The sequence below is a fragment of the Pleurodeles waltl genome, chromosome 9 (genome assembly GCF_031143425.1).
Source record: "Pleurodeles waltl isolate 20211129_DDA chromosome 9, aPleWal1.hap1.20221129, whole genome shotgun sequence".
Lineage (NCBI taxonomy): Eukaryota > Metazoa > Chordata > Amphibia > Caudata > Salamandridae > Pleurodeles > Pleurodeles waltl.
Window position 1 is genome coordinate 56375349 of NC_090448.1, and position 144179 is coordinate 56519527.

Consider the following 144179-nt stretch of genomic DNA (forward strand, 5'->3'; position numbering starts at 1 on the left):
TCCAATAAGAAGAATTTCCAGAGTAATGAGCATTACGCCAGTACATGTGAAGCTGACTGTGCCACTAGCAGACAATCAACTGATGTATCCACTAGAGAGATTCTGTACCTAATATTCAAAGTTGAGTACTGTGCAAATTAATCTTGCCACAATAACGCCTGCTGGTAGGGGTAGACGCAAATGTCGAGGACCCAGATATGGAAATTACATCCAAAAGATTTTTGAGTTACCTTTCACCCAGACCCACTGACCAGTAGCCCTTAGAGGAGAGGCATTGGTGACTTGAAAGAGACCACTGATTCTGGTATGAAGATCTTCACATCTGCATTGCATTTCCTAATGTACTTTAAAATATCGACTAACTCATATGTTTCCATTCAAGCACTGACTGTCCAGAGAAAAAGTATTGTAAACTAAGACATGTGGCAGAGGTTGGCATTCCACCATAGCTGGCATCCTCGTTCGGTAGTCCACCATGCCTTGCTGTTATGGACACGATTCAGCCAATAATCTGATATGGTGCTAAACAGTTCCTCAATCCACAATAATCTCTTTACCTATTATGAGATCCTAATAGGTTGGATAGGATATCCGTCACATTTGTGATGAAGTAACCCCCCTACCAAACTCTAAATCAGGCCCTCAGTGTCCTTAGTTGGGGTGAGTATGTCATTTATCTGGAGTTCTCATCCAATTAGCTTTATTCCTTGGAGGACACTGAGATCGGGAAAAGCTTTACTCCTCACCACTTTTTAACTACAAAAAGGAATGGTGACCAAGCCTTTTCTGTACTGGCTCCAAAGTTATGGAACAGTGTCACTCAGGGCTGGAAAAAATCACTGGATTACTCACTGGAAGCGTATCTGTTTCAAAGGGCTTAATTTCACTTTTTTCAGTAATTAGCACAAAGACACCCTTTTTATGGTATGCAGTTTTCACTTAATATGTATTTATCATCATGTTCTTCAATCTGTCATTTCATAGGTATGGTTTCTGACACGGTGCACAGCACCATATGCTAAGAAGCACCCAAAACTCTCTTCCTGCAACTGGCTATCACCATGCAAGCCATAACAGGTCGTTAAAATATTAAACTCTGTTCTCTTTGTTTTGTCCAAACTCTAGGTGTGGTCCTCGTTGTTACTAAATATCTATCATCATCAGCCGGGATCGGAAAATCCAACATATCTTTGATAGCCGCTATAACTTCTTTCCAGTTAGTAGCCAACTTGGGACAGGACCACCAAATATGTTATGCAGTGTCCCTGACATGGTATTCCTTTCAGCAGCTGTTTGAGCATCCCGCGTTCATTTTACCTAGTCTGTCAAAAGATTGGGGTTATTGGGATTAGGGGCAGAGTAGAGAGAAAATGTTGGAACGCTATTGTGTCCTTCTGCTGGAATTACGATATTGTACTAAAGTTACACCATTGCGTTGTGTTCTTGATACATGGTTTTATTATAATAGGATAGTGTATTGGTGTATTCTTGTACTACTGTACTGTGACTATTTTCTTTTTCAACGCTATGCTGACAATAGCTGTATGCCATGGACGTAGATATTCTCCTAATCTGTTTATTATCCTAACATGTGTATTTATGTCAGACTTTCGGATGTATACGATATGCAGGTCTTAAAGGCCTATGGTCTGCATTTTTGTATATTGTTTTGGGCTATGAAAACAATAAAAAAGTACAACACAAAAAAAAGTTAAATACCAACTAGGTATTATTTATATGACAGATTCACTGTGTAGAAATGCTGTATTAATTATTTAACTATCCTCCATCATGGTTTCCCAAACTGCCTTCGGTATATTAACACCTAACTCTGTGTCCCATTTCTTCATATAGTTCCATTTGGGCATTGTCAGCTGTGTGGAGAGTAGTTTACAAAGGACAGACACCAAAGACTGTGTTCCTATCAAATCCATCATTAGAAGGTGTTTTGATCTATTAATGTTCAGCTTTTTGGAACGTGACCCGTTGTCACTTTTCATGGTACCCAAAATGTTCATGTTGCCCCAATGTCCTAAGGTTAGGAGGACATTCTAGAAATGTGACATTATGGGACTCTCCCCATCTCCCCTTCTGCTGCCTGGTAGAAATATGGATTATAAAGTATCAGCATTAGGAGTGTTGTGAAAATGTGGACAGTTGGCACATTTCTAATAAAGTGCTCATCACCTGTCCATAGTAAGGGTTTACTTGTCTGGCCTTCCCAGGGAACTATCTTTTATCCCAGCTCAGCATCCCATTATTCTCTTATCCATATAGAATTACTGTTTACTATAATAAGCATTCGATCACTCCCCTACAATCTTTACAATCTTATAGTATTCCCTCACATCTTAGACTCTCCCCTCACCTCTCTTGGGCCCCTCAGAATTCTAGCCGCAACAATTTACCAATCTGGACAAAGTTTTAGAAGCCTCAGTGACATCGCAGGGGAACATTCCTTTCTATGTGTATTGGAACCACCTGGAAAACACAGGCAAGGCTTGAGCTAAAGCTGTTTGAAAGTACTGCAACGTGCCCGGTTTAGCTGGATCCTTCCTCCTACGCTGGTCCTGCCTAATAGCCATGATTCAGATGCCTGATATTTCTATGTTACCCATATTTCGTGAGAGGGGGAACTCTGCAAGCAAGCGGTGATGAAGGGGAGACAGAACCAGCATGATAAAACCTAAAAAACATCGCTGGGCATTGTTGGCGGCGAGGAAAGTGGTGTCTTCAGGTTACCTCAAAGCAAATGCAGTTCTGAAGAATTTAAAATGTAAGCTCTCAACAAAATGATGTGACTAGTCTTTTGAATGTTGTCTTATTTACACACTTCTTCACAGTCACTTTCAATCGAATTTTGTGGCTGTAGCGCTCTGGGGAAGGCATTTGAACCATGTCCTGAGGTCTGTGGCAGCTACTGAAATAGTCTCTAGCTTTAGCAACTCAAAATATCTCATCTGTGGGTCCCATTTGCATCCCTTGTTTATTTCTATGTTGGATGGACATGGGAAACGCAGCAGCTCCAGCATAGGAGCTATCTATTAGAAGGGACAACGCAGGAACATGAAATCGGGAGCTGAGACAGGGGTCTGGCATGCTTTTTCAAACAAGCACGAGCTGAGCCACCAAGACATTCATCATGTAAATGGTACAGGAAAGGTCTTGTAAAACTTGACACAAATTTAAAACAAAATAGTTATTGAACACCTATGTTAAACCACGTTAGGTTTTGCTATAGTGTACATCCTGAACCAAATTTCTTCATGCGCCTAGACGTGTACATCTAGAATAGTGCAGTGATCAGTGTCTAGGTTAAGGGGGACTGAGAGTAGTTTGTGGGTTCAGCCTACAGTGGGGTGAAGTGGGCTTCACTGTCAGAGTGGTGATCTAACTCGTAATAAGGCCAAATGTGGTGATCTAACTCCTAATAAAGCCAAATGTGATAGTAATTCTAGTCTAGGTTACCTAATTGCTCACAAACAAAAGGCATTTAAAAACATTTAATGAGATTAAGGGGCATCTGCTCCAGAGAATCCTGTGTACCCGATATGTTACTTCCACCTAGTACTAGCAGTGAAATACGTATGATGATTAATGCACATGCTGGTGAGATCTGTGTGCAGTCTAGTGACATGTTTGACTTAGAATCAGGGGCGGCTCTTCCGCTATGGTGGAGGAGCGTCACCCCCGCCAGCAGCTGCTGCACAGCAGCTGCAAAACTTTTACAAGTAAACAATAATAAACTGTGTTTATTATCGTTTTCTTGTAAAAGGGGCGGCGCCACGGGATGTGACGAGCACGGAGGGGAAGTGAACAGCACTCCCCCTCAGTGCGCATGTATGTTTGGCTGGCCGTCTTGGGCTAGGCAAACATACATGCACACTGGGCTCTCTCAAACTCAGCAACGTAGGCACTGCAGGCAGAGACTTTCAGTCCGCCTCGGAGCGCCCAGCCAGCAGCAGGAAAGCAGCGTTAGGATTGGAAGCAGGGCAGGCTGGGAGCCTGTACCTGCACTGCAGTCAAGGACCGAGGATCGTCGCAGCAAGAAAGGTTAATTGTTTATTTAAAATTATTATATTTGGTGTTTTCCTTCCAACCCCCGCTACGTGCCACCACACCCCTTTTCCCTCCCGCGAGCCGCCACTGCTTATAATAAAATAGCAAAGAGAGGTAATGTACCTGCTGCAAAGCACAGGCAGGGTGTAACTGTTGAAAATATTTAACGCTGCAAAATATAGGCCACTCTTTCAAGTTTTCATCTGAAACCTCAACTCTTTCAGGCTTTTAAGCATTTCAATACTACTCCTTTAGAACTTGTTTCTAAACCTTATTGCTTTTTAACCACATTCTTTATCAAAAAAGTTTTAAAATGTGCCATTTGCCCCATCTATTTTAATTTTTTCTCAGGACAGAACCACCCCTACCCCGCCTTTATATCAGTTTGGCCCACACACTTCACTTGCTCTCTTAGCCAACCTCGTCCCCAATTATTACGCCCCACCGCTTTAAAAAGTAACCAGTCGCCACTGGTCTTTGGAGCCATTAAAGAGTCATACTGCATAGAAAACCATTTTGGAGCCAGGTAGAGAGTGAGACCTTTTTTCATTTTCTTAAACTACTAGTTGCTGTTCACCTGACGGGTGGGGGAAAGTGTTTGGCGAATGCGATTGACACCCCCTAACCTACCTACTCCTCTCAGACTCAGCATTTGAATCTTGGTAACGATGGTAAAGCAGAGAGTTCCCCTTAGGCAACCAGTACCACTCCGGCACCAGCAACAAGGCAGCCCCATGTCGGCAATGTCAGCTAAACTAGCTAAGTCATTAAAGACAAAACACTCAAATGAGAGAACACTCAAGTGAGATATAGGAATGGGCTGGATTGGCTGAGTTTCATTCAGCATGATTTCACAGAATTACATTAAAATTCTGTGAGATTACACAGAAAATTCAGCGAAGGTAATGGCAGGCCTGAGACATGGTTAAATGGCTTCCTAAGTGGGATGCACAATCAGTGCTGCGGCCCACCAGTAGCATTTAATTTACAGACCCTGGGCACCTGTAGTGCACTTTACAAGAGACTTATAAGTAAATTCAATTTGCCAATACGGGATAAGCGAGTTATACCATGTATAGGGGAGAATGCACAAGCAGTTTAGCACTGGTTAGCAGCGCTGGAGTCCTAAAGACAGCAAAAACAAGGTCAGAAAAGTGGAAGAGGTAGACAAAAAGTTGGGCGGAAGATCACTGTAAGGCTGTCAGGTTTAAAACTTGTACTATCTCCTTTGTGTCTTTCAGGCTATTTAGTTCTTCCCTCTGCTCCTGGATAGTTCTGGGCATTGTATCTTATCCATTCCCCATGGATATAGGGCCAGATGTACAAAGCCAGTTTTAATTTCTTAATGGTCTGAATCACTATTTCAGGCCATTAAGAAATGCAAAATGGGCTTTTCTAATGTACAAAGCCCTTTAAGGGATCGCAAATTGTGATTTCTACCCTACAGAAATCACAATTTGCGATACCCAGAATAGGAAGTCGTAAATAGGGATTTTTGATATTCTGATGTACCATGCATTTCCTAAATGCGACTTGGGCATTTAGGAGACGCAAATACCATCAACTTGAAGGCAGTGGTAACCAGGTGCAATTTTAAAAAAGCACCCTACAATGCTTTCTCTTAATTACAATAGAGCACACACATGCCCCTTGGGCACATGTGGGGTCTACAGGTGCAACCCTAATTTTGGGGTACACCAAGGGAATCCTTTTACCCATTGCCATCCTTGGTTTTGCATTTCTTAAATAGCGATTTCCTAATAAGAAATCACCATTTGGAAATGCAAAACCGGCCCATTGACTCAAATACAATGGGATTTCTTAATAGCGATTTCCTAATAGTGAGTCCTACTTTGTACGAATCGCTATTATAAAATCAGTATCTTTGTACATTGCATTTTGCATTTCTTAAATACTGATTTCTATGAAGTCGCTATTTAAGAAATGCAAAATTGCATTTTCGTACATCGGGCCAATAGTGTCTTTTGTCTTTGTGTGTGCCACCCCTGCGTCACCCAATGCTGATCCAGCTTCCCAATCCCTTTTATCCCCCAATGGCATCACTGTATGCTTCCCTGTGAGTACCAGTTTGAAGAAACCCCAAAGTACCTGCCTAGATACATTGGGGGACTCAGCCTCCACCTTTTTGTGACACAGAAAGAGTGCCTGTCAGGCTCACTTTTGGACTTCATGGTCTGGTCAGGCAGCCAGGTGTTGGATGGGGACTAAGGGACTCATTATGAGTGTGGCGGTGGGACCTCCACACTCCAAGTGGTCCCACTGCTGCATTACAACCCTGGAGGGCGGGACTGCCTAAAGACTGCAGTCACCACCAGGAACATTGTTCCAGACAGACTGACAGCGGTCTAAGTTGTGCTCAACCACAGCAACGCTGAACTCAGCGCTGCCGTGCTGATCACAACTCAGCTTTACACCAGCTTTTCATGGCAGCCACCCCACCATAATAAGGCTGGCAGAAAGGCAGTGCTGGGGACATAAGGGGGGCCATGGGCAGAGCAGGGGCTCCCAGCCCAGCACCATCAGAATGCGCACTGTCTGTTTTGAAGACAGTGCGCATTCTGACAGTGCTGTTGTGCTACAGTATTGACCTCAGCTCCCATGAGAGAGCCAAAACCAATACTGTAGCACTGTTCCCGCCAGTCAGCCCGGCAGGAACATTGTAATATGAAAGAGGGGGACGTCACCGACATGGCAGTGGTGTGCTCCCCGTAGCATTGGACCATCAATGTCATAATCGGGCCCTGAATATGCAGGTGCTTGGCTTCGTGAACTGAAATTTGCTGGGCTGAATATTTCAGAGCCCGGTGGGCATTAACTCCTCAGCCTAGTCTTCTGTAAGCCTTCCACTCATGACGAGGGGGAGGGTCACTGATAGACTCAGACCTGAGAGCTTGAGACTTATGCCCTGCATTGCACAGACCTGGGGGGTCCATCAGTGATGCTTGTCACAGAGTGGGGTGGGATCAGCAACTCTCTCTCCCCCTGTCCCACTATGTGACGGGGTAAGGAAACAACAGAGGGTTTGCTCACAGCACCTGAGATCATAGCCGCAGCCCCATGTTTTTAATGTTGGTTGCGTGCTTACGTGTGTGTATGTATGAATGTTCGTGTATTTGTGGGTGTGCATGCTGTGATTCAGTGGGAATGTGTTGAGTGTGAATACGTGTGCATGCATGGGAAAGAGAGTGTACAGTGCCTTTGTGTACCTGCACCAGTGCACAGTGCCTGTGTGTGTCTGCACCACTGCAGCTTCACATTGTGCTCCGCCTCTGAGTGTGTCATTCCCAAGCTCTCCTTTAACCATGACTTATCTCCCTTCTTTGTATGGAATTGCCTCCTCTGGCTCAATAGCATGCCTTAGGCATTACAATAGAGGACTCCTCACATTTTGGTTGGAATAGTGGCATGATACTTTGTGGTATACCCTTTGGGGTACCAAACTGTGAGCCTCCTCTCTTTCTTGTGCATTTCTTGTAGGACTATTTTGCCTTCCTTTACCCTAATCAAATATATAAACACTTCCTCTTGGCTAAGAAATTCAACCCTTTAATATTCAATGTTAGGGCTTGTAGTGCTGCACAGTGTAGTATAACCCTTCCTAAATACCTCATCTCGCCCATGGCTCACCATCTCCAGTCAGAAGAATAACAAATGTAACATCAGAAACAAATGGCAATTCATCAATCATCTGTTTTGCACCATATTGAATAAGAAAAAATCCTTCCAATAAGGTCCTTTACTCTGCAGCTGATTGCCACCGCCATCATTCCAAATGGGTCTTTATATTTCTCAACTGAGATCCTCTTTCCTGTTGTGAGAATCAGTAGTCTGTGCGGTCATATCCATCGTCTGCCGCTACAATTGTTAAGTGAGAAGGCACATACTCCATCTGTCAAAAATTGATGTGTTTGAGGTCCATGCAACTGCACCACATCTCCTTCATAGTTATCCCTTCACACCTATTGTCTTTTGCCTGAGTATCCTTATTTCCTGTTGTAGGGCCCACGCCTAGTCCCCATTTTAGATTTTCATTTTAGCTTGACATCTTTTTCTGAAGGTGACTTTTTACATATTTTCCACTAACACGAGAATGTGCTACATACATGTTTATTCTTCGTTGACATTGTTGCCCTGTAGTCTGCACATTTAAGACCAGATGTACTGAGCTTAGTATTTGTGATTACCAAATTGCAAATGTTTATGATTTTCTATTTGGTAATCACAAATACTAATGTACAAAAGTGTGTTTTACACTTTCTGTGATTCTCAGTGGCTCGCAAAGAGACCGACCTAATTAATATTAATGAGGTAGGTCTCAGTTCGCGACCCATTGGGAATCGCAAAAATCACAGGGATGGTGGCCTGCTGGGATCTGCATGTCTGTGATTGCTTTTAACTAAAGCAATCTTTTATTTTTAAATGCAGCCAGTTTCCCTTTTTCAAAAATGAAAGGTTTTCTGTTTGATTTTTTAATAGTAGGCAGTGATCTATGGGACCACTGCCTGCTCTTAAAAAATATGTTTTTTCTTTCATTCTCAAATGGGAAGGGGTCCCACAGGAACCCCTTCCCTTTTGCAAATGTCTTACCACCAAATGCAAATGTTTTGCGACCGCATTTAGGTTGCAAAACATTTGTACATACCAATGAGAATTGATATTAGGAAGGGAACTCCCTAAACACGCCCCATCCAAATACCAATTCACAATCCCAAATTGCTATTGAATAACAGTTTACTAAATCGCAGTTTGGGCTTTGTACATTTGAAAATGCCTTTTTTGCATTTGCAAGTGGCCCTATTCTATGAATCGGGCTGTTCGCGAGCGCAAAACAGCTTCTTACATCTAGTCCTTAGTTCCAGGGCTATACAATCAGAATACAATACCCTTGTTTTACTTTCTGTGCTCATCAGGAGACCATAAGTTTATGCTAGTCAAACCAAAGAAGCTGTTTTGCACCTCTCTCACAGTGCGATAAGGAAACTGTTTTATAATATAAACAGCAACCATGCCAGGCTCCGTAAGAGGAGCACTTCATGCTGGGATTATCGTAGAACCCCTGTGAACTGTGACTGAGATGCAGCACTGCTGACCCCGACTTTCATCCTGCAAAGGAAGACAGCCTGATGATTTAGACCAGCTTTCTGACACCTAATACCAAGGTATGGGGGTTATACTAACCCAGTGGATCTGGCATAGTGTACTCTCGCTATGCTCTCCTTAGTATTGGTGTTAGAGACAGATAGGGTAGATTAACATTAGTAACAATTAACATGGTTGAATTGTTTGTATTTTTCACAATTCTAATAATGCAGATTCATGTTTTCTTTTCAAACATACGATAATTTTAATAAATGTATTGAAAATGCGTTTTTCGTATCTTTCTTGTGTATACCTTCGGCATGCAAAAGTAACAAATGTAAGGGTTAGATCTGTTTCCACAAATTCCTTGGGAATCAAAGTGGTCATGAAAGGGGTTACAAATACCATCTATTACCCTGGTCAGGAGGTAGGGGTTTAGGTGAGGTAGTGTAAGTTAGCCTAACAAAACAAACCAACATTTACCATGATATATGTAGACTAAAGGCCTGATTAAGAACTTGGCAGACAGGTTACTCCATCACAACGGTGGTGGATATCCCGTCCGCTGAAATCTAAATCCCATTATAGCCTATGGGATTTAGATTTCAGGAACGGGACCTCCGTCACAGGAGTAACCCGTCTGCCAAGTTCTAAATCAGGCCCTTAGTCTACGTACATCAAGTTGTAAATCAGGTCCGAAGTCTGTATATTGTGAAGCTCTTGTTGACATAATACACAGTCCTACTAAACTCATAGGAACCATATAACACTAGGATTTCTACTTCTCTTGGACCTTTGACTTTTGTTTTGGCATATCACTTACACATTGAACAGTTTGGTTCCAGTTTCTTGGCTAGGTCATTAGGGATCATCCACCTCAACTGAGAAGGTCTGGGGCTTTAGGCATTCCAAAGCAGGATTTTCACATTTATTCATTTGGAATTGAATGCCACACGGGAAAGTTCATCTAGATCTAAGGTCTCTCTCTGTCAGAACTTTCACAAGTGGAGCAATGTCTTTCTTTTAACCAATGCGACTTAGGACCAGTCTTACAATAACAGTACCCTTTCTCTATTGAAGTTAATTGGGCTTTAACCTGTTTCTTTTATAATATTTTCTTTCAGTAGGAACAGAGATATTTTGTCAAAAATTTAATGTGACGCTGCTTCAAGCCCCGTAGGGGCAATTTTGTCAAATCTCTTGATGGTGACTATGTCCGCATCTGTTTCTTTAAGGCCCCTCTCAATCCTTCTTCACATTTCATAGTCATATGTTATCAGGCTTAGCCTTGTTCCGAGGTCTTCACACTTGAGCTGGATGGCTTCCACATGTTCGTCAGATGCTTTGAGTCTCACCTCAGCTGATGCACATTTTTGTAATGACTTCATCTACAGCACAGGGCCAGGCAGGTCAATTATATCAGTGTGAATTTGCTGCTGAGTTGGGGCTCTGGCGCCATTAGAGTACAGCTGACCTCCATCTCTGGAAGTAGGAGAGATAGTAGATGGCATGAGATCAAAGAGAGAGTATAGAAGGAGAAAGACAAAGAATGGGTTGGGGAAGACAGAGTCAGAGGGGAAGAAGGGAGAGAGGCTGGTCAGAACATTTTCACAAAGTGGGGCCCTGCTATTCTATGTTCTATTCCAAACACCCTACTTCCCAAATGGTTCACACACTGTTTCATGATAGCCAGTGTGTCCATGAAGTCCATTCATACATGCTCAATTTCTTTTTTCAGGTCTTCCCTCCACTCTTTCCGCAGATCTTGTGCATGGGATTTAAGATCCTCTTTAGTCAGGTGTGCTTCATTTCGTTTATACACCATCTCCCACCTTTGGTGTCCTCTCCCTCAACCAGAATCCTTCTTCGCTGTAGTAGGCCCTTTATGAGCTGATATTCTTCATACCTTCTTCCTCGACTTCAGCTTCATTAACTGTATCTTCTCCCTGCTAAGGATGCCTGACAGACCCCACAGTTGTGGTTGGTAGGTGAAAGTATCTGTTTCTGCCCTGTATTCAAGACAGAAATGATAATTCCATCAGAAATAGCTCCCACTGCTTTACTTGATTCCCACACAGTCTTATTTATCTACTGGTCTTCAAGAGGACAGTGTACCTACCATCGGGGACTTACAAAAGATGTTTCCAAATCAGATCTCTACAGCCATTAAACTCCATGGTTCTGTGTACTGTGTAGTCACCAGGCCCTTTTGCAGTTCTTTGTGAGTGAGGTGAATCATGTGCACTGTGTGACGTGCGGCACATCTTTCGTTGTAGTTCACCTTAAGGACTAAACTTGTGTGGGTTCACACCATTGCGTGCCATCTCAAGGCTTCCTTGTTCCTCAGGGTTAAGGGACCACCACTTTTAAAACTGGTCTCCTCTCACCAGAACCCTGGTTCTTGGGTTATGCTTCCAAAAAGGCAAAGCCAGATTGGCTCTACCCATTCAAGACCTCCATGGTACTTTGTCGGGCTCCAACAACTCTTCGGTGCATCCAGAACTTTCACTCAGGCTGGCTGTCTCCATAACAGTTCCTTACATCTGGCCCAGAGCTTTTATTAGGGATCATAAAGTGGCAAACTTCCCTTGCGGTGACAACCTCTTTAGCCTTATCACTGCTTCTCAGCCCATGCTCACCTCCACTTTCCCAAGGGCGGTGTTGGCCTTTGAGTCCCAGCTGCCCAACAACACCACCACCTCTCTCTCTCTCTTTCTCTCTCTCTCTCTCTCTCTTGCTCTCTCTCTCTCTCTCTCTCTCTCTCTGTCTCTTTCTCTTTCTCCCTCTCAGTCACATCATGGGTCCCATTCCTAATGCAGTACCATATTTTCTGGCAGTGGCAGCTTGTGCCCTTTGAAAGTGGGGGGCAAGTGAAGTGCCCCACCACTTTGCCAAAACAAAAATATAACACCCCCTCCTTCCAAAACCCCAAATTAAACTACCCCTCCCTCCAAAAACCCAAATAACACTAAGGCCCATATTTATACTTTTTTAGCGTCACATTTGCGTCATTTTTTTACACAAAAGTGGCGCAAACTTGCAAAATACAATTGTATTTTGTACGTTTGTGCCACTTTTGCATCAGAAAGTGGCACAAATGCGGCGCTAAAAAGTATAAATCTGGGCCTAACTATGAAATAAACACAATCACTACACTTACATACATTACACACTTACATGCATTACACACACATACATTACACATTAAAAAAGGCACTTACCCATGGGCTGCATGTCCTCCTCCGTGTTCTTCTGCTCTCCGATAGAGGTCGAGCTCCACTACCCAATCCAGGTGCTGCTCTCATGCTGTTAACCTGGTGGATGCTCCTTTATGCCCCAGTGGCCTGTGCTTGGTCTCCACTTAGCTGTCTTAAGACAGCCGAGTGGAGATCTTCAAAGTGCGCAAAACAGTCGGCCAAAGTGACATGCGCACTTTGGAGTGTCCAGTCCAGGCACTGCTCCAGTCCTCTGCTGCCGGAAGCGGAGGCAGTCTCTGCTTCCGGCAGCAGAGGACACACCTAGCATGTCGCTGGGATGGTGCACGCAGCGCCGGAAAAAATAAAATGGCAATGAACTCTTTTCATTGCCATTCTATTTTTTCCTGCTCGGCTCGCAGCGGGCGGGGAAGGGCAACACTCCCTGCCCTTGAGAAGAAACTGTCACTGTTTTCTGGGTTCTTATGACAACAACACATGTCCTGCTGTTATCTGTAGGTCTTTCTGATTTACCTGTTTTTACTTTCATTATGCTGTGCGATAAACAGGAGGTACAGTCTCACTCTCTTAGGCTAGCAGAGCCTAAATCAACCAGAAACTTGATTGAGGCAAATTTAAGGTGCACTTTAAATATGGAATGGCCTTTATTTGATTCATACATTTATTTACAATATTGCCTCTACCTTTCTTAATGTTTAATATGCTCTAATAATTTACCCATGGACAAAGATCATCCTTTAGTAGTCGGAGAATAAAACACTGTTCACACCTGAGTGGGTGTGTTATATTTTATTTATTTCATATTTCAATATGTCTATGTTTCCTAATGATGAAAGGCTCTGTCTGAACCTTACTATGCATCAAAACCTTATGGCACATGAAACTCAGACTGATCTAGGATGATATTCTATCTTCAGATTGCTATGCTTTTGAATAAGGCAGCATAACCTTTACTTTTAACCTTCCATTGTATTCCTTTTCCCTTCCCCATTATACCTTCTTGCCCTATGAAATTGTACACATCCTGATTACCCATGTGAAAGAAAATGCATATGTACTAGTTAAGTACAGGAAACTGCAGTATTTGAATAAAATCTAAAATAACCTTCTAACCAACTTAAAATGCACTAGAATGCATCTCTTCTTCCTCTGAAAAATCCATCTTGGGTTAGTCACCTTTCTCTAACATTTGGATGAGCTTAGAACACTGTAATCGCATGGTCTGACCAAAAGTAAGTCTTTCCATTGAAAATACATGTGCTGCACTGTCACCCGGACAATGGCTGACATTTCGTTAAGGTAGTCTAGGGGACTAAATAGTGGTGCTGCCAAATTACTGCAAAGCAGCAGTCAAAATGCCTTGTGATGGGCATGGGAGCATATTAGTAGGACTATTTCTGTTTTGTGCTGCAAATCCTTGCCCAGTTTCTTCGGAAACCAGCCCTTGCACCCTGGAAGGTGAAAATTCAAACAAAGGGCTAGTTGCCCCAACTCAGTAGACCATGATGCCATACGTGAATGTTTGTACACACCCTGCTAGGATGATGAGGAGTTCCTGATTGGGCAGTGAAATCCATCCAACCACCCACCCATCCATCCATCCATCCTTGCATACTGCAATAGTGATCTCTTAGTGCTATAGAAAAACATCTTGAGTTAAAGGGCCTGATTTAGATATTGGCAGAGGGGTTACTCCATCACAACAGTGACGGATATGCTGTCCACTGAAATCTAAAACCCATCATTTTGATTTCGGCGGATGGGAGTGACTTTTTTTGCCTAAATCAGGCTGAAAGTGTCAAGACACAGAACAGTAACTGGTACTTCTTCTGAGTTGGCTGACGAGATGCTGATCCTCAATTCCACTTCTAAACTGACCACAATCGGTGATAAACATGCAACTAAGGTGTAAACTTTGGGGAAGGGGAAAGTGGTTGAGGATGATAGAAAAAAGAAATTGTTGATTCATCATAGGCTCACATCCTCTGGTACACTGTCAGGTATGGTCTTCCCACATCAGTGGTGACCGTATTGGCTGAACACTTGGAGCACTCACTGTGGTAACAAATGTGAGAACAGTTTAGTGTATTCTAAGGAACTCCAAATTCCCTGAACTACCACATTTTACGCGGAATTTACTTCAAAATCTGCTTTGTACCTGGTTTTTCAACAAATTGATTTAAAACATGATCTTCCATTTCTTCTCTGTTCACACTTCAAATGAAACTGGCTCAAATGTTATTTTGTACTTCTTTCAGGTCTTCAGCTTTCCCTTAAAAAATGGAGAATGTCAACACATAATCAATAGGCTAGTATTAAGGTTATATATGTAATGGCGCTTGGACCATATCTCCTTCTCGAACTAATGTTCTGCATCAAAAGGAAGCACATAAGTACAAAGAGTCCCTCCTCCCTATCAATGCTGGAAAACAAGCAAGGCAGGTGGTTGTAAGGGTGGCTTAGATATTCTAGCCACACTCAACATGGCCGCCTGTCTCAGAAGAGGCCAAGATCTCACAAGAGTCTCTGCCTCCTAGCCCCGTATGCATACAGTTGGATCATGCATATAAGCAATAAGGGCTCTCAAGCACCCACTGGTCTACACCAACACACCTCTCAACCACAATGTTCAGAACACTAAAGCTAACTCACAAAGGGGCAAAACCATGCTATGTTTTGGCGCTTGGCATTGTGCGAAAGAGCCAGTGCGCATTAACACACCCTTGGAGAATACCAGTGGTGGCCGATGGGCTTTGAAAGTGGTGGGGCGTGCAAGAGGGAAATATATATTTACAAGGAACAGTAAATGCTTTATAAATAGAATGTGCCCGAAACCTCTGCAATATGAACTACATTTTGAACCACAGCGTAGCTGCAAAATGGATTTGTAATGCAAAGGTGATCGGGCGACGTCTATTTAAAAAGCATTTTCTCTCCATTGAAAGCAATAAATAATAAACAATAAATAATGAAGAAACCTTATCTTACCTTGACACATTTACTGCGGGAGTCCAGCTTTGCTCTGCCTGCCTGTAAAGAAGAGGAATGCTGGTTCCAGAGAAAATATGCCTGAAGCTTCCCAGCAAATGGGCTGATTGGGCGTCGGTGGCACAACCCACAATGCGGGGATATTTTATTGGTGGTGGGTACTTAGGGGAAGGGATTAGAGACCGGATAATAATGAGAGGGCAGCTTCTTTGGTTGCTATCACCCCAAGGGTAAGGGCAAGGTTAGTGTTTGTGAGCACGCCCGCCCCACCCCTTAGGGTATGGGTTTTTCATTGTTGTTCCTTCTGGTATCCTTTTTGGCTTGCTTGCTTTTTCTTATGCATTCAGGTCGTTTTTATTTGTTATTTAATAAATTGCTTAGTTTTAATAGGACAGGTCCTTTTTTATTGTATTGTCAAGGTTGCCACTGGTAGGAGGGTCTGGTATTAGGTGAATTTTATTGCCTTTTATTGGCGGCGAGGCGGGTACAGATGCACACCTAGGATACATCAGGGATTTTTGAGAAGGACCAAAGGGAGTGAAGGGCAAGGGGAAATACATAAGGTGGACAGCATGGCAGATGAGTATTGGATTTTTGGGTTCAATGTGGCGATGGGAACGGTCATTGCTGGGGCTAAGGTTTATTAAAGGGTTGGGGTTAGGAAGTGACATTGTATTAGTGAGGCCTGTTTTAGTTTTGTAAGGCTTTACGCCAGGGTTATGTTTTCCCAGACCTATTCTATTAAAGCGGCCTTTTACCCCTTTTAAATTGTGTTTTAGAGTTGTGCTTTGTGCGCCGTTTTTGCCCATTGTAAGCACTGATCTCAAGCTGCCTACAGTCCTAAACAGCATTAGAGCAGTGCTAGGATTGCCTGGGTCAAGCAAGCACAACACTCCATCGGAGACAGATGGGCTGTGTCTCACCCTTTTTCAGCTTCTTCAAAGCATTGGTTCTGGAAATCTAACCTGCGCATGTGAGACTGGCTGTGTTGAAAACACCAGCCAATCTGACATGCACAGTCCAGTTTCCATAACCTCAGCTGGTCCTGGCTGTGGAACAGCGAGAGTGCCGCCCCTAGTAGAAAACGAGTGACAGAACGTGTAGTTTTAGTTTAAAAATGAGTCTCTCGGCCTGTGGGTGCTCCCAGTATGGTGGTCAACCGTACGATCACATAGAGCAATTGCCACTGGGGAATACATCAGAATTGGCACGAAAGTTCTCGAGTTTACACACACAAACCAGACTTCTGAGCCCACTAGGATCTTAACAGTAAAACATATTTTTAAAAGACCTACTGAGCTTAAGTTAATTGTGTTCATTATTTAGAAATAAGGGAAGGTTATTCTACCATTTTGAGATCAGCACCAGTTTGACCAGTTGAAAATTGGGGACTATAATCAGTTTGCTTGAGGCTGATCGACGTTTTACCTCTAAGTTTGCCTCAGATGGAGTTTAATTTACTCGGCACAATGTGGTGCGTGGCAGGATCTTCATGTGACACTAATGCATGTTACATGCATCACTGGCTCCGTTACATGTACACATCACCGCATTCATTATTAGAACATGCACGTTAGACATAGAACCTAGAAAAATGGAACATATGAACGGGAAGGATAAACGTGAGCTCAGTCACCATCCTTTCTAGAAATTACATGTGTTCAATTTAACAGAGTAGAGAGGAAAGAAAAACTTTCCATTTCTTTGGTGCAAGGTAAAATTACTTTTTCATATTTGTTTTTGGAAGGAGGACATTTTTGTAGAAAATAAAGTTTCCTCCTTGCTCCATAAGAAAGCATCGGCGAAGGAGCATCTATAGGGTACCAGTGCAGGGATGGGTTTATGTAATTAAACCTATTGCTGAGTGAAGCTCTTGAAGGGCTAAATTCCGACTGCTGACCCAATGACAGCAGAAGGTATGCAGGGAAACATGGCCGGCCGTAGCCATGGTTGAGCTGCTGTCCAGGGAGCCTTTGACAATTCACTACCCAAACAGGCCACCAAAATTGGGGGCAACACAGATTAAGGGTAGAAGTGCCCGGAGAGAGGACACAGGGCTTCATTTACAAGGCCCTAGTGGCACACTGCACTACCATAGCGTAAATGTTTTTATGCTCCGGGGGTGCAGTGTGCCAGCCCAAATTTACAAGGCCATGAAAAACCACCTTGCGTGGCTTTCCATGGCCTTGTAGATATGGACTACTTTCACGCATAACACTGCGTGCAAGGGGTGTTCCGTGGGTGTTGCTGTGGGTATTTCCATGCAACATCCATGGAACCCTAAGGAATCTGATGCATTCCCAGATTTACAAGTCTGGAAATGAGTGAGATTCCTACGCCACCTCAGGGGTGGCATAAGAGTGACGCAACAGGGAGAAATATCTTTATTTCTCCTCGTTTTTACCTCTTCCTATGTGTGCTGCATCCTGCAGCACACATAGGAAGAGGATAACACCTCTTGTGATTGTTTTTGTGCAGGAAGGTGCCCCTTGTGACCCTTCCTGCACAAAAACAGTCAATCCACCAATAGAGGCAACCTTGCACCATGGTAGAGGACAGAAATGAGCTGTATCTTGCAGATACTGTGCATTTCTGCCGTTTCCCGGTGGCACATTGCAGCAAATGCCCCTGTGCCACGGGCCTTGTAAATGAGACCCAGAGTTCTGTTTTTCCATATTTCCAAACCCTGCAGCAAGGTCTTTCTCCTTTGATTCACAGTCTCATATCCTTTCTTTTAATTGGCAGTGATGTGTGGGGTTCCTTTGGTAGGGGACCTTTGTGATGGTGGACATCATCTCTTTTTGTGTAAATCACTGCTAGTTTCTCCCTCTGTGTTGGCTCTGGGAGGGCAAATGGCAGAAGGGGGCCAGGAAGTTCAGAAGGTTAGTTCAATTGAAATGCACCTTCTTCCTTACCAGCAGGCCTAAAATTTCAGTAATGGAGTTGAAACTGACCGTATTTTATTTATGGGATAGACCTAATTTGTATCTTATTTCTGCAATGATGTGCATAATTTGTTTTTATTATTTTGGTTTATGGTTCCATTTTACCAGAGTGAGTGACTCCAATGGAAGAACTTACTGCAGAGTGATTCATTGAATTGGCCAAGCCATTGTTATTAAAATGCCGACTATCAGTGACACACTTTGTTGTGTTTTTCTGCATCTGAATCCGTTTTTTTAATTTTTACTAAAGGGTTATTTTAAGCGACAACTTTTGTTCTGCTAACTTTCACTGATACTCTGCCTTGACTCGATATATTTGTGATTAATGAATATTTGCATGCAAGTCAAATTGATATCTTCTAATAACCTGCTTTTGTATTCAGCCCTTTCCAAGCACAGGTGCTATGATACCTAATTTGATGACCTTCAGTTTCCTGGAATATGAATGCCATGGATTCTGGAATCTAGAGCCCTGACATGTAAACACTTACTTAAAGCAGGAAGCACAACGCAAAATCAACAGGACAGGATGAACTACTGACATGTGCCATAGTCATATTGCCTATATCGGAATGAAGCACGGCATCTGACTAAAGCGGTGTGTGAGCATGGCAAAGAAGCTTGCCTGGCTATCTGTCCATACACATTTTGTGTTTTCAAGCAACGCTCGCACTGTTGCTGCCAGACCAAAAACTATTCTGTATGCAGGAAAAGGTGACATCTGTACTGCTTTGTGTACCTAGAACCAGCGGTGTCAGCATCGCCCCCCGCCAGCAGCAACCGCTGTAAATCCTTTCACATGGAAAGGATAATAAACTATGTTTATTATCCTTTCCATGTGAAAGGGGCGGGGCATTGGGGGTGGGGTGGTGAGCAGAGGGGAGTGCACTGTGCACTCCCCTCAGAGCTCATGTGTGTTTGACCGGCCGTCTTAGGCCGGCCAAACACACAAGCGCAGTAGGCTCTCTCCAGACTGGCACTGTGTTGCCAGGCTGGAGAGAGCCTGCACAGGCTCCCAGTCTGCCTGGGAGCACCCTGTCCGGAGCAGCCAATCCTGACGCTGCTGTGAGCAGTGTCAGGATTGGCCACAGGGCAGGCTGGGAGACTGTGCCTGCATGGCCCGGAGACAACGCAGAATCGGCGGCATGGAGGTAATTTTTTTTTTTAATGTTATTAATTCCCCCCCCACCTCTCCATCTGCACACCGCCCCGCTCCCAGTAATCCCCGCGAGCTGCGACTGCATAGAACCATGACCTTAGGAGATGTGATCTTCAGTTAATAGGGGGGCAGATTGGTTTTTTGCCTAGGGCGCTATTGGTTCAAATGCCGGCCCTGCAGGGGAAGCCGTGCAAGATAGATGGCTGACAATATTTAGACAATTAGGATAGGGAATAACCTAATAATAATGGGTAATGAAATATGATGACAGCTTATCTAACGTTCACCTTAATTGCGTATTACTGCTGAGTTGCTTCAAACAATCACCATCCTTCTGACACATATGATCTGAAAGTGCATACTGCTGAATAACTCATAAAACAGTGGAGCAGCGTAGAATTTCCTGCCACCCCTGACATCATAATCATGACTTATGTGTATTAATAACGACAATATAATGTGTGTTTTAACAGTTCATTAATGTGAAGTGTTGCCCTTGAAGTCAATGATAAAATGCATTCGCTGTAGTGTCAGGAAAACCATATATGGTGTGCCTTAATCTCACTAAATGAGAATGAATCATTGAGTATAATTTTAGAAACATTATTCATATTGTTTGAATGTAATTGCATTTAAAACAATAACAGTTTATGTAATGTGTGCACTAATGTTTGAAGTTTAATGTTTAAAATGCAAGCCTACATCACAGTTATGCTCTTATTCTAGTAAAGCCTACATCAGTTTTAATTGTAACATGAAACTCTAATCGAATCTACATAATTTGTGACTATATTAATATAAAAAATAAAATTTGCACAGCATAACATGGAATTAAATGTGCATTAGCTTAACGTTAGCTTGACTAGGGCTGAATTTCTTCAACAAGAGAAACTGTTCTCCATTTTCTGCTGAAGTGTCATCTCATTGCAGGTGCCTTCATGCAAAATGTTTGTTTGGAAATAGATGTGCTATTGTTTTACTATTAGAGAGTCTGAGCAAAAGTCCTTGAATGCGTAACTTAAGGACTTTGAAAGTAAGAGGACTGTTCCTTATTGCTACATTTTGCAAAAGATGTCCAGGGGACCAACGACGGCAGTGTTCACAGGACAGCCCTTGGAGCTGAGAGTGATATCGCAAGTTACGCCATGGGATAAAGGAATACAACGGAGCTTGTAGTGGAGTGATCAAGAAGGCGTTATCTGTTGGACTTTTACAGTAGGGCCCTTTTTAAGTAGGGCTTTCACTAATTGATGGTAAAGCAGATTTCTTTGAACTTTGAGAGGTACAGACCCATGGCTTTCCCTTTTGTCCAATATGCCAATATGCTTTGCTGAGTGTGGCTTAGGTTTACACTTGGGGCCAGATGTAGCAATATTGCAAATTGCGAGTTGCAATTTGCGAGACCAAGCGACTCGCAAATTGCAACTCGCAATTTGCAATGCAGAACGGTGTCTCAGACACCGTCTGCGACTCGCTATGGGGTCGCAAAGACCCACCTCATTAATATATATGAGGTGGGTCGCAAATTGCGGCCCCATAGCGACTATGGGCACTCGCAGATATGGAGGCCTGCTGTAGTCAGCAGACCTCCATGTCCGTGACTGCTTCTAAATAAAGCATTTTTTTTTTTTCAAGTGTAGCCCGTTTTCCTTAAAGGAAAACGAGCTGCACTTAAAAAAAAAACGAAACCTTTTGTTTCGGTATTTTTTCAGGGCAGGTAGTGGTCCCTTGGACCACTACCTGCCCTGAACAAATATTTTGTGGTCCATTCACAAAGGGGAAGGGGTCCCATGGGGACCCCTTCCAATTTGCGAGTGGGTTACCATCCACTTCAAGTGGATGGTAACTGCAACTCCATTTGCAACCGCATACGCGGTCGCAAATGGAATTGCATACCACTGCGAGTCGCAAATAGGAAGGGAACACCCCTTCCTATCTGCGAGTCGGAAATGCATTTTGCGAGTCGGTCCCGACTCACAAAATGCATTTCTGCATAGGAAACTCCGATTTGCGACTCGCAAACGGCAATTTTTGTCGTTTGCGAGTCGCAAATTGTTTCCTACATCTGGCCCTTGGTACTCTAAGAAGACTCTTGACCCAGCTTCTGAAATGCTCACAGCTTCCTTATCATTTTCCCAGATCCATTTTTTCTTATTTTCACTTCTTACTTTTTATTGTTGTGTTTTAGTTATATTTCCTTTTTCAGAAGAGTAGACTTCAAGGAGAATTCCCCAAACATGCCCATAGTATAACTTAGTTAGATGAATATAAACTTGCACTAATGTGTGCGAGAGAGGACCAGTGAAGCTTTTGATATTTTGAATTGCTGTTACTGTGTTTTTCGATATGCCTCATGTTAAACCTTTACATTTCTTTAGACGTTTCGGACACCCAATGGTGATTTTATACCTCTACAATATATTTTTGAGATTTTTTTTACATTAACCTGAGTGTTCATTTTTAATAAAATCCTTTAACTTTGTTTCCTTATTGTGTGACCAAACTATTAAATTAATGTTGGTTGATTTTTTTACCTGATTCCCTAACTAAACCCTATGCACAGATACAAAGGTTCAACGGCCTTAGAATTAGAGCATACAAAATGCTCCATCAATAGTGAAATGCCCAAAATGCATGCCTGCACTGATTTGGGGTACCAGGGCGGTGTTCCGTTTGAGGTTGCCATTCAACCATGTTCAGAGCTGAGGGCAGCTGTTCATGCTCAGCAGGTGCTGGATGTCAACATCACACTTGGAATGCGCCAAAACCGTTTCCTTCATGTGGCATTGCACACTATCAGTTCATGGACACCAGGTAAAAGAGTTGATGCATGAGGGGTCCAAAAGAGAATAAAACTGACAAATCCGTTTAGCAAATCTAAACCATTCATTTAGTCACAAAGATGGAAGACAGTCAGAAAATGCTCCTGAAAAGCTAACATGACCCTGCCCACTTCTCTCTCCTCCACCATGTTTTAATAACTTGCATTTAACATGCATTAAGTCCTCTATTAAAGAGGAGCCTTCTGATTTCAAACAAGGTATTGATAACATGCCTCACCTTAGCTATTGACTGAGTATTCACCAGTGTGGCGGCAATAGTTAGAATCTGCACCGCCTTTTTTGATTTGAGGAAAGCTTGAAAAGCGATTTTTCAGAGAGTAGCTTCAGATTGCTTTTCTTTTCTGGGTGCGGCTTAACTGGGTCACTGAGGGTGTAAGAAAAATAGGAAAAGTCCTACCAGGAACTTAGAGGACATGCTGCAGGGAGCACGGGAACACCCAGGTTCTTAGAGGTCATGAACGGGCCTAGATGAGTTTGCCTTAGCTACGCCAACAGCGTACCTACTGCTCGTGTCCGTCAACGGCCTGCAGCCAGCTGGATCTGCTGCTGCAGTCTGAAGATGGAGAAGCTCCACCTACCTCCAGGCAGGTTAGGCAGAAAAGGTAGACCAATGAAAGAAACTGTCAAATAAAAATACCTAAAATAAGAATTAAATCATATGAAACAAAGGGCCAGATATAATTAAGAAATGTGTCCTAGCTGTGTTCCTCAATGCGTATTATTGTATTGCTGGCAAATCTTTCAATAAAAATTGTTAATAAAAAGAAATATGCCTTAACCATTCTGAATCATACCCGATTGGGCACCTATGAGTCTGCGGCTCTTAATGCCTCTACTTTACAAAGCATTACCCCACGAGGGTAAAGGATCAGCAAATAGTGGAAAAAACTATTGTGACACACAAATATCTTACCAAAAATATAGACTGCCTGATTGGCATAAAGATAACTATACATTGGTAAGTATAGTTCAATATTTACTTCCACATACAAATATGTTGTCAAGGTAAATTTATGTGTAGCTAAGAATAGTGATCCTATACTTACTGCCAAAATATTTTGCCAAAGAAAGAAAATATGAAAAACAAATACCAAATTAAAATGAAGTTAAGAAGACACTGATAAGTTTATTTTTAAAATACTAGCTTTCACATACACATATGTTATCTTCAAGGTAAATAGATGTAGAGCTAAGAATACTAATGCTATACTTGCTAACAAAAAAAGTTGTAATACAAAAAAAGAAAATATGAAAAATGAAAAACAAAAAAATGAAACTACCCCGTAAATGGTGACATTAAAATGTTATTGAGTGGTGATTTAAAAGCTGCCCAGGTGTAGGGAAATTGTGTGAAGATGTAGCCTTGAAGGCCTTTAATCCAGCTCGGGTAGCTGCTGCCACTTAAGGGCCCAGAGTCAACCTGCTGTTCCAGGGTGAAGAGAGAAGCTATGGACATCTCCAGTCAGGAGCGGCACAAAGTGGGGAAATTAAAAAACACACCAAAGTAAGAATTGGGAAGAAGAGAGACATGGAGTTAAATGACTGTGTTTTAGGTTGCATCCTTCCAGACAGCACAGCTGTCTGGTTTGCTAAAAACATCTTGAGGAGTTTCAGAAAGATCACCTAGGGACGTATCCTGCCCGTCGTTTGCCGCTGGCTTTGTGGTTTGTAACTCATGTTTTCTGGCTTCCCATTTGCTGGCTTTATTTGCGTTAGGCTCCCCAGCTTGAGTTCACCCCTCCCCATGCCAAAACTGTGTTTGCAGAATCCTTCCACAAACTTGTTTTCTGTAATAAACAGGCCTGTAAATCTTTTCTTATCTTGTCACATGTGCTGAGCATTCAAAGACCGAGGACAAATGTCAGGCGCAGTCTTTCAGGGCACTTGTTCCAATGTTTTAAAGAACTGCGAAGAGACGTTCAATCAGAAGGCTGCTACTTCTGAAAAGAAACAGTCCTGTGAGTACCTGTTTTTTTTGGTAAGTAAAACCTGCAATCTAGAATGCTGAACTATGTTTGCTTGTTCACTTTCCAAGTGTCTTGGACATTTTTTATTTTCTGCTGGCTATTGTTGGTCAGCAGATCTCACTTTGAAATATCCGAAACCACCTAAGTGTCCCCATGTGTGTATAACTAGATCTCTGAACCCTACCTGTGAAAAATGGGCACACATGAGAACACTTCTGTCTGCTGAATACGCCTGCTTATGGCTGTTTTTATTCTGCGTTGGAAACCAGTAACATTTCCGTGAAAGGTACGGCTTTCAAGTTTAGATCACCTGCTGTAAACAAACCCTGGGCTTGACACATCAAGCACAGGAAACAGTTACACAGCCATAGTCTGTTTTCTTTGTGTCAAGAGTCTCCCGAAGGGAGTTTTTGTTACTGCAGCAGGTGCGTAGGTAGGTACGTTTCATTACAATCAGGTTCTTGTCTGTTAATGTTGAAGGGGTGGGGGCTGGTTTTGGGTCTGACCCCTGTGTTGCTATTTTGATTGTGGCACAAGTACACGAACACACCTCTCTTGGTTAATAAAGCTTCCTTTTTGTGATGTTTCACTGCTCATCCCTTTAATAGAAATGATTTAGCTTTATTTTGGTTATTAATGAACATTGGAGCAGCTAGTTTTTGCACTGGGTAAAGGTCTCAATGTCCTGGGAGACATTTACCTGTGCCAGGAAATGTTGGCTGCATTAAGTGACTTGGGCAACACATTTACCACTACTATCATCAGTGTGTATCAGTTAGGAGTGAGCACCCGAGGACTGCAAGTTGCCAGGCATGAGTACAGTGGCGTAACAAAACTTGAGCCCCTCCCCCCGGCAAGGTACCTTGTAGGGGACCCTGCCCCATGGACCCAGTCTTGGGGCTGCCGCCCATGCGCAGTGTACTGGGGGGGATGCGGGGGCCTTTGTCACACCACTGCACGAGTAGCACATGCAATTGTTTTTTTCTCAGCAGTCATGGCTCGCAGCTCTTTAAGAGGACGGGGGGCACGAGGGGGGAACGGCACATTTCATTTTTTTAAAAGGAAGAAAGAAACAAAGGTTCCTCCTCCGTTGCTGTGCTGCTCCCTCGTCGTCACTGCAGGCAGGCAGAGGCTCCCAGCCTGCCCTGCGGCCAATCCTGACTCTGCTCAGAGCGGCGTCAGGATTGGCTGGGAGCGCTCAGCCACGGCGCTCCCAGGCAGACTGGGAGCCTGTGCAAGCTCTCTCCAGCCCGACAAATATGTTGCTGGGCTGGAGAGAGCCTACAGCTCATGTGCATTTGGCCGGCCCAAGACAGACGGCCAAACACACATGCGCTCTGAGGGGAGTGCACAGTGCACTCCCCTCGCTACTCGTCAACCCATGGTCCCGCCCCTTCCACCACGAAGGAATAATAAACATAGTTGATTATCCCTTCGTGGTGAAAGGTTTGCAGTTCCTGCTGCTGGCGGGGGGGGGGGGGATGAACCATGCTCCTCTGCCCTAATGGAGGAGCCACTCCTGTTTATCAGTTGTTTTTTTTCTCAGTTATACTTTCTCCTGGAATGTTAACAACATTTTTGCTGGGAAAAACCAAAGTCCGGATGTACATGTGTATTTCCAGATGGCAAATACACAACTACACCGGAATGCACAGGGAAACAGCCCTGCAAGAAACTAATTCACACCTGCCGTGAGACCACTTGAGATCTCTGTCCTCAGGCGGGTCATGCATTTTTCAATGTATTCAGGAAGTGCTCCATTTTGATTCACTGTGTTTATTAATACATTCATCTCCACGTTGAAATGGGAAGGCTCACACTCTTTCAGCTTGGCAGCGCACAAACAAAAAGAAAAACAAATAAAATGACTTGACTGACTAGGGGAAGGTATTATTCTAAGCAGAATCAGGAATAATTGCCCCGGGGGCTTGGTAGTCACACCGGAAATAAAGCAACTTTGGCTGGCACACGGATATAAAAAACACAAATCCGGCTCAAACAGTAATGTTGTTGTTGGCAGCTTTTATAAATGTGTTTACATTCTGTCTTCAGTGAAGTGGTGATCTCATCCCTGTTGATGGTGTTGTATCTCCTGTTCAGATCCTGGAGGACATCCCAAACGCAATCGGTGACCGTCTTCCCATTGTGTGCAGGCTAGTTTTACTGACTCTACCTTGTCGGGCATTCACCTACTACAACAGTTTCATTTGTATGCTTAATACCTCCATTACCCAGCTTTCGTTGCCATTTTTGTTGTTGTTTATCCATGTAGCTTCTTCCCTCCCCCTTGTCCATGTTCTTTCTTACCTACCACCCCCTAGTCCTGTTTACTTCTTCCCTCCCACCCTTCCCTTGTTGCTTCTTCCCTCCCACCTGTTGTCTGTGCTGCACGCTCGACATAAAAAAAAAGTGCTTTGATGCGGCTAAGCACATTTTTTGCAAATATTTAGCCATGCTGCACAGCAGCACAACACGGCTAGGAGACATTAGCAAAGCAAATAGCTCTTTCATAGGCAAGACCTATTGGCTTTGCCAATGCTTGTTCAACAGTGTAAACAGCGTCTGCCCAAACAGGTCCGTGTCCAGTCTAGAAAGCAATCATGTGGCATCTTTAAGGAGTGGAAACAGGGCACATGCTTCCAAACTTCATGCAGGGACATTTTCACACGACAAGACGACTTTAAAGCAATAGTGAGGCTTAAAATAGAAAGAACTAGCCAAGTTGCTAGGTGATCAAGTCAAAATTGCATATGCACTATATGTATAATCACTTTCTGATACATTAAACTCATTTTGTTTTTAATCTAATTCAAGTCGCCGTTTAAGCATTAAATTGGCATGATAATTGGCAAGATAGTCATCGCCTGTTGAATGTCTGTTCAGGCACGTATTCAGTGTCAATCAGTATTTGCTCAATTAATGACTTTCTAATTGGCTTGCTTTGACTATCTTGTTAAATACCAATTAGATTGCTAGGCATTATTCACCATTTTAGCGTGATAATAGGAACGAAGTTACACGTGTATTGCTGGTGAAATGATCATTTCATTAGCAGGCCATCTTTACATTAGTTAAGAGCCCCGATCATTTATCCTTAATCAGTCATATGATCACCAGACGCGACAAAGTCATTGGCTTGTTTCTTTCAGAATTTCAGATCAGGGATAAGAGAATTTGCATGTTAAAGGCACAGGGAGAGATGGGGCAGATTTGGCGCCGACCAGTAGAAGTAATACTTTGCGTGTTTTCCTAAGGCTGAGGGCAATAATCCTATTTTCTACGAAATCCACTCTCTTCTACACAAATGGCATTTGTTTGTAATTTGTTCAGATGAAAGGTTCAAAACAGAGTGGTTGTGATTTTCAACTTTACAAAGCCTCAAACATTTAGGACCAGATTTACAAGCATTTGGCGCTGGTTTGTTGTCACAAAAGTGACCAAACAACCACTAAATGATTGTTTTAAAATGTGTTTTCCAGAGCAAAATGTATTTTGCACTGAAAAGTTGTCAGAAAAACTATAAAGCAGTGCACAATGTACTTCGCATTGCTCTTCGAGTGGGTGTTCCATGGTTGGTACAAGGGTGTTTCCATGCAGACACTCACGGTTTGTGATGCAACATCCTATCTACTCCAAATAGTAGACAGGGTTTGTACTAAAAATAATGCCAGTTTGAAGCAGGCATCAAAAGGATAAATGCTTTTATTTCTCCTAACATTACCCACTTTGCTTGAGTGATGCACTGTACAGAACACATCCGAAATGGGAAAAGTTTTAACGTTTGACTAGACAAAGTATTTTGAACAGGAAGTGTACCTATTACAAAACCTGTGCTAGACACACACACACTTGAACTATGGTGCAAAGGTGTGTGTGATGCTAGGCAGCATAATTGTGCACCAGCGCTAGGAAGAGGGCATGATGGTACCATATCTCTGTAGATATAGGGGGTCATTCTGACCCTGGCGGTAAAAACCGCCAGGGCCAACGACCGCGGGAGCACCGCCAACAGGCTGGCGGTGCTCCCATGGGCATTCTGACCGTGGCGGTACAGCCGCGGTCAGAAACGGAAAACCGGCGGTGCACCGCCGGTTTCCTGCTGCCCTGGGGAATCCTCCATGGTGGCGCAGCTTGCTGCGCCGCCATGGGGATTCCGAGCCCCATACCGCCATCCTGTTCCTGGCGGTTTTGGCCGCCAGGAAGAGAATGGCGGTATGGGGTGTCGTGGGGCCCTGTTACGGGGGCCCCTGCAGTGCCCATGCCAATGGCATGGGCACTGCAGGGGCCCCCGTAACAGGGCCCCACCAAGATTTTCAGTGTCTGCCATGCAGACACTGAAAATCACGACGGGTGCAACTGCACCCGTCGCACCATTTCCACTCCGCCGGCTCCATTCGGAGCCGGCATCCTCATGGAAGGGTGTTTCCTGCTGGGCTGGCGGGCGGCCTTCTGGCGGTCGCCCGCCAGCCCAGCGGGAAACCCAGAATAACCGCGGCAGTCTTTTGACCGCGCAGTGGTATTCTGGTGGGCCCCGCCAGGCCGGCGGCTACCGCCGCCGGCCAGGGTCGGAATGAGGCCCATAGCTCTTTATCTCTGTAGATATAGCGCTTTCCTACTATCTCCCTGTCACACAATGCATCACAGCAACTTTGTGTTCTGCACTGCGTTCTGTGGCATCGAAATAAATCTTGGCTGACATATCCTATAGAAAACACTTGATTTGAGTTTCGACATATGATAAACTGCATGATTAACTATTAAGTCATTAAATTGGTGGGGTGTAGCAGACACCATGGAATGGGGAGCAATACTTTATTTTAATTATTATTTTATTTCCTCACAATGAAGGGTTTTTAAGGTTCAGACAAGATTAGTGGGAGTAATTCGTATTGTTTGTATTTATTAGGTACTTACATCTCCGCTAGTCCTGAAGATGCCCATATGAGAAGGAGCCGAAACACGTCGACCTTACATTTGGAGAGGTTGCAAGGAAAATTGATTTGACCTTTCAGGATTTTGGATAACATTTCTGTTGAAGTAATGATGGAAAACAAAAAAAGACTAGAGATGTGATTAATTATGCAACCATCTCTGATATTTGGATTCTTGTTATTACTAATGTACATAACCACGTTAATTTATACTATGGAGAGATGTGAAGGATCCTGTATATATGTACATATGGTTATTTGTCTTTTTGTATAATTGTCCGTGTGAACCGTTTTTTGACTATCCTTGATGTTGGAAAATTAGAATGATATAAATAATTGGGGAATTAAAGTTCAATCCCAATGATTGATTTTTAGTTTCACTGGATGAGAATCAACATATGATTTTTTCCTACTATTTGACCATTTTTGTTTACATATTGTGTATATCCTACCCAGGTATAGTAGGGTCATTTGGGTAGACCCCTTTGTCTTTGAGTCTATAGAAAACACTTGGCGCCTTCCTAGGACGGTTGGGGATTGGGGGTCATCGCAGCCTGATTATTGAGCTAGGTTAATATGTGGCACAAAAATATCTTATTTCACCTTTGTCAGCTCCTGGGACAGAAGGTGAGGAGGACCTCCCTCCATTGTGAGATTCCACCACACCATCATTCTTCAGGTCGGAAAGGTTGTGAGGGTTTTTGGTGTTCCAGGCAGAATAGCATTTTTCTGTTGGATTGTTCCATATAAAATAATAAAATAGATATTTTAAGATTTTTTCTTGCAATTTGGTGATACTAGTGGTGGAGCCCTAAATATGCTATCCTAACACACTGTATGGACACCCTGGCTATGGTTATTCTAATTTAAAGCAGGACTTTTTTTAAACTGCCCTAGTCTGCAAAGCTACGGATTATGAAATGTTTACTCATAAGAAAATGGCTTTTGAGCAACCCCTCCCTAAATTGTGTCCCATGTGCACATAATCCCCAATGATGTCCATCAGTAAGCCAAATAAGTCTTAACTCATTGGTGCACCCCCAAGCCAAATATATCTTAACTAGCATGAATCCTACATGAAGGGGCAGTGGCACGAGGCGTGGCCAAGATGGTGACTGGGCTGGACACCTGAAAGCGGAGTTCTGTGCGAGCCCTTCAAAAATTCTCCATAAATCAGAGACATCCGATCTGCTTGTGCCTGCCCTCTATCCTCCCTTACTGCTTTGCAGCTGACCCTCTCTGCTGGGGAACTGACCGTTGATCTGTGGCCCCTGGACCACGGTGAAAGAGTATGGTGAAGGAGTCAGTGGACCGTGTGGGCCTGCAGGGGAGGTGTTGATTGGCTCCAGGCTGCCCACGTTCGCACTGTGCTCGCGCCGTGGCCACTGGTGGCTCTGGCTGCTGCTCTGGGGTTCCAGCCTGGCCCTGGGGTGCACATTGGTCATCGCGTCTACCTGAAACACCGGTGAAGAAATAAAGTGCCTTTGACCTGCCGCGGCGTAGGCTGCAGGTCTCTCTGTGCTGGAGTGCGGTGTGCCGTGCTGTGGTTGTGATGACACAGAAAAGAGGGTCCACCATATATTCATATATGTCAAGTAATCAAAATCGTATAATGTAGTGTGATTTTAGTAAAGAAAATAATGTACGAGGGAAATTGTGCCCTCGGGGTAGTTCGCCATCATTATAAACGAACTTTATTAATCATGAAGAATTGAAAAATGTAGTAATCCGTCATAATTGCAAATGTATGCCATGATTTCTTAGTTGAAACTGTTTTTGCTTAGCTTAAATTTAGTAGAGGCTTTGGCCTCGTTGCCTGGTCTCAAATTCTAACTGCGTGGCTTTTCCTTGAACTAATGTAATATATATTCTTGCTTGAAGTTGTATTTTTCAAGTAGAGATGACTAATACACTTATCTCCAAGGTTTCGTACTAGGCCGGTTTCATCACCTTTGATACAAGGTCAGTCTCTGCAGGTGCGGACAATGAAGGTACAGATAGTAAAATAATTGGCAACCCATGTTGCAACTTGTGTTCCAAGGCCCCAAGGACAATGTATGCTTAAATTAGCGCTAGTAAAAAGACAATTTTATTGGACAATTTGAAGCCAACCTATGAACCCTCCAATGGAAGACCCTGCAGAATTTGGAATGTTTCTTATTTAAACCCACTGGACAAAGAGAAGTCAGCCATTTTTCCTTGATGCCAATTTGAAGCCATATGCCAGACTCCATTTTGGACGACACCCTGATGCCCTTTTCTCTATTCGAGAGAAAGAGACTTTAAGAATTCTCACCCTAGAGACTTTAACTTTAATTTGCCCCGTCTTGCCCATGCAGTAATTTTGCCCTACTTACCTTGCTGCCGCAAGGAAACTTGCCCTCAACTTTGCCTTTTTTAAACTCTGCCCCATGCTGATTAAACCGTTACCTGAAGTACGAAGACTTTCTTGAATGCTGATTGTAATTGGTAAACATGAAAGGATAATTGTATTATGCATTGTATTTTTCCTTTTAGGTACCAACTGCTATTTTGATAGGGCCCAAGCTAGAAGTTTTCCAAATTTGTGTTGACTAAATTCGTTTTGCATGAAGCCCCACATGCCAATGCTAATTAGAGGTTAGTCGAAGTATGAATTTGATGCCCCATGTTGAATTGAAATCTTGTTATGCTGACCGATGTATGAAATTAGTCAAATTCAGTTGCTTATATTAGTGATTTGTATTGCCATAACTGAATGTACTATAATTCAGATATTTCGTAGATTGCGTTTCTTCCGCCTCTATGGACAGCTAGTAATGTTCGTATACATATACCATTTGGTTTTGAGACTTATATACATTGTATTAGCTTTGTTAATATAGAGAAATAAATTCACTAACTTTGAATAAACCGGTGTGGTTATTCATGACTGAAAGGTCATGGTGCGTCGAAATATCAACTGTTATTGATCCCTGATGTGTTATTTGATCCACTAATCGAGTATTGGCTATCGCGTACAACAGTTATTGATTATTGATTTAAATAACCCGACTATTCAAGGATGAGGAGAGCCCAACTTGGCTAAAAGGTTCACCGACCTCCAACGTGTCCAGGTATAAGTAATTTATAAGGGCTGGACGCGTTATCAGTAGTGGTGGCCAAGCCCCGAGCCACTCTCCTGAAAATCAAGGACTGGACGGGTGGCTCCCATTGCCGAGCCTGCAGGGGGTGGCGCGTCGCAAGCCTGGCCTCTGCTTCATGCTGGGCTTGCTGGTTGATTGGGCCCTGGAACGAGCAGCAGCGCATTGAAACACCCCGCCTGAGGGGGCCCGCTGTGCCTTCACACACAGCTCGTGACCCAGGAAGCGAGCTGATTGGTTCAGGTGGGAAGCTTCACATTCTTGGCTCTGCATCTGACTTGCAATTTGGCCCCTTCAACTGTTTATACGACAGCAAGACACTTTTATTACCGCATTACTACGTTCGCCCTCCCCTTGCTATTTGGTGATTTAATTTGACCAGATGCTTCCTGGCTCTGGGCGCATGACTGCATGAACTGTTTGACTGCGATCTGTTCACTGAGCGTGAGTGAGGATCCTTATGCCTGGAAGTGCTGTGGCTGTGTTGCTATTTGGGTGTCATTACCTGTGAACATTCTGCAAGGTGTCCTGCCCTACCAGCGGGCCAACACTTACTGGTTTGTACTCGCTGTTCCTTGGCTTCCTTGATATTTCTGGCACCCTTCTGCAACTACAAAAAATGTGTCAGGCATTATAGGTTCCAGAATGTTTTGTGTTCTGACTCTAGCTTTGGCCTTGGGGTTCTGGGGGTGGTCTGTTCTTGAGTTACATTTTGCTTCTGTAAATAAATCAGTTTGGGTTACTGCATTGCTTGTCTGGTCTCCCTTCGTGTGGTTTCTTCTCAGTTCTGTCCATTTTTTAGAAGGCCGGTTCTGGCCGCTTGGGTATTCTCCACATAGTGATGAATGGGACGAGGACTAGAGGGACCTGGGGGTAATGCTATATTATTTACCGATAATCTTTATTACTCCTGGTCCTGTTGTCCTGGTCCCATTCATAATGCCCATCCCTCCAGTACCTCCATCTGTTGAGAGCTTGGTAATACAGGCACAATGCTGGGTGAACTTGTTGGGGTGCTTGTGTGTGGCTGTAAGTGATGGAGAGAGTATATTGGGAAGCTGTTGGTGTACAGTGTAGTCAGTTGTGGTGCAGGAATTGGATTTGGTGACGTCAGGAACCAGGATAATGTTTTTTTGAAAGAAGTAAAAGACTAGCTGTAGGAGAAATCAGTACATAATTTGGCACTGCAAGGCTGGGCTTTCTATGTACCGGGGATGTCAAGTCTTCATTCCACCTCATGCCTCTTTCTGGTATTTGGACAGAATATTGGAGAAAAATATTGTGGTGAAAAAATATTGTGTCAAAAGTATTGAGGACAAAATATTGTGAAGGTAAGTTTCTATAGGTAAGAAAAGCTTTACTAAACTTAACTCAACATAAATGTACCTTGAAGATATATCTATCTATCTATCTATCTATCTATCTATCTATCTATCTATCTATCTATCTATCTATCTATCTATCTATCTATATATACATATATATATATATACGTGGTAAGTGTAATGAGAAGAATAGATTTATCATTCATAACTTCACATCTACGTACTTTGAAGATATATCTATATATCTACCTATATCTATATCTATATATATATATACATATATAGATATAGATAAATATATATAAAGAGAGAGAGATATCTTTAAGGTATGTAGATGTGAAGTTACGAATGATAAATCTATTCTTATCTCATTACAGTTACCTTCTCGATATTGTGGTTTACAATATTTCTGACAGAATTTTCTGACCACACGATATTGGTTTCATTAATATTCTGCCAGACAACCCACTATCTTCTAGCACCGTAGATGTATTACTCCTTTATCTTATCCTTGCAGGGTCTTTTTCACACCTACCTTCTCCCTATGTCACAACTTACCTGTTGTTCTCTTCTTTCTTCTTCTGTCTTTCTCTCTGTTACTGTAGGTTAAAGTCTGATGGTGTTAACTAAGTCCTGGGCTACAAAATGAGTCCAGCCTGGCAACGAATGGCACAAATTAAGCATTGAGAAAGCATGTGATTTGATGGGGGGAAGCATGGGAGCTTATGAGTTTTGGTGACTGGGGCAACATTCAATTGAGAACCCAGTTCTCAAGGTGCAGGACCTCTCACAGTAACATGTACAGTTAACAACCCAGGGTGGACACAAATCTCAAGGGGAGGGACGGGCAGTGGGGTGCGGGGGTTAAATAAAAATAAAAATTATCTTTCCAATGCCAGCCACCTCGCTCCTGTTCCCTCTTGATGATGTTGCCATCCCAGCAGTCCCTGAGATACCAGCACAGGCTACCCAATCAATCCTGCCACAGCTCTCATGCTGAACCTAGCACGAGAGAGGCACCGGGATTGGTCTGAGCGGCTTGTTATGCCGCTCAGACAGTGCACTGGAGTCTGTACAGTTTCTCCAACCTGACTGTGTAACACGGCCTGGTTGGAGAAGCCTAAATACGCATGTGTGTTGGGCCAACCTAAAATGGCCGGCCATTCACAAATGCACACTTAAGCGCACCCCACCTCCTCTTCCCCTTCCCATGGCCCAGTCCGCCCCTCCCTGCACATGCTGCTGGCTGAGCTAGCAGCTGAAAAATAAAACAATAGCAAACTATCATTTTATTTTTCAACTTCTGGATTAGCCAAGGGGGGAGGGTGACACTCCTTCGCCATTGTGAAGGAGCCACCCCTGGTACAGAGGCAGGAGATAGGCATTTCGATTAATTGAATTTCACCAGGTATACTGGCAGAAAGCCTGAAGGTACATATATTAAATTCTTCTGCCATTAATTTGGTTGCCCCTGATGCTCAAGGGCTGGTGTCATCAATTTGACCTTTACTAGAGGACAAAGACGAACGTTCCACACCCAGCTGCCACTGGCTTGAAAAAGCCTTAGGCATCTGACCCTCAGAGTTTACCTGTGTCTGTGGGCTCTGAAGAAATGTCCTTAATAAATGGAGCTATTTAATGAACAGAATGTGTAAGAGCCGGGCAACCGTCGGATATAAATAGCATGACGTGACTACTGTGGAGGCCAGGAATGAGATCACATTCCTGTCACTGCCATTTTGTAAAATACAGCACTTGGCTCCGATTTATTCAAATTTGTGAAAAGTCAGTGATTATTGCCTAGACACATTTACCTGACTCAGCCTTCCTCCTCAATTACCTAATGAGCCATTGGCGGCTTTCATGCCCATTAGCCTCATTAAACGCCTCAGTGAGGCCAAGAGCGCTGCATTGTCGCGGAGCAAATATTCGCTCATGGGGTCTGGCGAAGACAGCGGCTGGAAGGCTCTTCGCTTTTCTGTCTCGTTTCTTAGAGAATTTGGGCTTTGAGGCATGTATCCAAGGCCACCTTTGATCATGGCTCCTGCCCAAGCCCCGGATAATTGTCTTTTTAGCAGTGGAAAGTGTGTTGCCATCGTAGGAGCCCGCTGGCATCAGGGCTACACATTGCCTCACAAGGCTATGGGTGCCAGGTTTTTCATGACTTACCCCTGCCACGCCATCCCTGAGCTTTATTTCACCTTGCAGATGGGCTAATCCTATCTGCTGCACTAATTTCAAGGCGGTTTCCAAATGATTTGCCCGTCAATCTCCATCATTACTACTTTGCATTCTTTGTAATGAATTAAAGTGACTTGCCGGAAGTTGTAATCAGTGTGTCCAGTAATTTACTGTTCTTAAAGAGAATTGTTTGAAAATGTAGTAAGCTGATTTAGAATGTTAGCAATCTCTGACCTGTTCATCTAATAAAAATGTCCAATCAATGTAGAGCTAAGATTTTACTGGTGCTAGTGATTAAAATATTGGTCTTGTAGTTCTTTTGAGTCCAGTCTTCCTCGCATCTGATGCAAGCTCATTAATTGGACTAATAGCCTAGAGATAAACATATTCTTTTATATATTATTATGGCGACCAGAGGCAGTATTACAATAAATTATTCTAACACCAGGGCCACTCTATGGAAAGGCCACAGATGCTTGTGCAGGGTGTTCTATAATACAAATTATGACAGTGCACGTTATGCTCCAGCGTGATCACAGCCGGGTGCTCCTCGTTTGTATGGTCATGTGGCCCACTGCAAATGTGGAAACACTTTGAGGCAAATTTATGAAAAGTGGCACATCATGTCTTGGTGCAACACTTTTCTTGTGCCCCATTGCGCCCCCCTAACACCACCATGTGTGCGCCATATTTATCATATGGTGCACCCTGGCACACCTGAGGAAGTTAATTAATTTTGACGCTAATTTGGTGCTTTGCAGGATTACCACCAAAAACGTTGACATTAATCCTGCAAAGTGATAGGAGGCCCATTCAAAACAACGGAAGCCTCACTAAGGCAGGCGTTAAAAATTATGCTAGAAATGGCACAGTGGAATCTCTTAAATTCCACAGTGCCATTTTTCTGGGCCTCCTAATGCTAGAACACCACATTTGCATACATTATGCCTCGCACAGGCATAATGTGGTGCAAGGGTTTACAAGGAGGCGCAATACGTGCATTGCACCAGTTTGTAAATATGGCACGGTGTTTTTGCCAAACTAACATCACAGTAGCATAACAAAATGATGCTAATGTGGCACAAGGTGGCGCTAGGCCCTTCTTAAATCTGTCCCTTTGTTTTCTGTGCCTGTGCCATGTCACAGATACAGGTGCACAGGCAAAAGAGCTGTGAACTGTCAGGAAGACTTCTGAAACAATCCGTATGTCCCCTTGACGGTGCCCATTGAGAGAGGAGAAATGGGGGTCCATGGGCCTCTCAGACATTCCACTGCAGGTGGGTGAAGTTTCTCACTGCACCCACCTACAGGGGGATCTCTGCATTTTGAGAGAGGAGAAATGGGGGTCCATGGACCTCTCAGACATTCCACTGCAGGTGGGCGAAGTTTCTCACTGCACCCACCTGCAGGGGGATCTCTGCTCTGTTTCAAAAGCAGGTCAGGTTGCTGCCTACATAGAGAAAAGCAGACCAGTGTCTTCAAACAGCCTGTCCGTCCTTTACTGATGCACAGTCCCCAGTGAGGCAGGATTTACTCCAGCAGAGGCCACCATCAGGGTCCGGGTCAGCTCGGCACTTCAGGAACAAGGCCTCTTGAAACTTGTCATGTCCCTGTAGCCACACAGGACCTCAGGCAACTGGCCCTGGGAGTCAACGTCTTAGTCCTAGGTACAAGTGGGAGCAAGTCCAGCCCTTCAGGTCTCCACACAGGCCTCAGATAGAAAGTCCAGTTTTCCATTGAGAGTGTTCTGATGAGCTGTAAGTGAGGTGTCACTTTTGAAGGATTTAATATCCAATGGGAGGGGATCTAGACACTCCCTAACCAATGAGTAATACATTAAACCAAGGGCAAACCTTCTTGCTTTTGCAGCACTCCTGAACCCTACCAAGATGTCCCTCCTGAGCTGATATATGTCACATACTTCACATCGAGGTCTTCCTGCCAAAAGGCCTAGACCATTGTTTCCACTCTGGGAGCAGTTTTCACACCTCGTTAAGAGGAAGCACTGGCAAGTGACCTGCTGGTAGGCTAATGCTTAATAGCCCCCTTGAGGTTCAGGCAGACAAAGTCTAACTTTTCAAAAGTCACTTTCCAAAATATTTATTGTAAAATCTGACTTTATCACTGAATTTGATTTTATTAAGCATTTAAAATAGTGTGTGAATTTGTTTGTCTCAAACCAGACATAGCACAGGTATGGTTTTATTCTGAACAATTGGGTTGTTTCATTGGACAGATGCAGCCCTTCACAGTGAAAATAGCATTTAGGGCTAGCCACTGTAGGTACATGGCAACATAAAATATTTTCATGTACCATTTTTAAATAAAGGGCACCCTAACTTGAGGGCTGCAAGGTCTACATAAGGGTGGCTTATTTAATGTTTAAAGTAGGGTTGTTTTCTGTCGAAAAATGATAGTTTGATAGATTTACCTACAGGTTTAAAGGCTGCTGGAGTTACGCTGCCTGGGTAGGCCTGAAACCATGCTAGCGTTGTTACCCTTGTTGATGCTACAACATGAGCTGTACTCCACATATGTCATTTGAATTGACATGCCATGGGTTATTTTCTGAGACCCTATAATGTGATCTTACTGTAAAGTAAAGGAGGCCAATTAGGACACAGACAATTTGACCATGTTTTAAGATTAGAGCACGTGCACAGGGGTTTAGACAGCAATGCCCCAGTTTGCAGAGATCAAACACCATCAATACCAGTCAGCAACAATTGGGGTGACCATGCAAAAAAAGAGCACTTTCTCACAGTGATAAGCTATAAATCCTGTCAATCAAGCATTCATGGTCGACCAGAAGCTGAGACTTTCCCCCTGAGAAATAATTCACAAGCCTTATAGATATCATTCTCTTTAAGGGGTTTTGAAACTAAGCATTCTTCTAAATATTTATACCTCCCTTTGTGGGACAAGAAATAGTTGAAAATAAAAAGTCATAAATATATAAGTGTGAGAGGGTGGTCACTTGTCTGGCATAGTTCAGCACTGAACCTGGCAGACCTACTAATCACGGCTCGGGTTGGCTGTTCATTAGCAGAACTAATGCAAACTGTGAAGCGAAGAAACAAAATTTGTTTGAAGAATCCGTTTGAATTGGGTGAACCAAAATATAGTCTGTTTAATTAGATTTTCTTTGTCTCACCAGGTGATCTTGTGCTATGATGAGTCACTTGGACATATTTACAAGCCCCTTGCGCCACACTAGGGTCATTTTATTTTATGCTAATGTGGCATTAAAGATGACCATTTCCCCGCTCATATTTACAAAGTGGAGCAATGCAGGCATTGCGCCACTTTGTACCCTCCTGCACCACATTATGCCTACCCCCGGCCTAATGTATGCAAGGGGGTTGTTCCTCCATTAGGAGGCCCAGAAAAATGGTGCAGTGAAATTTACGAGATTTCACTGCGCCATTTTTCCAGTCATTTGTAATGCCTGCCCAAGGCATTCGTTAAAGTGAAGCTCCCATGTTTCCAATCTGTCTCCCCACACATGGCTGGACTAGCGCCATCATTTTTGGTGCTAGTCGACCAATGCGTCATAATAGCGTCAAAAATGTTGACGCTATTGTGCTAATGTGTGCCATGGTGTGCCATATTGTAAATACGGCGCTACCATGGTGACATTAGGGTGCAGTGGGTGCAAGAATAGTGGCCTTTCATAGCTGACTTACAATTACAATATCGCTACTGAAAAACTCAAGATGAACAGTTGTGTAAAAAATACCGGCCAAATTTTCATGCCTTTTTGTGTCATACAAAAATGGTTTCTGCAACCACTAATGACTGCTTTTGGTTCATATAATCAAGATCTATGGATATTATGGTAGTGAGTAGAATTTACAGTTGCAGAATATCCATCAGTGTGGCTGATTTTCAACAGTCAGAAATTTTGGAAATGAAGGGTGAAAATTGAATTTCAGAAAGGAGCTAGAACAGTGCTCAATTTGTAAATCAAAACATGGCAGTTCCCGAAGCCCCCCTCTTAAACACGTGGCTGCTGCAATCAAATGTGCAAACACGGAATACAGAGTCAGCGTAATCCTAAACTCACCTCGGTCCTCTTTAATCCATTTACAGCCACTCCGTGCCCCTCAAGCTCACTCTTGCAGCTTTCTGCTTTCTCCCTTGGTGACGCTTTCACGTTTTTCTCTTCCTCTGTCTTTCCCATATGTGTCTTTTGCTCACAGTAAATGCCTGAGGCAGAAATATAAGTGCCGGCCCTCAAAAGTAAGTGCCGGAGCCCTGCACCAGAAACAACAAGCCCAAATTAAGCACTGAGCTAGAAAGGGGTGATGATTGGTAATTTTAGCAACCTCTAAATTGGAGTGTTATGGTTATTGTCAAACCATTCTCTAGCCTATGTCATTGGACTCTGGCCCTTAAGGCCTACAAGGCCTGGGTGAAAAGTTATGCCGTAGTACTGACGAGTAATTGTCGTAATATTTTGCTATTCTTGTGATGCAAAATTAAGAAAAATTACACAATTATGCCCATTTATGTAATTTGGAGCATAGATGCCTACCCAAGGGAACAAGCACCGAGCACAAGTTGCTGCTCCTGCTCTGTTGCATGTATCTCTGTTTCCCTAGTGCAAAATGCTTCCTCAGGTTTATTTTGGGTTTAACAGCACCTTTTGCGCTAAGAAAATAGCACTAAACGCAGAGTAACGCTCCTCAATTAAATCTGCATCTTCTCATGTAATTAGCTGTAATTTCATGTAACTACACTACAGCAAATTGCACAAGTTATTCCCTAGTTTCTAGCAAATTATTTTTTCCAGCAGTGGAAAGTAACCAATTATTCATTACTAGTATAATTTAAAAAACAACACTTGCTGCATCTTGAGGCAGTGACACAGTCTGATGACTGACACAGGCTCATGATGGTACCTTCTGACCAGTGCTTAATTTGTGCTCGTTGTTTCCGGTGCTGAGCACCGTCACTTATTTTTGAGGGCCGGGGCTTATTCTTCTGCCTCAAGCATTTGCTGCGAGCAACAGACCCATATGGGAAAGACGGAGGAAGGGTAAAACGAAAAAGCGTCACAAAGGGAGAAAGTAGAAAGCTGCAGGATGAGCTGAAGGGGCAGGGAGTGGCCGTAAATGGATTGAAGAGGCCTGAGATGGTTTCAAGATTACGCTGCCTCAGTATTCTGTGCTGGCAGATTTAATTACAGCAGCTTCGTGTTTAAGAGGAGGGCTTTGAGCACCTGCACCTTTTTATTTACAAATTAAGCACTGCTTCTGACACAGGCTCATGATGGTACCTTCTCGATACATCAGAGAGATTGTACAGAGCTGCTATAGTCCACACCCTTGCCTCCGTGCCCTGCCACTCCTCAGGGCAACCACCTTAGTGACTTGCGGCAGTCTTGCTGTTGCAGTAAACCCTGGTCACTTCCGGCTTAAGCCCTGCAGTGCCTAGGGCTACCCATCACTCAGGCTATCACTTCACCCTTTCCTACCTCATCGCAGGGTGGGGTGGGTTCAGGGGCGTCACTGACAGCGCACCATGCTGTGACAAGAGGGAAGACGGCGGAGTGACAAAGCACGGAACTGGCAGCTGGAGCTTGTGAATCAATCTCGGATTCCGCTTTCATTTCAATGATTCTGAGTTTGAGGCCAGAAGAAATTATGGGCCTGATTTATACTTTTTTAGCGCCGCATTTGCATAATTGTTTGACGCAAAAGAGGCGCAAACGTACAAAATATAATTGAACTTTGTAAGTTTGTGCTGCTTTTGCGTCAATAAATGACGCAAATGCAGCGCTAAAAAAGTATAAATCAGGCCCTATGTTTCTGCACTGAGGTCCTAAAAAACACGAGCAGCTGAACAGGACCAGTGCAGTCAGTTGAAGGTAAGTTAATTAAAAAATAAATATTACATGTTTTTTGTGTGTGTGTGTGTGCGCGAGCATGTGTGAGGGTGTGTTTGTGAGTAAGAAAGAGTGAGAATAGGTGACAGCGTACCTCAAGAATTAGTGAGTTAGAATGAGTAGGAAAATTTGAGACTAAGGTAGAATGAGAGTGAGTTTGAGTGAATAAGAGTGAGTGAAAGCAGGTGAAAGTGATTGACATGAATGAGGGTGAGGACGTGTATGTGTGAATGCGAATGAGTGACTGTAAGTGAGCATTAGTGAGTGTGTGTGAAAACGTGCAGTCGTGTGAGTGAAACTGAGTGAGACTGAATGACAGGGGAGTAATAAAACAGTGTTAGATAGGTAAGATGTCAATTAAAACGTTGAAAGGCTTTCCCACCTAGTAGAGTGGAAGAAAATGCAGATTAGTTGACTCATATAATTAAATTGTGCATTTTCTCTTAAAGAACGGAAAAAACTTCTAAAACCTTTTTTTCACTAAGAAAGTTCTAGAGGCGCCCCAGAAGCCCTGGAACTAGACTTTTCACTGAAATACATAAACTAAGTTTTGCCTTTGGAAATTTTATATAAACCCGGTTAAAGAAATTATGCTTTTCAGAAATCTATAGATTGTATGTTTTTGTATATAAATCTGGTTGTCCATTTGTATGGTGAGCAGGAGTCTGACCAGACGTACTCCTGGCCATTTATGAGTTTATATATTTCCCAGTGTACTATTGCATATTTATGGTAGTCAAAAAGTGATAACATCATCGAGAATCATAGGGGCCATTTGCGGGTGTACTTATTTTCAGATATAGTTTGACAAGCTCAGATGTCCCAAAGACCCTCACCCAGTTATATAAAGTGGTTTCATCACCCTTGCACCATGCAAAGTCAGTGCAGCGCAAAACCTAGAATGAGATTTACCATTCCATGCAGAGGCACCTCTCTTGGCTTTTTAAATCTGGTATAACACAAGGCAGCACACATGACCAGTGCTTAATTTGTAAATAAAACGTGCCGGGGCCCAAAGGCCTCCTTTTAAATACGCGGGTGCTGCATTTAAATGTGTGAGCACGGAATACTGAATCAGCGTAATCCTGAAGCCATCTCGGGCCTCTTCAATCCATTCAAAGCCACTCCCTGCCCCTTCAGCTCACGCTTGCAGCTTTCTGCTTTCTACCTTTGTGACGCTTTTTCTTTTTTCTCTTCTCCCGCCTTTCCCATATGTGTCTTTTGCTCGCAGCAAATGCTTGAGGCAGAAGACTAAGCCCTGGCCCTCAAAAATAAGTGCCGGTGCTGAGCACCAGAAACAACAAGCACAAATTAAGCACTGCACATGACTACCTTGTATTACATGGGGGGGGAGGGGGTTGTGGATGTTTCCATGCACCCACCCATGTATTCTGACACATTCCCAGATTTAACCAACAGTGGTAGTCCTGAAAATGTGCCCGATTTGTACGCCTTCCTGACAGAAGTGCAACAAGGAGAAATCTCTTTAATTCCCCTCGGTGTTCCTTCTTTCTATGTGTGCTGAATTATGCAGCACTCTTAGAAAGAGGAAACAGTTCTAAGAATTGTTTTCATGCAGAAAGGTTCCCCTTTCTGCCCGAAAACAATCCTGCAGATAACACAGGCACCCTTGCGCCAGGGCACAAGGATGCCTGCTTTGGCTCTAGACTGCACCAGTGCGGAGAAAGGACAGGAATGTGCTATGTCATACAGGACATTTCTCCCCTCTCCCCGTCATGCAGTGCAGCACAGCAAGCTGCCTTGCTGTGCTGCGTGAAACAATGAGAAACGTGGGCCTTAGTGTCACCAAATCTTTACAATATACATTGAGTGGTGTTAGCACCAGTGGCTGTATTGCAATGCGTGAGAGACTATTTTAAATTTGAAAAATACACTTAGTAATCACACATTCAATTCTCTCTGTGCAGTAGGCTTCTTTAATGGCTTTGTCAGGACTCAAGTGTGAGCTATTGTCACCACAGCATTTTCTTTGCAGCTCTATATAGTGCGAACTTGACCCAATAATATTGGAGCACTTTACATGAGCACTAGTTACATTACACAACAACACAATTGTTTTGTTTTGTTCCTTTCATGCAGTGGGAGATTTTGGGCCAGATTTATCAATATTTCAAACAACGCAATTCAATAAGACAAATTGCTGTGTTGCACTGCGTGGAATGAAGAGGGCAGAAATGGACCATATTTATCAATTCCTGCTCTCTGCCTGCACTAGTGCACAGTCTGCTGTCTAGCGCCAAAGGAGGCCTCCTTGCATTACAGGCAGGATTGTGTTTGTGCTGGAAGAGACTCCTTCCTGTACAAAAACAATTCTTAGAAGCCTTTTTCTCTTTCTAAGTGTGCTGCAGAGTGCAGAGAAATAAAGATGTTTCTCCTCGTTGCACCTCCCCCAGGAAGGCGTAGCATTTTGACGCATTCCCAGGTTTACTAATCTTGGTAAATATGGGAGGCCGCCAGAATCCACGGGTGGATGTGTGGGAACACCCACGCATAGCCTTCCTATGGCAGACTTGCATTGCCTTGCATTACTCCAGGTTTACCAATCAACCCGTGGCCACACAATGGCTTGATAAATCTAACTTTAGTGTTGTGTTGCCTGTTTTGCACCATTCATCATACAAGCACAAAACACAATTCCTAAAATTATGCAAATTACACATTTCGCCCAGTAAGAGTATGGACAACTGATGGAAAAGTTGTGTTTTCCGGTGGTTGGAGATTTGGTATCAGTGATACGAGCAAGTTCTACAGAGAGGAAAGACAAACTCTCTCTTCCTTACTCAGAAACAAATACTTTTTTGCAGAAGTTCAACAGCATCTCTGAGGCGGATTATAAATAGCCAGTGCTGGATGTCTGGCTGGATGTCTTCTCACTTCAGTGACACGGAGCCTTGTCTCAATGAGGATGGCACTGTGATATATAATTCAACATCTCCTCTGAGTTTTTTTAGATGGTTCTACTTCTGAGAGCCTGCGAGATAATTGGTCACTGAATTCATTGTGCAAAGTTCAAGGCTGAGCCATTTTCTCATATGAGACTAATGAATAGTCCTGGCCATCTCTTAGGGTTGAAAAGAGGAGAGATGAAAAATCCAAGGAAAAATTAAAAGAGGTTGGAACTACAAAAAGAAAAGAAAAAAAGTACTGGAAATAGAGGCAGGGGAAAACACAAAAGGCCAGCAACCGCTTGTTAGAAGGGGTGATTGACAGTTTTCTGCCAGTTAACAGTGAAATGTTCGCAGTCAAGGAAGTTGCAGATCTGATGCCGCCTGAAGGTTGGTTCCAAATCATTCGGATGCGGATGCTGTGCCTGGAGATAATGAGGATCGCGAGAAGGCACTGCCTGCAGCCTACCCTCAGGCCGGAGCAGCCCGAAGTCACTGCTAAGAAGGAGCATAGTTCATAGCTGAACTATGGTGAGCACCACCCCACAGCAAGCTTCCTGGTTTTTAGGTCTAGCCTCGAGACAGCTGTAGCTCTCTTGTTACCCTTAAGAATTAATTTTTTTTTATAAATAAACAAAACATTCAATTGTACATAAGCAAAAAGGCTTTGCCTCAGACGTCTTCATTCAATGGTCTTTTCAACTGTATTCCATATTTTACTTCTGCCCAACACAGCATACAGTATGGGACAATAATTTAGTCCACTTCAGTCGCTGACTCTCTTGCTCAGAGAATGTTGGTATGTTTTCTGTTTGTATGTTGACATCCACTAGAAATGAAATGCATTTCAGTGTAGGCTTCGTGGGCTAATACTTTACACTGTCAATGCTTTTTTCATTTCATTCTTTATCCTTTTTAGGGTCGAGCCTGCGTTGCATGCGCTTGCACATGTGTTTCGCTTGCGAGATGCTTTAGGAGTTAGAAAAGGGCTTGGAGCCCCATTCATGTCACGTCAGTTGTCTTTCATTGGTTCGTGGGCTTGCCTGTTAAAATCTGCTTGGTTTCATTAGTGGAAGGCACGCATACGTCATTCCTTTTCCGGTGGTTAGCCCTCCTCGAGCGCAGCGACCAAGTACTGAAAACATGCGAGGCTCGCTGTTTCCCATCAGGTTTGTGGACTACTTTTTATCTTTTGTTCGCAGTATGATCTCGCTTGGCAGAAGTCGAGCGATTTGCATGACATCGACCCTGTTACATAGTTAATTGCACTTTTGCTGGTTACGTAGATAATTGCACTTTTGCCGATAGGTTTTATTACGAGTGAACTGTAGCAGCGAGATTGCACTGTTTTTTTCTTTCAATGTGGAAAGAAAACTCCGGTTGGGAGTTTACAACTGCTAATAGCTGTAACTTGGAGAAATGCGAGACCCTAGTGCATTGCAAATGCTTGTTTATTTTGCCATTCTTATGTGTTTGAAATACGCTTTGGGTTACAGTGATTCAAAGCTAGTGATGCCTTTTCTTTGCATCAATACAGTTTGTACTTTCTTGTTATGTGTATTAACTATAAAAGAGTCTCTATATCTGCTGTAAGTACACCTGCCTAGTAAGAAGCACCTCTATGTATTAAATGGGAGCATCAGCTGAAATGATGAGCCACGCACACCAGAAAGGGAACACCTTTAACTATATTAAATTATTGAATTTAACATTATTACCTATGGTGTTTTATTTTAACTTTATTCCTTTAATGATTTCTATGGCAGGGCGTGGCAGTAGCAACGGTTGACCATATGTGGTGCCAATTTTTTTCTTCTTTTTTTGGAGTAGTAAGTTACACTCATAAGTTTTGCTCCACCCTCTTTTTTTAAGTGGTGAAGATGTATAAGGCTACAGCTTTGAGTAAGCTTGTACTCAGAGTTTTTCAATAGGTCAAACTAGCAATGTAACTCAGATGTAGTCTGGTATAGTACACTGACTCATCGTGTAAGTAACTTCTGTAAATACTCCCCAATTAATCTAGGTTCATATGAGCAAAAGGGAGAAGAGAACTAGATGGTGTTTCGGGTAAGCTCAAGAGGCCATGGGCCTGCAGCAAGTGGGGTGATGATGCTTTTGCTGGGCTGTCAGCTAAGATCACCCTGAAAAGTCTAATTTTCAATGTTATTTTTAATGATGCAAGAGCAGACAGTGACCTTAGTTATGGATATAAGGAATTTAAATGAAGAACTCCCAGGACTTTAAAATGTTGGTCCACCATGTGTCTTTCACTAGTATTTTAGTAGGCTGATGGGTTTTGCATTGCTGAAAGGCCAGCCTGGAACACAACAAGGGGCTCATTTGGGAGGAACCTGGAACCTTGTCCCTCAAAGTACATCATGATGGAACTCATGTATATTCCACTGGGAATGAAGTAGTTTTTCAGTACTGCAGTGAAATTATTGTACCTCCTCAGATTTTAGCCAGAATACAACCACTTTCTCAATAAAGTGCAAATGTACACTGTATTGCATTATTCCAGGCATGACAATACTAGTAATTGTAAGTTTGGTTTTCTGATTCAATTGTACTAAAAGAAAGACACCTCTAAGGACCATGAGCTGAAAGTGTATACATTTTGATACTGATGAGATCTGGTAGCTGAAAGAGAGGTCAGAAGCAAACAAAAGCTACATACTTTATATTTACAATGTTACCTTTAATTTCAACGCTCCCACATTCAGAATCTTCAAACATCCTAGCTAGGCCAAGTCCAATATTCAATTAACTCCTAGGCTACTTAGTAGCTCTATTAATTGTTGAGTCTCTCCTGGGGACAGGCCACGTGATATCCAATCACAACCCAGGAATGTCTGAGGAAAATGAAAGTATATGTTCTGGTTCCTGATTTTATCCTTCTTACGGTGAAGCAGTCACTAGTAAGTGGCTGAATTTATGGAGGGTACTGTATTTTTCTTCTGGTGTCCTGGGCCAAAGATGCTGTTGAACTCAGGTTGTATCCTTGGCTGACAGAAGGTACCCACGCTCTGCACCTAAATCTTTCTACAGCAGGTGGCAGCACGTGTCGAGGCAGATACAATCTAACACAGGTGACACAAAGTATAATACAGAGATAACTCATGATAGACGTCAGTGTCAGTTGTCAATAAAACTTTATTTCGGCCAGACAGGCCTTAAAATGTAATTAAATATAAAATACCCCTATTAACAATATCACAGAATTAAAAAAGTCAATCATAAGATAAATAAAACATTAATCAATAAAAATGAAACAGTTCAATTAAAAGACACATCATTTAAAACACACAATTCACGTAATAATTATCATACCTCTAAAAATAGGTGCAAGTGTGTAGGAGATACAAATAGAGCAATCAGCTCACCCAATTAGAAAATCATTTGCCAACAAGTTTTTCTGGCTTTTACAGCTGATAAGATAATATATTACGTACCAGCAACACATACCATGTCGGTTTCTAACAACTGCAAATATAACATTGTTTCCTTACAGGACCAAGGGCTACATGTATCAATCTTTTTTTTTTGCGACTCACAAATTGCGAGTCAGAGCGACTCGCAACTTGCGAGTCACAAAGCAGTATGTAGGATAGTGTCCTTGACACTATTTGCAACTCGCAAGGGGGTCGGAAATGCCCACCTCATTGGTTCTCATTGATTATTCATGAGGTAGGTCGTAATTTGCATCCCCCTTGGGAATGGCGGCCCTCACAGGGATGGTGGCCTGCTGGACACAGCAGACCACCATGTCTGTGACTGCTTTAAAATAATGCAGTTTTTTTTTTTTGTAATGCAGCCCGTTTTACTTAAAGGAAAACGAGATGCATTACAAAAACAAAAAATGAAACGTTTTTGTTTCATTTTTTTCATAGCAGGCAGTGGTCTCACTATGCAGTTGCACAAATAAGTAAACAATCTCAATCAGTATTTCCCATAATTTACTCCGGGCAACGTTATCAAATGCTGCACTCAAGTCCATAAACGCCAGGTAGAGACAACCCTGCCTGATGCCTACCAACAAGTGCAAGTTCAGACATTGGTCAGTTATTCCCAAAGCCCTCTTAAAGACATACTGTGCCAGCGACAGAACATTATTATTGGCTGCCCATGATTCTAAGTGGTCTAGAAGAATCCTGCCCAAAATTTTAGCTGTGGCATCAGTCAATGATATGGGTCGATAGCAGCATTACAATTGCCTTTTTTTTAATATGGTAACAATGGTCACCTTGGACCAGACTGAGGGAGGGCTAGTATTTACGGCACACCTGATAATGTTGGTCAACATAGGTGCCCATAACGCCACGTTATCCTTAAAAAGGTAAACTGGAACCCCATCCAGTGGCGGCTCCTCTGCAATGGCAGAGGAGCATCGCCCACCTGGCCAAGAGCCAGGAGATGAAAAATAAAACAATAGTTGCACAATTGTTTAATTTTTCATCTTCTGGCTCAGCCAGCATGTGAAAGAAGGGATGGGGCTGGGCCACGGGAGGTGGGCGGGGGAATGAGGAGAGAGTGCACCTAAGTGCACATGTGTGTTTGGTCAGCGGGCTTAGGCTGGCCAAACAAACATGCAAACTTGCTGTGTCTGAGCAGTCCGACCCGCTCAGACTAATCCTGGCGCTGCTTTCAAGCTAGGTTTAGCAAGGTGGCAGGAGGCCACAGGAGACAGCGGAAAGGTACGTGCTTTTAAAAAAAATATAATTTTTGTTTTCCCATCCCCGTCAATCCCTCCTTCACATTTGCAGCGGCCGCCGCTGACTCCATCTGGAACTGGGGCCTTATTTGTGAGTGAACTATTCATCGCAAATACTACATCATTAAGATTTATGACCAAGTCCTCACTGTTGACCATATCGGCATCATCTAGTACAATGTTGGCGTGTTCTTCCCCATTAGTTTCATATACCTTTCGAAAATGTTCAATCCAGAGATGTTCCGGAGTGAGAACCTCCATCCCATGATTAGAACTAGGGGCAACAAAAATACTTTCCAAAACTGGGATATGTCTGTCACAGCTGCAGTGTAAACTATCTTCTCCCAGGCCTCTTCTCTAATCTCCTTTTTCCTCAACCTAGCTTCTTCTTTATAACCGGCTTCCTTACTTTAGGATGGTTTCTTGGGCTTCTCTTCAAGACCTGTAAAAGGTCAGCATGGCCACTTGCACAAGATTGTCAAACCGTTTTTCTGCCTTCAATCATAAGATTATTGTGGTGATGTTAGTTAAGCGTTAACCGATGCACAGATATCTGCAAATGCTCCCAACACCATCCTTGGTGTGGAGTCACTACTTAAACATTGGTCAAAGTTTTCCATATTATTTCCATCCACTTGGGTCAGAAGAGCCTTGGGGTCGACATTTTGCTACTTACGTTGCACACCTTTATTTCTTGTATATTTCTTGTATATTCAATAAGGCATCCTATCTCGTTCTCGCCAGTCTTCACATATCCATTATTAAAACTCAGCAACAGCAGGTTATGGCCGTCCAGCCCACTAACAAGAACCTGGAAATCGACCACTTTTCAACTCTAAGACATCATGACATGATCAATCACTGATCCTCGCCCCATTCCTGTAAAATTTCCATGAGGAACAAAGTGCTTAGACGATATATCAAACCCCAGTATTAAATCATGTATCATCATCAAGCTATTTAGTTTATCCCCGCGTGGGCTATGCACAAAATGCGAGTAATTGGTGGCTTCACTACCAGCTCTCCCACATTTCATATCATCCAGAGAAGAGCAAAGGGCGATATTAAAATCACCTACCCCACACACACAACAAGAAGATCTTTTTTTCAAAACGCCACCATTTCCTCGAAACTATGGGAAGATAATGTACAATTTGCACATTAGTTTTCAAAAAATTATTGTGATAAAAGTTGACAAGTAATCTCATAGGATACCCTTTTATGGACACCACTATTAATTGGAAACTGGGGGGTACTGGTCTGGGATTTAGTCAATTTAGCCAATAAAGAGGTACTAATAAGTGCCAACAGGCCCCCGCAACTGCTTCCTGCAGGGGAGAGCGTCGCCGAAGTCATAATGGATTGGAAGCCATTAATGCAAACATACGAGTTTGCCCAGGTTTCTTGAAGACAGACTACCTGTTGATCCACTATCAGGGAAATCCAATCACTGTCTGTGACTTTGTCTCTAATCCCCACAACATTCTGGAAAAGAATATTCATATCACATTTGGAATCCCCTCCACCCCCTACACCATGTATATCACTACTCATCCTGGTAGAACCAAGACTTTTAACCAGTTCATTCAAGAAGATAGGAACGTTCCTCTTATTACTGATCTGCACACCAGGGGCACTATTACCATTCCACATATCCGGTTTATAATTATGGTTGTACCCCAAGATTCCACTATTATTGGAAGAGGATGCCCCATTTCCCCCTCCAAGTCATGGCAAAACTAAAATCTTGAGATAGCCAAGGCATATCCACAGATTTAGGTTGATAAAAATACCCCAAAGGTACAGCTTGTATAATATGGGCAAGCTCATGCTGACTTCCAATCTTATTCAAGATCCACCCTTCCTGAGAAGGGTTCCTAAAGTTAAGCACCACACAATCACCGGGCACCCGGTCCAACCACTGGACCCTCCTTACATCAATTATGCCTCTAAAAAGAGCCTCTGTGGGTTTGCTCACAGGTGATCTGGAAAACCATTGCACCACCTTATTCTTTAGTTGAAAATTCTGTTCCTTAGAAGAGGGGAGCAAGGCAGGAACATTATTCAATACAACAACATAATGTGTACATTAGGGGGGGGCTGTAATATATGTAAATTTCTATCAATGGCAATGGATCTAGGATCAGATTTTGCTATCTTTACAGTATTAGGTCCTACAGGCTTCCCCAGAGTCCCGAAAGACTCGCCCGAAGGCTTCCCACAGTCTGTGGTAATACTAGGTGATTGATATGTAGACACAGCCGTAGCCTGGTTTGAGGCAAAAGGCTGAGTATTACTATTAGATGCATCACTAGTAACCCGACTTGGTGGGCTAGGTAAACCCGCCACTTCAACACCCAGAGAACGCTCCACTCTCAAATCCCTGAATGCCAGGCGTCTTAGATTTAAGGCATGAGAGCAGTTCCTTCAGACTAGTATCAATCAATCAATGCTATGCAGGGGTGCAACCAGAGGGTCAAGGGCTCTCTCCAATATAACCTCACTCACCCGCCCTCCATAGTTTTCAGTTCCCCTGTCAGACATCGTGACAGTCCTAATGACTTCAGAAGTTCTTTATTCTGGGGATGGTCGGGTTGGGATGTGACCTTCATGGGCCTAATGGACTTGTTACCAGCCGTCTTAAAGGTACACAACTTCTGTGGACCTGATTTCTTCCTGTTAGTGGGAGGGGAAGCACTTTCATCCGGTTGCATGTTATCATTGTCAGAGAACAGATGTTCAGTACCAGACATAATTCCCCATTCATCCTGAATAACACAGCAATTTGGTGCATGCTTTGCTTTAGGACCAAACATTTTCTCATTATCCTCCTTCAAAATACCATCTGGAGCATCCTCAGACACCTCTTGACAGTGACCCTTCTCAGGGAGAGAGGGAATGGAAGAGAGAGACTTTTTAGCACCAACGCTCTCTTCTACTGACCCAATTTCCGTATTTAAGGCAGACATTGTGGTAATAAGAAAATACGCAATGGAGACCGTTACCTTCGTTTACTTTGTGCCCCCCCAGGACTAGCGCTCGTGCTAGCCTTTCATTTACCCTTTGCTTCGGAGGGTAATTTAGGGCTATATCATTCATCAGGAAGCTCTATGCCAAAATGCCGGGGCCAAGTGAGTGGGCCCAACCCAGCCATGTCTAGACACAGACGGGTCCGTTCTTGGCCCGGTCTTTGCCCGAGCATGCACCTGGGCGTGTCCCGCACAGCAAGACCATCAGATTGCACTTATGCGCCTCCACACACGTGAGCTATGAAGAAGCAGCCCTTCTGCCAAGTAGTCTGTTGGGGATTGAGGTTCAGGCTCTCCCCCGGTCCAACAAACAAGAGTCCCGTGCATCGGGACCAGCAGATTGCACTTTTGCACCTCCGGGCATGTGAACTATGAAGAGGCAACCCCCTAGCCGTGTAGTCTGATGGGGATTGAAGTTCAGGCTCTCCTCCGGTCCTACAAATAAGCGTCCCATGCTGTGAGATCAGCAGATTGCACTTATATGCCTCCTGGCATGTGAATTGTAAATAGGCATAGTCTGATGGGGATTGAAGTTCAGGCTCTTGCCCAGTCCAAGAAACAAGCGTCCCACGCAGTGGGATCAGCAGATTACTAGACTTCCATGTCTAGTCACAGTTGAGTGTTTAAAACGTAGAGCGGGTAAAGTAAAAAACTATCAATCAACTGAAAGTTCTTTCACTCTCTGTCACCAGCATACAACTCCAAATAATTTATAGCACCTATGGAGTAAGGTGCTATGATTCTCATAAAATAGCCATTTATGGACAGAGTTATCCTTTGGTGGCAGCTTGTGCCTCCTGTTCCAGAATTAACCTTCAACCCTCAATGTCTTTCATTTGACTTTTATCAGATTCCTTGGCCACTGAAACTGAAACTGGTGGTCAAGCTTTCTAGGACACACCTTATTTCCCAGCAGTCCTTTTTGCAGAGAGATAAATCAATGGACCTTATCCATGTAGCAGAAAATCTGCTATTAATGTTGCAAAGCACAACAATGGTATGAACCCTCAAAATTGAATAAGTATAAAGGAGTTTCAAATCATACAAAATGATGCCTTTATGGCATCATAGAATTGGTCCAAGAGTCAAGGTTCTGATATATAGTTAAAAGGGTTTCTGGGCTCTGGTTGTCACTGGTAAGGCAGTCAATGGGCAAGGTTCAAGAGGGATCAGTTATTGCTTCCATTGTTCTGCAAGTGAAAGCCAATGCAGGGGACATTTAGTTAGAGTAAGCCCAGTGGAAGTATCACGATTTAGGAAAATTCATCAATTCTAGGGTTAAATTTTCCATGAGTGGAAGATTCAAGTATTGACAATAAGGGTGATTTCCTAACCATCAATAGTAACAATATTAGGATGCTATGGAAATTGAGTTAAAAGTTGTGGTGTGTGGTGAGCTCTGCTCCGATGGTGGAGTTAATGGAGTTCTTGGCACTCTGCCCTCCGCTTGGAGCATGGAGTTCAGCCTAACACTCTGCTAGCCCCTGCAGTGGAGCGGAGCTCACTGGTGTGCACTGCAGCCCAGTTATGAGTCACACAGCACAAGCTCAGACAGTCTGTGCTTGCGCTGTGTGGCCCATAACTAGGCTACAGTGTGCGGTCTCTGTCCAAAAAACTTAGCATGGAGCTGCTGCTGAGGGGCTGTACCAGTGCCAGCTCCGTATCCAGGACTCCCTCATTTCACTGTCGTCAGCAGCCCAGGAGCAGGGGACAGAGAGCCAGGCCACTAGCAACGGGGACCCTGGTCTGGACCCAGGAAAGACCCTTGTTTTGCTTTCTCTTCTACGTGCACATGGGGGCTGGCACTGGGCATGAACCGTATTTGCAGACGAGGGGGATCTGTGCTTTGAAAAAAGGAAACGTGCAGTCAGAGCTCCACTTGAAAAGATCCTGTCTCCCCAGAGTCTCCGGAAAAGGAAGTGGCATTAAGGGGCACAGTGCTGAGGCCAGCAGGGAGAGCTAGAGACCAGGGGGGCATCAGCTGCTGAGTGGTAGTCTGGCAGCCCCCGCCAGATAGAGATGTGTGTGGCCTGAGAGAGTGCCTTAGAGCCCAGTGGCAAGCAAAGCTAGGCACTTTGTGAAAATACCAATAACAAGTGCAGACAAGGCAATGGCAAGGCTGGTGTAAGACAGAGAATGTCCTTGCCCTCCGTAGCAAGTTTGTGAAGGAGGGCAATTGGTGAAGGGAAGTGTGAAGATGTGAGAGCAGCAGGCTCCAAGCCGGTGAGCTGTGTCAGCACAAGAGGCCTGAAACAGGAGATTACGCTACATACAGCATCCCATTGGCCTGAATGCGCCCTAAATCAGAAGCGCTAAGTAGGGTCAGGCGGGCCAACCGTACTTAGCTCCTTCGAGATCGGGCACATTCAGGTCAGGGTGGTAGGGCAGGTGGCACTCTGCCACACATGGAACTCCGTGGAATTCCACAGAGTTTTTAGCCAACTCTGTGAGCTCCACCCACGCCTAGTAAAATGGTGTTTTGGCTGTTGATCACAAAAGACATCTCTTCAGTTGCACTGTGGCATTTATAGACATGGTATCTGGATTCGCACCTGTGTGAAAAATATGAGTATGTTTCAAATTAGTTTGAGTTAGTTTTAGTTCACCTGCCTACAAAAAAAATTGCACCAGCTGACAACAGTGTGGCCTGATATTGAATGTGTCACACAAGAAATGCACTGTCTCACTCTAAGAAGACTGCAAATGAACAACAAAGTCCTAATGCTGGTGTGGGTTACCTGGGGGCTTACATTACCTGCTGAGTAACAGCATCAGCATGAAAGGCTTGGGCAAAGTCAATGGTCTGACATTGGGTGCCAAACGTTTGCCTTTGTCAGTGCTTGTTTTTTTTTTTTTATAACACAGTATTGTGGGAGATGCAGGACTATAACCTACATTAAGAAAAAATAATGGAAAAAAACAAAAATGTGATGTATTTGGGTTAAACAGCACCCATTGCCATCATAGTGCCTGGCACTGAATATGGGAGTGGTTTGAGCAGATTTGTTCTTTGAGAAAGTGCAGAATGCAGTCACTCACTGTGAAGTTGGCCCATGGATGAAGTGGGTTGTCCCATTGCCTCGTACAGTATGCTGTAGCAAAAGAAAAATGCGTATGCGGGTTGGCAGAATTCTTAATCCCGCCGGTGGAATTGAGGGAATTTGGCGACTCATTGTAACTCTTGGAACTCAGAGTTCCAGTCAAATTCCACCAGTGGCTGCATGGTGGAATTTTTCCCTCTGAGGCTCCAGAAAGTTTAGCATGAGCAAGACCTGTCTTCCCCTAGCGCCATTTTCTAATGAGGCGGTCAGAGAGTTTCTTCTCGAGTAGATTTGCTAGTGCTCGAGTACATTTTCTAATCAAGCAGCAGCAAAATCAATTCGAATGGCCACGCGCTCTTGTGCACTGCATAGTGCAGTTCGCACTGATTTTTCAGCATTGCTCACGCTACTGGCGCTAAAATGAAGCACGAACAGGGTGGCATGCATATTTTCAGTCCGTTGATGGAACTCCATGGAATCTTGCAGAGTATTTGTTGAACTCCGTGGAATTCCGCAGAGTGAAACTCCATGGATTCCACCCACCCCTCATGTGAATGACACAAGAACAGGCCAATGAAAAGGGCTGTCTGAAAGTCCCTACAAGTAGGATTATTAAACTTATCATTTTCCAAAAAATGAAAGGTCTTGGCTGATGCCAGAGCTACAAAATGGTAGGCTTCAAGTCTGAAAAGAGTGACTAAGTCTGCATTACATCAATATCAGTTCTATAGCTCATAGGTGATGAACACAGATAAGAGGCGATTTACACCATCAGAATCTGACAGCACAGAATCTGACTTTACAAAAAAAAGGCACATGGCCTTCTGAGAAGCCTCATGATAAAAAGAATGCTTTGAAGTGGGTTTTCCATTTTTTTTTCAACAGTATTCAGTTAATGGGAGCCACTTAGCGCACAATCAGAGTGTCTAATTTTTACACAACATCCTGTCGGTTTGCTGGAGTCCAGCCTAATTTTTAAGGTGGTACAAAAGGCCACTCATAAGTGTGGGGGTAATATGAAACTACATCCATACCTGTGGTGATCTGAGACTGTTGCATAGAGAGAGAGGTTGAGGTGCAAATATACATATCCCAAATGTGCTCCCCTAGCCAATAGCATGCATAACCAACCTAAGGCCACCCCTTAGCAAGGTATCCCACTGGTGGATGGAGTTCCACTCCGTGACTGCATGTGGAAGGAGGAAAAGTGTTCATGTCTCTTCAGGCTTCACCTCAGTTGTGCTCTATGTCCTACATTTATGGCTGGCAGTGCCCACTGGTGATCTTTGAAAGTGGTGGACGTAATACCTGTCAGGAATTCACCCCACATTTTTTAAAATGTGCCTTGAGAGTACCCCATATGTTGAGAATCACTTTCATTGTTCTAATGGCAGAATTCTGTTATTATTACCCACCTTGTGACAGGAATTACATACAATATTCCAGTTCAAGAATTTTGTCATCGATATTGTCCATATACCATGGGTAGCCAGCATGTTAAATGTTAACTCCAGTATTTCAGTGTCAGTATTTTATCATGTTTTTTTTTACCCACCTCTTAGCCCAAATATGCCATGGCTGCCCTCTTTAAGGCAAAGAATGACCTCCACTATGTCAGCACCAGCATTTTGCCATAGGTGTCCCCTTATGTCAAGTATTACTTCCAGTATTTCAGGGTCTGCATTTTGCTTTGGTCCCCTCCCTCATGCAAAGAACTACCTGCAGTGTCCCAGCATCAGAAATTTGCCACGGCACAAACATGCCAAGACTTTCCTCCAGTATATAAGTGCCAGCATTTGTTCACAGTGGCACATATCCCAAGAATTACTACTAGTATGCCAGGGCTCACATTTTGCCATGGGTGTCCTTCCTTATGCTAAGAATTATTTCCAATGTGCCAGCAGCAGCAGCATGTTATCTCTGATGCCTCCATTAACCCTGAATTATATTGATTATGTCAGAGGAGGGACAGACTCGAAATCATAAAACATTCAAACAGACAGACTTCTGCTCACACACACTCTCTCCCTTGCACTCATACTCCCTTTCACATTCACACTCTTTCCCTTCGCTCACTGTAATTCACAGACTCTTATTTACTTATTCTCACTCTTACTCACTCCTGATCACGGTTACTCACACACAAAGGAACTATTACTCTTAACACACACTCACCCTTTTGAAGTCACTGACTCTGGACCCTGGTGCATCTGCACCTGTCACACCTAAGATAGCTACATCTACAATTCTGACTCCCTTCTACTCCCCCTCACAGTCTCCAATGACTCACTCTTTCTAACATACTCACACTCCTTCACTCATTCCCTCACAATCACTTTCACTTATTCAGACCAGTGCTTAATTTGTGCTTGTTGTTTCCGGTGCTGAGCACCAGCACTTATTTTTGAGGGCCAGGGCTTAGTCTTCTGCCTCAAGCATTTGCTACGAGCAAAAGACACATATGGAAAAGACAGAGGAAAGGAAAAATGAAAAAGCGTCAAAAAGGGAGAAAGTAAAAAGCTGCGAGAATGAGCTGAAGGGGCAGGGAGTGGCTGTAAATGGACTAAAGACCCCAGAGATGGTTTCAGGTTTACGCCGCCTCAGTATTCCGTGTGCTCACATTTTATTGCAGCAGTCTCTTGTTTAAGAGGAAAGCTTTGGGCACCGGCACATTTATATCTACAAATTAAGCACCGATTCAGACTCACTCTCAAACTCAGATTCTCACTCACTTTCACTCTCATTGACACTTAAGCACATTCAGACACACACTTTCACTTAAACTCGTTCAGTCAGAGACTCACAAGCACATACCCACATGTATAGAGAAACCACGCACATTACTTACCTTTCTTCCTTTGATGTTATCTCAGAGGCTCCATGGCAGCAATAAAACAGAAATATGGATCTGGACATTGGAACCAGCAAACCTTGACTCCAAACAAGTAGCCAGACAGAGCAGCAAGGCCAGGTTTGAATACGGTAGGACCCATCTCAATGCCATTCCAAGCTTCTTGATAGGGCTGGAAGGAAAGTGCTTGGGATCCTGCCTCTACTGCTCTGTGTGGCTTCTCATTGGCCTTAGGGGTGCACCGATGTGTGCCCTGACAGCCATATTCCAGCAGATTTGGTATGCTGCCTGAGGCATGTGCAATTTTTCTGCTTAAAAAAATGGATTGTTCCCAAGTGAGGGTGGGATCACACGAGAACTACACCCCTCACATGTACAATTCAAACTGTGTTTTCAAACATCTCTCTGTAGGTGGATATTCACTCAGTACCCCACCTCCTGTCATCAGCAGCCTGAAGATGAGGCTGAGAGGGCTGACCTGTGTATGTGTCCAGAGAGGTAAGAATTCGGGGCCCAACAGGAGCCAGGACTGAGCCCTGAAGAATCGCAGCCACTAACTTTGCAGTTGTGAACCTGGTGCACTAGGAATGACTGCTTCATAACACCAAACAGCACTATTTTTGTTTACTTCTCTAGCACAATTACTGTCACATGCACAATGATTTAGGGCACACACGTTAATTACAGTGTTTTAAGGTATCACTTATAGTGTAAGTTAATGAGGTATTAGATTGCAATATGAAGGCTCTTGCTCTGAGTCCTGTGAGAATCCTGATTTACCCCATATTACAATTCCATCTACTGCGAGAATTTCACAATTTTTCACAACACAAATATCCCCAATTTGCCCCCCAAAAAAACGAATTAGTGAAATTTGTCCTGGGAAAATACAGCACACGGTGATTTTGCTACTCACAACGAGTGGTATCTCCCATTCTGGAATGTGGAACTTACAATGGGGCGTGCACACAGCATTCTTGGTGATTATCAAGTGCTGAAATAAATCTGCCAGCTTGTAATGTTCTATCACTTACCAATAATCTTCATTATTCCTGGTCCAGTTGTCCTCGCCCCATTCATCACTACTTGGAGATAACTATCTCCATGACGGAAAAAAAGAACATGAGGGATGCTGGGATATCCCCTTCCCAACCCCTCCCTCTGGTAGTACATAAGCTATACTCACCCAGCATTCTGCCCGTACTACCAAGTCCTCGATAGAAGGTCGGTGGTACCGGAGGGATGGGCATGATGAATGGGAAAAGAAAAAACAGGACCAGGAGTAATGAAGATTATTGGCAAATAATATAACATTACCCCCAGGTCCCTCTAGTCCTCGTCCCACTCATCACTATATGGAGAATACCCAATCAGCCAGAACCAGCCTTCTGAAAACCGGACAGAACTGAGAAGAAACAACAAGAAGGGAGACCAGACAAGCAATGCAGTAACCCAAACAGTGATTTATTTACAGAAGCAAAAAATAACTCAAGAACAGACCGCCCCCAGAAACCCCAGGCCAAAGTTAGAGTCAGAGCACAAAACATTCAGGAACCCATATTGCCTGACAAAAGTATTAGAGGAAGCCCAGGTGGCAGCGTGGCAGATTTCATGAACAGGCACCACTCTAAGCTCAGCCCAAGATGCCGCCAGCCACAGACGTAGACAATGCCCTGGACCCCCGCCAAGGAGGAACCCCAGAAACAGTATAGTCTGCTTAATCCACCTGCCAATAGAAACAGACAAGACCTTCTCACCCGAAGAGGTGGCCCCATAACACACAAAGAGGGACTCCAACCGCTGAAAAACCTGGGAACTATCCAAATACAACCTCAAGGCCCTTTTCACATCCATCGAGCAAAGGATAATCCAACCCGAGGCATCCCCGCCCTGAGAACCCAAGGCAGGCAAGACAACTTTCTGCAAACAGTGAAAATAGGAAGGGACTTAGGAACAAAGGAGGAATCAAGACGCAAAACCAGCCCATCGTCTAAAAAGGCAAGAAGAGTTCCCTGGCCATAATAGCGCTCAGTTCCCCAAGATGTCGAGACGAATTAATGGCTACAAAAAAGACCACCTAATAGGTTACAAACTTAATATCAGCCACCTCCAGAGGCTCAACTAACAGCAAGCCCCAGAAAGGAACATTAAGTATAGACACTGGGCGATCCAGAGAAAAACTCCAGAGCAAATGAGCCACCAAATCATCCACATCCTGCAGGTTACCCCAAGGAGACCAGAAAGCTTTAATTACTGCCCACTGCACACTCAAAGTGGATATTGCCAACTTCTTTTGAAAACCCTCCCACAAAAATTGAAGAACCATAGGCAGACAGCAATCCAAAGGAGAGCCTATCATAGGCTCACACCATTTCCAAAAACGACCCCAGTGGCGATTGTAGGATTGAAGAGTAGCAGGCTTCCTAGAGTGTTGCATTGCTATGGTCAGATGCCTGGATAAGCTCCCGCACTGGAGTCCCTGCCTCTCAGCTTCCAAACCGACAGCCACAGCCTCCGTAAATCCAGTGAAGGAGGTGACCGGAGAGGAAATGGAGAAGATGGAATCAACCAGGGACCCTTGACAGCCAATCTCTTAAGAATGGGAAACCATGACCTCATGGGCCAGAGAGGAACCACCAAAATCACAACCTGGGATTCCCTTCGTAAGTGAGCCAGAAACTGGGCAAATAACGCAACTGGAGGGAAGGCGTACAGCAGGTAATTACGCCAGTGGATCGAAGGGCATCTACCCCCATGCTCCCTCCTGTGGAGACCTGGCACAAAAGAGAGGAACCTGAGCATTGAGGCGGGAAGCAAAGAGATCCAGGTGGGGAACACCAAACTTCCTCCACACCTGCCGGAATACTGCCACCGAAAGAGACAGTTTGTGGAAAGAAGGAAAAACCTGGCTGAGGGTATCTGCCACACCATTGTCCACTCCTCAAACATGCACCGCCCTGAGAGAGAGAGATGTAATTTCCCCGGTGAAACAAAGGCAACACCACAACATTGAGGGACCAGGAGTGAATACCCCCCTGATTGTTCAAATAAGCCACCGTGTCGCCTGTTGTTGGAAAGCACTACCAGGTGACGACCCTCCAGAAAGCGACAGAACTGCCGAACAACCCAGATCACAGCCATCAACACCCTCCAATTGGAAGATCTGTGGCCCTCCTGATAAGTCCAGCGGGCCTGAATGAACTGATCTCCTATGGTGGCTTCCAACCCAAGGAACTGGCATCTGTTGTGAGAATCAGGGGTGGATCTGGTTGTAAGGGAGCCCGTCGCAGAAGATTGGAGGGGACTGAACACCACCTCAAGTCCCTCAAAATCTCTGGAGACACTGGAGCCCTCAACCAGAAATCCTGCAAGCGGGGATCCCAGTGAGACAGCAGGTGGACCCACAAGGGGTGAAGATGAAAACGAGCCCACGGCACCGTAAAGGCTGCTGCCACCATGAAGCGCAAGAGACAAAACCAAGTCAGAACACAGACTGCAGGAGTGGCCAACAGGACCCTGTTCAAGGAACTTAGAGCCTGAGCCCTGTGAGGAGGCAAGAACATCTTGTGGAGATCCGTCCGAAACAAGGCCCTAATAAAAGTCAAATCCTGAGATGGAACCAACTGGCACTTGGCCCAACTGAACAGAAAACCATGAGCCTGGAGCACAGTACATACTAAATTAAAGTCCTGCCAAAGATCCACCAGTGACGGAACATGTACGAGCCAATCATCCAAATAAGGGTAAAGGGGACACCTCTGAAGATGAAGGAGGGCCATCAGTGGCACCACCATCTTGGTGAACACACGTGGCGCAGAGCGGAGACCAAAAGGAAGCACTGTAAACTGATAATGTACCCCCTTTAGGCAGAATCACAGAAAGTATTGATCGATGGATGCACCGGCGCATGATAGTAAGCATCCTGGAGATCCAGGCAATGGCCTTGCATCACCAGAAGAATGATTTGCTGTAAAGTCTCCATTTTGAAAGGAACATGGTGGACAAACTTGTTCAGAGCTTTCAAGTTCAACACTGGGCGGAAATCCCCTGTCACCTTGGGCACCAGGAATATAATGGAGTAGAACCCCAGACCCCGATCCAGAGGGGGCACCACCCGAACTGCCTGTTTCTGTCTTAGGGAACAATTACCCTGCCGAAGGGCCAACTGTTTGTCGAGGAAGGGCAGCCATGGATTAGAACGCACCCAGATGCAGGAGGAATTTCCCCAAACTCTATCTTGTAGCTGTGTTGAACTACCTCCAGGACCCAAGCATCTGAAGTAGACTCCATCCAGACAGGGCCAAACTACCAAAGACGACCCTCTACTACTCTTGCTCTGACATATAGTGAGGAATGCTGCTTTCGAGGCGGGGACTTAGGTTTCTGCACCCTACCCCTGCAGGCAGGAAACTGACTCTGAGCCCTTAAAAATTGGTGCCTGGGAATGTGACAGGGAGGGGACCAAATTCTGGAGAATAGCCTGCCCCCAGCCCCTCCCCCCCAGTTCTTAAGGGAAGATGAATGCTTCTTCTCCTTGAAGAGTTTGTGAAGGTGAGACTCCAGTTCAGCACCAAACAAAACAGAACCCCAAAAAGGGAGCCGTAAAGCAGAAGACTTCGGGGCAGCGTCCGTCTTCCAATCTCTCGGTATCAGATTGTGACGTGCAACCACACACACACCATTGGAGAGTGCAGAAGCACAAACCACATCAAATTCAATGTCTGATAAAAATGTCTTCTGATGTTCAATCATGTCAAAAGCCCTGTACAGAGTTTTGATGTCCAAGATAAGGGAGTGCGGCACATAAGTCCCATAGATCCCAGCCCAAAGAGCCAGATGACTCCCTGAGAACACCTTCTTGAAAGGCCCATCCACATTCTTGTCAATGGGATCTCAAAGAATAGCCTCCTCAGCCAAAGAAGTATGCCCCACCTGACTGGCCACAAAATAATCCACCGGGATAGCATTAGGAAACTCTGACTGCATATTATGTAAGGGATAAAGCTTTGCCATAAAGCAAGGCATTAAAACCTTATCTGGATCACACCATTCTCCATGGAGCACCTCACGAATGCAGGAATGGACAAGGACATCAACAGGAGTCGAACTCTGTAATTGGCGCAGCAAAGCTGATGAAAAGGATTCTGGAGCCTCATCCTCTTGAAAGCCCATATTACCCTTAATATGATGCACAAGGGCAGGCAGTTGGTCCTTAGAAATGTATTTCCCTGTAAGATCCTAAGGACCCTGAACCTCCTCCTCAAATTAAAACAGAGACACAGCAGCAGGAACAACAGGACGCTTAAGCCCTTAAGCCCCATCTCCAACAAAGTGTCTCTAATAAGGCATTTTAAGCGGGCCTCCTCCACCCCACGTTTGTCCAGCCTGGAAGGAGAACGAGGGGAGGGGGAGATGAAGAAGATGAGGAAGACACCTCTAGGTGCCTCCTCTTGTGAGAATGCTTCCCCATGCGCTCTGCAGCACAGTCCACCAAACAACCACGAAAAAGCAGCAGGATACTGACAACACCACAATCTGCCAAGCGGTACTCACCCCAGGGGCATCGGTCCTTAAATGCACCCAGAGCACGATCCAGAGCAAAACAGCATCAGCTGGGCTGAAAATGCACCTCTCGTGCATGCCCAGACGTTACCGAGTCTAACGAGGAAGTCAGGTAAGCCCAAGGGTTCCTGCTTCCTCCTTGTGTCTCCCAGCAGCCCAGCTGGCCAGGAGACACCCATACGAAGGAACTCAGCCACGAGGAAATACCAAAAAATGGATCAACCAGTGGCAAACTTGAGGCAACTAGCAGCCTACTCCCAGCGAGCCCAGCAGGCTGGGAGGAAGCGCACCAGAAAACAGCAGTCCAAGCCCTGCAGGGACAACACCCTGATGTCCTTTCTCCATCGGAAGACAGAAAAAAAGAACAGGTGGGATTCTGCTGGGTGAGAACAGCTTATGTACTCCAGAGCAGTGCTTTAAATGAGCCGGTACTCACCGGTACTGAGTACCGGCACTTCTGAATTTTCTGCCCTTGAGTACCGAAACTTCTCCATGGCCAAAGAGAGTACCGGTACTCATGGGGCAACAAGGCAACCTCAAAATGGGTGTCTCAGAAAGAAGCGCAAAACTGCAGACAACAAGTCGGCCCGTTTTCATGCAGCACTCTGATAATCGAGTGCTAATCTACCCTTAGACTGTGCTAATTAAGCAGTGGCCCCATGCATTTGATTCAGAGCTGTCAGGGAGTTTGGGGGGGGGCTCAAGTCACACTGTGACTATTAACACAGTGTCCAGTCAGGCTCAATGGAGTCAATAGCGCTGTAGGTGTGTGAGTAGAGCCATCTAACAGCCATACATCGTAATTGAGGTAAATCTAAGTGAAGGCTTCCAGCTGTACAGCAGAGTAAGCTAGCACTTGTTTACTGCCATTGTGAGGAAGAAGGTGGTGATAGTAACTCTGTGGAAGAGAGTGTGGGAATCTAGGTTTAATAATGTGGACAGACATCAGCTTATGTGAGCATTTCTAAAAACAAAACAACTGAATGCCCGTATGCATGCATGGGTGCTTGTGACTGTGCATGTTCTTGTATGCGTGGGTGTTGTCTGCAGTGTCCAGCACAGTAACTCTATAGCTGCCAGCCCGACAAGCCCTGCATTTACACAGTTTGGCTCTGAAGCAAACGTAAAAATGTTCGATTGTACCAAGTGCAACGCCGCTCTCTCTCTCCAGTGCAGATATGTTGTTTTCTGCAGTGCCTCTACACCACTGTACTTTGTTTTTAATAGTCCGTTTTCTCTTGGGTTAATGGAGTAGCTGGGAGAGGCAGAGATGGGCAACCAATAAATTAACAAGGAGACCCCAGTCAGAGCCGAACCATGAGTCTGGCTTGGCTTTAAGAGAAATTCAGAAGTCGAGCCTTGAAAACATTAAAATTTTAAATACAATTGTAATTTTTAACATGTGGGAGCATTTCACCTTGGTACATAAGCTTATATCCTACCATTGACAGGAGTTTATTAAAAGTGAAAGTGAAGTTAGAAATGGTTGTGCTCCCATCATGGTGTCAATCCCACTATTAAAATAAGAAGCAAGTCAATTTTCATGAGTACATTGTATATGGCCTATTTTATTTCCATGAATGAAACAACACTATAGTGTATTAATTCTAACACAAGATGTGATTGTACGGCATACATCGTGAATTTGCGTATTTGAATATACCAGCATGTGAGATAATGAAGAAAAAGGAGGTTTTGTGACATGAAATATTTACCTAGCATCACACAAATTCGGCAAGTGGGGAAGCTGGGATTGATCCCAGAATTTCTGGTTTCACATTGTGAAACTCAGCCACCAGATGGCTATATTTTAATTTCTCTCATGTTTTATAACAGAGGTCACTGTTTTGTCTTTATAGTTTACACGTAAAATTAGAGTTTGAGTGGCAGGCAGATTTTACAGCAGGTAAGGAACTTTGAAGCAAAGCAATACCATTTAGGAGCAACTGGGTGATGTCTGCTAGGAGGCAGTGAGACATTAGGTTTTACCTTAGATAAACATTTCCAAAATTTTTTATGGATCCAATAAATGTTATGGAAAATAGCTTGTGCAAGTCATATGTAATGTAAGTGTTGTACCATGGGAAGCCCGCTTCTATTGTGCTATGCAGCCGTAGGAAAGAAAAATATCTGGAAAATCCAAAGAAGTTCTCATGATAAGGGCCTCTGTTGCCTGCAGAGTTGGGGATGTATTTGCTGACATGTATACTTGGCTTTTTTTCAAAAGATGATGGTGCTTCCTTTCATTGTAGTACTCATTTTCATGCCCAGCGAATATCGCTACAGGATTTTTCCCTCAATAACAAAATTAACCATGTCAACATTGTGTGATGCCAAGCTTTCAAAGCTAGGATGTGATTACATTCATACAGTGTCCTGAGTAGGCATATCTTTGAAGGCTACAAGTTGGCTTGTGGGATCTGGAACCCGCAGAAGTGAAGGTCAGGTGTGAATTCAGTCACAGACATGTTTTCTTTTTCAATCTGCAATCTATAAGTAATGTAATAGGAGTTTTCATCAGGCATCCCTTTAAATGTGCCCATTTTGCTGTTTAATGTCCCCTAGAAGTTCGTTCAAAAAAAAGGTCTCTTTACTGGAATCTACAACTTCTATGAAAAAACATCCGTTGCCATACTTTGTAAAGGGTGTGATGCTGTGGGTGTGCAAGAATGAAATTACATTTCATCTTAATGCCAAAAGAGAGACAATGCCACTGGCTAATGTAAGGGTCATGGAGTGGAGTAACATGCTGAAAGACAACGTGGTTGGTGTAAGGTGGTTTGAAGTTTTTGAGCACTGAGTACTATAGATCTATTATAATATAATGCTATTAAACAGATAAGGCTGTTTTTAAATAGAATGTGATTATGGAGTCTAATTTTCAAGGTTTCTTTCTTAAAAGTGACCAGTATCGACTGCTATGTATTTAGAGTGGTGGGACGGGCAAAATACATGTAGCATTCAAATAATAATAATTCAAAAAGGAAATGGCACTTACCTTCCTCACTTGCAATAAACATCCTCCTCGCTCTGGTGTCTTCTCTCCTCGAAGCTCTGGACCCAGGAAACTGCACTACTCAGTCCTGGTGCTGCTTTCATGCTGTTAAGCAGCATGAGAGAATTGTCAGGATTGGAGGGAGTGGCCTCTCTCAGCACTCTTAAGAGCACTGGAGGCGTGTGCTTCTCTAACTCAGCGTCTTAAGACAGCTTGGTTAGAGAAGTTTAAAATGCCCATGTCAAACTGGCTGTTGCAAGACGGCCGGCCAAAGGGACATGCGCACTTTAAGCATAAGTGCAGAGCTCCCTGCTGCCACTCAGCAGCAATTACCCTGCCCCGTCCTGAAACTCGGTTCAGGATTGGTTGTTGAAAAATAAAATGGTGATAAATAAACTTTATTACCATTTTATTTTTAAGCTGCTCTGGTGCATTTTTACAGCGGGGTGACGCTCCTCAGCTTTCATAGAGGTGTAGCTCCTGAAAGTGACCATACTATACATTACTCCACATAATGTAAACATTCAAAATGTCCTTCATGTGCCTAGCACAGAAGCATTCTATCCACATGTAACATTTGAAAGATAATATTAAATGCACCCTTTGGTATAAAAAAGCACAAATGGAATATTCAAAAGATACCAAAAATCCTTCTGCATAATTATGCTCATCTGCACACCAAGAAAATCGCAATCAAATTAAATATGTGCTTCTGGCCACACCCCTTAGAACCACCCATAGCCCCACCCCCAAGCCCTACCCCTAACCCACAACTCAATTTGGTGAGTACCTGCACTTATTTTTTTCCATTTAAAGCACTGCTCCAGAGGAAGGGGTGGGGAGGGGCTACCCCAGCATTCCTTGTGTTCTTTTTTTCTGTCGTGGAGATAGTTATCTCCACATAGTGATGAATGGGATGAGGACTAGAGGGACCTGAGGGTAATGAGGCTCTACAGATGCCGATTTCCATCTTTTGTTCAAATGTCAATCTTCCACAGTAGAGTGGAGTTGTGAAGGTGAAGTAGAGTCAGCTGTTGACAGTACCACTCTTATTTACCGTGTTGTGCTCTGTCTAGCATCATTCTAGCACATTTCATGTGTAACAACATTGTATCTTAGATGACCTGAACTGTCTTGATGTTATTACATGAAAATGATAAGAAATTTGGGGCCACATTGTTGCCCATGGGCACAACTGCTGTGTGCGCTCACTTTGTGTGCCTCCAGAATACAATGGTATTACAGAGGGGACAGCAGACGCTTGGGTGGCCCTTTCTGTAATACTGATAGCGCTGGTGCATGTTTTGCCAATGCTATCAAAAGAGAGCATTCCCTCATTTGAATGGGGGTGTGGCCCCATGCAAATGAGGGAATCAGTTTGCTTATTATTGACGCTGGCACAGATGGAAATATGCCTTCACGAGGTGCTTTGAAAGTGTGCCACAAAAAGGTGGCACACTTTTAGTGTGCTTCTTAAAGGCAGCCCTCCGGAGGGGAGAAAGGGGTTACCATGGACCTACCAGACATCCCCTTTGCAGCCGGGTGCAATCACTGACTGCACCTGCCTGCAAGGGGATCTCTCTCCTCCTTTGAAATTTCACTGTGAAATATGGGACAGCTTTTAATCAGTTGCTCCATATTTCACTTGAATGCACTGCCCAGAGGGCAGCCAAAGTTTGCGGCTGCCCTGGTGGCAGCACATTGTTTCTAATATGTTGCACTGTTCCTGTTTGCACCTGAAGCACCTTTTGAAAGGTGATCCATGGCGCAAACAGCGAAATTGCACCCTATTCATAATACCCCCCTGTCGGTTATGTTGTCCACATGGAACAAGAAGACAAGTTCTAATTTGGGTTTTACAATTTAGCCAAATTGTGTAATCCTTGATAGATCACTTTGGTTACCCCTAACATTAATTTTGATTCTAAAACTGGGGATGCTTAAAAATGAGCAAGTCCCCAACCTCAAGCGCTATCTGAGCACTGCACATAAGTAACAACATGGATGCATAATCATTCACAGTTAATAATATAGTTCTGGTACTTTCTAGAAGCACAATATTTCCATTGAAAGTAAATCATAAAAATGTGCAACTTCTCCTTGTCCTACTGCATCATCCATCTGCGAAACACCGTGACTTGGGGGCGTCTTATCAGCCCGAAACAGAACTCGAACACTTCCCGCCACTGAATGAACTGGATGGTAATGCTGCTCTTGCAAAGTAGGTCATGGAAAATATATATTTTTAGCCAACCTCTATGCTTAAAATCATCCAGAGCGGTCCTGCCAGAGCCTGAGGAAGATCACTCTTCGAGCGAAACCTGTGGCAACTGCGCTCCCCTGGGAGGTAGCAGTTGAACAGCAAAAAATAGCTTCCACCTTCTTCGGTTATTAATGTAGCAAATAAAGAAACACAAAGTTTCAGTTTGGGGAAAAGTGCTAAGGTGGATACAATATGTTCTTCTCTCTTTTTAGTAACTGCTGCCCTTCCTTTCCTTGTCTGAGTACTCCGAACACTAGCGGCGTATTGTAAACGTAGCTGGCCTTAAGAACTGCGGGCCAGCCCTTTGGGCATCATTAGCACTCGCTATTACCTGATGCTGCCCTCACATATATTCCCACTTGCCATTTGCAGGTATAATGAATCACCTGAATCTGTATCTTGCTGCTTGGGTCATTACATTCTATATCTGTTCGCTCTTTTTTTAGGTCAGAAGTGGTATGTGCTGCTTCAGCAGCCTGTTCTGCAAGCGCGCTCAGTCGGCTGGTAATTTATTTGCATGCACAAGTTCCTTAACAATACCCTGGGGGGGATGATGCTCTGGACAGCTTTTTAAAGATGGCTGGCTAAATCTGGAATACCCGTATCAGCCCACCAATGACATCTCTCACTGCAGCCCACCAATGACATCTCTCACTGCGACCCACCAATGATACCTCTCGCTGCACTCCTGGAACTGGAGTGTTTAGAGTGGCTTGGTGCCCAAACAATTTGCAAACTTTCTGGAACACTTAGGGTCTAAATATTTGGCCATAGAAAATTGTGCAGCTACTAATTAACACCTCCACAGGGTGCAGTAACTGACTACTAGACAATGTGCAGGCACTATTTGTGCAGGCAAAGTGCACACAATTCCAAGTTCCATCTTCACGCTGGAGAATTATGCAGAATTTGCACTTTAACCAGTTTAGGAGTGCACAAAACCAAATTGCACTTGCAATTTGCACAAGCACTGTTCTTGTAATTCCACTTCCAGAACAAACAGTTTTGATCTGGAAAAAGAATTAAAAGTACTCAGAAATGAGTGCTTTGGAGTGCATTGGTGTTTGTGTAATTTTGCAAACAAAAGTCCACTAGGCACTTCTATATTTAGAAGCAAGAGCCGTCACACATCTGTTTGATGTCATGCTTCATCATAGGGCCCGCTTCTTGCCAGACTGGAACTCCAATGTCTGGCGGGCCCAACAAGGGGGCTCTTTGCCAGAGATCTTATTATATTAGGTCAATGCCATGGTACAAACAAATGGTGAATAGGAATATATTCAAAACTATAGGGGCCCGCCAGATATTGCAGCACCAGTCTGGCGAGGAGCGGGCCCTGTGATGAAGCATGACATCAAATGGATGTGTGAGGGGTCTTGCTTCTACATATAGAAGTGCCTAGTGGACTTGTGTTTGCTCTTTGGAACAGTGTACTCTATTTTTTCAATGTAACTGGTAGGGAGATTGTACACTGGACCATATAATCTCCCTGTCCCCTCTCTTGATTATATATGTGTAAATTTGCACCAACCTTTGCAAATTTTGAAAATGCAAAAACCCAATTTGCATTAACTAATCGGTAAAAATGGAATTAGGCAATGGTCAGTCGCTCTAAATTTTCGTATAGAATTGAGGAGCTCCAGGGACAGAATATTGGTACACAACTGTAACATCATTGGTGCAATTGATGCATTCCAAAAATGTCAATATAATATTACAACTCTTGCAGATGCTACCTACATAATCTGGAAATATTAATGTAAGATTGTAACCACAGCAGCGGCATCCGTAAATGTAGGTCTAAAATGCCAGAGGTGAAATGTATGTAACTGAGAAATATTGGGGACAGAGACATTATTATTTTTTGAAATGCAAGTCGAAATTATACGAGCAATAATACAGTCTATGATGTGCATTCCCAGAACCTCAAATGTGTAATTGTATAGGTAAGTATCTTTGCTTTGGCGGATAACCTGATTACCTGCAATTGAACAGTTATATGAATAACGTGAGGTTTGATATATTTCGACCTTCAGCAGATGTTATCATCTTCTAGTAATTTACATAAACAGGGCCAGATTACCTTCACCTGCTCTCCTAGAGAAGAAAATGAGCAAATTGTCTTTTATAGCGTTTTACTTCTTTGTGGTGTGGCTAACTACATTGCACCACATGGGCAAAATTGGAGAAAACAGATTTTGAATCAATTACAAAAAGTATATATGGCAGGTTTAAACAGAGAAAACCTCTCAACCTTGAATAAACTTTGCCAAAAGAAAATGAAACACTCTTAAAAAGCTTTCATGATGAGGAACAGAACAAAATTAATTTGCCTCGCAGCTTCATCTTACTGGGAATCGTAAATAGTAATCTTCTCAACATAGAAACTCTTACATCGGAGGTGTCAGCACATTTACAATACGCCGCTAGTGTTTTAGCCATCATTCATCACTTCATAAAATCAAAGCGCCTCAAATCATTCATTTACCCACAACCCTGAAACTTCAGGACCGTGACCTCATACACCTTTGAAAGGGTCCACAACATTCTAAGGTCAATCGAAGTTACTCTGATTTGTCATCAAATAACCCAACAATAATAAAGATTGTTCTGTACCAGGCTAAAACCGAACTTATCAATGTACACTCGTTACCAGAACATACTCTGGAGATTCATAACTTTAGTGATCGCTACATGGCTCCTCTCGCAAACATCCTCCGCCCCCACGGCATCACCATCATTTCATAAGACGGCGACACCCAGCTCGTCATCTCCCTCAACCGGAGCCCAGCCACCGCCAAGATTAACCTGCACGCCGGACTCTCCGACATCGCCAAATGGATGACAACAAGCCACCTCAAATTAAACTCAAACATAACAGAGATCATCATCTTCGGCCCTAACAAGACAGCATGGAACAACTCCTGGTGGCCCACCACCCTCGGGCCACTCCCAGCACCCACGCACGCAACCTTGGCATCGTACTGGACTCGTCTCTCTCCATGACCCAGCAAATAAATGCCATATCATCCTCCTGCTTCAACACCCTTTGCATGCTATGCAAGACTTTCAAATGGATTCCTTTAGAAACAACAAGAACAGTCACCCACGCCCTCATTAGCAGCAGACTGGACTACTGCAACGCCCTCTACTCAGGGAACACAGCCAAGCTTCAAAGAAAACTCCAGCGAATCCAGAACGCAGCCGCACGTCTCATCCTCAACCTCCCTCGCCACAAACACATATCCACCCACCTCACATCCCTACACTGGTTGCCCATCAACAAAAGGAACATTTTCAAAGTCCTCATCCATGCTCACAAAGCCCTCCACGACACTGGACCGGCCTACCTCAACGAACGAGTAAACTTCCACATACCAACTCGACAGCTCCGCTCCGCCGACCTTGCCTTCGCTACAGTCTCCCGCATCCAATGCACCACCTCCAACGGCAGATCCTTCTCCCACCTCACCGCCAAGACCTGGAACTCCCTCCCCAACAACCTACGCAAGACCCAGGACCTCCTAACCTTCAGAAAGCACCTAAAAACATGGCTTTTCGAGCAGTACCCGCCCCCACCTCCCAGCACCTTGAGACCCTACCGGGTGAGTAGTGCGCATAAGAAATTATTTGATTGATCAGTCAAATTGCTCATCATCGGCCCAGCTGAATCTTAATTCATGTTCAGTGCATCCATTCCATGGAATAACTTCCTCCCTTGGATACAAAGGGCCTGATTTAAAAAAAGTGGCGCTGCACCCAGTGAAGCTCCACTTTTCTAGCTCCCTTTAGCGCCCCCCAAACGCCACCATGTGTGCGCCGTATGTAAGATACGGTGCACCATGGTGGTAGTAAGGGAACTAAAGTCAACATTTTTGAAGCTAGTTCCTAGCTTTGCAGGATCTGCTTCTTTACAAATGCAAATTCCTCCTTATTAGTCTGATATATCGCAAACCAGGACACAATTCAACATACTCAGAAGGAATCTCTAACTTCAGTCTCTCTCATTATGGCAAAAAATCATCATAAAGAGAACCTGAATGTCTAGGCAGAGAAAACAGACAAAAAGTGTGCCAGAGATATGTTGGATGACCTGGAGGTGGCTCAGTCTCACACAAATCATGAAAGCACCGGGGCATACCCTGGATCTTGTCTGGACCAAATGAATAATCACCCTAACCTGGCAATTCAACTGCAGCCTTTGTCTGACCACTATTTCCTCTTCATCTTCTTCCATCCAGAGAATTTGAGCTGACTCTTTTACGACCTTATTGAACTACAGAAAACTAAGGAATGTTACTCAGGTGGATTAGACAACCCTTTTAATAAACTATGGCAGCCTCTAAATGTCTACTAAGATTCAAACCCTACCATAAATATTCAATAACAACATCAAACTCACTTTAGATTAAATTTACTTGAAATAAAAAATATAACTAAAACCACCACATATTCACAATCAGGACTTGGCTCAACTTAAAAGACAAAATTGTAAACAGAAAAGTGATGAGAAAAATAGTAATGAACACAATGACACAATTACAAACAAAATTTGTATGCATGGGTACCATTAAGCTGCTCAAAGAAGTTTAAAACAACCATGCATAATGTGTCTTACATGCTCCCAATCAGGGGTAATCTTCAAGATTTTCAGAGAAACCACCAATTTCTGAGATCTACTGCAACCTAAAAGCATACCACTTAATCTGAGAGGGCAATTATTGAAAATCTTCAAATCACGGATCAATAGTAGTCTGAAGAACGTCCTCAACTCACTGACCAAATCACTGTTTAACTGTATACCCCCTCCTTCTATAAAGTCTGGCAATAATTCATTCTCCCGTAAAGTTTATAGAGTCTTTTAAATCATTGAAAAGCATGCCACGTTCCAGAACTGTGATACTCGGGAGCCTTCATTAAAGAATGGATGGATACCTTGGTTCCAGACATGGCAGGCATGTTAAAATAATTTATAGGTTTAATCCTTCTAAGAAAACATACGACTAGAACAAGCACCTGAATTCCACTGAAGATTTCTGAAGGACAAAGACTCATCTTATACTGGATGAAAGACAACGTTCTATGTCCCAATAGATCCAAGTATGAAATAATGATCACTGGGAATTGGAATATTCCCTACCACACTGAGCACAGCTTCAACTCAACTAAAGTTCAGAAACTGTCTCAATCAACATATCTCCTTCAGAATCCACAGAAGTGAAGAATACTACTCTTCTCATAGTGAACCTTAGAAAGACACTTCTATTGCTTCTACAAAACCATGGGATAAATTTGACAAGAGCCATAATCCTAGATCATTGCAGTACAATATCTTTGGATTCCACAAATAAAGAAATTCAAACACTACAAAAGATTTAAAGCCACCAAGATGCACAAATGTGGTGGAATTTGAAAAGACAAGACTGGGTTGTCATTGCTTCGAGAACCCCCCCCCCCCCAACACAAGTTTGTGACTTAGACTCCACAAAAGCCAGTCTGAGTGTGTGTTTCCCAGAGTGTGTTCTGACCCTGTAAAGGCAGGTCTGTAGTGAAATATTTTGTTCTTCTTGCACCTTCTGTTGCAATTTCATTTGTGGTTCTGTTGTCTTCTTCACTGTCCGTGTGCTCTCTGCCCCCCCCCTCTTGCTACTAACCTCAGGTTGTGGGTTATCAGCTATAAAATCTAGATGATAGATGTATTTTACAACTGACTACCATCATGTGTGAGTATGTGAATGTGAGAGATGCATGTCATGCCTTTTGGTTTGTGGTTGGGATGTGCTATGTTAGACATTGTCCTCAGGTAACCTGATGGTACCCTCAATGAAGGTGTGCATTGTTGAGTTTAGTGTGTGTGTCTTTATAAGAACATGTTTTAAAGTATTTTAATTTAAGTTCCTATAGGAACACCTGGTTTGTCTATTTCCTATCTGTTCATTACAAGCTTTACCATCACATCTCTACAATAGTGTTCCCATATTATGGTATAAAAACACAGTTCAAAACTCTATGCTTTAATTGTTTGTCTGTTTCTATAGTTCATATACCACTCTTTTCATGAAAATAGATTTTAATTGTATCCCATTTTTTGCTATCTATGTTCTGTGATATTACACACTCTTTCAATAGTAAGAGTGGCTAGTTTGTTGCCTGTAGGTGCTTTAAGGTATTGGTCAGACTGTGAATGCGCTGTGGTTCAACTCAATGAAGGGTCTCCGTACTCTTCATGGGGCTGGACAGAGATGTTAAATGACCTTCCCAGGCTAAAGAATGATCTATATTGTTAAGGTTTCTCTATGATGGTGCCTCATAGCACAGGCAGATACTGTGACCTATCAGCCAACCAAAAGAAGGTTGCATGATCCAATTAAGAGGGGATATGTAATGCAGAAGATTTTCTCCTTATATTTATTCATCAAATAAATTATTTAATATTGAAAAAAAGCCTTTCTTTCCAGGTATCGCTTTATCAATTTCAATTCAATAAAGAATGTTCAACATGGGAATGGATAAAATCCTGTCCTCTGGGATTTTAATTGTTATTCTGTATCAAAGAAAAACAGTGGAACAATTCAAACATATGTAAGAAAATATCAAGCTATCAACATGGCCATTAAGTCATTCTCTATTGAGGTCTATCAGGGAAAACCAAAAAAAACATAATGAAATCTTTTGGTTCCCAATCAGCATCTTCTGCCTGATTTCCCCCACCTCCAAGTCCACCGTTAGCACCCCAAGCTGATCTTCATATTTCAGATCAAAAACTCATCTTTAGTTTCACCACTTCCTTTTACTCAAGTTCATTGGAGAGTGTTTCTTCTGGGTCATATCTTTCCGGTGTCACTGTGATTCATGTGTGGGAAATATTTTCCAAATCTTTATCTAAGGCAGTCAGGATTTTCCCATGTTTCAGGATAGATGGTTGGCTCTGTCCAAGTCTCACTCACCTTCCTCACTTACCTCACAGTGTCTTTGCATCTTCCAGTCTGCCCCATCCTGGCCCACAGTGTTGTCTGGTGCAAGAGGCAACAGGTGGTGAGAGGAAGGAGCTGTGAGCCCAGCTGACAACAGCCACATGCCGAGCCTCACCAGAGTTCACGAGAAGTCAGCGGCTTTTTCCAGCTATCTGCCTTCTGTCCCCTTCTGAGACTGAGCACCAACATACGAGCAGTCTGTGGGGCAGGTGCAACAGCAGAGGAGGACCACAGCAGAGAGGACAGAGGAGTGTCCATGAAGCAATGGCAGCTTTGCATGCTCTGTCTCTTCATGATCTCCTGTTGCCTCTCAGCCAATAAAATGAGGAGGCAGGATCTAAACGGTAAACCACAGACGGTAAACCTCAGCACACGTCTTTTCTCATGGTGAGCCACGACATATTTACCTCTGTCTCCTCACCAGTGGCTCAAATAAACTCACTGTGCCTGTAATTGGATGATTTTGAAGTCCCCCATCTTGCAAGTCCAGTATCCCTTTGCGCTGCTCTCCTGCTCATCGTCTGTGAAATTAGGCAGTGGGAGAACAGATGGGCAGGCTGTTGATTCCCCCTGATCTCCATTTTCTAAATATGATGGGGCACAACCTCTAGGGTTCTTACGGAGGGGCCACCAGTGACTCTTGTAGGTCAGTGAAAATATGTCGACAGAGCAATATGAGTGCAGGAAACAGGTGGACAGAGGGACTCTCACAACTGAGTGGCAATGGAACAGGAACTATTAGACACAACACCACATGTACATTGCTCCCAAGAACTGCATAAAGAGTGCAAAAAAGACAGATCTGTTACATCTGCAAGAATAAAGGGGAAAATAACTCAGGGTAGAGTTTTTCGATTAGAAACTAAAACAATGCACCACTGCAGAGAAAAAAGAAGATCCACCAACACTGCCTGGAAAGTCTTTGACTTGGACCCAGGTAATTTGGAAGGGCTCAAAATCTATTGTCCGTACTACAACTGTGGTGGAGTCAAACCAGTACACCCTAATCCCAGACAACCCACACATTCCATACAACCCATCTAATCTAATGTGTTTCAGGCGGGACAAAATCCCTATTGAGAAACTCTACAGGGAGAGTCACAGCTGCAGGTCAAGGCTGCACAAAGTGCTCAAGGCATTACCACTTTGTGCAGACATAGCCCTGCAGTTGTGATTCTCCCTGCAGAGTTTCTCAAGACGGATTCTGTCCCACCTGAACCACATTCAGTAGTTGTTGAACATTGCACTTTACAAATACCAAGTAATAAAAGCATGCACATACTCACAGAAAATACACAAACATACACAAATCCTTAACCAATGGTTAATTTCATCTGCTGGTTGCCAGTGGGTCCCACCTGCACTTATTTATGAGAACCAGCACTTATTTGTCCTCAATAAACATTGACCCAGAGCATTAGAATTAAAAATACAAAAGGGGGAAGAAACAGAAAGTAAACAGACAGAAAAAGGGTGACAAAGGGAGAAAGCAGGGACAAAAAGGACCATACAGGAAAGAGTTTGAGGGGCAGGAGTGTCCAATGAGGGATTAAAGTTTCATAAAGGGGAATTAAGACTACAAACCCTTTGTATTCAGCACCACATCCCTCTTCAGCACAGTCAGCATCACTTGAGAAAAGCTTGGGCCCTGGCACTTATTATTTTACAAATTAAGCACTTCTAGGGACACGTAGGAACATATTTAAGAGCCCCTTGCACCACCTCAGTGCTGCCTTAGCATCATTTTTTGATGCTAAGGTGGCATCCCCCCGCCATATTTACAAAATGGCACAATGCATGCATCGCACCACTTTGCATTGCGCCACTTTGTAACCCATTGCGCCACATCATGCCTTCGCCAAGCATATTGTTTGCAAGGGGGCGTTCCGGCACTAGGAGGCTCGCAAAAATGGCAGAGTGAAATTTAACAGATTTCAGTGAGCCATTTTTGGCATAATTTTTAACCCCTGCAAAAATGACGCACCAATAGAAACCTATGGGCCCCCTTGCACTTTGCTACACTAGCGTCAAAATTATTGATGCTAGTGTAGCAAAGCGCCACAATAGCATCGAAAATGTTGATGCTATTGTGCTAACGACTGCCATGGTGCGCTGCATTATAAATACAGTGCAACCATGTTGTTGTTAGGTGCCGGTAGGGGGGGCACAGAAAAAATGGCGCATCAGCTGTGATGCGTCACTTTTTCATAAATATGGGCCTTAGTTTTCAGAGGCTTCCTAAAGGAGAAAGGCTCCTGGATCTTCCTTTGGTTGATGGAGAGGGCACTGCAGGCCTGGAAGACACCAGCGATAAAGCTTGGTGTGAAATGGAGGTGACACAATGAGCGATAACCAACATACAATCACAGCAAGCGGCAAAACAGAGCCAAGGGGACCAGCATCCACCTGCAAGCAGCAGGGCAATTTATCATCAAAGAAGGGGTACGTGGCACACCTTCTTCCTTTTGCCCTTGCTCTATTTTTCTTTGCCAGTAGACAGTAGGACACGACCTCCAGCAACACGGAACATTTTAAAATAGCATCACCTGTTCATTCTTCCAGGAAAAGGAAACAGAAATAAGCGAGACCCATTTATCCCTACGTCCTTAGGCAACAGAGAAGAACTGCATGGGTAATCCGCTGCACAGATGATCTATGTATGGCGGGCCCTACATTTAGGCCACAGTAGACCAGGATGAAGAAGGTACATGTTATTCACATGACAGAAGGAAGTACTGATACAAGCAAAAAAGCAGCTTTACCCTGGGAGTGAACATAAAGCACTTTGAACAATTCAAAGTGGGAGGTTTCAAAATGACTGCTAAAATAGAAGGAGAATACGTTTTCTGTTCACAAAATAGTTTTAAAAAGATTGTGTCCTCTCGTTAATTTTGGACACGAGGATGCTGTTGGCGCAAAATAAATAGCTCAAAATCACAAGCGATGTGAAAAGCAGTTACTCACATTCAGTTTGTTAGCACTGTTCCCCTACTCCTGTGATAGTTTTATTTTTAATGCAGACGAAATCTCAAATGCACAATTTTGCCTAGTGGCAAAATCTCTGGGATTTTTCATAACAATCATAACATGAAATGCAGAAAATTATGTGAGATTACAAATATATAAAGGGAATTTCACTCAAGCCTAGTTAAAATGTGAGCCATAGAATGAGGGTTGAAGGAGAAAAATGAAAGAAAAGGGTCCAGCACGGATTTATTTTTAACCTTTATCTTTGAGAAGCTAGAACTGAAAATTCTTTCCAATAAGGACACAAGTAGCAAAGAGCTCGCTCCCCTCCATGCAAGGTGTCAGATGAACTAAAAGATTGGCTTCACAAAGTGTTCCCTTGCAAAGAAAAGACATTTTGAGAATGCAAAGCATGTGATTCTGTGATTTACAGGGTTTGCAATTGCAAATGGCCCTGCACAACGGCCTTGGTTTCCTTTACGCATGATACAAATCTTCCACTTTCAACTCACCTGTTCAACAAAGATAACTTCACATAACCACCAATATGTGGAGCTCCCCAGAACCCAAAGAATCTAGACCAGACCCTTGTGTAGATATTTCATTTTAGATCTACACACCCAGTGTCCCTTTTTCTCAGTCGGTTTGTAGGATAATATGAAAAATCCCTAAGATTTTACAACCACACAGAGGTATTTTGGGGTAAGTAACATGAGTATCCGAAAAGGTCTCTACTTTTTTCTTGAGGTAGTGAGAACCTTTTGCCATTATAGACACAATCTCATGTGGAAAAGCCAATTATCCTAAAAAGAGAAGACAAGTCATAGCAGATGAGAATACCCGCCAATTAAATGGTGTGGCCTAAGGTTCTCTGTTAGAGACAGAGAGAGGGGTTCGCTGATATGGAATTGTGCTGAATATTGTCTGTAGGAAGTCACTCTAAGATCCCTATGTTAAGACGTTGATACCAAAAATAACCATTTTGTATATATGATTATATTTGAATGAAATGTTGCATTAGGTATGTGTTGGGCAATTGTTATTGTTCAAGATAATAGGGGACGCAACTTCTAATCAAATTATGGAGAAGAAGTACTTAATGTATTTAATTTACATTTCTAGAAACTCCCCCTCCTTCCAACTGGTGCCCAGGAGAGTAGGGTATCCACATTACATTACATCTCAGAATCCTGTTGTAGGATTTTTAGCTCCTCAAGCAAATAATATTGAAAGATTATTCATTTTTGTGTCCATGGGAATTGCTCAGGGAGAAGGTGATTAATGTTGCTTGTGCACACCAATTCCAGTGAATGAACATATACAGGTGCTTCCTTTGAACCCACAAGTGTATTTGGATGGGCTTGTAAATCAATCTTGATCCTCAGGTATCTGGATGTAAAAGGGAAGAATTCAGTTGTGTAGATATTTCATTTTAGATCTACACACCCACTGTCCCTTTTTCTCAGTCGGTTTGTAGGATAAAACTTTTCTCATATTTTCTACTAGCACGGCAAAGCTATCTGACTACTAAAGAACCCTGGACCTAATTTAGAGTAGGTGTGGGCAGAATTGGTGGAGTTTCATTCAGCACAATTGTATGGAATTACATTAAAAGTCTGCAGAATTCCATCAAGGGGCAGAGTGTACACCACAATTTGCACTACATAGCCCTCATTGCCCTTACATACTTATGTAAGGGAACCAACGGGTATGTGCACTGCAGTTGTACTTAAACAGGGCTGGAAGAGGAAGCAGTCCCTCCATACTTAATAATCACTGCAGATTAAAGCTTAATCTGCGCCATTACAGTGCTGCTTTAATTTCACCAGCAGAATGGTGGAATTAATGAGTAATTCTGCATTACTTAGTAATAAATTAATTACTTACTGGTAATTCTCATTACTCTGAATACCCTGTTTCTCGTCCCAATACTTACTTCAGTGAGGTGTTTCACCTCTACCCAGGCCCACATTTTCTAGCCAGTCCAATGAAAAAGTTCCTCTTAACCCCTCCCCTCCCTTCCCCCCTTCTATCCTTCAAGTACCCTTTACCAATATAAGGGCCAGGAGCCCAGAAAACAACCTGGACATTCCATAGCCCAAGTCAACTGAGCAGGAGTCAGGTTGCTAACCGGGAAGTAAGGGGCATGGGACGTAAGTATTGGGATGAGAAACAGGGTATTCGGAGTAATGAGAATCACCCGTAAGTAATGAATTCATGACCTCCTCAACCCTACTTCTCGTCCCAAACCTTACTTCAATTCGGAGATACCAAAGCAAAAACAGAACAACCTGACTCCAACAAGAAACAGCCACAAACCACTGGATAATGCAGCACATCTTTAATGCAAACCAGTATGGCATGACAATGGGTGACCAGATTATTCATGGAACCACCACAGCCAACACCCGGGAGGCGAAGGCCACTGGATCAAGGACATCCAACTTATAATGGGACACAAAAGTAGAGGGAGTTGCCCATGTGGCTGCCTGACAAATGTCCAGAATGGAAACGCACGGAGCTTCTGCCCAGAAAGCCGCCATGCCTCTTGTAGAAAGCCCCTGGATACCAGCCGGCAGAGGGATCCGTTGAGAAGCATAAGCCAGGGAAACCAAAGAGTGAATCCAATGATTCAAAGTAGGAGTAGAGGCTGTCAGGCCATGACGGAAGACACCAGAATTAACAAAAAGGTTCTTGCAGTGGCAAAAATCCTGAGTGCGAGAGAGATAAGCAGACACAGCCTGAACCACATCCAGAGTGTGGAGGGATTCTTCCTCTGGACTAGCAGGTTGTGGGAAAAAAGAAGGCAAAGGGATATCCTGGCCCTGGTGAAACGAGTAGACCACCTTGGGAATAAAACCAGGACCCAGTCGCAAAATCAACCTAGCAGAAAACAATTGCAAATAGGGGTGCTGGATAGATAAAGAAACCAGTTCACTCAAGCCACGCTCTGAGTGATAGCAACCAGGAAGAAAACTTTCAAGGAAAGATAATTCAAATCCATAACATCCAGAGGTTAAAAAGAAGCAGATTGAAGGGCCCGAAGAACGGAAGGCAGATCCCAAGCTGGAACCACAGAATGAACCCGAGGTTTCAACAAAGAAAACCCCTTCAAAAGGCAGGAACCTAGAGACAGCATTTCCAGCATATTGAATGGGGAACTAAGAAACCTAATAGCAGCCCACTGAACTTTCAAAGTAGCTAACGCCAGACCCTTCTGAAATCCTTCCTGCAGAATTTGAAAAAATCCTGAAGTAGAACAAGAGACTGGATTCAAAAAGTGAGCATCACACCACCAAAAAAAAGAAGACCAATGATGAGCATAGGACTTCCTAGTAGATATTTTACGAGACTGCTGAATGGGAGCCACCACAGGAGAGGAGAGGCTGCGCAACTTCAAACCCCTCCTCTCAAGAGCTAAACTGTCAGACGCATCCGTTGACAAGTGGCAGGTTAAAGAATTGGTGTCCGGAGAGGACACGGATGGCATGAAAGAACCCACTCTGGCGCCGGTAACATTACCAGCAACAGAAGAAACCACCCCATCTGAGGCCAAAATGGGGCCACCAAAATGGAGACCACCTTCTCTCTCCATAGCTTGGCCAAGAGTTTGGGCAGAAGAAGGAAAGGAGGGAAGGCCTATATAAGAACAGGAGGCCAGGGAAGGGATTGAGCATCCCCCTCACCACACCTTGGTTCTGAAGACCTGAAAAACAAATTTGGAAGGAGAGAATTCTCTGCGGAAGCAAATAGGTCCACCAGAGGAGTGCCAAACCTGTAACACAGTTGAGCAAAAATACCTGGTTCCAGACAGAATTCAATGGAAGAAGGAAAAACCCTGTTGAATTTGTAGGCTAGAACATTGTCTTTCCCACAAATATACGTGGAAGACAGGGAGAGAAGGTGTGACTCCGCCCAACACCTCACTTGGAAAGCCAGAGAGGCAAAGGAGCGGGACGCTATGTCTGACTGTTTGTTGATGTACAATTTGGCCACTGTGTTGTCCATTCGGATGATCACCACGTGAACTCTGAGTAAGAGGGGAACAAGTACAAGAGGCAGAAAAATTGTCCTCAACTCCTTCCAATTTGAAGAAACCCCTACTCGTGTGGAGACCAAATCCCCTGTACTGTTAGAGAGGTCAAAGTGGCCCCCCCAACCCAGACCGCCAGCATCAGTAGTAATCACCCTAGGAGCAGGGAGAGCCAGAGGAACACCCTGTGCCAAGTAGCAGGGATCGAGCCACCACTGGAGCATGTGCCAAATGTGAGGGGACAGTAGAACCAGAATGTCCAATGACTGCTGATGTGGCGTCCAATGAGACAGCAGATGCTGGAACAAAGGACCCAGTTGTAGACGAACCCATGGGGCGACAGATACGCAGAAGCCTGAAAGAAAAGAAACAACAACAGGAATCAGGACAACTAACCACAGATAGGAACAAAAATTAAAAAACGAAACAGAATTCAAAGACAACATACCATGTGACCTTGAACTAACAGCCATTCTCGAGCCGTCGCAGCACTATTCCACCCAGAGAGCAAAGCAGATTGCGCCACACCAGCACACGGTCCCAACGAAGACTGACTCTGCCCACGGCTGTCTGTAAACGAGGCCCGATGAACTGAAGATCCTGTGTCGGGGTCAAATGAAATTTCCCCCAATTCAACAGGAGGCCAAAGAGCTCCAGGGTGTGGCACCACAGAACAATCTAGGACCGTAGCGCAGACAGACGAGGATGGTGGAGGAGCCAATCGTCCAGATAGGGATGAATCATCACCCCCAGTCTGTGAAGATGCACCACCCGGGGGCCATAACTTGGTGAACACCCTGGGAGAGGTGGCCAGCCCAAAGGGAAGGACTCTGAACTGCCAATGGATGCCATTCACACAGAAGCTCAAGAACTGTTGTTGAAAACAGGCAACAGGAACATGAAGATATGTGTCCATTAAGTCCAAGGAGGCCAGCCTTTCCACCAGACGAACCAGCGGAATGATGTGCTGCAAAGTGTCTATTTTGAATGAAGGCTTCTTGAGGAACTGATTCAGTAGTTGGAAATTGAAAATGAGTCAAACCTTTCCCCCCCAGCTTGGGAACCAAAAAGACCAGGGAGTAAAACCCCTTCCCTTGTTGCCCCTTCGGGACAGGTACCACAGCACGCTTTGTAACAAGATCCGCAATTTCTTGCAACAGAACAGACACAGTGGAAGTGCCCGAAAGGGACTCCACAGTGTCTGAAGGCGGAGGAAGGCCGTCGAAGTCCAGAGAATAACCTTCGGAGATGATACGTAAAACCCAAACATCTGAAATATGACTTTCCCAGGTAGGAAGAAAAGCAGCCAGACGACCTCCTACCACAAGGGCGGGATAGTCAGGTATGCTTCCCAGGCTTGGGGGAGGTGAGGAGGCGGAGGCTTGGAGAAAGGACGAGCAGGAAAAGAGGAAGACCGGTTAGGCTTGGAGCGGAAACATCCAAAAAACATTGTGAACGCCTCTGTGAAGGAGCCCTCCTTGATGGCTCAAGCCTGGAGGAAGACTGAAATAATTGAGCATGTTTCTGGTTCTTAAAGACATTATGGAGCATAGGTTCTAAATCATCACCAAAAAGGTGACTGCCAGTAAAGGGCATATGTAATAACCCTGACTTCTGGGCCACATCTACCTTCCAATCACTCAGATACACATGACGGCGGGCTGAAACAGAAGAAGCCATGGCAGGAGCCGGACCCTTCAAAGCATGACACAACACATCTGCCAAACAGTTTGCCTGAGTCTCCATCTGTGAGAACAAGGAAGCACAGTCAACGCCCTCCTGTAAGGCCAGAGTAAGGGAATGGAAGTCTTTGACCAAAGATTGAGAGGTGTACCCCAAATAAACAGCAATCCGGAGTGCCACATTCAGGCCGGAAAAGGACTTCTTCAAGGAGGCCAATACTCTACATCCACCAAGTCTGAGATGGGAACTTCCTCTGACAAAATGGATGGATGATAGGCCAAATGAGAAAGAAGGGGATCAGTCTTCAAGGAGGAGGGCAATTCAATAACGCCCTTCGCAAGAGGATAAAGGCTGGTCAAAAACCAAGGGATGTCCGTCTTCTCCGGGTCCTTCCAGTCCTGCAAAAGAAGATCCAACACCTCCTTGTTAAATGCCAAAGAAGTAAGAGGACGGGAATGAAATTGATGGAAAAGACAAGAACTAGGTCCAAGAACATCATCCTCCATATGAATACTCAGGTTGTCACCCAAATAGTAAAACAGATCCAAAAGATCAGCTTTTTGAAGAAATTTGGAGCGAGGCATCACCTCCGCCTTAGGTGAGTCAGTTTCCTCATTATAGTCTGGAGAAGGGCAAGAAGAGGAAGAGGAAGGAGAGGATACCAGAAAAGAGGAGACTGAAAAGGTGGGTGAGGAGGGAGAAAAACACATACCACCAGAGTCCTTAGACCTTGAAAAAGCATCACTGGAGCAATGGTGGCACTTAGCAGACTTCTTCCTATGATCCATGATGAAACAGACAGAAGAAAAAAGCACACAACCAAATATATAGGGACAAGAAGTACCCCAGGTAGACAAGACCAAAGCCAGCACAAAAAATCCTGCAAAGCAAAACAGACAAACAGCGGAAAGCACAAACAAGGACCCAGTAGTCCCCAGAATGAGTCCCAACCATAATGAATTATTGTTTTTTTATTATAGCTAAGTAAAATCAAAAACCAGCTGATGGAAAAGAATCAAGAAAAATATTTATTTTTTGTTATTGAACAGGAACAGGAAAAAGCAACGACTGTGGCACATCAAAAGTGAAATATATTCTGTGCACCGGACAAAAAAAGAACGAAAAACCAGGGAGACCGGGGAAGCCAGTGTACACCAACCAGCCTCGCCGACCTCCTACCACACAAGGGCGCTCAAGCAACTCGGCCCAGCATGCCGAGAGAGACGCGTGCTATTCGTCAAGGAACTGCAATGACTGTGTCGGAAATACCAGTAGCAAGGCAGCGTAGAGTAAAACAGGGCACCGGCAACATAGACACCGTCCCGTCACTGCCCTCAAGGCTGAAGTCCGTAGCACGGAAATCCCCACATAAAACCTGCAGGGGAGCACAGGGCGGGTGCACAAAGATTGACCGTGCCACTGAAAAATGGGGAGGGGGAACTGACAGCCCATGTAAAACATCGTGCATAAGCTCAGCAAGTGTGTAGAGCAAAACATATTCGAGAACATGACAGGCAGCAGCAGCAGAACCAAGGGCATATAGGTGAGCACAGCAGACCCCAAGTACCTCCAGTCTTCTCCCCAAAAAACCTAGCAAAGCACCCAGCACCATGCAAAACAGGGCAAAACACACTCAAGGGAATGAAACAACAACCTCAAGAGGCCCAGCCTTTTAGGGCTTACCTGACCCGAACAGCTCAGGACCTGAGCAGACAAAAAAAACAAGTCATTTTCTGGGCTCCTTGGCTTTATATTGGTAAAGGGTACTTGGAGGATAGAAGGAGGGAAGGGAGGGAAGGTGTAAGAGGAACTTTCTGATTGGATTTGGCTAGGACACGTAGTCCTGGGTAGAGGTGAAACATCTCATTGAAATAAGTATTGGGATGAGAAATAGGGTTGAGGAGGTAATTCTGCATCACGTGAGTAATGCAGAATTACTAAATTGCATCAATTCCTCTGGGGGAATTAAAATTTCTGCCCACCCTAATTTAGCGTTGATAGAGAAGGAGCACTGCCATAAGCGGTGGTGCTTCTGGCAGAGGTGGCCCCTCATTAATACCCCCCACCAACCTTTTTCCAAACATAAAGGGCATCTGTCAGGCTGAGCAAAGGTCAGCCTGACAGACACTGTTCATTTTCAGGTCAGGCAGTCAGTCACTGTACAAAGTGGTATAGGGAACCCCCCGCTTTATCAGCTTAAGTAGGGAGTAGATTGTTGTATAACTATTTCAGCCATGTTTTAGGCACTTTGTTTTAGCTTATTGGGCCTGCCACTGTGCACTTTAATCCAGTTAAATTTTATTCAGCATTGCTTTATTGTTCTAGCAATAGCCACATTTGCGGTGCTGTTTTATTCTCTTTATCTCATTGTACTTTCTCCTAGGAAAGCATCACTTTCTAAGTAACACATTTATTTCACTTTGGGCTTTCTCAAGGCTACAGTCAGATAGGGTTGCCGACAAACATCGTATGCTGTGTCTCCAACATTCACAGAAAAACACACACTCATACGTGGGGACTATTTCTTAGAATGTCAGCTGTTTTATTTTAAAACACCCCTTTGTCTTAGACACATTAGAGGGAGATTCCAGCCAGATGACCAACACTGAATGCTGATTGCTTCACTGCAGTTATTTGCTTAGATGGCTGGACCCCTGATCCACATGGAGACAGTGTCTCTCTTGACTACAAGCTTCTTCCTCCAAGTCTGAGGGATGATGTACCCCCAGGGGGAACCCAAAGGACGGATTAGGCTTATTACGCTGTGCTCAAATATAGTATAGGTAGGAGAAATATATATCACTCCTAGTGACAGGATGCTAGTACTGTTCTTGTGTTTTACTCTGTTAGTCACCTGCTTGTTTTTATTGTGTTTTATCATCCTAGTTATTGCAATACATGCCTTTTTATCTGAGATTCAGTTATTTCAATAAATCCTTATTGAACTGTATTCTGCCTCTGTTGTCTTTGCCTGTATGAGACCCTTTGGTAACTGAGAGAAAGGGATGGGATCTGATCGACCACGATTCCATTGAGGTGCCTTCTTGTCATGCACCCGGTTGTCACAATCATCTCAGCCAGAGGTGAGGAGCTGCTAGTTAGGCGGGGTACCTGGATTAGGCCTACAGGCGTCATGTGCTGTGGAATCATACTTCGTACCCACCATCCATGTGATCCTGTCTCCCAGATCCAGTAGCCTCATTAGCCTAATGACAACCTATGCAACAAGATACTGAACCTCATGGCATAGTAATCCGGGTCCCAGTGAAAATTTATTAAGTTTATATGTAGCCTATTCTATATACCTGTAGACTAAGGGCCTTATCACGAGACAGGCAGTCCAAAGACCAACAGCTTTGCTGTGGTGGTCGGACTGCCGCACCTGTGATGTTCCGACCGCCACATTATGAGGTTGGCAGGCAACCTGCTGCCATCCCCATCAGGATCAGTGATCCCAACGGGCTGACTGTGGTCCTGGTTGTAATCAGCCAGGTTGGTGCTGAACTCAGCGCTGCCCTGCTGATCATAACCTTGTTCTCAGCCAGCTTTTCCTTGGCCGTTCCATCACCATGAAAAGGCTGGCGGAGAACAAGCGCAGGGGGCCAACAGCCTATGGCATGGGCAGTACAGGAGTCCCCATGCCCGGCACCCTTGAAATGTGCACTGTCTGCTATGCAGACAACGTGCATTTTAAGGGTGCTGGTACACCATACGTGCAGCAGCATTACCAACAGCTCAATTATGAGCCGGGAATAATGCTGCACCTCTCCCACTGGGCTGACAGGCAGGAACCTTGTTTCCTGCCCATCAGCCCTGTGGGAAAGTTGTAGTAGGGCCAGTTGGGAGACTGCCACTTCAAAGGCGGTCTCCTCACCACGGGTCGAGTTTTTCCGACCGCCAAACTCATAATCAGGCCCAAAGTCTCATAAACTCTTCCAAGGTAATAGCTGGACAGGGGGGATGGCAGGTGGGGGTCAAGAACTATTAAGTTAGCCCAGTTCAGAAACATAGAGAAAAAGAAAATCCTGGATAGATAGATAGATAGATAGATAGATAGATAGATAGATAGATAGATAGATAGATAGATAGATAGATAGATAGATAAAATGGTGGGCGGATGACTGAAAGGATTGATGAATGAATCTGTCGTTCTATGGATGGATTGCCAATGGATTGTTGGAATAATGACAATATGGGGTGAAGGATCAAAGAATGGCTGAATGAAAGGGTGGAACGATGAATGGGCAGATAAGATGATCTACAGGTGAAGAGATTTAGGCCCTCATCACAATATTGGCGGTAAAAACCACCTACTGCCATGGCGATGGCCAACAAAAGACCGTCGCCGCGGCTACCAGCCGTCCACCATAATATGACCACAGACGGATTTCCGCCACAAGAATGGCGGAAATCCGGCTGTGGCCATACTGGTGGATGGCGGTAAGTTGGTGCTGCTACCACCAGGAGCGCCACACCAGTAGACTGCCGCTAGCCGTATTATGACAAATAACACAGCCTGGCAGTGTTCTGCTGCCGGGCATTGCTGGAGGTAGGAGCGCCCCCGTCTCGTGCCGGAGGACCCCCTGGATCCAGGTAAGTCGGGTCTCTGACAGGGGAGGGTGTTGTGGGGTGTTGTGTGTGTGTGGGGGTGTGTGTGCAAATGTAATTGTGTGCATGAGTGTTAAATGCGTGTGTGCATGTACGGACGAGTGAGTGCGTGTATGTTGTGAAATGTGAATGCTTGCCTGCGTGTATGTTTAGAAGTGTGTGCGGATGTGTCTGTGATTGGATGTAGCAATAGGGAGACCTGAACATTCAGGAGAACATTCACTATCAAACAGGCTGATAAAGGTGGTGCTATTGTAATCATGAACTCTACTGATTATAAGCATGAATGCCAACGCCTGCTAAGTGATTCAACCTACTATGCTAAGATCAGACATGATCCCACCACTAGATTACAGACCCATATTAGGATTCTTATTGAAGAAGCTAGGAATAACCTTTGGATTTCACTTAAAGAGGCAGAATTTCTTGATACTGCTCATCCCCGTGTTCCGTACTTTTACTGCCTACCAAAGATTCATAAAGGCATTACACCTCCTCCAGGACGTCCCATTGTATCGGGAATTGGTTCACTTTTAGAACCTCTTTCTGTGTTCTGTGATCACTTTTTACAGGAACTTGTAAAAAATTCCTTGACATACCTGAATGACACCAAAGATGTCCTGAATTTGATTGAGTCTATTAATGAATCTAGCACAGTACAAGGAATAATTACTATGGATGTTGAAGCACTATACACCAACATTCCACAGGAAGCAACACTGCAGGTCATTGAATCAGCTCTTCAGGAATCACCAAATACTCTCTCAACACCAGTTACCTTTATTATGCAACTTGCCAGACTGGCGTTAACTGAAAATGTATTTCAATTAGAGGATCAATTCTATCATCAAATCCGTGGGACATCTATGGGCAGTACTTTTGCCCCTAGCCTGGCTTGTTTATACATGTTTGATTTTGAAAAGAAATTTATTCTTGCACCATCCAACCCCTACATGAACCATGTTGCATTATGGCGCCGCTACATAGACGACATCCTGATCATCTGGAATGGTCCCTTACCTCTAGCTGACCATTTTACTACTTGGATTAACACTCTTGATCCCTTTTTGAAGTTTACCACCACTATATCTTCCTCGCAATTACCTTTCCTTGACCTAATGATTACTATTCATAATGGTAAATTATCCACCACGTTTACTATAAACCCACTGACCGCAACTCCCTCTTACTTTACGAGAGTCACCACCCGAAGTCATTACGAGATAATTTACCCGTAGGCCAATTTTTACGGCTCAGACGGAATTGCAGCTCTTCTCATGAATTTGATTGTCAGGCTCTCGCCCTTCAAGAAAAACTGTTGGCTCGCCACTATCCTTCCAGAATTGTGAATCAAGCACGGAAAAGAGCCAAAAACCACAACAGGGAGACTTTACTTACAAGTTTTGATAAAACACCTCAAACAAGTATAACATGTGTGTCCACTTTCACTCCTTTATCTAACTCAATCAAAAAACTGATCAATAAAAGATGGTCTATTCTTACTAGTGGAGGGTGTGACATTCCTAAACCTCTTTTTTCTTTTAAACGATCAGCTAATATCAAGGACATAGTGATCCGCACTCGACCACGTTTACAACCCAACATCCAGACTCAAAAGACATTATGGGACCTTCCCCCCGTTGTAGGCCATCATCCCTGTGGAAACTGCAATGTCTGTTCCCTGACTAAACACCTATCAACTATTACTCTTGATCCGATAGGTATATGGTATCTTAAGAAACACAAAACAACCAAAGTACACTGTTCCATAAAGAGAAAAGAACTAGGGGGATCTGAAAGATCAGGAGCAAGGGCCCTCAAGCATCACAATGGATGGCTGGCATCATCATTGGGTACTGCTCCTCGTCAAGCCGGCAGTGCAACACCTGACGGGCTCCCCACATGGAGGAGCACTAAGCCGTGTTTTTGATAGTTACTGGTGAATGCTAACTATCTCAAACGGGCATGCCTACATTCAAGCACCAGTACGTGAAGGAGAGAACAAAAAGAAGCAAGGATAAAATTGGTTAATCATCACTACATATATCATCATTTTAATCAATAGTCAGAGATGAGGCCAAAATTAAAAACAGGGGGAAGTAAATATTGAGTAACAATGCTCAATTACTTTCACAAACAATAAACTCAAGAGGATGTCATTCTGGACATCCCCTAAACTAGGTCAACATGTTTCGCGTCATGCGGTCCCAAAGGATCCAGTGACGCTTCGTCAGGACCAAGAAATACAAAAAGGTGGATCAGCTCTTCTCCTAAATCCGAAACATATGACAGTGCACAAGTTTAGAAAGGGTATCAGCCGGTCACTTACATTGCAGTAAACAAGCTAAGTCGTTGTCAGGTCGCCCTGGAAGAAGGAATAAATAATAGAACATAACACCACAATGTACCCGACAGTGGTCACAGGTGTCAACATGCAAGCAGGTGTACCATAAAAATATATATTGTGATGGAAAAAGAACCAACAATGCACATGAGCTTACCGCCCCCAAGTTAGGATCGGGCTCCTTGGTAAGTACGTTCTAAGGACTCGGACGATTACTAAGTGTAGTAAACATAAAAACATCCACAAATGAAAAATCAGTCAGATAATCAATTAACAACAACCATTATTTTGGTAAAACACAAGTCAAAACCCCTTCTATTGTGAAAAGAATGTCTGTTGCCCAAATGATCTAAAAGAAGATTGCTGTTATAGAACCTCATATCAAGTAATGTGGTAGTAATCATAGATTGTAAGGATTGTTTCGAAAAACCGGGGGTCCAAACACTCATAAAATGACTAGGTCATAGAGCCATTAGGGTGCCATTACAAGCTAACGGTCAACAGATTCCTTTCATGTGAACCAAATAACCAAGGATCGGTAACCATCCCGTCGCCTGCCCTTAAAAAAGCGCGGGCGTAGCACTTACTTGTTTTATCGTTGGTCCAGACTGAGGACCTACCCTCCGTGAACGCCAAACCGCAAGGACAACGCGGTAGACGTACACGGAGCGTTATAAAAACCACATGGACCCGGAAGTGTAGCCGTGGTCATGGAAAGGTAGATGGTAGCAGGAGCCCCTTACCAGGGGCTTCAAGGTGCTGCCCCGTGCCTCCTGTAAGGCCCCTGTGCATTTTTCATTTTAACAGTGTTCATGAAAACGTGCTTTGTTTGTTCATGAACACACGTGTTTTGTTTTTACATGTATACTGCTGCAGACTAGGCAGGTCAGTCCTCTCTGCCTTGTCTCTGCCAAATTTCTGATGACAGGAGAAGGAGGAGGGGACTGATTCATGATCCAGCTACAAAGTGCTGTTAAAAACAACACTCTTTAGCTAGCTGTCTGGATTGCACATTTCTGAGGGGCGTAGTTCAACTATGATATTCTCATACAAGCACAATTAATATTACTTGCTGCAGGCAGCACAGAATATATGCCACAATGTGACTGTCGAGGCACACATTGGTGCATCTCTCAAACCAATGAAAATCCACACAGAGCAGCAGGGGCACGAACCACAGCACTATCCCAGCTTCCTACAAGGCTGTACTTCCACTCCTATCAAGAAGCTGGGAGAGTAATTGAGATGATTCTTCTCCTTTTCAAACCTGCCCTTGCTGCTCCATCTGGCCCCTCACCGGAAATCATGACTTACCGGTTTCATGCCCAGCACCAGATTCCTGCTCTTTTGCTTCCATGGAGCCTCCGAGCTGCAAAGTAGGTAAAAACGTTTTTATTCCCCTATGTGTTGTGTTCTGAATGGAATGTGGACAGGCACCTACTGCCTTGCAACGGGACAAGGGATTGGAATGTGAAGGGTGGTGAAGGCAATGACAATTGTGCACTGGAACTGCCAGAGTTGGTCATAGGAGACTTTGCTTAAATGAAGTCATCTGAATAAAAAGAGTAAAAGACGTTGGAGTGTCTTTTTCAGTGGCAACGAGGATGGGATGTACCCGGTGAACCAACCCTGACACAAAGGACAATGAAGGCCGAGTGACATCGTCTGTGCTGAGGAGAACTAGTTCGAGGTTGAGTGTACCCGTACCAGCTGAAGGAACACTGTACATGTGTGGAGCCAAATTGCCAGATTATTTGGGTGCCAGGTGTGCCCTGGAGGGAGATCTGTCACCTAAGGACAGAATGTCGTGCCCGAAGTACAGGGAGAAATTGGATCTGGCGAACGTGATGGAGAATGAGAGCTGGTTCATTGGTGGTGCCGCTGGTGTGAAGTGAGATAGTACTTGTTTTTTCCCGCTTTGTTTGTGTTTTAGGCAAGTAGCTAAAGTGCCTACCTCACACATCGCAGGAAAACCGTTGCACGTGTTTCGAGGTGATCTTCTGTGTCTGCGTGTCCGCACACAGGGAAAACCGTCTTATGGTTGATGGTGAGTGTCACCATAGAAACAAGTGCCGGAACTGAGAACTCACCCGGAAGCAAACCTCAGTGCTGAGTGTCGGTTGGTATGTGGGCGGATTCACGTTCCCCGTATACGTTGATTGATACAGAAACATGGATGAAAGTGGGAAAAGAGAATTTATCTACGTCCAGTATTGAATTGATGGGTTATAGAGGGAACAAAATACCCATTGTAGGATGTTTCTGAGTGAAAATGGTGTTCGAACAGAGGGAAATCACCAGTGACATTTATGTGGTGGAGATTGGAAGGTGGATGGTGGTTGCTAGGATGGAATGAACAAAAAGCTTTGGAAATAGTGTTGAATCCAAATACAGAGGAGCAAGTTTTGACCATTGGGTATGAGGAACCAGGATCAGAGAAGTGGCAGTCAGAGTTTCCGGTGTTGTTTGGTGATAGTTTGGGATGTCTTAAGAGATTTCAACATAAAATTGTACTGAAAGAAGGGGCTGTACCGAAAGTACATAAAACAAGAGGGGTACCTGTGGAACTAAAAGAAGCTTTGAGAGATGAATTGTATAGATTAATGGAAATGGGTGTGATAGAAGAAGCTGAATCCTCAGAATGGTTAAATACAGTGGTTCTGGCTCTGAAATCGAATGGTAAGATCCAAATGTGCGTAGATTTGAGGGATTTGAATGAAAATATTTGGATTGACAGGCACCTGATACCAAATATAAATGAGTTGTTATCGAGTATTCGAGATGGAGAAATATTTTCGACTCTTGACTTATCAAGTGCATACCATCAGGTCATGATGCATCGGATTCAAGACATTTAACGTATTTTATAACACCGGAAGGAGCATTTAGGTTTGTACGCATGCCATTTGGGTTGGCGTCAGCTTCAGCAGTTTTCCAGAGAACTATGCAAAATTTGTTGGGTAAAATCGGAAATGTAAAAAAATGTAAAGACGATGTGTTAGTATGGGCAAGGAATGTGGAAGAACATGATAAGGTGTTGAGAGACGTGTGTTAGATTTTGACAAATTCAGGGTTGACTGTGGAAATGAAGAAGTGTAAATTTGAATGTCGGTGTGTTGAGTATCTGGATCATGCTGTGTTGGGTGAAGGTATAAAACCAAAAATGAATTTATTAGAAGCGATTGAGAAAGCTACTAACCCTACTGATAAGGATCAGCTAAGATCATTTTTGGGTTTGGCCGAATACTATGCAAAATGTGTGAAGAATTTTGCTGATATTGCTCAACCGTTGCGCATATTAATGAAAAAAAATCAAAGGTTTGAGTGGTCTATGGAATGTCAACAGGCATATGCTGCACTGAAGAAGAGTATAATTAACACTGTGGAATTGAAACCGTTTGTGACAGAAGATCATACCATAATATCAACAGATGCTAGTATGTATGGCCTGGGAGCAGTATTAATTCAATTACAGAAGTGAAAAGAGCATGTGATAGCATTTGCTTCTAGGACATTGAACGGGGCGGAAGTAACATACTCTGCAATTGAGAAGGAAGCTCTTGCCTGTTGGTGGGGGGTTACCTATTTTCAGAAACTATGTTTTGGGAAGAAGGTTCGAACTGTGAACAGACCATAAACCTTTAATTGACGTGTTTACCACTAAAGGTGCTAGTCGTGCATCGTCCAGAATAGCAAAGTGGATGTATAGACTGCAAGAGTATGATTTTGTAATGAAATATGTCCCAGGTGTAAATAATGTGAATGCAGATTGTTTATCGAGGTTACTGATTGAGGGTGCGGAAAGTGAAGAAGATGAGGAGTGGATGGTTGCAAACATACAAGACTCAAGGACGAGTGCCATTAGTGAAGAGGTTTGTCGAGCATCAATGGATGAACATGTAGAGCTATGGAAATATTTGGGTAAACATTGGTCAGATTTGGGAGGCGTCACCAACGTAGTATCGAGTTTTAAGAGTGTGCAGTCTGAGATCTCGGATCAGGATGGGCTGTTGAGGAGAGGTGACAGGTTAATTGTTCCACATGGTTTAAGAGGAAAATTGCTGGAAGTATTACATGAAGAACATGGGGGTATGTCCGGTATGAAAAGGAAGGTAAGAGAGGATTTCTGGTGGCCAGGAATGGACCAGGATGTGGAGAGGCTTGTGAGAAACTGTTTATGTTGTGCATGTAGTGATAAATTTCATGTGGGAGGAAGGACCCCGGTGATTCCGATTCCATTTTTGGATAAACCCTGGCAGAAAGTGAGTATGGATGCGTGTGGCGCTTTTGTCTTGCATACAAATGGGAAAATGTTTGCCATTGTAATGGTAGACTATCTTTCAAAATGGCCAGAAGTTAGCATAGTGAGGGATGTGAGGTAAAACGTGATTATTGAGTTTTGTGAAGAGGTTTGAAGAAGAGAAGTGTATCCTGCGGCTGTGGTGATAGACAATGGTCCTGTGATGATGTGGGTAAGAATGCTGGTGCGTGGTATGGAATTCTCTGACATAGCTGGGCAAACTATTTCTCACACTACTAATTTCTGGCAACAGAAATTTAACAAGTTATTTCAGGATAACTTAGGGAAAATAACAGATTTCACGCACACAATTAAGATAAAACAGGGAACAGTACCTATAAAACATAAATTAAGAAATGTTCCCTTTAGTGTGAGAACAGACGTATCCAAGTTGCTGAAAGATATGTGCGAACAGGGTATAATAGAGAAAGTTGAAGCTACGCTGTGGTTGTCTCCCATAGTTTTGGCAAAGAAGAGTTCTGGGGAATTGAGAATGTGTGTGGATTTGAGCAGTTTGAACGAAGTCATTTGGGTTGACAGTTTTCCGTTACCACAAATTGATGACCTCATTACGAAGGTATGTTCTGCCAGTCGGTTTACAAAACTAGACCTAAGATCGGCCTATCACCAAGTGGAAATAGATGTTAATTCAAGACATCTTACTGCCTTTGTGACTCCTGACGGGACTTTCCAATTTTGCAGATTGGCATTTGGGTTAGCGTCGGCTGCTTCCGTATTTCAAAGATTGATGACTGATATGTTTCCCAATAATTCCAATGTGGTGATATTCCAAGATGACATATTGATTTTTGCTGACATGGATAGTGCACACGACAAAATTTTGGAAGAAGTCCTGAAAACTTTCGAGGATAGAGGGGTAACCCTAAGGAAGGACAAGTGCAGTTTTAAGACTAGGGAAATTGAGTACCTTGGTCATGTTCTTTCTGAAAAGGGGTCAAACCCAAGCCAGGATTGGTAAAAAGTATTCTTGAAGCCCCCACATCAGAGTCCAAAGAGCAATTGTTATCTTTTCTAGGGTTATGTGAATTTTTCGCGAAATTTTTGAAGGATTTTGCCAAAACCACAGATCGTTTTAGATCATCACTTAAGAAAAAACAAGCATTTGTTTGGTCTGAAGAATGCAATGAAGCATTTGAACAGATTAAACAAAGCATTGTTAAATCTCCAGCATTACAACCCTTTTCAGAAAGTTGTAAGACCATAGTTACAGTAGATGCATGTGAGTATGGTTTGGGTGCAGTCTTAATACAAGTTTCCGGTGATGGCAATGGCAAGGAGAATACTGTTGGCTTTGCATCAAGAACTTTGCGAGTGGTGGAACGGAAATATTCTGTAATTGAAAAAGAACTTTTAGCTTGCGCATGGAGTGTAGAAAAGTTTAGACAATATCTTTGGGGTAGACATTTTATCCTAAAAACTGATCATCGTCCTCTGGTAGAAATTTTATCAGGAAAAACAATTAAACACTCCACTGCTCGTATAGCCTGACTTTCAGCTAAATTTTGGAATTCAACTTCTCATTTGAGTATATTCCTGGTGGGAAAAACAGTAGGGCAGACTGTCTATCTCATTTGCCTATCAGAGAGAATGGCGAAGTAGAGTGGGAGACAGAAATTGAGGAGTGTTTTATAGCATGCATCACTGACTTTGACAACATTTCGGAGGAAGGGACTTGGGTTGAGTCATTAAAGAATGATAATTTACTATGCAATGTAATGCATATGGTTGAGGTTGGTTGGCCAAAGGAGAAGAGTTTGCCATCTGACTTGCAACCTTTTTGGAAGGTGTCAGACGAATTATCGATTGAAGGTGACAAACTTATTAGGGGTGATAAACTTGTTCCTCCTGAGTGTTTTAGGAGAGATTTGATAATTAAAGCACATTCTGGCCATTTAGGTTCCACCATTACCAAAAGAAAATTTAGATCAAACTTTTGGTGACCTAAGATGGACAAAGAAATTGAGGAATTTGTGAGAAATTGCGCTAGGTGCTGCTTAAGTGACAAGGTACTTATTACTCAGGTTGCAGGGGATTCTTTTGTTCCATCACCAGCAAGAGCTTGGCAGAAAATTGGTTTGGATTTTCTAGGGCCTTATCATGTGTTACCACCTGACATGAGGTATTTCATTGTAATGGTGCATCACCTTTCAAGATGGGTGGAGGTTTTACCTGTTAGGTTCCCAACCACACAAAGTGTCATGCTTAAGAGATGTTTTTGGTCGTGAGGGTTTCCCTGAACAGTTATTAACAGACAATGGGGTTCAATTTGTATCTGGGGAAATGTGTGAATTCTTAGGCAAGCGTGGAATTCAAAACACATAAGGACCCCATTATATCATCCTCAAAGCAATGGCATTGTGGAACGCTTTAATTGTGTGCTCGTACAGTGTATTCAGGCTGCTCTCAGGAGGAACATGGTGGTAGATCAAGCTATTAAGGAATTAGTTTGGTCTCATCATACAACACCTGCCACTGGTAAAAGCCCTTTTGAATTAATGAGAGGCAGAGTTGCAACAACAGAATTTTGTCCTTTTTGGATGATTGAGTTGTTTCATGAAGGTAGCAACTTGAAGGAAGCGTGGGATATGGCAAGACACAATTCGGATATAGTTGGCGGGAAAAGACTGAATGGGTTTCAGGGTAACAATACTCTGCAGGTAGGCGATTGGGTGAGAGTAAGGGATCTCTTTGTGGTCAAGAAAGGCATGTCAAAGTTCAAAGAACCTCAGCAGATTCTAGAGGTAGGCAGGAATGCCGCAAGACTAACAGATGGTAGTTGGTGGGATATCACAAGATTAGCTTTAGATCCCAGTATTCGACGTAGAATTGTGCGGAGTGAGGAGCATAGTTACAAATCTTCGTGTCAAGCTAAACAAGTGGGGAATAAGGTTAATGCTGAACAATTAAATGTGGGGAGTAGAAGGAGTATGAGAAAGTGCCACAGGCCCACAAAAGTTCAGGACTATGTTTTGCCTTTAAAAAAAAGTAAATAATATTAGGACATTAACACAATTATTTTCGTGATTTGTTCAGTTAGTTATTAGGCTAAACTCGGGACTTCGTTATTTTTATTCATTCCATTGGTTTCACTTCACATAGGCATGTTTCTTTTTAATTATTCAGATTGTTACATTCTTATTGTATTTTTGTATAAGGGGGAAGAAGTGTGATGATGTGGGTAAGAATGCCGGTGCGTGGTATGGAATTCTCTGACATAGCTGGGCAATGCCCGGGGATTTCATGCTACGCTAACAGATGACTGCGCTCGTCGTCGCTCTGTGCCCCGTTTCGGATGTAACTTCAATTTATGTATATTCACCAAATAAACTTCATTTGTGGAGTGAAGAATTGGTTTTGCCGCTCGTCTTTACAGGTCCACAGTTTACTTCTGGTGAATTTAGAGATCATGTGGAGAGTTGTCGTGTTAAACACATTAGAACGGCTGTGGCGCATCTTAGAAAGAACGAACTAGTGTAAAGGTTCAACAGAGTGTTGAGTGAGAATGTACAGTTACCGGTCCAAAATGATTTGAATTGGAAGAAGGAGATTAAGAATTTATTGTGGAGTTATCACACCACTCCGCATTCCCTCTTAAAAGGTAGGAAGCCATGCACTAAAGCTGTGCCAGGTTGGATGGGAAGGGCCGGTAAGGGTAAGGTGGATGAGAAGAATTTGTTGAGTCGTGTGGGTGAAAAGCAGGAGAAGTATGATGGAAGAGATAAGGACAGTTTGAAGAAGTGTCCTTAGGAAGTGTGTGATTGGGTGAGGACCAAGATGTGGGATAAAACTAGAAAAGGTTTATCCAGGTGGTCTGTGCCTAAGCGGGTGGTGAAGGTGAATGAGTATAGTGTGCAGTTGGATGATGGCAGGAGGTGGAATTTGAGTAGTGTGGTTAAGTGTAATGAAGTGGAATTGCGGAAGTGGAGGGGTACAGTGGAGGATGACAAGGACGAAGTTGTGAACAAGAAGGAAAGGAAGGAAAGGAGGGGGAGATCTGTGAAGGAGCCTTTTTATTTGAAAGATTATGTACCATAAGGAGTGGACCGAGGGAATTGTTTTTTTAATATAGTTAGTGTTTGTTTATCACCTATTGTAGCTGCATAGTCATATTAAAAAATATATATATATATATATATATATATATATATATATATATATATGAATATTTGTCAGGTGGTATGACAACATATAACAACATATGAATGAATTGTATTGTTATTTTTTGTAAATTTACCTGTCTTGGTTACATTGCCATGTTATTCACTAGTATTGTCTGTGTAATACAACTATATTTTCATGTGTATCCTTTGTATGAGGGGAAGATGTGTTGTGTTATGAATGGAATGTGGACATGGAACAAGGGATTGGAATGTGAAGGGTGGTGAAGGCAGTGACAGTTGTGCACTGGAACTGCCAGGGTTGGTCGTAGGAGACTTTGCTTAAATAAAGTCATCTGAATAAAAAGAGTAAAAGACATTGGAGTGTCTTTTTCACTATTTATATGCGTATGAGAGTTATTGAGACTGAGTGGGACTGAGTGAAAGTGTGTGTGTGTGTGCGGGTGTGTGTGTGTGTTGGAGAACGTCAATCAGAGTAGAAGTGAGTGAGAATCTGAGTTTGAGAGTGTGTATGAATAAGTGAAAGTGAGTACAATTGAGTGAGTGAAGGAGTGTGAATTTGCTAGACTACGTGATTGGAGATTGTGAGAGAAAGTGAAGGTGAGTCAGGGGTGTAGCTATCAATGGTGCAGCAAGTGCAGAATTAAATCCTATGAGTATGTGTTTATAAGAGGGATTGGGAGTGAGAATGAGTGAGAGAATGTTAGAGTGAGTGAGGAGGAACAGAGTAAATGTGAGAGGGAGTAAGTATGAGTGAGGCAAATTTTGAAAAAATGGGGTGAACTTCTGGCCAGTATTACGCCTCACCACTTAAAAATTAATCAGCCCCCACTGGGTGGTTCACCCCTGGCAGATGACCGGACTATCTGCTAGGATCTCAAAGACCTCATTGTTACTATCTGTCCAGTTAAAATTAATATAACTAAAATTGGTGAGAGGTGACAAACTAAGAGAAAAATGATGTAAAGCTACCAACAGGTAAAACTAAAATTGCGTAGGAGCCAAGACATTTATTTCTCAATGAAATAGGTATAGCTAAGAAGACTAAAATAACATTGCTGGGTCTTGCGAGTATGTATGTTGGAACCTTTTTGGATCCTGAGGTACTCCGTGGCATGTCATATGTGTCAGAATGTTGTTGAAGTGAATGCAGGCTTAGAGTTTGCAGTTACACGCTGAAGAATAAAACGTGTAATACATAGCTCCGTGTGTGGTGTATTCAGACTGGGGAGGATACTACAAACATGTTCATTACTTCTCCCCCATTTTGTTCAGGGTGCACATGTTTTAGCATGTGATATGATTAAATTAATCCAGAACATTCATCAGGATGAAGTAAAATGAGATAATTCCCTAAAACCAAGGGACGGTGGCTTAGAAAGTCTCAATGCACATCAGTGGGCTTTTATGTATTGTACATTCTGCTACCTAATTAATCTAATATATGCGCCGTTGGTGCATTCTCTCAATACAGTGAGGTTTCACTCCATCAACAGATGCAGGATTCGTAGCGCCTGAATTGTATGCCTCCTAGTACACGTGTGTAGGGTATTCATTATACAATGAAGGACATCTAGCTCTTAAGCTTCTATTTATACATTGGACACTGCGGATATAAATAGCTGCACAATAGTCTTGTGTCCTTTTACACTGATGAAAACATAATGTGGGTGGATAAACGTGGGTTTGTAACAATTTTTTACTTTTGCAAGCCATGTGATCTTGGGTTTATTTTTGATATTCAGGTCTCAGACTACACAATTAAAGTCAAAATTATAATAATCTTCAAGCTGTTGCAAATACAGACAGCGGTTCATGCAATTCAAGCATCTATATCTAACCAACACAGTAACAAGCATAATCCATTTACCTGAATACAAAGCTAGCTTAATACATTAAACACACCCCTACCATATTGCCATTTATTTCTGAATCATAAAATAGGTTTAGTACATTTACAAAAGTCATTTAGCAGTCACAAGGACTGTGCTTGAGCAAATTACCACCTTTGCCACTGCTAAATTGTTCTGTGCATCTGGTCTAGTTCTTCTGAAATTGAGGTTTCCAGGGCCTCACATGAGCTAGAGGAGGAGGAGATTGAAAGTGTCATCATAAAGGATGTTCCCCAAGTTTTGAAGCTACCCAAATTAAATCTTTGTTTGGATTTGGGGTTACAATAAAGAAGAAGCTAAAACATATAAAAACATTAAATGCTATTAAAGATGGAATGAACAAAGCTCCCCAGCCACACTGATGTCTCCACAGATGTAATCTCATTTGTTTTTCATAAAAAGCACGGTTCATAGAAGAAGCCCAGTTGAGATTGTCTATTTTAATTTCACAATCAAACACGGGGATCCCCCTGAAAAGCTCACAGATCATGATGCTTGTGGAGAACATATTTATCATGCAAAACTTTAAAGTTAAATCCAAAGGCAAAGGTGTAACTTAGTGAGTTTCATGGAGCATCTCAAATTTCGTAACTAAAAAAGTCGCGGGCTGCAGGTTGCAGAGGCGAAATGACCAGGGTTCGAGATAGCAAGGGTCAGCATCAATGCACATTAGGTGGGCCTCTGTCTAGAGTGCCACAGTGGGTAAAAACAGTGGGTTGGAATACTGCCCAGAGTGATTGTCACTGCTTTAATGATTTGCAAGCATTCATCCCATAACTTTTGGGGTGTTGGGTTGCCAGTGGTATGCCTGAAAACATGCAAAAGGAGCAGCTTGCCAGTGTTCTACTGCTAATGTTTGTGAATTCCAAAAAATACTAAATTTCCACCCATTCAAGGAGTACTTCACTGGGTGAAGGTTTTCTACTTTTTTGATGAACCTGTCACTATATATATATATATAAAGATCGCAATCCAAAATAATGAACAAGTTAAAACCTCTTAGTGAAATGAAGAAAACCGACACAGACACAGCAGACCCAACTCTGGGCCCCCAGACCCAAGTACAGAACTAAGAATGCATTTGAGGGGTGTCACACCACAAACACCGCCGCTAAAGCTACACACCTACCCATCCCCCCTGGTAAATTTCCTTTGTAACTCATGACTACAGTCACATACAACACTACGGCCTTAAGATTCTGCCCTAGTTTCAATTACTTTAAATGTATTTTAACTGCATGCACTCTTCTTCCTCTCTGCTACAAGACGCCTTGATGATGGAGTTGTCAAATCGGTGCATGTGGACAGGGCTCTGTGTTTCTAGTCCTTGTCTTTTATAAATGATTTTATCAATTGACTGACAGCCTCATGTAGTAAGCCGCAAGAGCATTGCAAATAGAGGATGGCATGCACGCAGTTAAAAGGGCAAGACGAGCCAGAGCCGAGCTAATCGGGCTGGTTTGGTTCTAAGGGCCAGATGTAGCAAGCAGTTTTGCCCATTCTGTGTCTATGGGAAAATGTGTTCCTACATATGGCCCTAAGAGTCAGTGCATGAGCCTAGCCATAAAAAGATTTGGCATGTATATCATGCAACAAACATAATGCAAAAAAAGGATACAATCTCTTCAAGATTCAAATAAGTGTATTTCTTTAACATGTGGAAGCATTTCCCCTAAGCACATCAGATTATGTTACTGCATAGACAGACATTTATTTAACGTGGGAGTATTTAGAAACATTCGTGGCTTGCCACACAACGACAATGCAGTTAGACACTGCGGCCCAGATTTACTAGCTGTTAGCATGTGACGCAAAGAGTTGCAAAGTCACGCATGAATTTAAAATAATGCGCAAAACCAGATTAGTGACACATTTACTTGCTTGTGTGGTGCTAAACAAGTATGTCATTATTTTGCGTGAAATTTATGCAAATGTAGGATAGAGGGCATGGAAGGGTGCTGCCCCAGACAAAATAAAGATGAAACCGGTGCAAATACAGTTTACAAAAGTCACACAAATCCCTGCGAAATAGCGCATGTGTCATTTGCATCAGAAAAATAGCGCATGTACAAAGCAGGGGCAAAAGAAATCTTATCAAAACACAGAGAAACTCCAAAAGGAACATCATAAAAAGATTTGTCATAAGGGAAGCTAAATGGAGATACTCATTGCAAGACATAGGCATTGTCTAATTGCGCAAAGAGGAAGAAGACAACACAAGGGGAAACTCTTATGACAGACATTATTATTGTTTGACCAGCGTGAGCAAGAAATCATAAAGAAATATAGACTAAGGTGGGATATGTTTGCATGTCTCCTTCACTATATTGCACCAGCACTTGAATCAGCAACTACCAAATCACATGCCATACCAGCACATGTGAAACTTATGTCAGTGATACATATATTAGTCTCTGGAACCTTCCAGAATACATTAGATGTAGTTGCTCATGTGTCATAGTGTGCTTTGTCTGCCTTTCTGCCAACAGTTTTGGAAGCCATATTGGGACTAGCACAACAGGACATCAGCTTTCCCAGCCTGGTCCAAAAATTCAAAAAGTAAAGCAATGTTTTTTCCAAGTTTCAAACTTTCCACATGTTGTTGGTGCAATAGATTGCACCCATGTCAACCTGCTCCCACATTTGGAAGAGCACATCTGTACAGAAATCACACACAAGTCTACTCAATCAATGTACATGCCATTTTTAATGACAAATACTGTTTCCCTAATGCTGTAGCCAAATATCCTGGCTTTACGCATGACTCCTTCTGCTGATGCCTTGTCACCTCTGCTATTAAGGTTTCTACCTCTCTGGAGTAAATTTGAATTTCCTTTTCTGTACTCCTTCAAGTGAGGACACGTGAGACAATTCTGCTACTGATTCTGCAATTTCTTCATTGTTTCTTTGTGGATTTAGTTTTTCTCCTCTGTGTTCCATTTTGCATTGGTAAATCAGCTTCTCAGTGTCTGTTTACACTTTTGCAACTGCGTTGCATCATTTGTTTTTACTGCTGACGTGATGCTACGTTGTTTTACATTGCGTCGCAATGCTATTTTTGCGCTGGCACGCCTTCACATATGTTTGCATTGTAAATATGACATTGGACTGACGCTGTAAACTGCCGCTAATGTGGCTCCATTATTTTTGGCACTAAACATGGCCAAAATTAATTTTTGTATATATGCCCCAAAGAAACAAGTCAGGAGTCATATAAACCCTAAATGTGGCCTTGATTCTTATTAGAGAACATCAACTTTGCAGGCTAATGAATCAAACATAGGAGGTGCTTGTACAACACACATGTTAAACTCAAGTGTTTAAAAACTCACATGTGATAATAAAGAAAAAGTAGGCTCTGTGAAATAAAATATTTGTATAGAACCACACAATCCGGAGAAGCAAGGAAGCAGGTATTGATTCCATGTTATCAATGGGAATCAATACTCATTTCTGATCTTACTCTTGGTCATACTCCTCCCTAAGTGTCCCTCATGGGCAATTTCAATGATCCAATCACAAATGTTGCTTGAGGGTACAATTTTGTTAGATCTCAATACCATATTGCCTGAGACAGATAACTCATCCCTCACATTTCAGTATGGTTGGAGGTCGTCAGGCAATTCATTGAACTTATTCGGACAAACTTTAATTATTTTCGCTTTGACAGCAGTAAGGATTTCATCCTCTTTGTCACATTTTTCTCATTCTTCTTTAGAATGGCCAGGATTTTTATGGACAAAATACCTTCCTCTGGAGGTTTTACCACAGTAAGACTGCTGCAGCAGTTGCCAGGCCAAATTGCACTCTGCAGAACTGATAAGCTCAGGAAGGAGTTATAATATATGTTAAGGCCTTTGAATTGGGATGGAGAGCCTCCTGGTGGTAAGCAGATGAAAGATCTAGCACACTAAAGTAGCTTGCACCTTGTATGGCACTCAACATTTCATTAATGGTTGGTAGGTGGATTCTGTCTATCCATATGTTTGCATTAAGAATCACTATGATCAACGCAAAGAAGAAAACTCTTTTCTCCTTCCTTTGAAGCAATGACGTTGGGAGGCAACCATTTGGCACATTCAATTTTCTCAATCACCCCTATGGACTCCAGTCTATCTAACTCTCAAAATAATGGTTCTTTTAGGAGCAATGGTATTGGGTGAGCTTTGAGTGTCGCTGGTTTAGCATCTGATTTGAGCTTAATTTTGTGCAGAAAATCTTTGAGTAACCCTAATTTATTTGTGAAAACTTTAGGGAATTTATCACATATTTCCATACCTGAGATGGATCTGTTGACTAAATAAACTTGTTCTTATGCATTTGGTTGCAGTTTAATTCCCAGGTCCTTCCAGTGCTTCCAACCTAAAAGATTGGAATCTTGCTTGCTGATGTATTCTTTCCCTAATTTGGTTCTATCTTTGAAATGTATGTACATGAGTAACATACCAGTTACACAGACAGGGTCCTTAGTATACCCCTCAGGGCTTATATCAGGAATAAGCATATTATATACTTTGTTTTGGAAATTTTCTTTAAATGTCACCTTATTTATCAAAGTGTACGGGTAAACAGGAGTCAGCAAAAGCTTTGAAGTGAACCCCATTGAGAGATACATCACATGTAGGATATTTCTTGTCAGAAGTTAGCATTGCATCAGAGACTTGGTATACAATTTTCTTTTCTTCTTCATCCTCCTCACTAACCATATGAGTGACTTTGTTTCCCATATCTCTACTGACTTTCACAAAATGACCCTTTTTGTTACATTTCCTACAGGTTACACTTCTTGCAGGGCACTAAGGATAACTTTCCAAATGTTTGACATTTCCATATCTGAAGCATCTCAGTTCGCTATTCCCAGATTTCTGTTTACGCATCTCAGTGTTACTTCCTTTACTTGGGTCAATTATCCCTGTAACTTTATTGACACAAATATTGTCTGTACACTTATTTACCATTTTTGTCTCTAATGACTTATTCATTTCGTTCATACAAAATGCAGTATGTTCTAAACCTTTTGCTGTATTTACAGCTTAAACCATATTAGGATTTTCTGCTAGCAGTCTTTTCTATTATTCGTGCTCGTTACGAGCTGGTACTTATTAGGGAGTCAGTTAACACTCCAAAATAACATGTGTCAGATAATCCTCTTAAGGCAGCAATGTAATTTATCCCTTCTTGTTTTTTGCCCTGTGTCCTAAAGAAAAATGTATGTCTTTCTAACACTGCATTGATCTTTTCCCCAAACTGTTCCTCTAGTTTCTTAAGAGTATTGTTGTAAGCACGTAATTGCACATTCCCTTGTTCATCATCTTCACCTCCTTGCACTTCAGTAGTTAATTTAGGTAGATCATCAACGATTTCCCCTGCATGAGTCCCTAACTAATGTTGAAGTATATGTTGCTTGTGTTCCGAGGAGAATCTGTCTCCTCCAGTATCAATGAGGTAAGACTTAAATAACTTTATCCACCTCTTCCACGGAATCACTAGTTCTCCTAGATCAATTAAGAAGGGTGGTATTTGGGACATCGTCAATGAAGCAATTTTTTTAGATTGCATCCCTTTCTAGATTGTACTACTATTTGGTTAAGAAACCACTAGGTTAAATTTAATTCAAGGTACATATGTATACATGTAACAAGAGAATTGTACTCCAAAATACAGAATTATGCTACATGAAATGTGCAGAAACTAAATAATGTGACTAAAAAAATATTACAATACACAGAAGGGTAGTACAAATTCTAAATACTGTGACAGTTTATATCAACAAATGAATTGATGTCCCTGAGCACCGCTAAAAATGAAATAAAATTCCTTATTTTACTATTAATTCACTGTACAGTTACCTCCCTTGTTATGAGGTTGTCCAGTGAGAATGAAGGCGATTCAGGAACTGAACCCAAGTTCAGTTACTGATTCCAAAGAGCGGCTGGAAAGTACATTTGGACAGTCGCTTTAGGTAAAATTTGTACTGAAGGATTGTTGTTTAATACTCACGTTGCAAACTGCGTCCCAATCTGGTCTGCTCCATGTTGTAAAGAAGATGTTGACACATACAAATATGTTGTTACTAAGGTTTAATTAGCAAAAAAGTTGGGCGTGACTTCTCCCTCAGCCAGCTCCTTTCAACTGCCTGAAGTTGAATGTCACCGCTCCCATGACAACATTAAGAACACAGCAACATTCTATTTTCATCTGAAGGTTCATACAATATGCATTACAAGTACATTACAACATATCCTCTTCCTTTCCTATAATTCAGTAATTGATGCACTATTACAAAATCTAAAGTTATAATATTGTAGGATAAACAATACTAATACTTAATACAGAAAGAAAGATTACAACCTATTTCACATACTCTTGTAAGTATAAGGGAGCCCATCTTTGTCTTTGAACTCTTTCAAAACTTCTCTCAGGGACTTCCTTTCCTCCACTTCTGATATCCTCATTTGTGGAATAGTTACTACCTAAGTTCAGAGTAGCATCAGACTCAGGAGTAGCGGAAATTAGCTCTTTGTCATTTAACATCAGGAACCCACTGCACCCATTATCTTGCTCAATATTTTCACACACACAGTTCTCAGGACCAAACTATGCCACTCTTAAGTAGTTCCACTTTTCACCATTATTTAAGACCACATGCTACTTGTGAACCTCTTTAACTTGCACTGGTCCACAAAACTTATTCAACCCTCTGATTGTACGCCAGATTTGACTTTTACCCAATCACCTAGCACAATCTTATTTTTGTGTTTACTAACATCTGTCCCCACCTTTACATCACTTTCTAGTACTCCTTCATTACCCTTTAATAATAGATTTTCAGACTTAGAAGCAAATTTAGAATAATATTCTATGAGGCCTAAAAAGACCTCAACTGATCCTTATCTTGAGGTGGGGGGGGGGTAATTTATTATCTGACAATGCATGACCAAGGTACTCAATTTCTTTGGCCATAAATACACACTTTTCTTTTTATCAAGGTTAAGCCTGCTTCTGAAATCCTGTCTAGAACCTGTTTCACTGTGAAATTGTGACTCTCCACAGATTCCCCAAAGACCAAAATGTAATCCTGAAAGCAAATGACATTCCTCAAACCTCTAAACACATCTGTCATTACTCTCTTGAAGACACTGGCAGCTGAACCCAAAAGGCATCCCAGTAAATTGAAAGGTGCCTTCCATGTTTATGACCGCCGTGAGAGGTTTGGAATCTTCATGTAGTTTGACTTGATGGTAAGTGTGTCTTAACTCTAATTTAGTCAAGAATTTTCCCCCTTTTAACATGGATAAAAGTTCATTTATATTAGGGAGAGGAAAATTATCTGCCACCACATTTTCATTTAAGCTCCTCAAGTCCACACAAAATCTGAACTTGCCATCAGGCTTGCGCATAATAACTACGGGAGATATCCAATTGGAAGTCTCAACAGGTTCTATTACACCACTATCCAACATTTCTTGCAACAATTTCTTGACTTCTTCTCTCACTATTAATGGTACTCTCCTTACTTTGTGTTGTACAGGATCTACTCCCTGTTTTAACTTGATTTTGTGTGTGTAACCCTTCAACTCTCCCATCTTATCAAAGAAAACTTTATCTGCATCTCTGCACCACCATAATGGGATTGGTAGCATGAGGATTTATCACTATGTGTAAATTATATTGATGAACCCATTCTACAATCAGTGGACCTGACTCAGCAACATGTACTTTTCCTCTTGTCTTTCACCCTTCAAAGGCAATATCAGCAATCATTTATCCTATAATAATTATTTCTTCTCCTTGATAGCCACAGGGTTAACATCTTTAGAAATTACTCTTACATTTGGCCATTCTAATGTAAACTTTATTTGGGGACAATAGAATATAACAAGCCTGAATCGACCATTAACTCAATCGACCTTCCTCGTACCTAAAACTCTGCACTTGGTCTTTGTTTTCTGCCCTCTCCATCTTAAACAAATAAAATCCTATCTGTACTCATATTTGTGGTTTCATTGAGTTCATCCAACAAAACTGCTACTTTAATTTTTGTAGAACTGCAACACATTCAGGCAAAATACCCCTTCCGTCCGCACTTTCTACACTCCTTTCCTACTGCAAAGCAGTTTTTTGCTTCTGTAGCATGACTATAACTACCACATTTTCCACACATCTTACCTCCTTTGTCTGCTTTACTTGTAATACCTCCAGCTCTGTTCACTACTGCTGTGCCACTTGTTTGTTGGTCAACTGCCGCTACTTCTCCTTGTGTCTCCCTCTTATCCATCTCTCTCACACAATATTCAGATTCTTCTACTACTTTTGTTATTTCTATGGCATCTTTCTTTTTAAAAAAAAATATTTATATTTTTTTCCAGAGGAAAATAAACAAATACAATATATGATTAGACCTTCTTCTTCAATTGGAGAGAAACATTTCCCCGTTTATCCCCCAAAAAAGGAAGTATTGACTTAATACATAAATCATTAGCCATGAGCCAGTTCCGAAATTGACCCCAGATAACATTCCCTTTCCTCCTAGCCAATCTCCCCTTCCGTTCATACAGGGAGATCTCCAGATGATACACTGATATTAACCTGCCCAACCACTGCTGCCACGATGGTGGTTGCATACTCAACCATACGGAGGAGATACATAATCGATATACCGCCATGGCGAGAAAAATAAACACCCTCTGTCGTCCCCTTGTTTGTTCAGCAACCCCTAGAACCATGATTTCTGGGGTAAGGACCACGTCATACCCCAAAATTTATTTTATCACAAGTTGCATACCATCTCTCAATGTCGTTAATTCTCTGCACGTAGCAAACATATGGATTACATCTGTTCCATGGTCCCCACACCTTGGACAATTAATTCTGCGTGACCTTCCCCCTCACCCCCCCCACTTGGCAAGGTGGGCCGTGTATAATCCAGGTCAAACATAGTTTTATAATGTTGTGCCTGTAGAGACGAAGAGAGTAACATAGTATGACCTAACTCGAGTGAATTAAGAAAATTAACACTTCCATCCACCAGTTTACCGCTCCACCGTTCACTATGCTTCCCCAAATCATCGGGTTGCTCTGCCATTAATAAGGAGTAGATTACTTTGATAGTCATGTTAGATTCTCCCAGAATATTTTTTAGCAATTGGTTGCTTTTAAACCCCTGTGGTCCACCCGTTTTCTTGCTCAAAAAGTCTTGTACCTGTAAAAATTTTAAAAAATCCCTTTGTTCTAAGCCAAACCATTCTTGAAGGCTCGTAAATGTCTTTATTCCATCATCATCAAAAAAGTCCCCTAGCCTCGCTATACCTTTGGAGGTCCATTTTACCATATAGTTATCCTTAAAAATTTCCAGGAACGACGGATTATTCTTAATTAGGGTATAGTAGTTGAATCTTCCAAGCCCATTCTTTGTACGCCACGGCCGCCAACATTTATAGGCCGCCTCTAGTACCTTGTACCGGGTTTTCTTATAATACCCTGGTTCGTGGAAAGTTAACAAGCACCCCTTTGAGGCAGAACCCACAAGCAGTTCGTAGATATTAGGGATATTGGGGATACTTTCCACCCTGTTCTCCCCTGGTCTTTCCCCCCATAATGGGCGCATATATTGGAATGCAGCTGCCAATTGATATAGCTTCAAGTTAGGCAAGGCCCACCCCCCCTTTTCGCGAGGTAGAGACATAAGCTTGGCCGATCTTCCGCACTTGCCATATGCCCAGATAAATCTCATAATTATCCGTTCCATATCTTCAAACCGAGATTTTGTAAAGTTCAAGGGTATGGTCCGGAATAGATACAATAATTTGGGGAGAAGAATCATTTTGGCCATATTACACCTCCCTATTATAGTCATATGCAAATTATTTCATCTATACATATCATTTTTAGCCTTTGCCAATATTGGATCTAAGTTCAGACTGATGATTTCTCCTACTCTTGGTGAGATACTGATGCCCAGGTATACTGCATGCTCCACCCACCGATTGTCCTGTGAGTTTGTATATTGATTAACCAATAGCTGAGTTTTAGTTCTATTTAACAAATACCCAGAAAATGTCCCGAACTTGGTCGTGACCTCTTCGATTTCTATCAGTGCTGCATCCGGGTTGGAGATTATAATAGCAATATCATCCGCATAAGCCAGGACTTTTGTATCCCAACCATATTTTCGTACCGGGATGATCTGCTTGTTCTCTTCAAGCTGTCTGAGCAGAGGATCTATATATAAGGCGAACAATAGCGGAGAGCATGGGCATCCCTGCCTAGTGCCTCTCCCCACTTGGATGCATCCAGACTGCCCTCCCATTAATTGTATTCTTACTCCCGGGGACTTATACATGGCTTTTATTGCCACGATAAGCTTTTCTCGAAAGCCATATTTCTCCATAACCTTCCAGAGATATTTCTAGCTAACTCAGTCAAATGCTTTCTCAGCGTCTAACAGGGCAACAGCCATGTGCTCCTCCGCCACTTCTGTTGCATCAAACAGCGTAATAACTCTTTGAATATGTTCTGTCGTATCTCTACCGGGGACAAATCCGTGTTGTCAGGGTATTACCAACTTCCTGATAACTACAGATAGACGGGCAGCAAATATTTTAGAATACACTTTAGTATCACTGTTAATTAATGTTATTGGCCGATATGAGGCCGGAGTCTGCGGGGCCTTCCCTTTCTTTAGAAAAACTACTATATTAGCCATTCCCCATGAAGGCGGGGTCTTTCCACCATTCTGTACCTGGATAAACAGCTCAAGCATCAGAGGGCGTAGCTCTATTTTAAAGGTTTTGTAGAACTCTAACGGAATTGCATCAGGGCCAGAAGCTTTGCCGGCGGCCAGTTCAATGAATGCCTTTTCTATTTCTAAACTACCAATCTGACCCTCCAGTTGCGGGTAATCCTCTTCTGAGACTGTGTTAAACCTGATGGGGCTAAGAAATTCCTGCATCTCTATTAATGAGAATCCAGCTGTATCGTTATAGAGGTCAGTATAAAACCCCTGGAACACCTTCCTAATACCATCAGTATCTGTCACTATTTGTCCCTGTTGGTCTTGAATCTCTCTAATGACCCCAGCTACAGCTTTATGGCTTCTATGGCATCTTTCAATGTAGGGTTTTTCACAGCCCATAATCTCTCTTGCATCTTGTGACTCCTACACCGTACAATGAGTTAGTCATGTATCATCTCACCTGTCATTGGACCAAACTGACATTTTATCAACAATTCTTTTAACTTGCAAACAAAATCATCTATGGATTCTCCTGCACGTTGTGTATAAAATTTGTGTCACCTCATTACTATATTTTGACCTTTTTCGAACCTCAGCTCCAACTTCTTACGCATCTCAGCAAACACATCCATGTCAGGTTGACCTTCCTGGATAGGTAATGCAGGTAAGTATTCAAATATATGTTGCCCCTCCTTTCCTAATGTATTCAGCAAAATTGCTTTTTTCCGGCTAGGGCGAAAATCCTGACCATCTAATGCCTCAAGATAATTATCAAACACATCTAACCATTCTTCCCATTCAATAGGTGGTTCCCCTAGTTGAGTTAAACATGGAGATGGTGGCGTAATAGAGTGTTCATCCATTTTGTCTTATTGTTTATACCTACACACACACACACTTACAAAATCTAACTATACCTAAATACTTGTAACTAAGTAAAATATACTGTGGGTTTGGGAGTATGTTCAATAATGAGTATTATCTTAACTGAGAGTCTTAGTAAAGACATTAAATATACAAATAATTATTTTCAATGCAGAGAGATTTCTTTAAGCTCTCCTAGACTAGAAATGTTCCTTTACCCAGGGCCTTTCCTTTAATTTTTTCTTTTCCGACAGGAAGTGTTCCGGACTTGCCTTCCTGAATCAATCCAGAATGCGTTGTTCCGATTGCTGGTGACAGTCAGTGATTAACACTCTGACTAAATATAAGACTAATGAATCATCACACTGTACTTGTCCTCTGTAGCGATGAGATAATGCTCACTGCTCAACACTGTTCTAAACTGCTGTGAGAATACACTGCAAGAGCGCAAATCTCGACACTGTTCTAAACTGCTGGGAGAGTATACCGCAAGAGCGCAAACACTGAGAGTTAAAGGTTGCTTTAAAGTGCTCATGCGCTGCCACAACAGCGTTCTTCACGCTTAGACTTGACTGGTATAACACTCACAGGTGCCTCTTGACACTGTTTCAGAGTCCCGAGATGGTCAGAAACAGGAGCGTAAACACCATAAGTTGTATGCCGCTCTACTAGTGCTTGTGTGCTGCCCTGTTGGTGAGCTGTGTGCATGGCTCAGACAGTTAAATATTCTCAAGACTCACACGTAGGCAAGAAAGGTGAATTGCATGCGAGCGGGCAGCCATCTCCTTGCAGCTTACCTTTTCAGTATCTTCTCAGTGTTTCTCAGTACCTTCTTGACTGACCAGAGGTGATCTCACTTGTCCTTTGAACTGTGCATATCTTCACACGTCAAGTGGATGTGTTGCTGGCGCCGTAGCCCTTTTTCTCAGCCAATACTGTTCGATCCGGGATGAAAATCACACCACAAACTGTAGTCGGAGCCTGCTCACAACTTGTCACCAAATTCTTGTTGTAAAGAAGATGTTGTCACATACAAATATGTTGATAGAAAGGTTTAATTAGCAAAAATGTTGGGAGTAACTTCTCCCTCAGCCAGCTCCTTGCAACTGCCTGAAGTCGAATTTCACGCTCCCATGACAACATTAAGAACTCAGTAACATTCTATTTTCATCAGAAGGTTCGTACAATATGCATTAGAAGTACATTACAACACTCCGCTCATTGCACCAGCTGATGAAGGATCAGCCTACACTAGAGGCTCCTCCTCAAGTAGGTGTCACCAGCACTGCAACGTATAGCATCGATGGCGGGCGGGGACTACTTAAGGATCAATGCCGACAGCTACCTTGAGTACACAGACTCCTCCTCAAGTGGGGGTTGTGCTAGGACCCATGTAGGGATGTCGGAACTGCTCCGGAAGAATATGCTGACGAGTTCCTTTCAGATATCCTCGTTTCCTTATAAGTCTTCCTTGTGCGTTGTCGGATCAATGGTTCTGGCACTTGCCTCATGATTCAGCTGGGGCAATCATTGCAGGATCACAAGCAGGATAGCGTGGAGTACATAACGGCACTCCAGAATTGCCTGAGGGCCCTCTACCATACCACACTCAACCTGTCCTCCCCACGGTGTCCTATGAGGAACAAGCTGAACAGGAGACACACAGAACGTGCAGCACTGAAAGTAGGTACTGGCAGGAATGATCAAGATGTCGATGATTTCCTCGCACAGGAGTAAAGCAGCAGAAACAAAGGATCGGGGGAGGGGTTCACAGTTGCCCCCTGCACAGTAAATCCCATCCTCGGGTCCAAATAGGAAGAAAAGTCACGCAAGGTGAAGAGATATGATTTTTTGCTGACAGAGTCCTCTACAAAGCTGCACAGCTGCCTTCTCCTTTACTGTCAACATTCTAAGGCAAGCTTCAAGTCAACATTCTAAAGGGGCAATACAATGGGAAGAATGTCAAGGGGGACAAAAGGGAAAGAAGGAGGAATGTACCAAGTAAGGTAAATTACATTTTATGATTTACTTGCCAGTATCAGACTATTTAAAGCAAGCATTCTCCATTTTCCTCTAGTGCAGTGGTTCTCAAAGTACGTCCAGGGGCCGCTGGTAGCCTGGCACACCTTCTCTTGAGGCCCACAGATCTTCCTCTGAGTCTCTTGGAAAGCCAAGAGTTGCAGCAGCAGAGAAAGCTGCTCGAGTGTCGTTTTCTTTGTTGCTAGTGTTAACTAAGCAGCCTTGTTTTGTAATTCTGGGATTATCTCTTTAGTTAGTAAAGCCTGTTTTATGAGCAGGGCTGAGCTGCTCATAAAATAAGCTGAAATGACTGTAGAAACAAAGCCCAGACACAAACAACAATATTCTGTAGGTATGTTTTGAGCTATTTTGCTAATGGGCTTTGTTTCTACAGCCATTCTACCTCGTAGTTTCAGAAAGACAGCCCTTCTTATACCTGAAAAGTTCATAATAATATCAGGGGCGGCTTCTCCTTTAGGGTGGAGGTGCGTTGCCCCCTCCAGCAGCGGCAGGTGCAAACATTTGAAAGAAAAGGATAATAAACCTGGTTTATTATCCTTTTCTTTTGAAGGGGCGGGGCCAGGGGGGTGACGAGCAGCGAGGGGGAATGCTCAGCACTCCCCCTCACAGTGCACGTATGTTTGGCCGGCAGTCTCGGGCTGGCCAAACATACATGCATAGAACGCTGTCTCTAGCCTAGCAACACAATTGCCAGGCTGGAGAGAGACTGCACAGGCTTCCAGTCTGCCTGGGAGTGCCCTGGCGGGGCGCTCCCAGGCAATCCTGAAGCAGCATCAGAATTGGCCGCAGGGCAGGCTGGGCGGCTGTGCTTGCAGCAGCAAGACAGGAGAAGAGCAACGAGGGCGCGGCGATGAACAAGGTAAGTGTTTTTTTTTTTTTTTTTTAAATAATTTTTATTTCTCGCGCCCACCTCCACCCCTCTACCCGCGCCTCCCCTTCCAAGCACCGCGAGCTGCTCCTGAATAATGTATGAAAACTGTGAGTATATGTAAGATGAGCCAGGGTCAGGTAGCGTGGGGAGGGAGTCAATCAGGTAGCTAAAAAGAACAAAATTATCCGTAGCTAAAATGCGGTCTTTAACCTGCATATAACTGTACATAAAATGTAATACAGACACCCTAACCGAACAAGCATTGTCAAAGCCAATAAGTCTCATTTATGAGATCTATTGGCGATGGCCATGATTTTTAGCTATGGTGTATGTGCAGCATGGCTGAAAATAATGTAAAAAAAAAAAGTACCATGACAAGGCAGTCGCGTCATTTTGTAGGCACATAATAAAATGAATGCTTGCACCCACAAAATTAGGTGAGCATGTTTTTCTATTAATTTAACAATCACAAACGGATTAGTAAATAAAAGTTTCATGAAATACAGTTTTTTCATATCGCGCTGATGTGCTTTTTTGAAACAGGGCTAATAAGTCTTTTTATTTACAACAACAACAAAAAAACAAGCAAACGGGGGGAGTGCGTTGGTGGGAGGGGGAGTGCCACTGTTTAGATGTGGCCCTCATGCATAACCCAAACTGTACTCTCTAGCCCGGAGAAAATGTTAGTGAGTGCCCATGCTCTAGTGAACTCTTCTGTGAAGCAAAGTATGTTAGCGTGCGTCTTGAGGCCAGGTCTTGAGTTTGTTTATGCCATTGGGAATGCAGTGTTCCTCTAAGTCCTCTTAAGCTTTCTGCCGGTGCAAAGCCATGCAAATTGATGCAAAGTCATGCACGGGTATTATGCAAAGTCATTCACGGGTATTTACAGAGCTCAAAGTGGTTAGTAAGGTTCCTTTTACTCAGCACAAAAACAAATGTGAACTACTTTGCATCACTGCATTGCTTTGCTACCAAATGGGCTGTGACTGGTGCATTACTGGGTGGATCAGTGCAACTACCAATGGGTGTTAACACACAGCCCAATCTGCAAAGGTAGACCTGGCTTTGCATCAAAACTAAAGCCTGAAGCTGACATTAAAAAAGGGGAATATGTATATTTTTACAAAATCCCATGCATTGTATCAGTGCTAAAGTTGATAGATCTATGTTTTTGTAGGCAAATGGCTTTCCACTGAATGTATTTGGCCTGTAACTGTATGCTTCTCCTACAACTCCTATGCTAGACAGCCCACATTCAAGTCTGCATCTTGGTGCAATGCTGTGCCTCATGAAAGGCGGTCTGATTGTGTTCCAGGAGTGGGAATGATAGCAGCAGTCCAATCTTAGTAGATACTTCTCTAAACTGTGTTTGCACCCAAGCACAATGCAGTGTAGCAGAAACCTTGGATGAAAAATTTGTACATCTGGCTTTTAGTGGGTCATTATGAGTTTCCACGGTCAGATTGTCGCCAGTGCAGACACCGTCCCGTGGGCCCCATTAGGAGTTTCCTGCTGGGTCAACAGGCAGAAACAGTGTTTCCACCCGCTGGCCCAGCAGGAAACAGCCTACAACATTGACACCAGCTCATAATTAAGCCGGGGGCAATGCTGCAGTGCATAGGGTGCACAAGCACCTGTCGCGCTGTTCACTGTCTGCAAAGCAAAGCAGAGAGTGAACAGCGCAACGGGGCTGGCCATGGGGGCCCCTGCACTGCCAAGTGCATGGGCAGTGCAGGGGCCATCCTAGGGCCCCCTGCACCTTGTATCCACCAGCCTTTACATGGTGCAGAGAGGGGGGTTGTGGAGGAAAACTGGCAGTGCTGGGGGTCCGCCATGGTTGTAATGTGGTGGTCAGACCTCCACCGCAACCCTTGCGGTCTCAAGACCGCCAGGGTCTTAAAAAGGCCCTTAGTGTGCATGCAATGATATAAAGACATGTGTGAGAAATTGGGTGGGATGTGAGCCCTTCTCAAGCAACAGTCACAGTCCTTCACAGGGTAAACCACAAAAGTCACTAAATTAACCTGTGCTTAACCCTCTGGTGGCTTGGCAGAAAAGTGATCAGCCTTAACTTGGAGGCAATGTGTCAAATGTGTCAAATATGTATGCAGCACACAAACAGTGATAAAGTGGCAACACCACACATGAAAATACATTTTAATAAATTATTTGATATCAAAACAACAAAGATTCAAGCAGTAGAACCAGAGTTATGCATTTTCAAAGATTTCTGTAAAAGCACACAGTGCCACTCGCGGCTATCTGGTAGTGCGAGACCGGGTGAAAGTCAAAAGTTCAGACTGACTACAATGGAGTGCGGGCTGGATACAGGGACCAGGTTAGTCCTGCTGTAAAAGTTACTTTCTGAAAGTCTGACGTGAGGAGTCCAGTTCGCAGTTGGGGAGGCTGCACGAAGCATGGAGGGAGTCGTGTATGGTCATCGCTTTAGCGCAAAGAGCAGGCTGGGCATTGTGGATGGTCATCACTGTATTGTGAAGGTCCAAGGTGGGCCTCACTGACATCCATTGCTGGCAGTCACCACGACCTGTCGATGCTGATGCAAGAAGTGCCGATCTCGCATTGCCCGTTGTCGCTGATGGCAGCTGTATCATGAAGAGTCAGGTTAACCGGAGCTTCATGTTGGCAGTCAGAATGATCCTGGCGTGAACTGGCCCATTCACAGTTGCATAGAACCCAAAACATTACGATTTCTTCTTTTCTTCCAGGAGGAACTCAACCAATACTTCATCAAGGGTCCAGGATGGGGGGACACCTCTTAGGGATCAGAAATTAACTCCAGCAGGGGCCAGCAGGGATCAGGCAGTTTCAGTTGCATGTCCAGGCAAGTCCAGTGCAGCAGGTCAGCTGGACAGAGAGACCTCGGGAGCTTGTCCCCGTAGCTCCGAACAGAAGGCCAGCTAACTAGTCCTTGGAGTCACTTAGGTAGCTTTGGGTGAAGGGTGCAAGTCCTGTCTTCCTTCTCAGACAGCAGGGCAGGCCTCTAGCAGCAGTGCATTCTTCTGGCAGCAGGGATGTCCTTCTTCTGAAGTATCCACAGGTCCAGGGGTGTACTGAAGAGTAGGTCTGAGGGTGCTCTTTTCATACCTGGTGCCCGCTTTGAAGTGAAAAAACGTACAGTTCTTTCCTCTTTCCGAAGTGTCCTGAATTTCCTGCCTCAATGTCCTGGTCCCAGTCTGTCTGTAGATACACTAGGCTAGTGTAAAATACTGTGGCCCATATTTATACTTTTTTAGCACTGCATTTGCGCCGCTTTTTAACGCAAAAGCGGCCCAAACTTACAAAATACAATTGGATTTTGAAAGTTTGCGCCGCTTTTGCGTTAAAAAGCGGCGCAAATGCGGCGCTAAAAAAGTATAAATATGGGCCTGTGTATGTTAGGTGAGGCAGTGTGTTTGAGGTGAGTGTGTCAGATGATATCTCTGTGATAGATGGTCAGGTCTGACATCATAACTTCCTAGTTGAGTGAATGTAAGCAGTGGGACTAACTGTGAAGGCAGGAAAATCATTGGTTGTGTGCCTGCAATCCAATGGCTGCGGTGAACTTGATGTCTGAATGCCTTGGTTTGTTGTGTGCTTGCAGCAGAGTGGCTATGGTGAACTTGATGTGTGAATGGCCTGGAGTCAATAGTCAGACATGGAAACAGTAAGTTCAAAGCCTAAAACCTACAACAATATCTATCAAGTTCACAAATGGGCCTTAGTAACCCTGATGTCCAATGTGCATATCTGCCATTTTTCTGTTACATCCCATGCAATGCATTATGATCACTGTAATTATTCTTTTGGTAAAATATCTTCCTACTTCATGAAGGTTCTGGAGAAATCAATTTATGGAGGCGAAAGATGTGCTAGGCCGCTGAGAAAACATACAATGAAAGCCAGAATATGGGGTGGGCTTTGGCCAAGCCCTTGTATGTGGTGGGGGTCAAAAAGCCATGATTCCCACATTGGGGTGTAACCCTCATGAGGTGTGTGGTATTCATAACTGGGTAGAACATCTGCTTGGCAGTAGTGAAGTCACTGCACAAAGCCCAGAGATACCCTGAGTTTACTTGTACTGTGCAGGGTTAATGGCAACAGTGGAATGGTTAAGTATGTGAGTGCATTTTCAGAGTTTGACCCTAATTTAGAAATTGGTGGAGGTTTTACTCCGTCACAACTGTGAAGGATATTCCGTGTGCCGAAATTTTTATCCCATTGGATCTAATGGGATTTAGATTTTGGAGAGCGCGATATCCGTCACAGTTGTGTACATGTATGTTTCTCCTATGCAAAAAGTTTCCTTTCCTGACAAAGCTAAACCACCCTGTGATGTCATTCTAGAAGTATGGATGCAGATGCTAAGGTTGAGAGGAACCCATGGCAGTTGGAAGAGAGAAGTGAACATGAGAGGTTCATATCAAAAGAACCGAGGGGCATAGGGCTATCATTTTCACTTACCTTGAAGTTTCCTTAAACAATTTAACCCTAGGGAAGCGCTTGACTTTAAAGCACTCCCCAAAGCCTCTTTCTAAGTTATGCTGAGAGATTTCCCAGGCTCTAATAATGGAAGTGTTGAGAGCCAGCTCCCTACCTCACTATAGAGCTGTATGCAGGACAGAGAAAGAGAGTCAATACATAATGTACACGGTTACTACTGTAAAGATTCTGATCTATCCCATACAAGAAAGTGGTTTACTAGCAACATCAGGGGTTGACTCAAGATGTGTATCAGCAGCTCATCAACAAAAATATTGTCTGCCGTTAATATTGAGATCTAAATATTGCTTACAAAAATATTAAGTTATTGGTTGTAGATTTTCTAATATTAACTCTAAAAGGAGAAAACGATATTCACCTTAATAGTGATCTGATCTAAGTCATGGACAGACCAATTTCTTAGATTTAGTAGGTGTGGAGATAAATCACATCTGAAATAAGATACTGAGGGTCTCATTTCGACTTTGAAGTCCCACCATGGGACCACCGTAGCCGCCATGGTGGTGGCATCCCACCCTGCTCAATTATATTGTTCCTGCAGGTGTGATCGGCGGGAACATTGCAATAGAGCATTCCAACTGGTCCGACAGGCAGGAACAGTGCTGTGAGATAGCACTCAAGGAGCTGAGTGCTATCTTGTAGCACAGAGGGAGCCGACCAGCACCCTTCGAATGAGCATTGTCTGAAAAGCAGACAGTGCACTTTCTGATTGTGCTGGGAAGGGGGGCCTCTGCACTGCCCATACCACGGCATGGGCAGTGCAGAGGCCCTCCTGTGGCCCCAGCACACCCTCACCGCCAGCCTTTTCATGTCGGTGAAACTGCCATGGAAAGGCTGCCGGTGAGGGGAGTTGTAATCAGCCAAGTGGAGCTGAGTTCAAAGCTGCCCTGGCTGAGTGCAACTCTGACTGCCAGCATGCTGTCGGGAGCCATGTTCCCAGCGTAGAGGTGGTTCTCTGGCGGGTACTCCTGCCAAGGTTGTAATTGGGCTATTGGACCGCCCGGTGTGAGGCGGTCCGACCATCAACATGAGTGTGGCAGTTCTCGGACCGCCACACCTGTAATGAGGCCCTAAGTCTACCCACATCTCATTCAAGATATAAGCATGGATTAGAAATATATACCACAGTCTATGCCTAAAGCCGCCTTTCATGTCTGAAAAATGCTTGCAAGCTGGTTTCACCAGAGAATTTGTTTACATCATTCTAAATATAGTTTCAAAACCTGTACATTTTGCCATGTTATTTTTACAAGCAAGCAAGGCAGAATATGAATAAAACCTTTTCACACCAAATATGTCTTGAAATTGTTTGTTATTCTAAAATATATTGTAATTTATCCAGTTGCTCTTGAGAATGATACATTAAAATGTTTTGATCACATTATTGTAAAATAAGTGCACAAAATGTCATTTATGAAGGCAAAATTAGATTTTGCCTTTTCCAAGAGTATTTGCTTACATGGATATTCCACTAGTGGGGTGTAGCTTCTATTTCTACTCCAAGGGCTGGATTTTTGGTGTTCTTTGGTGGGCCAAAAAGCAAAACCTGGTGAATACCCACAAATAGTATACGGTGAATACCCACAAATCTCACATTTGGTTTGTAGATCAAGATTGCTGAAACTACTTGAAACTTCTGTTGTTTAGATACAAATAATTTTGTCCTTTAGAAAGCAATTTTTGGTAACCTACTCGGTATTACCTGCTACTGTAAAGCCTTAAAGTTGTGTGCAGGCTCTGTCATGCCCTAGTGCCTGAAGACCCTTTCAGAAGAAGGTCTAACTCTGGTGTTTAGCTCCTGAAAGATCTCTTGAAAGGAGACTGCGAGGAAATGAAAGCAGAGATTAAGCTGAATGTAGTATAGAATATCGAATATTGAAGATCAATGGGACAGAATATCATAACAATAATATTGAGGGATGAAATATTGAAAGGTAAGTGTACAGTAGGAGGTAAGTATATATTTTTCTTAACTTCACATCTACTTAGCTACAATATATATATATATATATATATATATATATATATATATATATATATACGTGTATATATATATATATATATATATATATATATATATATGTGTATCACCAAGGTACGTATATGTGGAGTTAGGTATAGAAAATATACAGAAACTTACCTTTTGCTGTTTTGTCCATCAAGATATATGACTCATTATTCCCAGCCTAAACCTGTGCAGCCCTTTTGCGACACAGCAATGAGCTGATGTTGGTTAGAACTATTTTTGGGAGGATAATACCTACTGCCAGTTCTCTGTCACCCACTGCCAAGGCCGCACATTTCCTCCACTGGCCATGACCTGTGTCTGGGGCAGACACTGGGCTGCATGAAGTCTGGGATGTGATATGCAAGCTCAGTTGTGGATATGGTTGCATGGGTGAATTGAGAAGGAGGTGCAAATTTGTGCATAACCCCAGCATGGGTGCCACGGTGAAGACCCCCATTCCTTGGCAACCATTTTCTGCATCTGCCTATTGCCACAGGAGGAGACATTTAAATGTTAGTAATATGACTGAAAGAGATGCATAACTCAGAATATTTTTGCACCATTTGTGTCATCTGGCCACTTAGCCTGCTCTGCCTACAGCAATTACAGTCCTTCAAGTGTCCATGGGCCCAATTCACAAAGGTAAGCTTAGACTTTTGGTCTAAGTTTAGACCAAAAGTCTGAGAGGCTCATTATCACATTGGCGGTCCCACCACGGGACTGTCAATGCCACGGGGAGGATGCTATGATATTGGTCTCAGCTGCCTTAAGGGAGCTGAGGCCCATACCGTAGCACTACAGCACTCTCAGAATGTGCACTGTCTGCAAAGCAGACAGTGCCAATTCCGATGGTGCTGGGAAGGAGGGCCTCTGCGCTGCACATGCCATGGGCAATGCAGGGCCCCCGTGGCCCGGCACTGGCTTTCTGCCAGCCTTTCCATGGTGGGGTGACTGCCATGGAAAGGCTGGCGGAAAGCTGAGTTGTAATCAGCACAGCGGTGCTGAGTTCAGCACCGCAGTGGCTGAGCACAAGTCAGACCGCCATCTACCCATTGGGAACCAGTTTCCTGGCAGTAACCGCGGTCCGGTGGCAGGACCGCCCACCAGGGTTGTAATGTGACGGTCGGGTCATCTGGAATGCAGTGGTCCCGCCGTCACCACGAGTCGGGTAGTCCTCCGACCGCCAGACTCGTGATGAGGCCCTAAGTTTATGACTTTTCAGTATTCACAAGGGTAAGTCACAAGCAGTATCTTTATGTCTGCACTTGGGGTGGAATCTCCACACTCGGGACGGAATCTCCACCCAAGTGTGGAGATTCCACTCTGCAACCAGAGTGTAATCTCCAGACCAAGAGTGTACTCTCCCCACCCGAGTGGAAGCTTGTACACACCATTGCAGGACATTCAGGTGGCCTGATGCTGACAGCTAGGTTTCTTATTGGAGCTGCAGCTTACTGCCTGTGACAGACCAGCTTTCTGCTCCTGGTGCGGTGCATCGTCATGATTGCGAACGAGCTTATAGCAAAAAAATAAAATCCTACAAATTGGCAGAGACCTCCAAACGTGGTAGGCTGTGTACGAGGCCCTTTCGTTTTTTACTCAAATTTGCATGTTGATTTCACTAGCCACTCTGACCCACTAAGCCTTCTGCTCTTGGATTGCGCCACCTGTAGGTGAGCTAGGAGATCTGCCTAAAAAATATTTGACTTCCCTCCTAAACTGCTCTCCTCACTTCCCCATCCTTGTACTCCCATCCAGGCACTACCTCACATTCCCATCCTGGTGAGTGACGCTGTTTTACTGGCAGGAGTTAAACCACTTCATAGTGGACGCTGAATGGATGGTATTTTTATTATTACCACATTTAGGTCAGACCATTACTTTCTTTCCCTCCTGGGTTTGAGCACCGCAGCTCCTTCTTCAACACACCTTTGATCTTTTCTAGCTCTTTTTATTAGAATATGGCAGTAGTCAATCATAATAATAATTGGCTTTAACCTTTACTCCTGATAAATAATAGAATATTTTCTGGTTGACAGTTTCACGCAGATGCTAAGGGCAATTCTTCGAAAAAATGGAACCTGAAATGTGCTGCTGAAAATATCAAATATTTAAGAATAACCGTCCGAGTGAATCTAGGCATTACACTGAAGAAAACTACTCGAAAACTAGGATAAGGTGGGCAGATTTAAAACTACGAATATCTGTAAAAAATATAGTCATTAAAATGAACAGCGTAAACCGATGAATGTATCAACATGTTTAATATACTTTCAGTGGTAACCCACTAATTTACTGATTAGACTTACTATGCAATATGCTGCACTCCTTGTCGACCTATAAATTCAAGATGTGTGAATTAGAGCAAGAACTATAGTTGGCAGGTATATGATTATAATCAGTAATTTTGATTATACTTCATAACTTAGCGTTTGATTTGGAGTTGAATAATCATGGAAAATACGCAGGGTCCTGGAGGAAGCACTTAATCTGGAGAATCTAGAAATGTTTAGCTCCACAAAAGGAAAGCCAAACCTAAACTAGGACCAAAATGTTAAGTTACGCCTAAGGGGGCATTTAGCAGAAGCATTGCAGTACTTATTTTTTGCTGATGGCTGCTGCTGGTAGACACCCGCACTCATTTTGGGGGGCCAGGGTTATTTTTTATCATCAGATTTTGAAGCACAGCAAAAGACAGAATGGCAGAAAATGGAGCAATAAGAAAGTTAAAAACAAATAGGAAAACAGTAACTATGACAGAAAGCAGGTATGAAAAAGGAACCACAAGGAGTTAACTAAAGAGACAGGAAGTGTAGAGTGTTGGAACAAAGAGCAACAAAGAGGAATCAAGACAAGGCATCTTTGGTATTAAACAACCCTTCCCTTTAAAAACACCCAAGTGATGCCCAAGGGAGTTTTGAGGAAAGGGTACCGTGACCCAAAAATAAATTTCCATTTTGAGAGTTTGTTTCTGAAAAACAAAGTCATGTAAAAGTTTGGTGGAGGGCCATCAACACCAAAGGAGGGCATCCACCAAACTTTTTGTGGCTTGAAAGGAACTGGTGTGATTGTGGTTCTTTTCAGTTTACAGAGCTGGTTGCCGGGCAAGAAGTCATGTCTAAATTTAAAGGATGCTTGTTCATCAGGATGGCGGAGGTAATGCCCTCTGCCACCCTGATGGATGGTAACAGTAAATCAGACCATTAGCTTGTAAGGAGGCCTGGGAATGGGATTATAATTCTGCATATTTTTGGTGAGTTCCTTCTAAAGTCCACCATTCGGCCCATGGCAGAATTATTCTGCCGGCACTGTGTGTGATTTCTGGTTGCCATGGAGTCTTGTGGCACCATTTCAGAACGCTGGTGGATGCAAGCAGTCACAGTCAGAGTGGGCTAATGTTCGAGTAGACTTGCTGCCACTCAAGTAGATTGTTTATCTAAATCAAGTCAAATGGCCACACACTCTTACGCAGTGTATGGTGCTGTTCTCCCTGATTTTCAGCCGTACTCGCACTACCGCCACTAAATTGCAGTAAAACCTGCATATTTCCTGCCCGGTGGTAGAATTCCACAGAATCACATGGAGTTTGTCAGTAACTCAGCAGAATTCCATGAGTACCGCCCAGCACTTCTCTTTAAACAGTGACCTCTATGCAGTGTGATGTCTTGCATTGGTTCTTGTTATGTCCATTTACTTCTTTTATGTCTCAAGTTCTCCTTCTCTGCCATTTTCTCTCTATTACTTCCCTGCTGAAATATTTTCTTAGGCCTGGGATATGAGTTCCTTAGTGTTAGAAATGGGATTTCTGGTTGTGAGAGTAAGCGCCCTGTACAAGCAGGAACCACCACTCTAGTCATGGTAAGTCAGATAAACACTTTAAATTAACCTTGCTCACTCTCTGGTAACTTGGCACAGAGCAGGCAGGTGTAACTTAAAAGGCAACTTGTAAAGTATTTGTGTAACACACAGACGCAGTAACACAATGAAAACACCACAAAAAAGACTCCTCCCAGGTTTAAAAAATAGAGAATATTTATCTGAGTAAAGCAAGACCAAAATGACAAAATCCAATAAGTAGAACTGAGATTATGAATTTTTAAAGACTAAACTAAAAATAATGCTTAGGAGTCAATAGTGCTAAAAAGATTACTTGAGATCGCGCTAGACAAGGTAAATCCAAAGTTCAGTCTGACTGCGAAGGAGGGTAGGCTGGCTACATGACTCAGATGGATCCCGCTAATACAGTACTTTGGTTGTAATAAATGTCGAGGGCCACATGCGTCATCGTGTTGTCGAGCTCCGTTGAGATGCTGGTGCTACGTCAATCTGAGCCATGCAGAAGGGCGTTGGATTGACATTGATGTGGAAAAAGCTGCAGAAAGCCACTTCCGAGGCCCAGGACTGGATTGGCACTTCAGGCAAGGGTAGGGCTCACAGATGACAGATCCCAGCAGTAGAGTTGAAGGAAGTGGTTGATTGCCCGGACTTCAAAAACAGGAGGCAAGTTAGCGTGCCCTTGGAGCCACTCTGGGTTCAAATGAGATGGTCCAGTCCTTCTCAGCAGAGTAGAGATTAGCAGGCAGCAGGGTCAGCTCAGCAAAGCAACAAAGCAGTTCATTTAGAACAGTCAGTCAAGCGGAGTGGCAATCCTTGTAGCATAATAGTCCTTACTTCTGGCAGAGTTCTTCACATATCCAGTAGTGTACTGATCTGGTATGGTCTGAGGCCCAGTACTTATATCCAAAAGTCCTTTGAAGTGGGGGAGATCTCAATGAAGGGTCTTTGAAGTGCAAAGAGGTCCTTTATTCCCAAACCTGGCTACAGACTGTCAGTATGGGGGTAATCAGCCCTTTGTGTGGGGATAGGTGCTCCCTATTCAGGAGTATCAGCTCCCCTACACCCTTCCTGCCCAGATAGAGCCATAAAAATGCAGAAGAGTCTCAGTCACACCTAAGCTTTCTATGTTTGTAGCTGTCTAGGGGAAATGCACAAAGTGTAGCTGTCACTCACCCCAGACATGTTTTGGAGACAGCCTGCAAGGCACACAGAGGAGTAAAAGCAGAGAAATGCCCACTTTCTAAAATTGGCATTTATAAAATAGTAATGTTAAATTCAACTTTACTAGTAAAAAGGGCTTATCATTACCATTCCAATTACATGAAACATAATGCAGCTGCTCCTTTGTGATCAGGAAGTACAGCTCAAAAGTATACTAAGGAATTACCAATGCTTGCCTATGAGAGGAGTAGGCCTCACAGTAGTGAAAAACTAATGGGTTGTTTTCACTACCAGGACATGTAAAACTTAAAAGTACATGTCCTAACTTTTAGTTATATAGCACCCTGCCCCATGGATTGCCTAGGGCCTACCTTATGGGTGACTTAAATGTAACAAAAGGGGAGTTTAAGGTTTGATTAAATGCCAAGTCGAAGTGGCAGTGGAACTGCGCACACAAACACGTCCATTATAGGGTGAATGTCATGAGCAGAATTAGTTGCTGCCATTGTTCTGTGTTGCCTCAAGATGTTGGTGGACGTCCTGTGCTCTTTAAGCAGGATTCAGATCTCACCAATCCAAAGAATGCCCATTTTTGCCCCTCACATCATCTTGGATAAACAATCATGAGTGTCTATTCTATTGATGTAGGAGCATAGAAATCCTAACTACCAAGTAGTGAAGTTCAGTTTCCATGCAAAGGAGAATAAGCACTTGCTCCAATAAAAACAGAACAGAAGAATGGCATCCCAGACTGGCCACACAGACATGTTGTGGTTAGTGATCATCATATTTCATCACTCTCAGCATGTTTCAATGGACCAGTTTTCCTTGTCAGATCCCCAGTTGGGTACTAATCTCCCATAACAAATAAGAGCTTTGTAATTGTCTGGTTTATGGTCTCTGACACACTTTTCTCAGGATTACTTGTCAAAGGATCACATGTATCAACAGGCTATAAGACAGAGCAGGACTGTGTGTGCATAATTCATTATTTTGTTCTCAATGGAGTGAGCTACACAGGCTAAGGGTCCATGTGCAATAAGCCATAAATGTCCCTCCCAATTAATATTCATGAGGTGGCACTTGGCTACTTATATCATGGTGAGTATCTGTAAATGCACAGATGAGCATCTGCAAGAGCCTGCATGTTTCCGAAGGCCCTCACTTTCTCAAGATGCCAGCTTTGTCTCCCTTGTTCCTTCGTGGTGCAAGACCAATACGAAATAATTTTTCATTACCATAATTGTAATTTGCTTCAGAATTCCTTTCTACTCATGCTATCGAACGGCTGTAGGAAGTGTCTATCTCTGATGTGTTGAGCCTCTCTTTTGCATCTTGGCTTCATCTTTTTCATTTCTTTTAAGTACAGGAGAAATATTAACAAACAGCAATCCTACATGTGTAATAGGTGTAATATGGAGTTACAAGTATAGCGAAGTTGTACCGTGAAGTTATGGTTAGAATAAATATGCAAAGGAACAAAAATTTAAATTGCATAGCATCATAATATGAACAATGGGTTACTGTATTACTGTAATATGGGAAATGGTAAACAGCGAGTGAATATAGATGAGTGACTAAAGGGCAAAGAAAAGCTGAAGATAGACGTAAAGGGGAGGAGGGGATGGATAGGGCTTTGTTCATGCTGGCCTTGAATTCTGCAAGTTAAGCTCTTATTTATTCCACAGTTGATAGGAGGGGCTGGCATTAAAGTTTCTATGAGTTATAATCTTATCAGAGCTTCTTATAAAATATACCCAGGTCCACCATGTATTGTAGATGAGATTCTTGGGGCCTCGTTCATAAAGGGCCTCTGCAGCCATGGCGAATGCCCTGCAGTCATGACACTGGTCCTGCAATCATGGCGTGACCTCCATACTGGAGTTTCCCATTGCAGTGGTCCAAGTGCGGGACCCCACCATGACTGCGGGGCATGCTGTGCAACTGCATATGCCCTTTGTGAATCTGGCTCTTGGGGGCATATTTTTAGTGCCCTAGCGCCACCTTGAGCCACATTAACGTAATTGTTTTTTACCTTAATGTGGCCCAATGAGGCCGAAATCCCCGCGCCTTATTTACAGGGTGATGCAATGCATGCATTGCGCCACTCCGTAACCCTTTGCACTACATTATGCCTGCGCCAGGCATAATGTATGCAAAGGGGGCATTCTCCCATTAGGGGAGCCGGAAAAATGTCATAAGGAAATCTATGAGATTTCCTTATGACATTTTTTATGGCACTTTTAATGCCTGCTCAAGAGCGTTAAAAAGGGCCTTTCATTCTTTAGAATGAGGCCATGTGTACTATGCAGGAGTAGTGCCAATATTTTGGCGCTACGCCTGCATATTACATCAATAGCATCATGAAAAATGACACTATTGCCCTCTACCCTGTGCCATGGTATGCCGTATTTTAAATACGGATCACACATGGTGGCGGTAGGGGGGGACTTAGGGGTGCAGGAAAAGTGGTGCTGCACTCGGTGCAGCACCACTTTCCATAAATCTACCCCTTGGTGTTTTCCCATTCACTAAGAATGATTTCAGTACCAATCTTTAGTAGCAGGTCAAGGAGGGAGAAATCCCAGTGTTCAAGTTTCAGTTGAGTGTCTATGCACCACTGGCTAAAGGGTAACACTGCAGCAATTTATGGTAATTCTGGATTGGAAGATGTCATTTATAATTTGTTTGATTTTTGACAATAGGACGTGAGTGGTCTCACAGTGGAAGAGCATATGATCTAAGTTTGCTGTTTTCTTCTTAACAGCTCCAGGAGGCAGGAGAGTTTATTAAAACTCACTTAAACAGCTTTCCAGGGGAAAACAAAAACATTTATGAAGCACCCAGAATTTCCACACATATAATAATGATACTTTTAATTTTAGGGAGATTTCTAAGATGTAGGTCCATATTTTTCTGTCGGGGTCTAAATGCTCAAGTTAAAACAAGAGCTTTCCCATTTCTTTTGGAAATATGACTGTTTTAGGCTTTCTTTTATCTACATAGTGATATACTTCTGCAGCTGTGTTGTTTTGTGTAGATATTTAATTAAGGAATTTGATGCTTTTGGAGGCGTGTGAAATATTTAGGGGCAGATTTATGAACCTCTAGCGCCACCGTGCGTCACATTAGCATCATTGTTTTACACTAATGTGGCCCAACGAGGCCAAAAACGCTGCACCAATTTTTCAAAGTAGCACAATGCATGCATTGCGCCACTTTGTAACCCTGTGCGCTACATTATGCCTGCTCCAGGGGGGCCGAAACATTTTGCAAAGAAATCTAAGAGATTTCTTTGCGTCATTTTTTCTGCAATTTTTACGCCTGCTCAGAGCAGGTGTTAAAAGGAGGGACACATTTGCTTACAATGCTCCTCAATGGGCTTTCCAGGATTAGCGTCGACAATTTTTACACTAATTCTGCAAAGTTCTGAACTAGCGTCAAAAATGTTGATGCTAGTTCCATAACTATTGTCATGGTGCACTGTATCTTAGATATGGTGCACAGATGGTGGCGTTAGGGGGGAAGTGAGGGGTGCAAGAAAAGCAACACTGCACTGGGTGCAGCACCACTTCTCTTAAATTTGTCCCTTAGTTTCCTTAAAGAAACTTGAGCTTGCATTTATACTTTAATATAGCAAAGGATGTTTGTCACTGGGTAGTATTACCAAGATCGCAGATGACCCTTACTCCTTTTCTCCACCCAATCTTTCGAAATAATCTTTTTGCCATCAACAAGTATGTTCTCATTGAGCCATTGCGAGGCCAGGTTTGAACCTTTGATATGGTTATGAGGTGCCTTGTCAAGTGTTCTAATAGACAAAATGGTATTTTTGAAAATGCTTTGTGAGTGAGTTGTTTTAAGGCCCACTGTTGTAAGGGTGTTGAACATAAATTGTTACTATAAATATATAGAGCAAAGCTACGTATTAGCATTTGGCATAATTATGTGTAGCTCTGCAGATCTTTGCAGAAACATTGTGTAATAAAGTGAAAACAAATTTAGCAAACCCATAGGAGTGAGAGAGCTTTGAGGGATGAATAGCCTAACCGTTAGTAAAGGGTAAATATTATCTGAATGTTCTTGGGGATGTTCATTAGGGTTGAGCTGGCCTTGCGGAATTTGACTATGCAGAATTCTGCAGACTTACACAAAAACTCTGCAAGATTCCACAAAGTTCCACGGAAATAGGCAAGTTACAATGCTCACACAGTGATTTATCGTTGGAATTGCATTCTGCGCTGAAAAATCAGCACAAAGTGCACCAAGCGGCACAACAGTGGATGTTGCTACCTGAGCAAACCTGTCTGCCGCTCAAGAGGACTTCCTCCTTGACTGGTAGCCTTTTGACCGCGAGCAGTTGCGGCTGCCTGTGACTGTCCGTGTTCGAAAAATCCCACCAGTTGTCCTCCTAGCAATTGGAAGTGTTGCGAGGGGTCGTCAAATCTCACTCTCAAACTTACCGTTCTGGAGGTGCATGCAAGAAAAAAATCCACCTTGTGGCGATTGGTGCAATTTGGTCAGAAGTACACGTTACAAGAAGTGGAACAGAATAATTTCCCCAACCCTAATGTTGATATCAAATGTTGAATGTGTATGGATTTATAATCCTCTTTAATGGTGAGGCTGGATTTGTAATTACAATTTTGAAAACACCACTTTCAGAAAATTGGCATTTTCTTGCCCAAAGCAGCTGTGCCTTCCTGGGACACATGACTGTGACTGTGTCTGCTGTTGTGGGTTGTGTATGGCTTCCAGACAGTGAGACAAAGGAAGCAAATGTGTGAGAGGAGAGGGTCTTCCTGACAGAATGGTTGGGGAGGAGCTATACCTGCCCTGATTACATTTCAAAGGTCCCTGTCTGCAGCACAAACAAAGGAAATGGACACCAGGCCTACCATTGTCTATTTCACCCTAGACAATTTGGAACCGGGAAAAGCAGAGGAACTGACCAGAACCATTTTGGGGGTAGGTTTGGGAATTCTCCCACACAAATGCCACCACCAGGTATAAAAGTAGGGCCTTCAAAACCTCTCATCAGAACACCCCTGGACCTCTGGAAGATTGAGAAGAAGAAGCTCTGTCTTACCACCAGAAGGACTACCCTGTCTGCCTTTCTGGTTGAAGAAGGAAGATTGTGCCTGTTTGCCTTAATCCCCAGTTACAAAGAGTGGCTTCAAGGGTCAGTTGGCCTCCTGTGTGAGTTAGAGGAACACAAGCTTCCAAAGGTCTCCCTGCAACTGCCATGCTGATCAGCACCAAGTGGACCTGCCTGAGCCCTGCCGTTGGCCTCTGCTGGAGTACGTCCTGATCCCCACAAGGTGTTCCCTAGGTCCTGCACCCTTGGCTAGAATCAATAGGAAGTCCTCCTCAAGAAAAGTTTAAAATAGTGAAGTTTTGACTCCGAGCATCCTCAGAGTGACCTCTTCGCCCTGAAAATCAACCGCCCGTGGCGATCACCAACAAGAAGCTCCATTGGAACCTGGTTGTTGTGCCAATATGACAGTCTGAAAACGCCAACACAAGACTTGCACTTCGTGCCGACAGCGATCGTCTGGAACAGTCAATGAATACGAAGCCCAGAAATGGTCTGTCCCTAACACTCGATCTGCTGCTCAGGCCTAAAGCCTTCTCCAATAAAGTAGTTAATTCCACTGACAAACGGGCAGAATGTATCAATAATCCTGTTTGCAAGAGTAACACAGAATTACAGAGGGCTAGATGTACAGAGCATCTTTGTGATCACAAATAGCTCAATTCTCAGAATTGGGCCATTTGCGACCACGAAAAATGCTTTTTGGGATGTACAAAGCCCAAATTGCAAGTTGGTAATTTGTTACTGAATCACAATTTGGGTTTTGCAATTCAGTATTTGGAAGGGGCGTGTTGAGGTCATCCCTTCCTAATATAGGGTCTGAATGGGATATATGAATGTTTTGCAACCAAAATGTGGTCACAAAACATTTGTACTTTACCATCAACTTTAAGTTGATGATAACCCATTTGCAAATGGGAAGGAGTCCCCAAGAGACCCCTTCCCTTTTGAGAATGGTTTGTGAAAATATTTTTTAAGAGCAGGCAGTGGTCTCACACAGGGATGGCTCGTCTGCTAGGGTGGAGGAGCGTAGCCCCCCCGCTCACAGCTGCCCTACCTCTGCAATATAATAATAAACTAAGTTTATTATCATTGTTTTGTAGAAGGGGCGGGGTCACGGGCTGTGACAAGCCCTGAGGGGGCTCAGGCCAGCCAAACATTCATGCGCACTAAGCTCTGTCCAACCTGGCACCGCAGTGGAGTTGGAGAGAGCAGGCAGACTCTCCCAGTCTGCCTGGTAGCGCCCTGGCTGGGCACTCCCACCAATCAGAATGCCGCTGTCATGCTGCCAGCAGCATGACAGCAGCGTTCAGATTGGCCGCAGGGTAGGCTGGGAGTCTGTGCCTGCGGCGAAGTAAAGAGGAGCTGCGCGGTGGCGGCGGCAGATTCAGGTCAGGTTTTTTTTTGTTTTAATACTAATTCTTACTCTCCCCCCCCCCCCCTCTGCCTCGCCCCTGCCACGCGCCACGAGCCGCTCCTGGTCTCACAGACCACTGCCTTCTCAAAAAATGAACTTCAAAAGTTTAATGTTTTTTAAAACACATCCCTTTTTCCTTTAAAGAAAACGAGCTGCATTAAAAAAAAAAGATTGCTTTATGTAAAGCAATTACAGACATGGTGGTCTGCTGACCCCAGCAGGCCTCCATCCTGGTGATGGCTGCGAATCGTAATGGGCTGCAAATTGCGATCTACCTCATTATTAGTCATGAGGTAGGTCTATTTGCGATCCATTAGGAATCGCTAATGAAACTCAAAAGAGTTTCAAACATTAGCAATATCAATTTCCTAATTGTGATTCACAGTAAATCGCAATTAGGAGATCCCTATTCTTATTCTTTGTACATTTAGCACCATATTCCCCAGATTCTGCCAGCGGAATTAAAAATTCCACCTGGGCCTAAGTTTTACCTAAAACTTTAACAATTAATATCTCTTGCTGTACTGTCTGCATGGTATTGTTCTGCTATCATTCTATTTACTAAAATGTACTCTGTTTTCTAAATTGGTTTGGGATTTGTGTTGCGTTTTTACTGTATTACTGCATGTGTACTGCACAAATACTTTACTTATTAATTTTCTAAGTTAAGTCTGACCTCCTCTGCATTAAGCTACCAAATGGTTATGCACTGGTTAATTTAGTGACTTTTTGTGGTCCACGCTGACCAGGACTGTGGCTGTTGCTTGAGTAGGACCTCTGTCCTTCTCAGCCAACAACCCAATTTCTTACAGTATATTTTTTCCTTTATGAGTTATTTTCAATTTTACTGGCACTGTAAAGGTGATGGTGGTGTTTGGTGGTCTCAAGGCAGGTGTCAGGGACAGCAAACCCTTCCTGTAGATGATAGCAGCTTTAGCATAGTCTTAGAATATGACAAGTTTTGCAACATTCCAGAAAATAGTTTTCACTGTTTTCCATGTGGTCCAAAATAGCTTTGCGATGTTGATATCTTAGAGGTTTGAAAAACAAGGCTCTAGGGCATGGGTACTCACAAACTTTTTCTCAGGGGCCAAAATTGCAGTATGGTTTGCGGCCGAGGGCTGCACTGAAGCGACAGCGGGGGCGGGGCTTAGAGGGGGCGGGGCTTAGAGGGGGAACAACCACCCCGCCCCCTTTTTCAAAACATTGCTAAACAATGCTGCATTTTGAATCCAGGTATAACTACAAACCTACAAAGAGGACATTTTGAAAAACATTTTTATTATCAGACAATAGTAATCTTAAAAGGCATGGCATGGTAATTCTTGTGGACAGGATATTCAGCACAGGCCCAATGCAGCACAGTTTTCTCTGACCCCTACCCCAGTAACACACACAGCGCCATCTGCACACAGCGCCATCAGCACTCACCCCTACCCCAGTAACACACACAGCGCCATCTGCACACAGCGCCATCAGCACTCACCCCTACCCCAGTAACACACACAGCGCCATCTGCACACAGCGCCATCTGCACACAGCGCCATCAGCACTCACCCCTACCCCAGTAACACACACAGCGCCATCTGCACACAGCGCCATCAGCACTCACCCCTACCCCAGTAACACACACAGCGCCATCTGCACACAGCGCCATCTGCTCTCACCCCTACACCAGTAACACACACAGCGCCATCTGCACACAGCGCCATCTGCACTCACCCCTACCCCAGTAACACACACAGCGCCATCTGCACACTGCGCCATCTGCACACAGCGCCATCAGCACTCACCCCTACCCCAGTAACACACACAGCGCCATCTGCACACAGCGCTATCTGCACACACCCCTACCCCAGTAACACACACAGCGCCATCTGCACACAGCGCAATCTGCACACAGCGCCATCAGCTCTCACCCCTACCCCAGTAACACACACAGCGCCATCTGCACACAGCGCCATCTGCTCCCACCCCTACCCCAGTAACACACACAGCGCCATCTGCACACAGCGCCATCTGCTCTCACCCCTACCCCAGTAACACACACTGCGCCATCTGCACACAGCGCCATCTGCTCTCACCCCTACCCCAGCAACACACACTGTGCCATCTGCACACAGCGCCATCTGCTCCCACCCCTACCCCAGTAACACACACAGCACCATCTGCTCTCACCCCTACCCCAGTAACACACACAGCACCATCTGCACACAGCGCCATCTGCTCTCACCCCTACCCCAGTAACACACACACAGCGCACACACACAGCGCCATCTGCTCTCACCCCTACCCCAGTAACACACACACAGCGCGCACACACACACAGCGCCATCTGCTCTCACCCCTACCCCAGTAACACACACAGCGCCATCTGCTCTCACCCCTACCCCAGTAACACACACTACATTAAAAACAAATAAATAAATAACCAAAGAGCCTTACCTGACTAACACACACACAGCGCACACACACAGCGCCATCTGCTCTCACCCCTACCCCAGTAACACACACACAGCGCGCACACACACACAGCGCCATCTGCTCTCACCCCTACCCCAGTAACACACACAGCGCAATCTGCTCTCACCCCTACCCCAGTAACACACACTACATTAAAAACTAATAAATAAATAACCAAAGAGCCTTACCTGACTCAAAGCACTGTAAAGATGCCACAAATGTAGAACGGCAGGCAGGCAGGCGGGCAGCAGACTTGGAGCCGGTGACAGGAAGCAGACGACAAAGCCCCGTAAAAGTTAGCTGCAAGCGCTGACTTTTGTGGGGCTTTGGCTTCCAGGATCGTCACGGTAACGCCGTAAACAATGGCCACCGTAAGTAAACATAGAGGAGGGCCGCGGGAGCATGCGCAAAGAAGCCACTGTTGCGCATGCTCCCGCGGCCCTCTTCTATGTTTACATACTGCGGCCATTATCATATGGCGTTTGTTGTGCGTCTCGCGGGCCGCCAAGGTAAGTCCGTGGGGCTGCTGGCGGCCCGCGGGCCGTACTTTGAGTAACGTCGCTCTAGGGGATCCAAAAAGAACTATGTTTTGTTAAAGGATCCAATGGGGTCTTTCAATTTCAATGTCTTTGTCAATGGTGACGCCAAGGCTCTGTTGAATTCCCAATTCTAAGAAGGTTATACTTCCTCTGTCTTTTTGAGCATTCTCTGGCAGGACTAATATATTTAGGTCCCATCTTACATTCCGGTTCTTGAGTTTGTTGAATTCCCTTCCAAGGACTTCAACCTTTTTGGATTACAAGTTTAACTTTTTCAACAGTACGTTCTGTGAGTCCTCTTATCTGCTTATTCTTGATTTAGCTTCTTCTACTTTGTTTGATATAGCTTTCAGGCTTCCCCTCAAACCTGACATTTCATTTTGTAAAATTCAAGTGTTGTGTTTTGTGCTTTGTGTTAGTTCAGATAGGGAGTTCAAGGTTTTGAAGGATTAGCTTCATGTTGGCAGGAGAGTCAACTTTCCCCTTGATAGGCGAGTCTATAATTGATCATTTTTGGCTGACATTTTATTCTTTATCTTATTTAAGGTCCTTGTTTTATGATTCTGCCTTGGTCACTAGGTGTGAATAGATGATGTACAAAAAGTTGTGTCTGTAGAGGACAGGAGGTTGCAGTTGAATCAGAACCTCTCTAGTACTAATAAGTAAGATTCATATGGAATTTAACCGCAGGGATCCAGGTCAGCCTGTGTGTCTCAAAAGGTGCCTGAGTTTTGTTGGATTTGGCAAAATAAATAATTGACTAGTTGGATGTCAGCCCATAGGTGGTTATAAGAGTCCAACATCAGAGGAAGTCTAATTCACTTCAGCACACTAATGGTCGAGATACCAAACTACTGCACAGAGATCTAAGTAAGTTTATGAGTACTCCAGGGTAGCATGGGTATAGGGAAGTATAAATAGAATATTATTGCTGAGATGAGTGTTGCCATTTTGGCAGTTGTTAGTGGCTTCTGTTCACTTTAGGAACGTTTGATTCCAATGATCAAGAATGACGAAATGCCCAACCATCGGCAAAGCTTACAACACTCATCCAGCAGTATCTCATACACTGTGAGAAAACCACCCATTCTTGTGGTAATCCCACCCTGCAATGATCCCACATTGGAACCATTGGTGTCCTGGAGTCATGCATGCAACATGCATGCACACTAAAGTGGCTGAGCGGATCTGCAGCAGGTGATTGTTAGCGGGTAATGCTTTGATTCCTTTTGTTGTATTAATATCAGTAAATTATTTATTTTATTTTTCTGTTTGCAATAGATAGAACGGTGAGCCTTGTGATGGTAAAGTAATGCATTTGAATTTGGGACAATCTTACCATATTCGTATCTGCTTATCTATTTAGATGTGTGGTTATTTGGATATTCGCTGCCATTTCTTTACCCCAGCCCATCTATGAGCCATCATCATGAAGCCCACATGCTGGGTGATCAGAGCGGAGAGAAGCTGAAGATGGACAGCACCATGCCGAAGCTGGAGCGCAGGTGGTGCCCAGCTGGAGCGCAGTAGTTTAGGAGCACACTTGTCAGGCCTGCCCATTGGAGACTTCTGTTTTGGGAATCTGCAGCAGGGAGGTTAGCCAGGGGTTAAGTAGAGTTCTGATCTACCTTAGCAGATGGGTGTGAAATTGGAGGCACAATATTATATTGTATGATGGAAGCTGGGTGTCTGTATGCCACCATTTTAAGGTCGGAGTGGAACTTAAGCACGACTGCGAGGACAGTCGTATCAAGCATCCTGTGGGAGAATACCGACCCAAAAGCCACATCATCAGTTCAAGGGTGGGTTTCCTTCATCCCAGCAGCCAGTTTCTGGAAATAATCACAGTTCTTTTATATGGTTGTGCGGTGACTGATGTTTTCGTATGGTAGAGCTCCTAGATCAGGCAGCCATTCTCTATGGTGCTAGCCAGACCCACTTTTTCATATCTTGGCTTCTGAGATGAGATTTGCTCAGCTGAATTGGTTACATGGTTGTTAGAAACTAAAAGCCACCTTTTTCCTTTCCTCATTGTCTCAGTCTTTGGACACCTCTATGCTTCCTTTTTTTCACCATATCACATTCTCTTCATTGTAGACCTGTTTGCGAAATACTACAAGTGTGTGCCTGGCTTGTGTGTATTTAGATTGCTCCTTCTCAGCTTTCTAGGGGAAACTTTGGCCAGCTGGACTTGTGAGTCACAGGCTATTCATACCAATTTTGTTAATAAACCCGTAAAGTCTCCTGAATGGCGTGTGAGAAGATTTCCTATAACAATACAATGCCACCACAAGTGGTACATTCCGAAGAGACATTAGGGGAGGGTAGAGATCCCCCTAGTACCACTGTCTGAGACCACCAATACCGACTCCTGCATAGTTTACTGACACTTTACCATTAAAAGGAAGTTAAACGGTGCTTCTTTACCATATTAATGCCATATTAATTTATTTAACTGGGCAACCCATGACGTGCTCTTCTTTGTAGCATTAAAATTCCCATAAAAATATGCTGCCCAGATGGTCCTGCAGAGACATCGAACCATACCAAAGCTGAGAGCACCAATAGGAACAGAGACAGGACATGCATAACACAGAGAACTAGGACTGCTGAGACTCATTAGCATAAAGATGTGCATAGAATTAGCAGGTTAGGTGGTATTGGTAAATTACCTATATTGTAATGCCGACACAATGCCTGGTAATTAGTTACTAGACTTTTACATGTCTCCGCTGCATTAAATCATCTAACGGTTATTAAGGGAGTCCTCGTCACCAGGAAAAAGCTAGTGGAAAAGAACTTGGTACAGATTTGTTATCTGCCAGTCATAACCACATTATCTCTGTTTATTGGCAACTTTCCCTTCAAAACCATTAAATATTAAATACAACATTCCTTTCTGATAATAATGCTGTGGAATGCGGTTTCAAATGACCTCTTCAAATAAGGTGGCCAGAGCTGGGGAAGGCCTCCTCTAGGGCACCAGGACGCCACTGGGCTCCTACACTCCAGGCTCACAGATTTCCAGCTTGTTTGCTACAATATAACAGTTTTGCTGTTGCAGAGGATAATGTTACAAGATTTCCAAAGATGCTGCTATAATGTAAGAGTTTTGTAGCTTAAGATTTATAATACTTATTAGTATTGGTGAAGGCCAGAAGACTTCTTTCTGGGGTGCTACAATGTAACAGTTTTGCTAGAGTTCATGAATTATTCTCCAGGTTATTCTGGAAGTCTCGTAGACTTCTTCCTGGCTGCCACTAAGTAACAGTTTGCTGATACAGCAAAATAATGCTCCAAGGTATTGTTGAAGGTCTGAAGATTCCTTGCTGGGTAGCTACAATATAAGAGGTTTGCTGTTACAGAAGAATAATTCCATAAGATTTCCCACTGGGCTGCTATAATGTAAGAGTTTTGCTGCTTTGAAGGAATACTTATTAGTATTGTTGAAGGCCTGAAGACTTCACTCTTGGCTGCTACAATGTAACAGTTTTGCTACTGCTGAGGTATTATACTTCATGGTATTGTGAAAGGGCCAAAGACGTCTCCCTGGACTGCTACTATGTAAGAGTTTTGCTACTGCTGAGGAATTATACTTCATGGTATTATGAAAGGACCAAAGCCGTCACCATAGACTGCTACTATGTAAGGGTTTTGCTACTGCTGAGGAATAATACTTCAGGGAATTGTGAAAGGACCACAGACGCCTCCCTGGGCTGCTGCTATGTAAGAGTTTTGCTGCTGATGATGAATTATGCTTCAAGGTATTGTGAAAAGCCTGAAGACGTCTCCCTGGGCTGCTACTGTGTAACTGTTTGGCTGCTGCAGAAGAAGAATACTCCAGGGTATTGTGGAAGGCTTGAAGATTTCCCGCCGGGCTCCTGCAATTTGCTGCTTTAGAGAAATAATATTCCAGGGTATCATGGACTGCCTGAAGTAAACAAGACGCCCCTGACACCAATATTTTTAAATTTCCCTTCCACAAGACCCACATGAGCGAACTGGATTGCTGTATTAACTCACTGAATGTAAGAGGGGCCGATACAGCAAAATATTCCAGGGCTGTTTTCAGTTCTGCACCTGGCCTAGCTAGGTGGGGAGAAGATACCTAGGAGAAAGTGTATTATCTCTCGTCTTATTTCTTGTGCCTCTTCTCCTACCGTTATTCAGAGATCTTTTATATGCATATTTTATATCACAACATAATTTTAAAGTACTGCTTAAAATTCAGCTTAATGGAAATTACAACTTTTCTACTAGTCAATAAAATATGATCGCTACTTTCTTTAATTTCGGTTGTAAAGAAGGTATTTATTAATATTTTTCATGTGTATTTGTCATCATTATAACTGCTCTTCCCCAGAAACTATTATGGTGGCTTCCAATAAAAAGATTAACGCAAGAAGAAATGACTACTTTAGTGGCATTCATATTATTTTAATAATGCACGAGGAACATTCATTTAATGGCAGGTTTTTATCACACGCTGTATTGTTTACTGTTCGCTTTGTAACAACGCAATAGAGTGTTTTTTGACTGCTATTTTTGTATCAACTATGTCTTTAATGCAAATGAATATTCTATATTTTACACGGTGGGTATGCAGGGATAGGAAAATAACTTGTTTTTATTAAACAGTGCCTGTTGCCACACTTCTCCCGCTTCTAAGTTCTCTAAATAACAGGTGTTAATATTATTCCACGTAAGGGCACTGAATGTACCCATCTCAGAAGGCTGGGTTGTTTTTGCGAGGATTCGAACTTGTGACTTGCAGCAGATGTAAGGAGAGAGAGTTTAACTCCCAGAGATATCCTGCCAGCATAATTAATGTTATAACTCTTAGAAGTTCATTATGTTCATTAAGGGCCAGATGTAGGTAGCATTTTGCACCTCGCAAACGCCGAAAAACGCCATTTGCGAGGCGCAAAAGGCCTCACGCGATGCAGAAACACATTTTGCGAGTCGGTACCGACTCGCAAAATGTGTTTCCGACTCGCAAATAGGACTGCATCGCGATGTAGAGTTGATTTGTGACCGCGAAAGCGGTCGCAAATCAACTCGCAGTTACCATCCACTTGAAGTGGATGGTAACTCATTCGCAAACGGGAAGGGGTCCCCATGGGACCCCTTCCCCTTTGTGAATGCTCACAAAAATATTTTTTCAGAGCAGGCAGTGGTCCTATGGACCACTGCCTACTCTGAAAAAAACCGAAACAAAAAGGTTTCGGAATTTTTTTCTATTTGCAGCTCGTTTTCCTTTAAGGAAAACGGGCTGCAAAGAGGAAAAAAAAAAACTGCTTTATTTAAAACCAGTCACGAACATGGTGGTCTGCTGTCTCCAGCAGGCCACCATCCCCGTGAGTGCCTAGACTCGCTATGGGGTCGCAAACTGCGACCCACCTCATAAATATTTATGAGGTGGGTCTTTGCGACCCCATAGCGAGTCGCAGAAGGTGTCTGAGACACTGTTCTGCATACCAGTTTGCGAGTTGCAAATTGCAAGTCGGAAGGACTCGCAATTTGCATGTTGCAAATTGGTTTGTACCTACATATGGCCCAAAGTTCTTCTGACTATCACTACGAGTCCCAAGGAACAACTAAGTGAATTAGGAATGAAGAAATTGGCAGGAAATTAGGTCCAGCACCCTGAAGAATGTTGCCTTTTATTATAAAAAATCTAGATGTGATTCATATTTAAGAGTAATTTAGGGGAATATTAGTGCAGAAACAACAAGTAGAGCTTGCGCTTCTGTTTGTGTTGTCTTGCATTTAGCAATATTTTCTTACACAGAAGGTATCCTCGTGTCCATTTTGGACCGGAGGGTATATGTTGCAATTAGAAACTACTGCTAAATGGCAAAAGTAAATTGGGGGAACATCCTACCCTAAGAGCACCTTTAATGAGCATGAGTGGCTGATCACACTGCTATTAGTGTATTATTGCATTTTTGCACTAAATCCTGAAATACTCTTCTCACGTAATTCTGTGTAATCTTGTGGAACTTGTAGGTTATTCTGCTTGATTATACTACACAGAATTACACAAGTTAAGCCTACCCCAAGATTCACTAAGACTAGATCTACACTGAGAAACTGTACAACAGAGAACTGCATTCATGATTTTCTCTTTCACCCACAAGTGCCTACATTGAGGTACTCTAATATATCTGGCCAACAAAATTATGCAGATATTCCTACAGGAGGTACTTGCTCTTGGGGACTATACCTGCTGATCCAGCCACCATCATACTGCAGATGTCACAACTAGGTCTGTGTAGTGACCAAAAAACTGAGTTTTGCAAGTGGCGGAGTGCATTAGGTCCCGCTGTTGGTGCTGATTTTTAATGCCGGGTGTCTGTCGCATACTGAAAAATGAGTGCGAACTGCACACAGTGCAAAAGGGCACTGCTTCTTTTCTGCCACTCTAATAGATTTTCTACTCGAGCGGCACATTCCTCAACGTGAACGGAAGGTTTCTCAAGGCGAACGGTAGCGACCATCCGCAACCACCCGTGTTAAGAAATCTGGCTGGGAAGTAGCCTGAGTAAGATTTTCCTAGCTCGCCAACTAAACGTTGCCAAGTGTGAATAAGGGGAAAAAACTACGCTACACTGAGTTTTTGGAAC